The 144,179-nt window shown below is 38.4% G+C and overlaps 1 protein-coding gene and 1 long non-coding RNA gene across 12 annotated transcripts; one reads left to right on the plus strand and one right to left on the minus strand.

The window, feature by feature from the left end:
• Positions 1-16,690: 16,690 nt before the first annotated feature.
• YES1 (YES proto-oncogene 1, Src family tyrosine kinase) lies at positions 16,691-96,813 on the minus strand. 11 transcript variants are annotated; one of them, XM_070220775.1, is made up of 13 exons: positions 95,589-95,875; positions 82,399-82,618; positions 47,141-47,413; positions 44,862-44,961; positions 42,113-42,211; positions 40,709-40,812; positions 40,468-40,617; positions 38,916-39,071; positions 38,569-38,748; positions 26,129-26,205; positions 24,917-25,070; positions 20,694-20,825; positions 16,691-19,732 (listed from the first exon to the last, which is right to left on the minus strand). In XM_070220775.1, exons 2-13 carry the CDS (start codon positions 82,442-82,444, stop codon positions 19,524-19,526), a joined length of 1,680 nt encoding a protein of 559 aa, XP_070076876.1. In that variant the 5' UTR covers positions 82,445-82,618; positions 95,589-95,875; the 3' UTR covers positions 16,691-19,523. The 11 variants fall into 11 exon arrangements, with proteins under 11 accessions (XP_070076876.1, XP_070076872.1, XP_070076874.1 ...); XM_070220771.1 differs by having other exon boundaries at positions 82,451-82,618; positions 95,589-95,835; XM_070220773.1 differs by lacking the exon at positions 95,589-95,875 and adding an exon at positions 94,358-95,520 and having other exon boundaries at positions 82,451-82,618.
• Positions 96,814-126,243: 29,430 nt separating this feature from the next.
• On the plus strand, positions 126,244-128,071 carry LOC138915266 (uncharacterized). Its single transcript, XR_011420962.1, has 2 exons — positions 126,244-126,341; positions 127,843-128,071. It is a non-coding gene; the product is annotated as an uncharacterized lncRNA (long non-coding RNA).
• Positions 128,072-144,179: the final 16,108 nt, after the last annotated feature.

The following is a 144,179-nucleotide window of genomic DNA, read 5'->3' on the forward strand; positions in this document are numbered from 1 at the left end:
CAGATGTTAGCTCAGGGCTAATCTTCCTCCAAAAAAAAAAAGTTAGCATGAAATATTCTTTCTTTTTCCCTATCCTGTCCTACCCACTTTGCTGTGTAGATATATAGATGTTTTGTGTATGGATCAACATTTATTAACACTTAATTTTAAATTTTATCCATTTGTTTGTTCACCACTATTGTTTGCTTTCTTGAATTTTTTTTCTTTTAGTGGTGTGGCTGGAATATATTTTCAATTCGTTTTTTCAGAATAGATCTCTGGTCTGGGTGATATATTCTGAGTACTTTGTGTTCTGAAGATATCTTTGTTTTTCTTTTAGATTTGAATGCTGGTTTTATTGTATAGAATTCTTAGTTCAAATTAATACTTTTTGAAGTAAAGTCTCATTCTTTAAAGAATAAACTGGGGTTTTTTTCTTTCTCTTTGGAAAATGTTTGGATTTTCTCTTTCTTGTCTTGAAATACTACTAATATGTTTAGGATTTTTTTTTTTTTTTAAGATTTTATTGTTCCTTTTTCTCCCCAAAGCCTCTCTGGTACATAGCTGTATATTTTTAGTTGTGGGTCCTTCTAATTGTGGCATATGGGATGCTGCCTCAGCATGGCCTGATGACCGTGCCATGTCTGGGCCCAGGATCCAAACCGGGAAGCCCTAGGCCACTGAAGCCTAGTGCGCGAACCTAACCACTGGGCTATGGGGCCGGCCTTAGGATTAATTTTTAAGTTAATCCTATTCTACAGTTGATGGATCCTTTCAACCAATAGCGATATATTTCTCTGGAAAGTTTTCTCCACTGTTTCTTTGATTGGTTCTTCCACTTCGTTCCTTTGTTTTCTTCATCTGGAACCTGTATTGGATTGATATTGAACCACTGAATCCATCATCCATATGGGTTAACTTTTTAAAGAAACTTTCTGACTCCTTGTTCTTTGTGCTAAGTTCTGGGCATATCCTTTGGCTTAATATTCCAGCTCACTGATTTGATTTCCAACTGTCTTCCTTCTTTCCTTCACCCAAATTGTTTAATTGTTCCTTGGTGTTATTTTAAATTTCCAAGCTTTCTTTTCATAGTACCATCACCCCTTTTAAAAAATGGATCCTGGGGCCGGCTGGTGACATAATGGTTAAGTTCACATGCTCCGCTTCCCCCGCCCAGGGTTTGCTGGTTCAGAACCCAGGCATGAGCCTACACACTGCTTATCAAGCTATGCTGTGGCAGCATCTCACATACAAAATAGAGGAAGATGGGCACTGATGTTAGCTCAGCAACAATCTTGTCAAGCAAAAAGAGGAGGATTGGCAGCAGGTGTTAGCTCAGGGCCAATCTTCCTCACCAAAAAATAAAAATAAGAAATTGATGCCATATCTTCTCAAAACAAAGTTTTCATTTGTTTCCTCCATTAGGTTTGGTTCCTTAAGTGTTAGTTCTTGGTTGTTGCTTTTAATTTTTTCCCTTCATAGTGCTGGTTATCTTCACATTAGTGTTCATATGTCTGTTCATATTTCTGCTCCTGTTTATTGTTGAGAATCACATTTTGTCTTTCTGTGAAGTCAGATCTTGAAAACCTGTATCTGGTGATTGTGGAGGAGGGGGTGGGACATGTGGCTGCTCAGGTACTGACGTAGTTTTTCTTCCAGGTGGGTGGCTTGCGTCCCTTCTGAGCTTTCATTTTAGAGTGATGTTCAGAGCGGGATCCTAGGGAGAAACGTCGGAATAAACTGCTCCATTTTCTGTTTTCCTTGTGGTGATCAGGATTCACTTTAGGAGCTGCTGTGCTTTCATCACCAGCCCCCAGATTCCCTCTTGGGATCTCCCAAGGCAAACTGTGAACTTTGTCTGGAAAATTGTTTGTACTGTTATCAGCTTATTATACAGGGACAGGCCGTTCCAAATGCTGCCCCTTAATTAATGACCCTAAAAGAATTGCTGTAATTAATATCCCTGTTACTTCTAGGAAAAATAAAGTAACATGGATGGGATTTATACTCCCATCTTATACAGCTGGAAAACCAGCTAAAACATTTGGAAGAAAGGACTTCAGACTCTGGACCACAGGGAGAGGACAGTGATCTTGGCAAGAAGAGAAACAGACAAAGCGCCCTACAGTTGCTGCAGCTTACTGTCTGGAGGCTGTTTGTAGGCTACAGTGCAAAGGGGGGACCCAAACAGAGACCAGCAGTCTTGCTGAGTTGAGGAGAAAAATATTAGCGTTTGTATTTATATTAGAGGAGGCCAATGTGGCTATAATTTGAGAGGCAGAGAACAGAAGGATCCCTTCTAGTCTTTGGCTGAGTACTGAGATGCATATGAATGCAAGGAAATGACTCAAGTTTGAGAAAAAGCCACCAGAAAGGAATAGGCAAAAAATTATGGGCACTTGCACAGGGTTTGGAACAGTACCTGTTCCTGTCTGCCAGAGAGAAAAGATTTGGTAATATATAGAGCACGGAGTGGAATCCTCAGCAAAGTATTGCCTTATTAGTGGAGATAAATTCTCCTAAGACTAAAGATTGTTTTGGACCTAACAGAGCTTGAATACAGACCTTGGGAGGATTCAACTGATTCCAAGTAAACAATAGACAAAATAATACATGGAGGTTGCATGGGGCTTAGAATAGTTCCTGTCCCCACCAGCCAGAGTAGGAAGTGTGGATGAAATCAAAATTCAACATTATTTAAAAGAATGCAAAAAAAAAAAAAATCCCAGCAATTCTAAACTGTAATTTACGGTGTTTAACATCCAATCAAAATTATCAGGCACATATAAAAGCAGAAACATAGCCCATAAACAGGAGAAAGGCCAGTTAATAGAAACAGACCCCACACTGCTAACATCCAGATAAGGACCTTCAAGAGAGTAAAATTTAAGCATAATGAAGAGAGGTATGAAAGATATGAAAGGTATGAAAAAAAGAAAAAATGAAAGCTAGAATTTCTTTTTTTTTTTTAGCTTCTGCTTTTTATTTATTCATTTTATTTTTCTTCTTCTTCTGCCCAAAGCTCCCCAGTACATAGTTGTATATTCTAGCTGTAGGTCCTTCTAGTTGTGCCATGTGGGATGCCGCCTCAGCATGGCCTGATGAGCGGTGCCATGTCTGCCCCCAGGATCTGAAGCAGCAAAACCCTGGGCTGCTGAAGTGGAGCGCACAAACTTAACCACTTGGCCGTGGGGCCACCACAAAAGCTAGAATTTCTGAGATAAAAAATATATACTCTATGGGATTAAAAGCAGAATAGACACTACAAAGGAAGAGATTAGTGAATATGAAGACAGAGCAAAAGAAACTACCCAAAATGAAGCACAGAGAAGGATTAAACAGAAAAAGAAAAGAACAGAGCATCAGTGACCTGTGAGGCAATATTAATGGCCTAATACACCTGCAATTGGAGTTCCAGAAGTGAATGGGAAAAACAAGTTGAAAAATAATGGCCCCAAATTTTCCAGCTCTGTTGAAACTATAAACCCATTGAATCCAGAAACTCAAAGAACCCCAAGTAGAATAACCTTTAAGAAAGCCAAACAAAGGCATGTGATAAATTGCTGAAAACCAAGAATAAAGAGACTATTTTAAATGTTCAGGAAAAACGACCCTTTACATATAAAGGAACAAAGTTGAGGACAACAGAAAACTTTTTGTCAGGAATAATGCGAGTTAGAAGAGAGCAAGAGACTTCTGTAAAGTACTGCAGAAAAAAACTTGTCAACCTAGAATTCTTAACTGAGCTAAAACATATTTCAAAAAAGAAGTCAGGTAGATACTTTTTAAATGCAGTGCTATCAGATCTGTGCAACAAGAAATATTAAAGGAAGCTCTTCAAGGAGAAGGAAAATGATACCAGGTGGAAATTTGGATCTACCCAAAGGAATATTACCAAAGATAAAGGGAGACACTTAATAATAATAAAGGGATCAATTTATCATGAGACACAACAATCCTAGATGTATGTGCATCTAATAAGAGCTCCACAATACACAAGACAAAAAAAGATAGAACTAAAAGGAAAAATAGAAAAATCTATGGTTATAGTTGAGGATTCCAACATTCCTCTCTCGGTAATTGATAGAAAAAGTAGACAGAAAAGCAATAAGAATGTAGAAGATTAGGCAATACTATCAACTCACCTGACAAAATTGACGTTTATAGAACACTCCAGCCAACAAAAGCAGGATGCATATTATTTTCGAATAGTCATAGAACATTCATCAAGGTAGAATATTCTGGGCCATAAAACAGAATTTTAATATAGTTAATACATTTATGATTAAAATTACACAAAGTATGTCCACTGACCAAAACAGAAGTAAACTATAATTAGTAAGAGAAGGTTATCTGGAAAATCCACAACTATTTAACAATTAAACAGCACAAAGATAAATAACTTGTGGATCAAAAAAGAACTCAGAAGGGAAATTAGAAAATATTTTGAACTGAATTATGATAAGAAACGACATATCAAAATATGTGGGATACAGTTAAAGGAGTATTTAAAGGGAAATTTATTGCATTAAATGCTCATATTAGTAAAGAAGAAAAGTCACAAATCAATGATCTAAGCTTCTATCTTAAAAAAACTAGAAAAGAAGAGTAAATATACCCCAAAATAACACAGCAAGTAAAATCCAGAAGGATTGAATTAGTACAGATAAGGTAAAAAAAAATCAGGGGCTGGCCCTGTGGCCGAGCGGTTAAAGTTCTGCATGCTCTGCTTTGGCAGCCTGGGTTCACAGGTTCGAATCCTGGGTGCGGATCTGCTTCATTCGTCAGCCATGTGGTGGAGGCATCCCATATACAGAGCAGAGGAAGATTAGCCCCGATTTTGGCTCTATGTTGGCTCGGGGCTAATCTTCCTCAAGCGGAAAACATAAAGAGGAGGATTGGCAATGGATGTTAGCTCAGGGAAAATCCTCCTTGCTCACACAAAAATTAAAAAAAAAAATCAGTGAAATAGAACACATGCATGTGCATGTGTACACACACACACACACACACAAACACAAATAGAGCAAATCAACAAAACCAAAAGCTAGTTCTTTGATAAAATTGCTAAAATTGATAAACCGCTAGCCAGACTAATGAGAAAAAATGAGAGAAGACACAAACACTATGGATGGGAATGTAAATTGGTGCAGCCACTGTGGAAAACAGTATGAGGTTCCCCAAAAAACTAAAAGTAAAACTCCCATATGATCCAGCAATTCCACTTCTGGGTATTTATCTGAAGAAAGTAAAAACACTAACTCAAAAAGATATATGCACTTCTATGTTCATTGCAGCATTATTTACGATAGAAAAGATATGGAAACAACCTAAGTATCCACTGACAGGTGAATGGATAAAGAAAATGTGGCGTGTATATATATTATTCAGCCATAATATTATTACTCAGCCATAATGAAGGAAATCTTGCCATTTGCGACAACATGGATGGACCTTGAGGGCATTATGCTAAGTGAAATAAGTCAGACAGAGAAAGACAATTACTACATGATTTCATTTATATGTGGAATCTAAGAAAATGGAGCTCATTGATAAAGAGAACAGATTGGTGGTTGCCAGGGCCAGGGGGTGGGTGAAACGTGTGGAGGAGGTCAAAAGGTACAAACTTCCTGTTACAAAATAAACAAATCATGAGCATGTAACATACAGCATAGTGACTATAGTTAATAAAACTGTATTGCATATTTGAAAGTTGCTGAGAGAGTAAATCTTAAAAGTTCTCATCACAAGAAAAATTCTGTAACTATGTATGGTGACAGATGTTAACTAGACTAATTGTGGTTATTATTTTGCAGTATATACAAATATCGAATCATTGTATTGTACACCTGAAATATATGTCAATTATATCTCAATAAGGAAAGAATAGAGGGGCTGGCCTGGTGGCGCAGTGGTTAAGTTTGCACGTTCTGCTTCAGCGGCCTGGGGTTTGCCGGTTCGGATCCTGGGTGCAGACATGGCACTGCTTGGCAAGCCATGCTGTGGTAGGCATCCCACATATAAAGTAGAGGAAGATGGGCACAGATGTTAGTTCAGGGCCAGTCTTCCTCAGCAAAAGAGGAGGATTGGCAGCAGATGTTAGCTCAGGGCTAATCTTCCTCAAAAAAACCAAAAACCAAAAAAAGAATGGATAACTTAAATAGTCCTCTATCTATTAAGAAATTTAACAATTTAAAGTGAAAAACCTCCCCTCAAAGAAAATTCCAGGCCATCTCAGCTTCACTGCTTACCAAACATTTAAGAAACCATAGCAATTCTATGTAAATTCCTCCAGGAAATATAAGATGAGGGGCCACTTCTCAGCTTTTTAAAAAAGAGGTTGGCATTACCCTGATACTAAAGCAAAGATATTGAAGAAAACTGCAGACCAATATCCCTCATGAACATAGACAGAAAAATCCTTTTAAAAAGTAGCAAATCTGACACCAGCAGTGTATATGAAGGACAATACATCATGACTGAGTGGAATTTATCCCAATATTTCAAGGTTCGTTTAACATTAAAAAAAAAATCAATCAATGCAATTCTTCCTAATAATGGACTAAAAAAGAGAAAATATATGATCATTTTTATAGAGGCTGAAAAGGCATTTGACAAATTCAACACTGATTCATGATTAAAAAAAAAAAACTCTTAGCAAAGTAGCAATAGAAAACATTCCCTCAGGAGAGAGGTGTCAAGATGGCAGCGTAGGCAGACTCTGAACTCACCTCCTCCCATGGACACAACAAATTTTCAACTACTCTGGGAACACTTACCCCTGAGAGAGAACTGAAAACTGGATAAAAAGAATCCCTGGAACAAGGGACAGTCCTGACTGAGGTGGGAGAGGCAGAAATTCCTTTCTGGAGAGAAAAAGTCACCTTACTAAGATGTAGTGCATCACAGCTAGCCAGGAGCAATCCTAAGGTACACAGCCTTCCCTGGAGGAGTGGGGAACCTGAGTTGTGGTGTGTTACTGCTATAAGTATCCTTTGGACTCAGCACAACTGGTTTTGCTGGCTATTAACTACGGGGAATACCCCAGAAAAGACATTGGACATAACGGGAAAAAAAGCCAGCTCTTAAAGGCCCTACCCACAAATTCACCCGTTTTTGGAAAGCAACCTGAAATCACCAGAAATAAAGGTGCACAGTCCTTTGGTGAAAAGAGAATCATCTGATAGGCTCCAGGTGCATCTCAGTGAGAGGTGAGACCTCTCCAGGGACTGAGACATTGACGGTAGCCATTATTGTGACCTAGTACATGCATGCTGACACAGATGCTAGAAGATGCCATTGGAGTTCTTACGCTGGCCTGTTAGCCCAGGGTCTGCCTCACCCCCTAGAGCACCCATTTAATCCAGCTCAGCAAGGGCAGACAGCCCACCCTAGGAACTGGTCCCACCCAAAGCAAGCCCTCAGGCAACTTGTGGGCCTGCATAGGCTGGGTGCCTGGATCCTCTGCAGCCAGGCGAGTGGGCCGCCTTTGTGGGGAAGGGCATGCATAAGGAGCTGGTGGAGTGTGTGGGGCATTGGTGGAATGTGTGGGGCCTCTGCAGTGGAGCAACTCAGTCCACTTCAGGGGGTCAGGGTGCACACATGGGGCAGGACTGTGTTGACAGTGTGTGTGGCCCTGTGGGTGGCAGGGCTCTTCAGCTGCAGAAGACGTATGTTTCTCAAACAGCCACATAGGCCATTGGCCCCACCTTCCAAAGCCTGAAAGAATTGGGTGCTCCTGTGTCTGGGGCCAGCCCCACTCAGCTGCAATCCTGAAGGGAGCTGAAAAGAGCCTTGCAGGCTGGAGCCCTACAGCAATTGTAAGCCCCTGAGCCTGGCAACCAGCCACACTGGAGGCCTACTCACTTGACAGAAAAACTGAAACAGGAATGTGCTATTAGACCTTGCAGCCAACTATGCTGGGGCTTCCCACACCTGATAAAGTGACTGACTGAAGGGTCTATTGCAGACACACACAACTGAGCATTACAACCAGCCAGTCAGTGGAACAGCCTAGCCTCCCTCGCACCAGCAGCAAGAGCAACCCTGCCACAACAGAAGGACACATGTAGCCCATACAAGGGACACTCTTGCAATGTTTGTAACTGGTGACAAGGGAAGCACACTGCTGGGCCTCATAAGGTATCTCTTACATAAGGCCACCTCTCCAAGATCAGGAGACATAGCTGACCCACCTAATACAGAGATTAAGGACAGAGAAAGAGGCAAAATGAGGAGGCAAAAGAATAGGTTCCAAGTAAGGGAATGGGGGGGCCGGCCTGGTGGCGCAGCGGTTAAGTTCGCACGTTCCGCTTCTCGGCGGCCCGGGGTTCGCTGGTTCGGATCCCGGGTGCGGACATGGCACTGCTTGGCAAGCCATGCTGTGGTAGGCGTCCCACGTATAGACTGGAGGAAGATGGGCACAGATGTTAGCTCAGAGCCAGGCTTCCTCGGCAGGAAGAGGAGGACTGGCAGTAGTTAGCTGAGGGCTAATCTTCCTTAAAAAAAAAAACAAACAAAAAACAAAACAAAACAAAAAAACCAAGTAAGGGAACGGGGCAAAACCCCAGAAAAAGAAGTAAGTGAAACAGAAGTAAACAATCTACCTGACAAAGAGTTCAAACAAGAAGTCATAAGGATGCTCACTGATATTGGGAGAAGAATGGATGAACTCAGTGAGAACTTCAACAAAGAGTTGGAAAATATAAAAAAGAACCAATTGGAAATGAAGAATACAATACTGAAAATTAAAATTCACTAGAGGGACTCAATAGCAGAGTAGATGATATTGAATAATGGGTCAACGAGTTGGACAAAAGACTCGGGGAAATCACCCAAGCTGAACAGAAAAAAGAAAAAAACATTAAAAAGAATGAGAACAGTCTAAGGGACCTCTGGGACAACAACATCAAGCATACTAACACTTGTATTATAGGTGTCCCAGAAAGAGAAGAGAAAGACAAGGGGGACGAAAATCTATTTGAAGAAATAATAGCTGAAAACTTTCCTAACCTAAGGAAGGAAACAGACATCCAGCTACAGGAAGCACAGAGAGCACCAAACAAGATAAACCCAATGAGGCCTACACCAAGATACATAATAATTAAAATGTCAAGAATTAAAGATAAAGAGAGAATCCTAAAAGCCACAAGAGAAAGGCAACAAGTGACATACATAAGGCTACCATAAGGCTATCAGCTGACTTCTGAGCAGAAACTTTACAGGCTAGAAGGGAGTGGCATGATAAATTTAAAATGCTGAAAGGAAAAAAACCTACAGCCAAGAATATCTACCCAGCATGCGTATCATTCAGAATGGAAGGAGAGGTAAAGAGTTTTTCAGACAAGCAAAAATTAAAGGAGTTTATCACCAAGAAACCAGTTTTACAAGAAATGCTAAAGGGACTTACTTATTAAAAACAATAAAATCACTAGTAAAGGCAAAAATACAGTAAAGGTAGCAGATCAACCACCTATGAAGATAATATGAAGGTCAAAGACAAAAGTACTAAAATTAACTATTTCCATGATAAGAGGGTAACAGATACACTCCACACAAAGAGGTTAGATATGATATCAAAAATATAAAATGTAGGAGGAAGGGAGTGAAACAGTAGAGCTTTTAGAGAGAGGTCAAACTAAAGACACCATTGACTCAATATAGATTTCTATTACATAGGTTTTTATAAATGAACCTCAGGGTAATCACAAACCAGAAACTTACAATAAATACATAAAAAAATTAAGAGAAAGGAAGCCAAACATAATACTAAAGAAAGCCGTCAAATCAAAAAGGAAGAGAGCAAGAGAAGAAGAAAGGAACAGAGGCAAACTACTAAAAGACCCAGAAAAAAAGTAACAAAATGGCGATAATTACATACTTATCAATAGCTACTTTAAATGTCAATGGACTAAATGCTCCAATCAAAAGGCATAGGGTGGCCAACTGGATGAAAAAACAAGACCCATATATATGCTGCATACAAGAGACACACTTCAAACCTAAAGACACTCACAGACTGAAAGTGAAGGGATGGAAAAAGATACTCCATGTAAATCACAATGAAAATAAAGCTGGGTAGGTATACTAATATCAGACAAAACGGACTTTAAAACAAAAACTGTAACAAGAGACAAAGAAGGGCATGACATAATGATAAAGGGAACAGTCCAACATGAAAATATAACACTTGTAAATATCTACGCACCCAATATAGGAGCACCTAAATATATAAAGCAATTATTAACAGACATAAAAGGAGAAATATGCAGTAACACAATAATAGTAGGGGACTTGAACACTCCACTTACACCAATGGATAGATCATCCAAACAGAAGATCAATAAGGAAACACTGGCCTTAAATGACACATTAGATCAGATGGACTTAGTAGATATATGCAGAACATTCCATACAAAAACCGCACATGGAACATTCTCCAGGATCGATCACATATTAGGCCACAAAACAAGTCTCAGTAAATTTACAAAATAATACCAAGCATTTTTTCTGACCACAAATGTATGAAAATAGAAATAACCACAGGAAGAAAATCAGAAAAGCCACAGATGAGGTTAAACAAAATGCTACTGAACAATGATTGGATCAATGGAGAAATCAAAAAATACCTGGAGACAAATGAAAATGAAAATATGACATGCCAAAATTGATGGGATACAGCAAAAGTGGTTCTAAGAGGGAAGTTTATAGCAATACACGCCTACCTCAATAAATAAGAAAAATCTGAAGTAAACAATTGAACAGTGCACCTAAAGGAACTGGAAAAAGACGAACAAATAAAGCCCAAAATCAGTGGAAGGAAGGAAATAATAAAAATTAGAGCAGAAATAAATGAAATAGAGATTCAAAAACAATAGGAAAAAAATCAGTGAAGCCAAGAGCTGGTTCTTTGAAAAGGTAAACAAAATTGACAAACCTTTAGCTAGACTCACCAAGAAAAACAGAGAGAAGGCTCAAATAAATAAAATCACAAATCAAAGAGGAGAAATTACAATGGATGCCTCAGAAATACAAAAGATTATAAGAGAATACTATGAAAAGCTATATGCCAGAAATTGGATAATCTGGAAGAAATGGATAAATTCTTAGAATCATACAACCTTCCAAAACTGAATCAAGAAGAAATAGAGAATATGAATAGACCAATCACCAGGAAGGAGATGGAAACAGTAGTCAAATACCTCCCCAAAAATAAAAGTCAGGACCCATTGGCTTCCCTGGTAAGTTCTACCAAACATTCAAAGAAGACTTAATATCTGTCCTTCTCAAACTCTTCCAAAAAATTGAAGAGGAGGGGAAGTTTCCTAACTCATTCTACAAAGCCAACATTATCCTGATACCAAAAACAGACAAGGACAACACAAAAAAAGAAAATTACATGCCAATACCACTGATGAACATCGAACCAACAATCCTCAACAAAATACTAGCAAATCAAATACAATACATTAAAAAGATCATACACCATGATTAAGTGGGATTTATTTATTCCAGGGATGCAGGGAGATGGTTCAACATCTGATTTTAAGACTTTCTATAAAACTACACTAATCCAGTCAATGTGATATTGGCATAAAGATAGACATGTAGATCACTGACACAGAAGACTCTTGAAATAGACCCACACATATATAGTCAACTGATTTTTGAAAAAGGTGCCAAGAAAATTCAATGGATAAAAGAAAGTCTTTTCAACAAATGGTGCTGGTACAATTGGATATTCATATGAAGAAACAAGCAAAACCACCACTCTTGGCCCTTACCTTATATCATACACAAAACCCATCTTGAAGTGGAACATAGAACTAAAAGTTAAGAGCTAAAATTCTAAAACTTCTAGAGAAAACATTGAAGAGAATCTTTGTGAACTTGGATAAGGAAAATTTTCTTAGAAACAAAAAGCATGAATCATAAAAGGAAAAAAAATGACAAATTAATCTTCATCAAGATTAGAAATGTTTTCAATAGACACCATTAAGGAAACAAAAAAGCAAGCTACAGGTTGGGAGAAAAATATTTGCAAAACATACATCTGATAAAGTACTTGCATCCAGCATACTGAATTACAATTCAATAAGAAGACAAACAACTTGATACGAAAAAGTGAGTAAAAGATTTTAATAGACAGTCCACCAGAGAAGATATATGAATTTGAAATAAGCTTATGAGAAGACTTTTAACATTAGGGAAATGCACAGTAAAACCTCAGTGAGATACTACCACCACCACCAGAATAGCTACAATTAAAGTAACTGACAATACCAAATCTTGGCAAGGATGTGAAGCAGCTGGAGCTCTCAGATATTGCAGGTGGAAGTATAAAATGGTACAGCTTCTTTGGAAAATAGGTTGACAGTTTCTTAGAAAGTTAAATATACTTGGACCATAGAACTCAGTACTCCTACTCCTAGGTAATCTTCCAAGAGAATTTAAAGCCTGTGTTCACACTAAAAACTTGTACTTGAATGTTCATAGCAGCTTTTTTCTTGATAGCCCCAAACTGGAAACTCAAACGTCCATCAACTGATAAATGGACAAAACCAAATTGTGGTACACCCATACAATAGAATATTTCTGAGCCATAAAAAGACGACTCTCAAAAGCATTGTGCTAAGTGAAGGACACTACACACAAGTGACTACATACTGTATGATTCCGTTTATATGAAATTCTAGAAATGTAAAACTGTAGTGACAGAAAGCACTCAGTGGTTCCCAGAGTCAGGAGTGAATGGAGGGAACTTTTTGGAATGATGGGAAAAGTACCACATCATGATTTTGGTAGTGGTTTCATGACTGCATACATTTGTCAAAACTCATCTAATGGTACCCTTAAAATAGTGAATTTTATGGTATGTAAATTATACCTCAATAAAACAAAAAATGTTGCTTTGAGGCTCCCTTCTCCTCTTTATATTTGTTGATTTTGAGTTTGAATTCTCTGGAATTGCACTTAAAACTCTCAAGAATTGCACTTAAAAGTCTCAAGAATTGCACTTAAAACTCTTCTATTTGCTTTGGACTGGGTTTCTTGTGGTTCCAGGAGTTCCTCAAAATTTCTGCTGGACTTATGCCACCCTTTCTAATTTTCTAGCGGTGGTAAGGATTATAGAAACAAACAACCCAGATCTTTGATCCCTTCAGGGGGCTTGGGATAGGAGACATGGAAGCATGCATTTAGTTTGCTAATTCCAAGGAATATCCTCTCAGTGTTTTAGGGGACCAAAGCTTTCCTTGAATATATTGCAATTATAAGTCAGTAAAAGGAATTTGATAGCCTTTAAAGGACACACCGCAATAATTGAATTTTCTATTAGGATCACTGTCACTCCTTTTGGCCAATTGCAAAGTTTTGCTTTTTGTCTCATCCCTATTTCCACTTAGGCTGGAGGCAATGTTTTTTACTTTGGACTCTCAAAGTCCTCCAGCTTGCTCATGTGAATATGACCTTTAAGATGTAAGTGAAGCTGAAATGAATCTCTGCTCCCACTATGTGGGAAATCTAGCGTTCGTCCCAGTATCTCTGGAAGAACATAGTGGACTTATTTTTCTTCCACTCACCCGATTCAGTTTCTGTGTTTGAATTCTTTTATTTCCTCACTGCATTTAAACTCTTAGGTGGCAAATCCACCCCTCCCCATTTTTGTACCTTGTCAACAACCCTTCTGGACATTATCCTAATCCCTTTACTTCCCTAAATGCCATGAACACAATGCTGTTACCAGATTTGAAGGAAGGTTTGTAGTTAACAGGAGAGCTGAGCAAGCATCTTACAACTGAATATTGACTTTTTGTTTTTGAGGAAGATTAGCCCTGAACTAACTGCTGCCAATCCTCCTCTTTTTGCCGAGGAAGACTGGCCCTGAGCTAACATCCATGCCCATCTTCCTCTACTTTATATGTGGGATGCCTACCACAGCATGGCTTACCAAGTGGTGCCATGTCCGCACCTGGGATCCAAACCGGTGAACCTTGGGCCACCAAAGCGGAACGTGTAAACTTAACCCCTGTGCCACTGGGCCAACCCCTGACATCTGTTTCTCAAAGGTCTTCGGGCCATTCCTGCTAGGGGAATTTTCACACATTGTTTAACTTAGTTTCCATTGTTTCACAAATTTTCTGGATACCTCCTTTTCCTTCCATTTCCTCTTTTTCTTAGGTCAGCACTCCCACCCCCTCATTCCTATTTTTTAATTCAATTCATGAATTGATGCATGTTTGTGAATTGGGGTGTTACAACTAGTGATTCTGTTTAATGGAGTTTTATCACATGGTTTACTAATTTTTGAAAAATAGAAATTTAATTGAAAAACTCAAGATTCCAGTTTTGAAACTGGAGTTTTGAATATTCTAAGATTTGATATGTTCTGATATGAAAACAACATAAGTGTCCATCAGCAAACGAATGGATAAAGAAAATGTAGTATATGTGCAGTGGAATATTACTCAACCATAAAAAGCAGCAAACCTTACCATTTGTGACAATATGGATGGCCCTTGAGGGCAGTATGCTGAGTGAAGTAAGGCAGAGAAAGACAAATATAGTATGATCTCACTTATATGTGCAATAAAAAAAGACCACCAACCAAGCTCATAGATACAGAGAAAGAACAGATTGGTGTTTGCCAGAGGTGTGTGTGTATGGGGGCAAATGGGTAGTCAAAAGGTACAAATTTCCAGTTATAAAATAAACAAATCATGGGGATGTAATGTACAGCATAGTGACTATAGTTAATAACACTTTATTGTTTATTTGCAAGTTGCTGAGAGAATAGATCTTAAAAGTTCTCATCACAAGAAAAAAAATTCTGTAACTATGTATGGTGATGGATGTTAACTAGACTTACTGTTGTGGTCATTTTGCAATATATACAAATACCAAATCATTATACTGTACACCTGAAACTAACATAATGTTGTATGTCAATTATACCTCAATTAAAAAGAATTTGGTATCTCTCCACAGTTAATAAGGTCTTACGGTAATTTTACATTTGATACAATATTATATGTTGCTACCATACCAAAAATGTTACTGTTTTTATATAAACTGTCACTCTGATGTAATAATGTAAGAGTTTCCTATTTTCTACTGATACAGCTATCAATAGTATGACGAGTATCGGTGAGGGTCCTAACTGGAAACAGATGGCATACTCAAATTAAGATAAATCAAGAATATTTACAAAGGAGCGGGCAGGATAGGGGAACCACAGTAACCAAAGTTATAAGCACCCCCATGACCGAAAAGATAAGGGATGGGAACTGTTATCAATCCCCAAAAGGAGAGAAGAGTCCATATTGAAAGGAGCTTTTGGTTGAAGGACATAGCCAGCCCAACCTCACAGGGAGGGTAGCAGGGAAATAAATACCTTGACCTTTCTTTCAGGTTTCCTCCAGTCTTCTGCTAGAGCTCCTCATTGGCTTAACTCAACAGGAATCCAGAGGGCGAGGGAACACAGTGACGAGTACCGGTTGGCCTTCTAGCAGAGTGTGGATATGGAGGGGCAAAAGGATGATACTGGGCATGTGTTGCTTATTTTAATCAGAAGTATTCCTTTCTGTATCGACAATTTGAATGTTAATTAATTAGGACTCTGGCTGCTGGTGACAAAAACTCAACTTGATGTCATTTAAACAAAAAAAGGAGAAACTGGAAGGGCAGGGATTTTAGGGAAATTTAGCTGATTTTAGGGAAATAAATGCTGTTGGGGCACACACAGTCTTCCTCATCTCTGCATGTTGGTTTCTTTTGTAACAAAGTGGGGACCTGGTCTCCAGGAGCACTGGGGTGGCATCTTTAGCACAGTATAATTAGACAAGAGATGACAGTCATTTTCCAACTCCATAAAGAAAAGTCTTGGAGAAGAACTTTACTAAGAGATGTAAATGAATATTTGCATAAATGGAATGGGAATACTGATTTGAAAGATGTTAATTCTTACCAAATTAACTTATAAGCATAATGTAATCCTAACCAAAATCTCACTTGAACTTTTGGGAATATGAAAAATAAAGTCTAAACTTCATCAAGAATTTGCCAGAATACTAAGATTAAAAAAAAGGGGAGAGGGAATAGCAAAAGCAACTTGCTTCTTAATTATTAAAATGCATCAAGTGATTAATAATTACAAGTTTTATGTTGATAGAAGAATGGCAAGTTAATTGGGACAAAACAGATGTGTGTGGATATGTGCATAATAAAGGAAAGAACCCAAACCAATGGGTGGGAATGGATTAACCAATGAATGGTTCTGGGAAAATTAACTATAGAGGAAAAAAAATCATGCTAGACTCTTAAGTCACATTTTATACCCAAATAACTCCAAATGACTTAAAGAGAAATACAAAAGAGAAAAGCATAAAATATAACAGATGAGATGAATATTTAATCTTGGGATGCAAACGACTTTTTAAGCATAAAAAAGATTGAGAACATACAAATATACAACTTAAATGTCAAAAACTTACAGGCAAAATTAAAAGGCAAACAGCAAACTAGTGAAACATTCTTAAACTGAGGAACTATTACCATATTGTATAGAAATATTTAATAAATGTTTACTAAATAATGTTTGATTAAATGTTACTTTTCTGAAATCATTGGGAAAAACAAAGCTAATAATTTTAGATAATATAATAGTAAAAGGTAATACTATTACCTTATTGAAAATAATGCTTTTGATTGGCCATTCATAATTTAGTATAACTTTATTTTCATTATACTTATAATAGAAGTGTAAAACACACAGAAATAAAGCTCACATATTTTTCATTTTTAGAAAATTAAATCCCTTATGGACAAAAGTGGTCATTTCATTTGATATCCTCCACACAGATTCTCTGTGAATAGCTTCACTCAAATCACTTAGGTTTCTCTGTACAATACATTAACTTGTAGTTGCTGGTATAATTAAAAAAAACCCAAAACTGTAAAAATGTCACTCACCTGACATGGAAAATTAACCACATAGAATGAGTTCATTAATGTTCTGAATTTAATAAAGAATTGATTTAACTCTGCTCAAGAGGTATAACTGAACACCTTTTTCCAATGGAAGAACAAATTCAGAACTTTGCTTTAAATACCAATTTTTTTAAAACTGATGAGAAAATATGAATAGTAGCTAAAAAGATAAATGGGTGCATTCAATGAGAATTTTAATTTCAATCCACAAAACAATATTATAATACTTTATAAAAATATTAAATTTTAGGCTACCATTATTCATTAAAAAAGTATTTGTGCTAGAAGGTTGTTTTTGCAACTTTCTTTTTTGGTAAGGGTTAAGTTCCACATTACAATATTGAAGATGAAAAGCTGTTGGAAAAAATCTTGAAATGTACAAAATTGTTTATTTTTCTTGGCAATTTAAAAAACATAACCATTTAATCTGAATACCTATTAAGTTAGTGTTTTACTTCCTTAGTATACCATTGATATTATAAGGAAGTGCTCCATTCAGTTAAAACCTAATGAATAGCATAAACTTTTCCTGGCTTATTTTTCTGAACAGGATTAGTACATGAACATATAATTTTGTTATTCTTTTTTAAATGCTTAGAAAAATTCTAATGTCGCAGTTCACATGAAACCCTTTAACTCTGCTGTCTCAGGCTGTGCGTGAGGGTGAATGGCGACGCGGGCAGAGGCAGGCCCTCTGGAAGAGGGACTCAGCACTGAGCAGGCTACGCCAACACGAGGAGCCACCGCAGCTTTCAGTAACAGAGCTGCTGCCAACTTGCAGGACGTTCATCTGTCACATTTTAAAATGGCTTGAATTTCAACATAGCTACCATGGCATAGAATTTTAAACTTAATGATTAAATTAAGTAAGTGATGGTAGTTAAAAATTATGATTCTAAAATATGGGGACCTGGAATACTGCTTTATTTAAAGTGTGACTATAACGAGAAAATTTTAAAACATAACTACTAGACTTTTATTTTGTCCGATTCAGTTCTTTTGCTAGATACTTACACCAGTAATGTTGTTATTCAAATGCATATTTTGGGATTTCTTTTTGAGTTAGTCATAAAAATTAGTCTTATTTTGTATGTTTCACTTATGTACTTAAAATGGGCAAGAACTGCCCCCCCGCCCTTCACACTGTTGTTATCCTGAATGTTTTCCTCCCCAAATCAGCTAAATTCTAAAAGGGAAAAAATGGTCACCATTAAGTATTATTTAAAAAGTGAATGTAGATTTAAATACAGATTCAAAAACTGGAGTTTTAAAAATGTTTTGCATAAAAGTTGTATCACTGGAATTAGTGGGAAGACTTAACTTAGCTATTTTGAGACTATAACACTCACTTAGTGTTTATGTTAAGAAAGACTAGTTTTATAGTCATACCTTATAACTCTTAAAATCTCAGAAAATAGATAAGTGAGGAGCTTTGAGTGCCAGCAAAGCCATTTTGTCACTCCATAATAGCAACGTTAAACATAACACTCCATCCCTCTATCTGTAAAACTTTCACATTTTTTCTCATATTTCTTTTAAATACATTTTTCTCTCTGTTAGTCTATTTTCAGTAAGCAAAAGTGCATTCAAGTCCCTGATCTAGTGATATTTTATATTTGTGGCACCCATCACCATAAGTACATATTAGCAATATCTCACAGTACCAGTCTATTTTTAAAAAGGACTGTTTAAATGCTGTGTCTTATTTTTTCATGCTGTCTAAACATTAAAAGATTCTCCCTTGGATTGGATAGCACAATTTTAATTATATACTGTGTTTAAAAAAAAAAATCAATGCAACCTTAAAAAAGATTAACTCACTTTCTAGTCACCTTCATTATTCTAAACTGAGCTTTTCAGAAAATGATTAAAGTGAAAAATTTCTTCTTCTACTTTCTAGTTCCATGAGTTTGAGTATTAACACAGAGATTATACTTTCAAATTCCACTGCTATCATCCAACATTTAGTCAAGTTTTACATGCTGTTTATATTCCTTTTCTGCTGCTAAGAACCTGGCCCATTCCCATGCAATAGGAGGCAGACATTAAGATTGCATATTAACTGGGCAACATAGAAAAAACTTGAGAATAATGAATGCAAGAAATTTTTAAAAACTGGAATGGAATTGTTTGGTCCCATGAAGTTCCTTGATTTTAGATTTTATTACGGTATATCTGTTTTTATCTCCCAAGTTTTGTCTTTGATAAAGAATTTTCTCTTAATTCTGAGTTTGGGGAATAAAGGAAAGGAAGTGACTTATAAACAGTAGCCTTGTTGCTCTTCATTGTCATGCTGTCTCTCACACTGTCATCAATATCTTGGCTATACTTTCTTTGGACCCTGAAATAAGCTGGAAAATTCATCATTGGTACATTAGAGTTTAACACTTGGAAAAAAAAAAAGTGGTTTTGTGCAACCATATCTGGAATTCCAGTTTACCATTAAAAAACATGCAGAGTGAAGATTTTCTTCTTTTGATTCCTGGATGTAAATGAGGAAGTCTACACAAGTTCTTTACATTTTGGCAGATTTGTGCATATAAAATAGGCTATTTGGATTATAAATTTTCTCCTGGCTGGTACTGTGGCTCTGTAGCAGTGAAGTAGTCTTCCAAGAAGGACTGGATATATTCAAATGTTGGTCTTTCATCAGGGTCCTTCTTCCAACAAAGATTCATCAAATCATGTAGGGATTCTGGACAGCCCTGAGGGCAAGGCATCCTATACCCTCGTTCCACCTGTTCCAGCACCTCACGGTTTACCATACCTAACACGCAGGATTCAAACAATAAAAAACAATGATGCCAAACACCATGAGCAAAACAGAACAAATCTCCTAGGCACTAACTGATTCAAAGTAGACTAAGTTTATTTAGTGATTCTTTCAACAAAGAAATAAATTTTAAATGTCAAAGTATACCAACAAGAGCTTAGAAAATGCTAGCCTGTTTCAACATGTCTAATTTTTTTCATTCCACCTAAAATCTTGCTTTTAACACTAATACCTTCAAAAGCCAACCTCGTTTGCTTAATGAGAATTTAGGGTGCTACTTTGAGGTACTGATACTTCCGATGTTAACAGTTAATAATGACGAAAGTTGGGCTAATGAGGAATAGTGGGAAGATAGTTTCTGAAAGAACTTTTAAATAGGAATTCAGAAGAAAGAGTCTAGTCCTGATTTTGCCAAATGTACTACGTATGTAAATTTGTATCAAATCACTTCTGTGAAATAGTGACCTTTTCTAATGTCACCTGTTTGACTTTCTTCAAGTTATTACACACTTCCTGTCTTGCATTCCTTTGTAATCCTCCCCGCCCCCATCAGCAGCTCACTTGTGTTATCACAGGGCAGCATACACCCTCAATTACTTGGGGGCAGGAGTGCAGGTAGGAGGGGTGTGGGGAAGATGACCCAGGATATGTAAGTGTGCTTATTCTCTGAGAGAATAATAGAGATAAAAGGCCCCTTTGGAAAATGCCCTAAGGGAGAACAGTGAGGTGAATGTGGGGCACATTTCATGTGCTTGCCTATCCATCCAATGTCAAAATAAAGAGAGGGAGGGAGAGAGAGAAAGAGATAGGGAGGGGGAGAGAGAGAGAGAGAAGGGAGAGAGGGAAGAAAAGAGAGACAAGAAAAAAAGGCCACCTTCCCCTCTTATGTTTTTGCTCCTAATAAACTCTAAAGTCACTGATGGGATAACCAAGAGCTCATGAAATGCAAGCTTACCTGGATATGGCACTCTGCCTTTTGTTACCAATTCTGTCTGAAGAATTCCAAATGACCATACATCAGACTTTATTGTAAATCGACCATATAGTGCAGCCTCAGGGGCTGTCCATTTGATTGGAAATTTTGCACCTAAAACAGTATTGACAATCTTGCTTGAGTAAATTTTTAAAAATCTATTTGTCTACACACAGAAATCAAAATATGATGTACACCTGTAACTTATATAATGTTATAAACCAATGTTACCTCAATTTAAAAAAAAGGTACTTAAATATGCACGAGGCACACTGCAAACAGGACACTAAATCATTAGCTAGTATCATGAGTCACGTCTGCAGAAGGCCAGCCAAATCGACCCCAATAAGCACATTTAATTAGCCAATTCAGAACCTAGCCACAAAAATAAACTATTACAAGCAAATCTAATATTTTTTCTTTAATATTTATGGTATAATTTGCTTGTAATAAAAACTTCCTACATTTTTATTTTCATGAGTTTTGAAATTGTGTATACCTATCTACCACATCCAGAATCAGATATAGAACAGGTCCATCATCATGGAAAGTTCATAAATGTTTCTTTCCAGTTTCCAATCCTTCTCTGCAGCACCACCCCCTGAGGAAACCACTTTCTAATTTATATTACCATGGATTATTCTCCTTATTTTGAGGTTTCATACAAATAAAATGATAGATTATGAGTAACTACAGTTTGAATCTGATTTCTTTTACTCAATCTAATGCCTTTTTATGTGTGTGTGTGAGGAAGACTGTCACTGAGCTAACATCACTGCCAGTGTTTTTCTATTTTATGTGGGATGCCATCACAGCGTGGCTTGACAAGCAGTGCTAGGTCCACACCCAGCATCTGAACCAGCGAACCCAGGCCTGCTGGAGCAGTGTGTGTGAACTTAACCACTATGCCACCAGGCCAGCCCCTCTAATGCTTTTTTATTTGCTGGTATTATGAATTTCTTTTTAAAGATTCCCTTTATCAGACCAAGGAAGTATGCTCTTATTCCTAAATTAATGTTTTTCTTATAAACACATGTTGAATATTATCAAATGTTTTCTTTTTACTGAGATGATCATATACTTTTCTCCTCTATATTGTTAATGCAGCAAATTAATTTTCAAATGTAAAATCAGTTTTTCATTATTGAGAACTCTCATTTGATCATGAGGTATTATATTTTTTGTGTATCACTGGATACAATTTGCTAAAATTTTGTTAAGAAATTTTGCATGTATGGTGATGAGAAATTATTCTGTTATTTTACTTTTTATAATATTCTCATCCGCTTTCCATGTCAGATTATATTGGCCTTATAAAATTAGTTGGAAATTATTCCAATCAGCTGAATTTTCTAAGAGTCTGTATGAAATGTTTATTTTTTTATAAAGGCTTAATAAAATTCACCAGTGAAGCAAAAAATCCCCAAAATCTATTTGTGTAAATACGGCATAAGCAGGGCTAATCTTTTGTCACCATCATCAGTATCAAATTCTTCAAAAGTACAAGATACATGGGAAAATTTTCTTTAAAATTTAAAATCTGTATTAAAACAAATCACATTTCTTCCTGATAACATATTCAATAACATAAGAAAGATAAATGTTGGTGGAGACATAAACCATTCAAGAAAATAGAGGTAGAAACTCTAATAAGAATCAACCAAAAATGTGGATTACAGGACCTATAACTTGTAAGTCAGTCTAGCACCTAGTAGGTATAGCTAACTTGGTTGACGAGGGCATATTCTGTTGGGTTCTAATGTCTACTGGTTTTTGACCATAATCTCTTTGCTATTTTATCATATCTTTCTGGAAAATTTTACTGTACTATCATTTTTAGAAGCCTATATTAATGTACTCAGATATTTAATGTATGCGTTTTATGTACAAGGTATTATGCTAATCGTTATGGGGGACATAAAAACAGCCTTTGTGAAGCTTATATACTTATAGTGGAAATAAGATTATAGGTGTCTTATATACTTGAAGTTATTTATATATGTATGTATATAGTGTCATAAAATAGTTCTTTAGATGTTCAAACAGAAGATCAGTTTTCACTAGCACAATCACAAAAAGTTTCATTAATAAAGTGCCAGCTAAGTTAAGCCTTAAAGAATGGTTAGAATTTTTATAAAGATTATAGAATAGGAAGATATTCTACCTGGAGAGAACTGCACACAGGTATGGAAGTTGAAAAGAAAGCACTGTGTTGAGGGCAGTTTCTCAACCTGGCACTACTGGCATTTTGGGCTGGAGAATTCTTTATTTCGTGCAGGGGCTAGTGTATGTTGTAGGATGTTTAGCAGTATGCCTGGCCTCTACCCACTAGAGGCCAGTAGCAGCCTCCTAGCCGTAACAACCAAAAATGTCTCAAGACATTGCAAATGTCCCCTGGGAGTACGCTATCAGCCCTGGTTGAGAACCTGTGGTTTAAGGCAACAGTTCCCAGTGGTTTGTGTACCAATGTGGTCACTGACAAAAAGAAGTCATACTCTAATGAAAAAAAGATCACATATCAATTCACAAAGCTAAAATTATTAATTTATAGTTATGTCTTCTGAGATTATGTCCTTCCGACTTGTGTAGTGTTTAAATGCTCTTTCTTTTATGAAATGATGGTAATAGTATATAGCTGAAAAAAATTTCTTTTTGGTTATCTACTCAATAAACCTTCACTAACCTTCACATTGGATTTACTAGATTGTATTGAAATACCTTGTCTACAGTTCAGTCTCAGACATTAGTTAGTGAGCTCCTTGACAGCAGAGATCATGCCCTCTTACAGCTGTGCCCTCGCACCTCGCACACAGAGGGACTCAAATGTCTGTTAAAGGTAAGCTGGGGCTAGAGAGTTGTAGAAGACGCTGAATGCCAAGGAATCTATTTTGTAGGTGTGGAGGGTCACTGAAGGTTCCATGCAGGATGGACAACCTATGTGGTGATTTCTATGGGACCTTACTCAATCTGCTTGTCAGAGTTACACTTTTTCTTCAAGGTCCTGTTCACAAGTCATCGCCTCTGTAAAGTCTTTCCTGTTCTTTTTGCTTTCCTATAGTATCTTCCATATATTCTTTTGACATTAATTACACAATAGCTTGCTTTATAGTTGTTTATATGTCATCTACCTTGCCCATTAAAATATAAGCTCTAATATTTACTGAGCATCTACTATGTTAATGTCAGGCACTATACATCTATTACTTCATTAAAGTTTCACAACAATCTTGAAAAGTATATAACACCATCTAGTCTTTTTTTTTTCTTTTAAAGATTTTATTTTTCCTTTTTCTCCCAAAGCCCCCCAGGTACATAGTTGTGTATTTTTAGTTGTGGGTCCTTCTAGTTGTGGCATGTGGGATGCTGCCTCAGCATGGCTTGATGAGTGGTGCCATGTCTGTGCCTAGAATTTGAACAGGCGAAACCCTGGGCTGCTGAAGCAGAGTGCGCAAACTTAACCACTTGGCCACGGGGCTGGCCCACCATCTAGTCTTTATAAGTGAGGAGACTGAGGCTTAGTTAAAAAGGTTAGATAACCTGGTTGAAATTTCTCACCTAATAAGAGATGAAAATGAGATTCAAACACCCATACTCCTTCCACATGCATACATTATATATGTGTTCATGAAGTGTGTATTGAATGAGAGTTTAAAGAGAAAGATGCCAAAGAGAAGAATCAACCTGTTAAGTTCTGCATGCTCCCTTCTCTTACTCTTTATAGTGTCAATCTTCCAAATGTTTTTACCATAATTTTATATATTATAAAGAATTACTGTAAATCTGGTGTAGAAATGATTTCCAAAGCCTTTATAAAATTGTACGCTATTTCTTAATATATTAGCTTCGAATATACCTTTTCTGATCCTTAGTGTAGTTAAAATCTGGATGGTTCTGAAGTTTCTTACAAAAGGAATTTTAAAATGTTTATTTGTTGGCATGCCAAAAGAAGTATAAAGAGGAGCATACTGCTTGCTATATTTATAATGCAAAGAACACCCAGTTAAGTTCTTCCTTGGGAGAAATAATTATCAGAAAGCCATAGTATCATGTAATGTATGTAATTTTATGAATAAAATCAGTGTTTCTATGACTTCTGAGCAAAACCTGGAGGTATTATTATTCTGTAAAACCCTGTATATTCAAAAGAATGGTGAGAAAATCCATTGAACATTAGGTTAAAAGCATTTATTAAAAAGTCATTTTACCTTGTCTTGCCGTATATTCATTGTCTTCAATTAACCTTGCTAAACCAAAATCTGCTATTTTGCACACAAGATTTTCTCCTACAAGAATATTAGCAGCCCGAAGATCTCGGTGAATATAGTTCATCCTTTCAATATATGCCATACCATCAGCAATCTTGGAAAGACAAAGGGAAGGAGGGAGAGGACAATTTTGGTTAATGCTAAGTCAGATGACTGAAAAATCATCTCTCGAAAGGAGATGATGGTAATGGCAAAATCTAGCAGATAATAGGAAAAATAGAAAATAATGTAATGGAGGAGGAGGAGAGGGAGGGAGGGAGAGAGGCAAGGAAGGAGAAAGAGGGGAGGGGGAGGGGATGAGGGGGAGGAGAAGGAAAAGAAGGAGAAAAAACAACAGAGATGTATGTGGTCCATAAAGCCTAAAACATTTATCTGGCTTTTTACAAAAACAGTTTTCTGACCCCTACCATAGAGTATCTAAGAGCCTTGAACTCAAGAGCATGGACTAGGCTTGGCACATGCTAAGAGCATGGACTTGGTTTGGCATATGCTAAAGTCTCACATGTACAGTTTGTTGGTATAAAATTTCTCTAAACTGCCAGATTCCATGGACATCTGGAAGCTCACTGAGAGAGGAGTCTTAAAACCATCATGTCAACCAAAGCCAATTAAAGGCCCCTTGAACACCTACAACATATCTGAATAGAAACTTTTAATAGTTTTCACTTGTACTTAAAAACAAATTTCAGAAGAGCAAAAATGTCCCATTATAAACTGTATATTGCCATCTTAATTCTTGTTTTGAACTACATTACACACAAAATTCAGCATATACTTTAGATTTCCAATATTTTCTTTGGAATAGCAATCATTCATTGTCTTAAAATTTATCTGTTGAAATATAAATACATATAGATTGTATATTTGTGGATGCATATGCTTCTGAAAGGCCACATGATACAGGACAGCACTGTAGGGGGCATCGCATGCGTGGTTCTAATACTAATAAGTGATATGAATTTTAGATACCTCTGGTCCTCAGATACTACATTATCTGTAACATAAGATACAGACTGAATTATCACTAATGTTCCTTCCAGCTCTAAAATTCCATGACTTTACCACATAAACAAGAGGATTCTACTAAGATTATTTTACATTTTTAATGTACACTTTCAATTCAAATTGATACATGTATAGATACACAAGTACCTGAGCAGCCATATCAACCAGTTGTGGGAGCTTCAAATACTTTCCATCTCCCTCCTTCAGGAAATCTAATAAGCTCCCTATAAGAGACAGCAAGACATTCATGGAAAGTAAGCACATCTTAAATCAGGACTGAAACAAACATTCCCCCACCTCTAAACAAATCACCACATCACAATACAAAACTTCAGCTTTTCATTCTTTAATATTTTTTGCAGTTTTGGAATTTCTGAATAATTATTTTTAAGATTCTAGAAGAGGGTCCTAAACTGAAATTTTATCAACTTCTCCTAATAACGTATGAAAAAAGACAAAATGCAACATCTCACCAGATTATAGTCATTCCTTCCTTGGTTTGATACAGAGCAGCAGTCTCAATTTTGATTCAAAAAGGAGTACCAGATACTTATATGTATTTTTTTAAGTCAATCAGAATCAAGAGCTCAGACAACTGGGACTATACTGGGGGTACTTAAAACTAAATCTAGGTGGCTGAGTTGACGTGGAAATGTTAGTCCAACCAACTTCTCTCAATTTTAGCAGAAGATGCCATGGAACAGCAAAGTACTATGAAAATAACAGCAGAGAGAAAGGCTAGAAGGAAAAGTCTAGGTGCTATTCTTCTATTACTGGTTATAAGCTTACCATATACCTGAATTTAATCAAGACAAAATATCACACAAACCCAAATTAAGGGATATTTTATAAAACAACTGTACCATTCTCTTCAAAAATAACAATGTCATGAACGAAAAGAAAAGCTGAGGGGCTGCTCCAGATTAAAGGAGACCAAAGAGAAATGCAACTAACAGTTGCATTTTAGATAGTGGATTGGGGGAAAACTACTATAATTAAGGACACATCATTGGGACAACAGGTGAAATGTGAATATGGACTGATATTAACTAACAGAATTGTATCCATATTACATTTCCTAATTTGATCATTGTAGTGTGGTTATGTAAGACACTGTTCTTGAGACAAACACAAGTATTTAGAAGTAAAAGGAACATATCTGAAATATACTCTCAAATGGTTCAGAGAAAACCCCTTATAGTTTATATATTGATAGCTACATCTAGTTAACAGTTGGCAAATCTGGCTGAAACATATTCAGGAATTCTTTATATTATTTTTGCAACTTTTCTATAAGTTTAAAAATATTTCAAAACAGTGACGTCAGCAACATGGCAGAGTGAGCAGTTTTCTTTGTGTCTCCCTCTTCAAAACTACAATTAATTGGACATTCATCGGTCAACAAAAGATATCCACACAGCATCTCAGGATGTCTGAGAGACCTGTGCTGCTATACATTGAAAGGTGGACGGACTTCTCCCTGGGAGGAGGTGAAGATAGGTGAAAACTCTCTGACCCCCGGAGAGCCTTGTACCTGCAATCAACTTTCTTCCAGTGGACACACTCATAGCATCGCCACACACCAAGGGTGGGCGTGTGTGCACAGTGGCAGAGCGATGGTGGAAACAGGTGACTACAGCCCTACCTAAGCCCAGTGGGAAAATCCAAGGTCCCACAGCAGGCGAAGGGAAAGCCTCTACTTGGCACTAGCATAGAGGCCCCACCAAGCACTCAGAACAGGACAGGAGCATCCCGGGTGGAGTGGCAGCCCGCCAGCTACCTCTGACTCACAGACATTGGCAGTGTCCCAGAGGGGGCAAGGGTCACACAGTGAGTCCGTGTGAGTGTGTGGGGGCAGGGTGGAGCCCCAGTGGCCCTGCTCCATGGTCCAGGGGGAAATCCATGGTCCCACAGCAGCCACAGGGAAAGCGTCTGCACAGCGTTAGTGGAGATGCCCTGCCTGGCAATCACAAGGCTGGAAGGCCCTGAGGCAGAAGTAACGCAGCTGGGTGAGCTAACCCCAGACTGCAGTAGATACCCATAGCTCTGCTGTGGCCCATAGTGGACAAGTGAGATCTTGCAGGCCCTGATGGTGACACAGCTGCAAATCTAGGTGAACCTGCTCCGAGCCGCTGTGAAAGTGCATAACACCACTGCAGACCCTAAGGAGGGAGTGTGTCTAGGTGGTCTGCAACAGTAGGCACCAGCAACCTGAGGCCCCCTTGCAATTGTCCCCACAGCTGGTGAGAGACCCCACAGGACCACTGTGACTACAAGGAGGGGCCCAGGTCTGGTCAGCAACAGCTGACAGGGATCCTGGTCGGTGCAGTCTAAACAGCTGCTCCCCCCTACAAACACCAGTAGAAACAAGTGGAAGCAGTGACTAAAGTCTATCTCTATGTGGAGGCACAAATCCACGCCATCAAGCAGTATGAAAAAATATATTAAATCTCCAGAACAGAAGGAAAATGACAAGTACCCCTAAACAATCCCAAAGACAATGAAATCTATAACCTAAATGACAATGAATTCAAAACAGCCATCATTAAAAAACTCAATGAGTTAAAAGAGAATACAGATAGACAACTCAACGAGTTCAGGAACTATGTCACAAAAGAGCTTGATACTATAAAGAAGAACCAATCAGAAATATTGGAGATGAAGAACACAATGGAGGAGATTAAGAAAAATCTGGACTCTCTGAAGAGTAGGGTCGATAATATGGAGGACAGAATTAGCAATTTGGAGGACAGGAATATAGAAATGCTGCAGACAGAGGAGGAGAGAGAACTAAGACTAAAAAGAAATGATGAAACTCCGAGAATTATCTGACTCAATTAGGAAATGCAACATAAGGATTATAGGTATCCCAGAGGGAGAAAAGAAGAAGAAGGGGGCAGAAAGCCTGTTCAAAAAAATAATGGCTGAGAACTGCCCAAACCTGGGGAGAGAGATGGAACTCCATGTGACAGAAGCCAATAGATCTCCAAACTTTATCAATGTAAAAACACCAACCCCAAGGCATATAGTAGTGAAGCTTGCAAAAGCCAATGACAAGGAGAAAATACTAAGGGCAGAAAGGCAGAAGGAAATAACCTACAAAGGAACCCCCATAAGGCTGTCAGCAGATTTCTCAGCAGATACCTTACAGGCTAGAAGAGAGTGGAATGATATCTTCAACACTCTGAAGGACAAAAACTTGCAGCCAGGAATACTCTATCCAGCAAAAATGTCCTTCAAATATGATGGAGAAACAAAAACTTTCCCAGATAAACAAAAGTTAAGGGAGTTCATTGCCACAAGAACTGTTCAGGAGGACCCTCATACCTAAAAAACCAAAAAAAGGAAAGGGGTTACAAAACCCAGAGCAAAGGAGATAAATAGAAAGACAAAATCAGAAAGTTGCAGCCCTCCATCATAACAAGCTAGCAAAAGTTAAGTATAACATTAAAGATAAAAGGAAGGAAACACCAAGAATAAATATAAGCTTCACATTTTAACCACAAACTCACAACACAAGAAGGAAGAGAAAAAAAAAAAAAATCTGACAATAACAACCTAGAAGGGGAAGAGGAAAGGGATGGAACGTCTTAATCTAAGGAAATAAAAGGCTATCAGAAAATGGACTATCTCATCTATGAGATGTTTTATACAAAGCACATGGTAACCACTAAACAAATAACAAAAATAAAGACACAAATTACAAATAAGAAGAAAGTCAATATAGAAATCTATCTACCTGAATTAGTAGTCCAAAAATCACTGGACGAGAAACAAAGGAAATGCAAGAGAACCAGAAAACAAGTGACAAAATGTCAGTGGTGGGCCCCCACATTTCAGTAATCACTCTAAATGTAAATGGATTGAACTCTCCAATCAAAAGACACAGAGTAGCAGGATGGATTAAAGAACAAGACCCAACAATATGCTGCCTCCAGGAAACACACTTCAGCCCCAAAGACAAACATAGACTCAGATGAAGGGATGGAAGATGTTACTCTAAACTAATTTTGAACATAAGAAGGCCATACTTATATCAGACAAAGTAGACTTCAAAGCAAAACAGATAAAGAAAGACAAACAGGGGCAGTTTATAATGATAAAAGGGACACTCCACCAAGATGACATAACATAAATATATACACACTCAGCACAGGAGCACCAAATTTGTAAAGCAACTATTAACAAAACTAAAAGGAGACATCAACAACAATACAATAATAGTAGGGGACCTCAACACCCCATTAACACCAATAGATAGATCATCCAGACAGAAAGTCAACAAGGAAATTATAGAATTAAATGAAAAATTAGACCAGATGGACTTAATAGATATATATATATATAGAACACTCCATCCAAAAATAGCAGGTTACACATTCTTCTCAAGTACGCATGGAACATTCTCAAGGATAGACCATATCTTGGGAAACAAAGCAAGCCTCAATAAATTCAAGAGGGTTGAAATAATATCAAGCATCTTTTCTGATCATAATGCTATGAAACTAGAAATCAACTACAAGAATAAAGCTGGGAAAGGGGCAAAAATGTGGAGACTAAACAACATGCTACTGAACAGACAATGGATTATTGAAGAAATTAAAGAGGAAATCAAATATTATCTGGAGACAAATGAAAATGAAAACATGCCATACAAACTCATTTGGGACGCAGCAAAAGCGGTCCTAAGAGGGAAATTCATTGCAATACAGGCTCACCTCAATAAACAAGAAAAATCTCAGATAAGCAATCTCAAATGACACCTAACAGAATTAGAAAAAGAAGAACAAACAAAGCCCAAAGTCAGTAGAAGGAGGGAAATAATAAAAGTTAGAGCAGAAATAAACGCTATTGAAACAAAAATGACAGTAGAAAGGATCAAGGAAACAAAGAGTTGGTTCTTCGAAAAAATAAACAAAATTGACAAACCCTTAGCCAGACTCATTAAGAAAAAAGGGAGAAGACTCAAGTAAATAAAATTAGAAATGACAGAGGAGAAATCACAATGGATACCACAGAAATACAAAGGCTCATAAGAGAATACTATGAAAAACTATATGCCAACAAATTGGACAACCTAGAAGAAATGGACAAATTCTTAGACTCTTACAACCTCCTAAAACTGAAGCAGGAAGAAATAGAGAATCTGAATAGACCAATCACAAGTAAATAAATTGAAACAGTAATCAAAAACCTCCCCAAAAATAAAAGTCCAGGACCAGATGGCTTCTCTGGAGAATTCTACCATACATTCAAAGAAGATTCAATACCTATTCTTCTCAAACTACTCCAGAAAATTGAGGAAGAGGGAGCACTCCCTAAAACATTCTATGAAGCCAACATCACCCTGATCCCAAAACCTGACAAGGACAACACAAAGAAGGAAAACTACAGGCCAATATCACTGATCCTAAAGAAAATTTTGGCAAACCGAATACAGCAATACGTTAAAAAGATTATACACCATGATCAAGTGGGATTTACACCAGGGACACAGGGATGGTTCAACATCTGCAAGTCAATCAACGTGATACAGTACATTAACAAAATGAGAAACAAAAACCACATGATCATCTCAATAGATGCAGAGAAAGCATTTGACAAGATCCAACATCCATTTATGATAAAAACTCTCAATAAAATGGGTATAGAAGGAAAGACCTCAACATAATAAAAGCCATATATGACAAACCCACAGCCAACATCATACACTGAAAGCTATCCCTCTGAGAACAGGAACAACACAAAGGTGCCCACTCTCACCACTCTTATTCAATGTAGTACTGGTGGTTTTGGCCAGAGCAATTTGGCAGGAAAAAGAAATAAAAGGAATCCAAATAGGCAATGAAGAAGTGAAACTCTTGTTGTTTGCAGACGACATGATCTTATATATAGAAAACCCCAAAGAATCCACTGGAAAACTATTAGAAATAATCAACAGCTACAGCAAAGTTGCAGGGTATAAAATCAACATACATAAATCAGTAGCATTTCTATACTCTAACAATGAACTAACAGAAAAAGAACTCAAGAACTCAATCCCATTCACAATCGCAACAAAAAGAATAAAATACCTTGGGGTAAATTTAACCAAGGAAGTGAAAGACCTATACAACGAAAACTACAAGACTTTCCTGAAAGAAATTGATGATGACATAAAGAGATGGAAAGACATTCCATGCACATGGATTGGAAGAATAAACATGGTTAAAATGTCCATACTACCTAAAGCAATCTACGGATTCAATGCTATCCCAATGACATTCTTTACAGAAACAGAACAAAGAATCCTAAAATTCATGTGGGGCAACAAAAGACCCCGAATTGCTAAAGCAATCCTGAGAAAGAAGAACAAAGCTGGAAGGATCACAATCCCTGACTTCAAAGCATACTAGAAAGCTACAGTAATCAAAACAGCATGGTACTGGCACAAAAACAGGTGCACAGATCAATGGAACAGAATTGAAATCCCAGAAATAAAACCACACATCTATGGACAACTAATCTTCAACAAAGGAGCTGAGGGCCTACAATGGAGAAAAGAAAGTCTCTTCAACAAATGGTGCTGGGAAAACTGGAAAGCCACATGTAAAAGAATGAAAATTGACCATTCTTTTTCACCATTCACAAAAATAAACTCAAAATGGATCAAAGACCTAAAGATTAGACTTGAAACAATAAGTCTTCTAGAAGAGAATATAGGCAGCACACTCTTTGACATCACTATCAAAAGGATCTTTTCGGACACCATAACTCCTCAGACAAGGGAAACAACAGAAAGAATAAACAAATTGGACTTCATCAGACTAAAGAGTTTCTTCAAGGCAAGGGAAAACAGGATTGAAACAAAAAAACAACCCACTAGTTGGGAAAAAATATTCACAAGTTATTTATCCGACAAAGGGTTAATCTCCATAATATATAAAGAACTCACACAGCTCAACAACAAAAAATCAAACCACCTGATCAAAAAATGGGCAGGGGACATGAACAGACATTTCTCCAAAGAAGATATACAGATGGCCAATAGACACATGAAAAGACGCTCATCATCACTAATCATCAGGGAAATGCAAATCAAAACTACTCTAAGATATCACCTTACACCTGTTAGAATGGCAAAAATATCCAAAACCAAGAGTGACAAATGTTGGAGAGGCTGTGGAGAAAAGGGAACCCTCTCATACACTGTTGGTGGGAATGCAAACTGGTGCAGCCACTATGGAAAACAGTACGGAGATTCCTCAAAAAGTTAAGAATACAAATACCTTATTGACCCAGCCATCCCACTACTGGGTATCTATCCTAAGAACCTGAAATCAGCAATTCCCAAAGATCCATGCACCCCTATGTTCATCGCAGCATTATTTACAATAGCCAAGATGTGGAAGCAACCTAAGTGCCCATCAACTGATGACTGGTTTAAGAAGATATGGTATATATATACAACGGAATACTACTCAGCCATAAAAAAGGATAAAATCGTCCCATTCACAACAACATGGATGGACCTTGAGAGTATTATGCTAAGTGAAATAAACCAGATAGAGAAAGATGAACTCTGTTATGACTGCACTCATAGGTGGAAGTTAAACATAGAGACAAAGAGAATTGATTGGTGGTTACCAGGGGAAAGGGGATGTGGGGGGAGGGCACAAAGGATGAAGGGGTGCACCTACAACATGACTAACAATAATGTACAACTGAAATTTCACAAGGTTGTAAACTATCATAATCTTAATAAAAAGCTTAAAAATAAATAAATAAATAAAACTTGAGTTCCTCAGTCTCACTAAAAAAAGAAGTCATAGCATGTCAGAGAAGGGCCATGAGCAGCACAGGCTGCTCGGGAAGGGCAGCTGTAGCTTGGGGTCCCCTCACCTCACAGCCGGCTCCCCACACCAGACCCTGTCCCTGTGTGAGGAAAGCTTTCCTCCACAGACTGCTCGCCAGAGCGGGCTGGGGCACTGTGACCTTCAGTCCCATGCAGGACAAGCTGTAGTCTCCAAGCCTGAGGGTTTCTTTGTGTTGCCAGACTTCATCTTTGGTGACTGACTTCTTGTTTATATGAAGAAAAACAAGCCTTGGGCCTTCTGGTTAGGCAAATTGTAAAGACATATCCAACGTCAAATAAAAAGGTTTAAAACAGTAAAAAAAAAAAAAAAAGAAAAAGAAAAAAAATTCAAAATAAAAGTAAAATCAAAACAAAATAAACAAAGCCCTTTCCATGTTGACAGGATTGTGAAGCAAGGGAGAGCTGCGACTTAGTCTCATTCATAGAGATTCAAAGTCAGAGAACATCTATACTTCTTTTGATCAGTCTATTCCAGGGGGAACATGTTACTGTGTGTGTCCATTTATCTGCCCATTCATTCCTGTATTTGCTGAGCATCTACTACATGTGAAGCATTGTAAAACATATAGAAGATACAAAGATATATAAGTCATGGTCCCTGGCCATGAAAAGATCTTGATCTAGTATAAAAGTATAGTATACAGATCTAGAAATTACAGAAGCAATACTTGCAAACAAATAAATATTGTACAATACATGTTATAAAAGTTATTGTAAAAACTACAGTGGAGGCACAATGGATATGGTTGACTCTATGGAGAAGTCAGAAAAGTCTTCACAGAGGAGATGCATCTTAAAGGAAGAAATGGAGGCAGACAGGGAATTCCAGGAAGATGGAGTAACAAGTACAAAGGCAGGAATGCATGAAACAGCACAGTAAGTTCAGGGAACTGAAAATAGTCCTTCCTCTGCAAGAACACAGGGCTCAAAGATGGGAACTGATGAGTGTTGAGGCTGAAGAAGGAAAGAGTCAGAGCATAGAAGACAATGCATGAACGGACTTCATATGAAGTTTTATGATGAGAAGCAATATGATCAGATTTATGTTGAAAAAGCAATTATTCCAATAGTAGTATGAAGAATAAAACTGGGCCAAAACTATACCAAAGGAATAAGTTTAAATTTCCTGCAACAGTCTAGGAAAGAGAAACTATTACATTAAAATCTAGCAATGACAGTGGGAATAGTGAGAAGGCAAAAATTTCCAGAGGGATTTGGTAAATGGGATCAACAGTACTCAATGGACTATTATTACATAAGGGGGTAGGGAAGTGAAGACTGCTGAGCCCCAACCCCAAGGTTTGCCTTTCTAAGGAGTTTCCAGGTAATGCTAATGCTGCTGCCATCCAAAGCCCTAGAGACTTGCACATGAGCAAAAGAAGGCAGGCACGAGAATATTCTCTGTGGCACGGTCTGTAACAGTGACAAACTAAAAGGTCACTGGGAAAGGAATGAATAAACAATGGTACATTCACATAGAATCTCATTCAACAGTTACAAGCATATGAATTAGATCTTCCCTTATTCCCTTATGAATAAATCTCAAGAACGTAATGCTGAATGAAAATAAAGCTAGTTAGATTTATGTATATTAAAAACATACAAATACTCTTAATAGGTAAATATATTAGCAAAAGTATACCAACATGAAAAACACAGATGGGAAAGTTAAGCACCAACTTCAAAACTGAGGTTACCTCTGAAGGGAAGTGGGCCCAACAGAGCATGAAAGGAGGGCTGAAAGGAGAATGGGCTCAAGGAGGGGTAAAAACAAGAATTCAATTAGATCTTTAACGTTTTGTTTCCTTAGCAGAAAGATCTGAAGCAAATATGGCAAAATGTAAACATGAGTTAAATTCAGATGGCAGAGACGGGTGTTGTGGTACTCTTCGTATGTTTAAAATATTACATAATTTTAAAAATACTCTATGAAAACTGTTGACATTAAATACATTTCAATAGCTTTAAGAAAAGAGCAAATGGCTGGTTAAGGAAGTGGAGACAGGGAGTATTACCTGTTCTTAAAAAATCTTGGCTGTGAAGGTAAGGAAAAAGGTAGAGCAGTAGGTGAAAAGCAGATGATGGGACCAAGGGAGGGTTTTCTTTTTAAATGCAAGGAAGGATCAAGAATGCAGTAAAGGAACTGTCCTTAAACAGAGGAAGGGACACTTCTTTTTCTTAGCCTGCAAGACAGACTGATGTCATATAAATACTCTACATGACAACGCAGCATATACAGAAAGGAGCAGAAGATAGTTCTTTGTTTCAGGATTGAGAAGCTAGATAAGGTGCCATGATCATTACACTAAGTAGAACATCATTCAGGGAAACAACAGATAATTGTTAAAACGGTGCAAAAGCTTCAGAGCATAGAAATCCAGGATTGGAATTTGTGTCATTTTGACAATTCCTTTTCTCTGATCTTTAACCAATCACAACAAATTTCACCCCCCTCTCCCACCAATGTTTCTTATATCCATCTATCACAGAACATTTTGGACCATATCAGCAGTCCTTAACCTTGCCTGGTTCAGGATTGAGAATCTGATAAAAACCATTCACTCTCTTCCTGGAAAAACATGGATAAGTATGCAAAAATTTACACATAACTTCAGAGGAAGTTCATGGACTCTCTGAAGCTCATTATGACCCTGGCAGAGAGTAGGTACTCAATAAATACAGTGAAATCAATTCAAAGGAGTCTTTAGGTTTGTCTCATATACCTCTCTAGCCTTATTTCCAACTATTTACCTTCCATACTTTCTACTACCCATGACTTTGTTCCCCATTTCCTCTACAGAAATACCCATAGACTTCTCTTCACCCATCCATATCCTTCCTAATCTTAAAAGGCAGTTCAAGATTTGCCTTTTCTACTAATTTTTCTCAATTTATTCCAGTCTGTGTGATCTCTTCCTCAATTTCTATTATACTTCCTGAATGTATCAAACACCTAAAAATTCATTACGCTTTGGCCTATAGCTGTTTGTTTCTTTGTTTATAGTGAGCTGTTGTTTAATTTTATACTGAAAATTAACTCTTCAGAAGGTTAGGTCTTTTCTCCCTAAATTCAATCTAAGTTATTTGGGTGGGTTTATTTCTTGATAGATAGATAGATAGACAGATAGATAGATAGATAGAATAACTAGCAGAGTGCTTTGTCTATTAGAAGCATTCAATACATTTTGGTTGTTAATAATTTCTAGAGATGTCTGATTATACACATTTCAGAGAAGATAATGATGACTGACTGGGATATTAATGGAAGGCTTCTAACACTTCACTTAAGTATAATATGAAGGAGGTATAGTTGATGGACTGGTTAAGACATAGGGAAACCAAATTCTAGGTGAAGGAAATAACATGAACAAGATCATAGAAATAAGGGGCAACAAGAAGACCCATCTAGCCAGAAAAGTGTGTTTATGGAGGCACATGAAGCAAGGAGTTTGGACAGATTATAGAGGGCCAACTGCTGAGTAGCCGAATAGCAAGATGGGGGATTAAGAGTTTTAAAACTAGACAGGACTTCTGTGATTTTTTATTCTAAATCTCCCATCTAGAAATAATCCTAATCCAGCAATCTGACATCATCGACTTCTACCACGTTCCCTCAATTAATTCTTGAAATCAACATACAAAGCTAAATGGACAATTAACTTTACCTCCATTATATTCTTATGCTATCAGTATCTTGACTTAAACTTCCTTCCCATTGTCCGTCTTCTCCCTCCCCCTTCTAGTTCATCCAGTGTACTCTGAAATGGGATATCTGGCAGCTGTTTGTAGCAGAGATTCCTTCCAAAAAGTGCCACCTGCTTTGGGGCTTTAGGTATGTTTTAGCTATCAACTAATAGGCTATATAACTTCTTAGCTTTTGTTTTCTCAGTTCCTTTGGTGGGGGGGGGGGGGAATTTCTTATAGCAAATGTATAGCTTGTAGTTGGCCCTGTCACCACTAGATGGAACTATATTGTTTGGCCAAGATGGACTACTGAAGAGGGATGACATCATCAGTGGCTTTAACCATGGATTAACGATTAGTGAGAAGTAAAAAAAAAAAAAATGTAGGTAAAATTCAAGATGGGTAAACAGCAGGCCTGTCAGCATATTTGGCGACTTACTGGTTCCTCTTCTAAAGCATCGTTAGCAAAGGGAAAGAGTGAAGAGCAACAACCTTCCCTTCTCTTTATCCTGGCCTTAACCAACTGTGCTACTGAAGACTCCACTTGGGGTCTGGGATTTGGGAGAATGGAAAAACTTCAGTTGACAGTAGTAGAAAAAGAAGTTTCTAGAAGTCCTGACTATGGAGATTATGTTTATATTAAAATGAGGTAACATTAATTTCCTTAACTTTACCTGATTTCTTTGCTTTAGTACTAAAGATGTAGCTTTCTGATTGTATCATTTTACTTCAATTTGTATAAATACTTTTTTTCTTTTTCATGTTCCTAGTTATTCTATTTCCTTTAGTCACACCTACTTTCAAAGTAAATTCAGCCTGCCTAATATTTCTTTTAAACTTTGTAATATCCTTTGGCATAACTGCAGCTAATCATATTCCATTAAACACAGTGTCAGATTTTCTCTTTTCAAATGACTACATAAAAATCTTAAATTAGAAAACACTATATAATAAAAATCTATATGCATAAAAACAGATATTGTTAAAACAGAAGACTTGTTTAAATTTATCAACATGAATACCCTAAGAGATATTAATATACACATACCTTTTGACATAAATTCAGTGACAATGTAAATTGGCTCTTCAGAAACAACAGCATATAGTGGAACAAGTTTATCATGTCTCAATTTTTTCATTATCTGAGCCTCTTGAAGAAAAGCTTCTGGCATCATTGTACCTGGTTTTAGTGTTTTGATTGCTACTTTTGTGGTTCCATTCCATGTTCCTAGAGAAACAACACATTTAACTATTTTAATCTATATTTTAAGGGAATTTAGATCAAACTTCAATGAATAGCAATTACTTTAAATATTTAAACATATTTTATCATAAATTGTGGCATTTTAATCTATGGCTGAACAAGGACAAATAACAAAACTTCAGGCTTCTTACCCATCCATACTTCACCAAAACATCCTTGTCCCAGTTTAACCTCTAGTCGCAAAGATTCTCGAGGGATTTCCCAAGCATCTTTTGCTAGACCTTGAGTCTGGGGTTTCACAGTTGGACACACAGTTGTTAACTTATGGCATAAACCATCAGCATGTTCTAGATAAATGAATAAATTATACTGTAAAATTAATTATTTACAAAAATTAAGGTACAAATAGTGTTATCAATGTTTTTAAAAGTTTAAATTGTAGAAAAAAACAAAACAACGTTCTATCTCTGAGCACAAACACAAAAAGAGGGTTGTATATAAGAAGCAAAACATATTAGAAGTGAAACATTTTGTTAAATATATTTTAAAAGTTGTTATTTATTCAATACATATGTCCCAGTTATTGTGCTAGTTCAGCACTTTATAAATATTTCATATAAATGAGGCTTGGAAAACTTAAGCAACTTTCTCAAGGTCACTCAGTAAGTGATGGAGATGGGATTCAAACCCTAGGTCTGGCTGCCTCCACAGTTTTGCTTTTGATCACTGTGCTTTAATTCTTCCCAAACAGAATGCTATCATTGTTAATTCTAATAACCACTAATGTAAGAGGTATACTAAAAATCAAGGAAAAATTTCTACATTTAGGGGATGGATTTTAAATAAGGGGGACACAAAAACAAGGAAACCCAAATTCATAATGGCTTGACTTGTGAATTCTGCTTATCCAATTTTTCCCATTGTAAGTAAGACAAGTTCCCTCCCATCCTCAGTAAGTAACCACACAAACCAACATTCTAACAAGGGCAGTTACAACTGACGCCACTGCTTGGTAAGATGTTTGATCAATGTCAAGATTGGTGGTTGCCTTGAGGAAACTCAGCTAGCTGTCTTTGAAGAAGAAATTGCCAAGGGAACTTGCCCTCTCCTGGTATTAATCATTTAAAGATTTTCAGATGCATTCATGTATCAAATTGGCAATGAAAAATTTTGACACAGAAGACTCTAGTACTGAATACCTTTCAAAGGTCCTTGAAAGACAAGAATACCTATAGCTGCTATAGGTTAATTTTCCAGGAAAAGAAAAACGCATCTTCAGAACAAATTTCATTGATTTATACTTTAAGAAGTCTTATGTGGTCCAGCCCATGCAGAGGAAGGTAATCCAAAAGGACATCTGATACAGCTTTTTATTTTAAGCGTTTAGTTATATCTATCTAATAAGTATCCCTAAATAAAATATTTGCTTTTATGCTTTTTAAAATTTATTTTCACAATCTATCTTGGTATTTGGCTGTTATAAAATGGAACTCTGATATAAACACTATGCCAGTAAGATATAGACTCAAATGATGATAGTCTGATTTTAGCACATTATCCAAGAACCCAATTCAGGTAATAAGTATTACCTGTTCCTCTTTTTAAAACTAGAATTCAACAGACATCTACTGAGCACATACTGTGCTAATGTATTAGTAGCATGCTAATCCTTAAGAGACATAAAGACATGGATTCTTTCCTCATAAAATAGAACATGAGGAAATATGTGAAACATTCACATACCTGTGTAGTGTTTTACCAGTTTCTGCAGAGTATCAAATTGTGCTCTAGTTGTGATATAGTATCCACCGTTGTCAAGTTTCCTAATTTTGTAATGTTTCACATTGTCTCCCCTTACCTCATCCCAATCACGAATAGAGAGGGAGTAAGCACCTGGGGGGAAAACGAATACTTTTACTGTATCTTTCTCAAAATACTGCCCGAGGAAATTTTTATACTTATATTAACATAACAATATTCATACCTTTAGTAGTTTCACTTTCTCTTACTAAGAAAATACCTCGTTGATTCCCAGGATTCAGCAGTAATCTTTCAGCATCTTTTCTCCCCATTTTGCCAAAATACCATCTGGAAAAAAATGAACAGTGTTCTGAGTTAGAAAGGTGTAAGGGTCAGAAAAATTACACATAAGTATTAATAAGAATGGAGTGGGATAGGGAGGATGACAAAGAATAGCTATAGAATATAGCTTAAAAATATAGTAAAACACAATGAAAGATCTTTATTAAATACATATATTACTGTCAGAATATACTGTCATAGTATTTCCATGGAGTGACTACTCCACATGTTTCTTAAACTCCACCCAGCATTCACAGGAACAGTAAATGGAGAAGGAAAGGCAACAATGACAGACAGAGCCTTTCAGTCAGTGACAGATAGGAATATTAAGACTATATAGTAGGAGGAACAAAAGTGGTTCTCCAGCAAATGAAATCATCTGTATTCAGTAACAAGCAAGTAAACCATATGCAAATTATCAGGAACTCTAAATTAGTGTCGGCTTGATTTAATAGAGTTTTGTGAATAAAAATTACAGTTCTACTGTGAAGGAGTTCACAGAATAGTGGAGAAGAAAGACAAAAGAACAAAACAGAAAGTAATGAGGTGCCAAAGCAGAACAGAGCGTTATGGAGACGAATTCATCATTCACAAAAGCAAACAAACATTAACAGAGCACCTACTATGTGCAAGGCACTGTGTTAAGTGTTGTGATAGGAAAATGAAGTAGCACTTACAGATCCCAGATAAACTTGGATTGACCTAAAAATAGTATGTCACTGAAGGTGACTTTTAACTTTTTAAAAGTTGCAAGAATTGTAAGAAGTCCCACAGACCCTCCACCCAGGTTTCCCAACTGCTAACATTTTGCTGTCATATTTGCTCTCTTTCCCTCTCTCTGTGAGTTTTTCTGAATTGATTAAGAGTAAGTTGCAAACATGCTGAATCATTACCCCTAAATACTTCAGGGTGTCTTCCTAAAAGACAAGGATACTCTCCTACGTAAACACAGAGCAAGCACGTAAGTCAAAAAATTAACCCTGATATACTACTACTGACTGAGGGTAAATTTTTGAAGTGAGAGTCTTCAGATTATAAGAGTTAATATAATTTTTTTAAGTGAAAAAATAAAGGATAGAGACTAGATATAATGCAGTATTAACACAGATTCATTTATAATCCTACTCTAAGTGAATACTATGGCATTAATTATTAATTTTTAAGTAACATCTCCTATTAATATGATACATTAGCTGTATTAAGACTGGTATGTAATTGTGTGTGTGTAAAGTTGTGGCTAAACAGAATGTACATTAAAACATTTTTAAAATCAAAATAATTAATAAAATATGAAGTAGTGCCATACTCTTCTGCTTGAATGGAGTCTGCAGGGGCTACATAATTGCTAGGGATATAGCCATTCTTTCCTGTAGCAATTGATCTTGCTTCCCACCAGTCTCCTTCCCTGTAACACAGAAAACAGCAATTATCACAAGGTAGGCCATTGCTCAAGACGCCATCTACTGCAGTGCTGTCTTCTAGCTAAGCAGACAAGAAGTATTACTGCCATTTTTAATTTCTGCATTCATCTGATCAAGAATTAAATTTAAAGAATAATATTAAAAAACAGGTTACATGAATTAAGGGAATAAAGCTAACATAAAAGCACAATTGCCTATTGCTGCTCCAAACCAAAAAAACCAATCACTTTAATTTTAGTTCTAAGATCTCTTTTTTACATAACTCTTTCAACCTAAGACAATAAACTATACTGAATAAAACAATTCAGAGGTAAATCTTTTAATTTACTCAGTTTCAACTGAATGTTTTCTTTTTTAAAAGCTTTACTGAGATATTTGCATGCCATAAAATTCCCCCATTTAAGATGTACAATTTAGTGGGTTTTAATATATTCACAGAGTTGTGCAACCATTACCACAATCAACTGTATAAGATTTTCAGCATCCCGAAAAGAAAGCCGGTACCCATTAACAGTCACTCCCCACTCCCCCTCCTCTCCCACCCTATCACTGTAAACCACTAAGCTACTTTGCTTCTATGGATATGCCTATTGTGGGCATTTCATAAAAATGGAATCATACGATACGTGGTCTTTTTGACTGGCTTCTTTCACTTAGCATAATTTTTGCAAGGTTCATTTATGTCATAGCATGTGTTAGTAGTTCATTCTTTGTTTTATTGCCAAACACTTTTCTTTTTAACAGTGCATAAAATTATAACATTCCTTTTTAGTCATTTTAGGAAAAAAAATCAGAATGCCCTAGAACTCCTGTAGCCAAAATATTAGCAACAGGCAATAACAATAAAAAATTTAATTCCTGGAATAAAGTATATTTATAAAAATGTTATCCATAAATATCGAAGTAAGATTAAAACCAATTCAAAATACGAGAACTATACGTAGTTTGGAATACATAAGCCTTGACTTTTCCAGAATTAATGTGAAAGGAGAGAATATTATTAGTCTCTAATGAGGAAGATATATATAGATTCCACTAAAGATTAAATGCATGTTTTGCTTTATCAGAAATAAATATGGAAAATATTTTGTCTCAAGTGAAATTTTAAAAATGCTTAAGGTGAATTTGCTGTCTAGAAAATGAAATGGAAAATCCTCTGGTAATTCAAATATTTACAAACTCATATACTTGTAGTTTCCTAGTATATATTAAGTACTTTCATATCCACAAATTGAAAACTTTGCATTTGATCCTGCTAGCCATTCATTGAGTCATTCAAACATTTACTGAATATCTTTTAAGTGACAGACTTTACAATAGGGTGTGCTGGAAACAGAGGTAAAAAGACAGTCCTTACCCTCAAGGAACTCAGACTAGGGCAGGATTTCTCAACCTCAGCACTACTGACACTTTGGGCTGGATAATTCTTTGTTATAGGGGACTTCCTGTGCTTTGTAGGATGTTCAGCAATATCCCTGGCCTCTAGCCACTAGAAGACAGTAGCAGCCTGACTATAACAACCACAAATGTCTCCAGACAAAGGTCCCCTGGGTGACTGTGCCCTAGATTGAGAGCCACTGGTCTAAAAGAATAAGTGATAAATTACAATTCAAAATTGCGATGGCAGCTATGGTTGAGGTTTGCACAGAGTGCTATGTGAGCATGTAACAGAGATACCTAATCTAGCAGGAGGTAGGAACCGGGCCTGGTGGAAGAGGAAGAATGTCAGGAAAGTATTTCTTAAGAAAGGACTTAGTAATATACATTTTGAAGGATGAGTAGGGTTGGCCAGATAAAGGAAAAAACTTGCCACACTCCAGAAAAAAGAAATCATATGTGTGAAGGCATGGAGAGGGTGAGAAATCCCAGTGTAGTCAGAAAATTGCAAGTAATTCACTATGGCTAGGCAGTGGAGAGAGAAGGGGAAGAAGCTCAATGAATGACAACTACTACTACTGCTGTTTTCTTTTATGTTGACGGCTATTGAAGGATTTTAAAGCAGACACGATCATATTTTACGTTATGGAATAATAACCAGTAGCAAATGGGAAGAGGAAGGAAGAAAATATGACTGGAAGCAAACAGACTATAAATACATATTTTGAGAAGTTATAAAGTGGTTGCTATGCCTGCTAATGGAATTATGGGAGCTATTTTCCATAACAAGCATTGAATTTTCTATTTCTATGGTGGGCCGCTAAATGACAAAAAGTCTAAGAGTCATATACGGAAAAAAAACAACTTAATTTGGTCAGCTTGGAACTGCAGAGGTTCCTTACCTAGTCTTTTTCCTTTAAGAGAAAGAGATAAGATGTTTAAATCATCTGATTCTCTTTATAAAGATTTTTTCGTAAGTAATATACTTTCTTGAAAATACTCCCTCAATCTTCATTCTTAAATCTCTACTGTTTATGGCAGAGCCACAGCGGCACAATTTGTAGAAGTAATAACTTCTGGCTACAGCAGTAGTATTATGCCACGTGTCTAAGGAAACCAAATGCCTTGTCCAACCCAGTGGGCAGAGACCCATGCCCGCTCCCCTCATCTCTGAATCCTCAACTAGCTCAGTGGTTTCAGTGTAAAGACTAGGTTTCTGTTGGTATTTCTCCCTCACAAAATATTCACAACACTTACGTATTGTTGATTATTTGAAATCTTTCACCCTTCTTAAATGAAAGGTCTTCTGTAGTTCTAGCTTCATAATCATATAAGGCCACAAATATAGTAACGCCACCTGTTGGAGGAAAAAAAGACCAAGGTAAATTACATGGGTAAATTAACAAAAGAGAAATAAAAAATATTGCCAGCAAACAAGCTTAAGCATAGTGTTTTCCCTAGTCTCCAGAATCTACTTTTAAAAGTTGGAGATTTGGGCAGCTGGAGTTTTCAAGTTAAGAGGATGCTCTCAAGACCTTCCATGAAACTACTGTACTCTACAAAATCTAAAATTCTATAGATTAATTTTGATTCATAGTAGCAATATCTCTGGCTCAAAAAGACGGTCAAAGTTCACATCAATTCTTTGGCAGAAAAAGCATTAATGAGTACTATAAACTACTGGCACTGATCGTTTCAATTTCTTATAAACAATGGGTGAACATTTCCATCCTTAAAATTAATTATCAAGAGTAATAACTAGTGTTTTAGTAGATTATTATATTTATGTATTATATTTAACACAAAGATTAAAACGGCACATTTTTCTTAGAAATTAAATTTTATGGCTGATATGAATTATAAATTCCAAAGATAACTATGTCATATATAGCATTGTGTGCAAATGCTTAAGAGATTAGCACACTTAAACAGCCAAATTATTATCTGCAAACAAAAGAAAAAACAGAACAGATTATCTCATTTATCTGGCTTCTCCCCTGAGTTCCAGTCATATACTACCTACCTGCTTTTCATCTCTACTTCTGCTTTAGCTAACTAAAGTGTGTCTTTAAGTATCAACATTTACTTTAATCATTTTGGATTACCATCTTAACCAAAGATATAATCCTGAAAATAATTTAAACCTTTGCTGATGACTGAGAAATTCCATCATGGTCATCTATTGCTGAAGTATTTAGTTAGGGGGTTGGAATTAAGATTGTATTTTTTTTTTTTTTTTTTAGGAAGATTAGCCCTGAGCTAACATCTGCTGCCAATCCTCCTCTTTTTGCTGAGGAAGACTGGCCCTGAGCTAACATCTGTGCCCTTCTTCCTCTACTTTATATGTGGGACCCCTACCACAGCATGGCTTGCCAAGCAGTGCCATGTCCGCATCTGGGATCCAAACTGGTGAACGCTGGGCCACCCAAGTGGAATGTGCACATTTAACCACTGCGCCACCAGGCCGGCCCCATGTAATTGACTCTTTGATGTCCATAACTGCCCAAAAGAACAGTCGAATAGAATTAGCGTATGATTTCTCTGGCCACTATCATTGGTCTGGAGGGAAGCAGACTGGAGGACAAATTTACAGTCCATGCTAGTAGAAGAGATTCCTCTTTTCCTCCACTGGTTGTTAGCACAGATACACGTTGCTCAATTTGATGCTGGCAGCTGTTTTGCTAAGCCTAAGGATAAACTGGACACTCCAAGGGCTGCAGGAGAGAGATCAAAGAAACGTGAGCCCTTGATGACATCAAGGAACTGCAGTAGCAAGGAATCCTGGAGCTCACCCTACCTCTTTAAGCCAGCTGTGTTTTGTTACCCAAGGGAAAAGCATCCTGATATGGGACCATTCACAAAAGAATCCTCTTTTTTAAAGTTTCTGACTACTTTTTGAGAGCACTTCTGGCTCCCTGACAGGTTGTCAGCTGTCATTTCTTGTTGCTCTCTGAAGGCATATCATAATGTAATAAATGGAGTTCTGGAACAGGACATTAAATCTGGGCTCTCTTGCTTTGTTAGCTGCGACTCTGAAAGAAAAAGTCATTTAAACTCTGAGCCTCAGGATTTTTCTTTTGCTATGGATCTAAGAGAAAAACTGCATCATCATCATGACATTGTCATTTAATCAACATTTATTAAGTAACTACTGTAATACTTTAATAGTGGATACTACTTTACAATCCCAAGAAGTTGTAACATTCTTGAGGAAGGGAGGAGTATACGTTTTTAGTCTTTATATCCCCAGTGCCTGCCACACAGTATGTATTCAATAATTATTTGAAAACTGAATTAATGAAATAATTAATGGTGTAACTCAGTACATAATCACCATGTTAACACCAGATTTCTCAGAACAATATCCATGTATACAATAAGACTTTAATTTTCATGTTAGAGACTTTAATTTTCACATAAACTTATTTTAAAAGTCCCCTAGTAAGTTATTTTTCTTACAGCAAGCAAACGTTATGTATGTAATGCCCAAGGTCACATTCTCAAATCGACAACAGAATTGTCCATTCAAATCTCACCTGTTAAACCAGCAGGATATGAACTTGGCACCACTGAGAATGAGGAAGACGCTCCCCCAAAAGGTGTCACCCCTGAGGATCCTCCAAATGGCGTCACGGAAAGATTGCTAAAATTAACAGATGTTCCCTTTGCTGAAGATGATGGTGCCACTGCAGTGTGTTCTGCTCCATAATGGCTGACACTTGTACTGACAGGTTCTGGAGTGTTTTCCGGTCGGTATTTAATGGCTGGACTTTTGTTCTCTTTACTTTTAATGCAGCCCATTATCAAATCTACAAAGGTGATAAGGCAAATATTTTGAGAAGCAGTTAACAAAAAGGATACTTCAAAAAGATTCAATTGAAAAGTTGACTTTAAATAAGGTATTTTTCTCCACCAAAAAAGTAACATTAACAACACCAAAAAAACCTAGACAGTTAAAAATGAAGTCTCTTCCTGGCTTCTTTCTTACTAGTGGAGTGATTTCACGTATGTTACTTAACTTCTCTGCACCTCAGTTACTTGAAAATGGAGAATGATAATATCACCTACTTCATAAGGTTTTCTATGAGGATCAATTTAAGTTTATTACAAGTTCTAGACAATATCTGGCACATTGTAGGTACTAGTAAATACTGGTTATATTCTTTCTATCTACACCAGTACTGTGTAATAGAAATATAACCTGAGCCACATAGATAATGTTAAATTTTCTAGTAGCCACATTAAAAAATAAAAATAAACAGGTAAAATTAATTTTAATAATATATTTTGGGGCCGGCCCCATGGCCACGTAAAGTTCACATCCTCTGCTTCGGCGGCCCAGGGTTTCACTGGTTCGGAACCTCTGCGGGGACATGGTACCGCTCATCAAGCCATGCTGAGGCAGCATCCCACATGCCACAACTAGAAGGACCCACAACGAAAAATACACAGCTATGTACTGGGGGGCTTTGGGGAGAAAAAGGAAAAATAAAATCTTTAAAAATATATATATATTTTTTATTTAACTCAATACATCTAAAATGTAATTATTTCAACACATCATCAATATAAAAATTTTTAATGAGTTGTTTTATTTATTTTTTTTGTACTAAGCCTTAGAAATGTGATGTGTACGTTAAACTTCCCGTACATCTCAATTTGGACCAGGCACAGTCCAAGTGCACAATAACTGCATGTGCTAGTGGCTATCATATAGGACAGTGTGGCTCTTTATCTTTTCCCTTCCTCATCAACACACACCCTTCAATGCTTGCCAAATTTGACCCCAATTTATCTTTCCAACTTTATCTCCTACTATTTCCTCATACTTATGCACACAAGAAAAATAAATGCCTGTTCTCCCAATACATATGCCCTCTGCCTTCTCATTTTTGTGGAGATTTTTCCTCCTAAAAGGGTCTCTGTTCATAATACTCTCCTCACAGCCCTACCAGGTAAAGTTTATCCATTCACTGATGGTCATCCCAGATGTTACTTTTCCATTCAGGCTTTCCCCATAGTTGGTAAAATACCTTTTACCTTAAAACCTCCAATGCACTTTTGGGGAGATTTCTGTGTGAGACTCTCACCTTCTTCCATTTTCTATCTTGTTTTTCTGCTTACTGGCCTAATTCCCACCCTACCCCCAAAGTACTGGTAATACATTTCTTAAGAGCAAGAGGTACTCATCTCTTACACACTTTACAGCCTGCCAACACGACTTACATAGAGTAGGTTTACCAATATTACAAAATCTGCATTATTTTATTTACTTTCTGCAGAAGCACTAATGGAGGTTTCATTAATTCACTTACTTTTAAAAGGTCATTCTCATTTTACAGTTTTTTCCTTTTTATATGGCATTTAAAAGGAAGTAAGTGAGTGATGAGTGCCTCATAAATTTGCAAGACTGAACATTTACAACCTCAGCTTTATATAAACTTTAAATGTAGCTATAAATATTAAAATAGAAACAGAGTCAGAAATCTCAGAGTTGGGAGGTTTTCACATCACTGTCTTAAATGGGTATATTCTAACAAAATGACAATTAAATACAAACCTCAAAACATGACTGGGATTGGAAATTTAAATATCTACTGAAAACACCATGAGAGAATTATAAGCTAAGTAAAGGCAATTGCTTCTAAAAGTGTTAGAAGTACATAAAGGTAAGTCATTTTTAAAGAATAATGTAGGGGCCGGCCCGGTGGCGCAGCAGTTAAGTGCGCACGTTCTGCTTCGGTGGCCCGGGGTTCGCCAGTTGGATCCTGGGTGTGGACATAGCACCGCTTGACAAAAGCCATGCTGTGGTAGGCGGCCCACATATAAAGTAGAGGAAGATAGGCATGGATGTTAGCTCAGGGCCAGTCTTCCTCAGCAAAAAGAGGAGGACTGGCAGCAGATGTTAGCTCAGGGCTGAGCTTCCTCAAAAAAAAAAGAATGTAAAAGTAGAAAACTTAAAGGAAAAGACTAATAGATATATGATTATTTAACTTCCATATAGGGGGCAGAGGTGGAGACAAAAAGTCATAAATGAAGCTAAAGATATGCAAAATAGGGAAAATATCCTTGTACTTGCTCATGCTTTTACTCACTTTCTCAACACACACATAAATGTACACATATAAAAACTGGTTCACATTCTTTGTTTTTTTTTTTTTTTTTTTTGGAGGAAGATTAGCCCTCAGCTAACTACTGCCAGTCCTCCTCTTTTTGCTGAGGAAGCCTGGCTCTGAGCTAACATCCATGCCCATCTTCCTCTAGTTTATATGTGGGACGCCTACCACAGCATGGCTGCCAAGCAGTGCCATGTCCGCACCCGGGATCCGAACCAGCGAACCCCGGGCCTCCGAGAAGCGGAACGTGCAAACTTAACCGCTGCACCACCGGGCTGGCCCCTGGTTCACATTCTTAATATAGACAACACTTACACAAGGAAAAAAAAAGCCCCTCAGAAAAATAGGAAAGCCTAACAAGAGGCAATTCACAAATGAAACATGAAAGGCCAATTAGCATATGAAGATATGACCAACCTTCCCAGTCTTCTAATAAATGCAAATTTTAAAAGGTACCTTTTTTGCTTATCAGATTGGCAAATGTTGACTCAATACTCAAGTTGAAGGGTGAATTTTAACCAACAATCAATATATATCTACCAAAAACATTAAATTGCAAAACTATTTAAAAATCCATACAAAGAATTTTTTAAATCACCTATACCAAAGTCTAAATATACATATAGTATTTTTGTGAGGAAGACCGGCCCTGAGCTAACATCTGTTGCCAATCTTCCTCTATTTTGTATGTGGGACGCTGCCACACCATGGCTTGACGCGCGGTGTGCAGGTCCGCACCCAGGATCTGAACCCGTGAACCACAGGCCACCAAGTTGGAGTGTGCGAACTTAACCACTACACCACCACGCCAGCCCCTCAAAGTCTAAATATTAAGAAAACATTATTAACAATTATATAAATTAGACCTTGAAAGAACAGCAGTTATATGATAGAGACAAAAATTATAGATGCCAGTAACTTTGCTAATTTATTTTAAATTTGATAACAGGCCAGTAGAAATATGTGAATTCATAAGAGAGGTTACTATAACTACTCACCCACCCCCATTTCCATCCTCAGCTTCCTTAATTCCTCATTTTGACCTTTTTCTTCACCCAAGATCCTTGCTTAGATCTTTTCTCCCTGCAAGACATCACTTCTAATTTAATTCTTCTTCCTTCAAAAGCCACACCTTTTTCCCCCTCACCCTACCAGTTTTCCATTACTACTGTCTTCCAGCTTCTTTTTCTTAATCCAGAGTCTTTGTCCAACAAATCACATCCACCCACTGACCCTTTCCCATGGCTCCAGGAGAGAGCAACATTTCAGTCCAGCTCCCCTAGCGCCCCAGTATCAACACACAGGAGCCATCATTGCTGCCCATCTCCTTCAGAGACATCATTATAAATGCAGGATGAGATTTAAGTTTTTAAGTAAACTTCAGATGCAATATTAGTTAAACAGATTGTTATGGGTTGTCTGAGAAACATAACATCATCTAAAACATTTACTATATGGGAAAGCCTCTTTCAAGTTCCAAGCTACTAACTTACAGATATATATTTATTAACAACACATATTTTTTAGACACTATAAAGGGAGCTGGGGATGGCAAGAAATGGTCCCCTTTCTTTAAAAAAGGCCACAAGTAAGTGTAGGAAACACAGCATTGTAAAATATGAAAAATGCTACAGTGAAAAAAATGCCAGAGTGGAGGTATGTACAAAGCACCATGGGAACACAACAGAAGTTATGAGCTCTGCCTTGAGCGCTTGGGAAAGAAAATTTTGCAAAATTGGTGGCATCTAAGCTAGGTCTTGAAGAGTTGGAGATTTAGGGAAGAGGAAATTGGATATTCCAAGAAGAACGAAAAGTGTGCAGAATGGCTCAGATGCTTGAAAAAGCATGGTGTATTTGGGGCAAGAAAACTTCTCTGTGGCAGGAGTATAAGGGGGTGTTTTTGAGAATGGTAGGATAGATGGCCAGAGGTAAAGGAGAATTTATACAGAAACAGGATTATTTGGTATGTAATAACTTTTAGACTTTATCCAGGGGGTACTGGGGAGTTAAGATTTTTTAAAAGTTGAATAGCAGAAGATATGTGTTTTAGAATAATTATAGGATATGTATGAATTACAGACAGGAAAGAAAGAAATAATAGCGGCAATTAGTCAAGTTATAAAACTACTGCAATGACCCCATGTGAGAAAGGACAAAACCAGGAACACTGTGGGGCCAAAGATGAGGGAAAAAATGAGAGGTATATACTAAGTAGAGTAATCAAGTTTAGACGATCAGTTGGATGTGGGTAGAGGAGATATGAAGAAAAAGGAGTCATTTATTCACTCCCCAGTATTTACTGAACATTTTAAAAGTAGTTACTATATTCGAGTTAAGGGCTGGATGACTCCAAAGTTTCTAGTTTGAACTGAGTGGAAAGTAATGCCATAAGTGGGGCAGAGAAGAGAAACAGGTTTTTCTGGACCCATGTGTTCAGTTTCAGATGTTAGTTCTAGGTGCCTGTGGGGCATCATGTTGAGAAGTTTAACAGGGATTAATAATAAGTCCGCTCAGAAAAGGCAGAAACCAGAGAAAGATTACACAAAAATATTTTCACAGTTTAACCACACCTTTTAGAGATAATACTCACGCAAGGTACAGATTTGGAGGGCTGTGAAGAATTAATACAATGTTGCAGGACAGCTACACATAAGGGATAGACAGGTAAAGAAATTAGGAAGCAGCAACTAGAGTTGAGAGCACTTCCATAACTAAATACTTATTTTTATATATAATTTAAAATATAAAAATAAATATTTGTTCTATAAATAAAAACATGGTTGGAAAAGACAATCATCGACTTCAGGATGGTGGATGGGTTGGGGAAGAGTTTCAACTATATCTGTGACTTTTTTTTTTCTTAAAAGAAATATGACACAAACAGAAAAATGTTAATATGTTAAATATGGGCACTAGATATAATTCTTTTTGCTTATTTGAAGTATTTTATAATTTAATACATTTTTAATAAGAAGTAGAATAGTATAGTGGGAATAACGAGACGGACTTTCAGGAAGAAAATGGCTAACAATGCTCAAGACCAAAATGAAGTCAAGTGACATTTAAACTGATTTTAAAAGGCTAGCTGATTAGTAATCAGGAGCTCAATGATGACTTTAGCAAGAGCATTTCTCAGCATCACAAAAATAAAAGCTAGATTGCAGAAAAGGGAATAATAAATTAATGACTAGACCATGAAAATATGGAGAATTTTTGGAATACAACATTTTCATAAATTGGGAACATACACTTTTTATCAAGACATTTTCTATCATTTCTTTGACTGGTTCACTGATTCTCTCCTTCAGTCTTAGTGTAATCTAATACAGCAGACACTCAGTTACTCAAAAGCCATTCTCCCTTGCTTTGATAAAAGAACTGGAAATGGCACTGCTTGGCAAGCCATGCTGTGGTAGGCATCCCACATATAACGTGGAGGAAGATGGGCACGGATGTTAGCTCAGGGCCAGTCTTCCTCAGCAAAAAAAGGAAAATTGGCAGCAGTTAGCTCAGGGCTAATCTTCCTCAAAAAAAAAAATAAAAAGAACCCTAATTTTGTTTACCCTCCTCCCATTTGCCAAGTCTTTATCTGTCCAGCCTGAGGTAGTAAATAATGACTGATAATAAGCCATTCATATGGTCTTATTCCTTTTGTCAATTAACTGTGTGTAAGCCAAGAGCATGGGCTTCTAGGAAGTTTCCTCACTTATAAAAAAGGAATATAAGACAAAAATATTCCATTTTCCTTCTCTACATGCTATCCATCTCTGTTGCCTAAAGCCAGACTATAAAGCACTCATCTGAAGGGACACCAACATACTGAGAAAGGTAGGGCAGAAAGATGAAAGGAACCTGGGTCTTTGACGATGTTGCTCTGGTATTAATTATATAATCCTGTAACAACTCTAAAACACACTTTAGCTCCAGAAATCTTATATATAAAGCAACAAATATCTACTGTATAAGCCAGTTTTAGTTCAGGTCTCTGTTATTTGCAGCCGAAAGGATTTTAAATAATAAACTACTCAAATCACACAACAATGTTTAATATATTAAACCCATTTTCAGCATATCAGGATTCAATAGCTTAACAAAAATAGATCCAAAATTTCCCCCAAAGTCTTTACGGAAATCTGAGAAATCCTTAAAATCGTAAAACTCATAGCCTATAAAGGTAAAATCAAAATTTTAAGCAAACTATTTCATACTGATATTTGGTTGAGCATAATGTACATGAACATCTGTTGAAAAGCAAGGCTTTAACTCTTAACTTGAATATTACTGCTACTTTAACACTTTATGAGAAATATGAACTTATTTAAAGTTAAAATTATGGAACCTTCTTCTCTTAGACATTGTCAGAAATTCTTTCCTAAAACATTCTTTTTAAAAAAATCAACTTGGAAGGTATAATTTACATAAAATAAAATGCACCCATTTAAAGTCTACATTCTATGAGTTTTGGCAAATGTCTATAACTGCACAATCAATACTACAGTCACAATACAGAACATTTCCATCACCCCCAATGGGTTCTGTTGTACCCTTTTCCCACCAATCCCCAACCCCAGCACTAGGCAACCAGTGATCTGTTTTCTCTAACTAAAGATTTATCTTTTCTAGTGTTTCACATAAACAGAATCATACTACATGTAGTTCTTTTGTGTCTGGCTTTTTTTTTGCTAAGTATTGTGTATCTGAGAAATTTCCATGTTATTGCATACATAGGTAGTTCATTAATTTTTATTGCTAAGTAGAATTCCATCTACAGATATATAATAGGTTGTTCATCTATTCACTTGTTGATGGGTATTTGAGTTATTCAATTTGGAGCTATTATAAATAAAGCAGCTATAAACATTCCTGTACAAGTTGTTGGGTGGGTAGATGTGTCTCCCCTTGTCATAAATATCTAGGAATGGAGGAAATGCTTGGTTATATAGAGTTAAGTATGCCTTTAGATAAGAAGCTGCTAAAGTGTTTTCATAGTGACTATACCACTTTGCATCCCCATTATCAATGAATGTGCATTCCAGTTGCTCCGCCCCCTCTTGACAACACCTCTAAGTCTTTCTTTGCCCTCTCAGAAACTTACCATATGTTTACTTAGGTTTGGATATGATCCAAATATTCTGTACAGCTCTTTTTCATTTTATTCTATCTAAATAGCTTTAACAATTAAAATGTATTGACGTCAAAAGGTAGCTGACAATATAAAATGTATATGGCTGAGTCAATGTCATTTAAATTTGACACACATTTAAAACATGAGTATTATCAAAATCACTAGAACTGCAAATTAGCCATTGATTTCTAGTTCACTGATAGAAAAATAATGGTCAGGACCTAAGGTAACTGCCAAACATTTTTACTATCATTTAATTTGCCAAAAGCTAACAAGAGCACTTCAACCTAAGCCTGTCCTCTAAAGTCCAACGTTATTTCTATACTTAGATTAGATTCAATGGCAATCTAGGTAAGACTGCATAGTTACTAAAATACCATGATGATTCTCTCATATCTACAATGCTTCAATGTCAGCTTCTTACTCTTTTAAAATCCCATTAAAAAAGTTAAGGTTGGGCTGGCCCAGTGGCAAAGTTCAAATGTTCTGCTTCTCAGCGGCCTGGGGTTCGCCAGTTCAGATCCCGGGTGTGGATATGGCACTGCTTGGCAAATGCCATGCTGTAGTAGGCATCCCATGTATAAACTAGAGGAAGATGAGCATGGATGTTAGCTCAGGGCCAGTCTTCCTCAGCAAAAAGAGGAGGACTGGCAGTAGTTAGCTCAGGGCTAACCTTCCTCAAAAAAATAGTTAAGGCATAAATATATAAAATTCACCCTTATTAGTATACAGGTCTGCGAGTTTTGACAAATGCATAGTTGTGTAACCACCACCTCACGGAAGATAAAGAACAATTCCATCACCCCCTAAGATGCCTCCATGCACTTTTGTAGTCAACCTCTCTCCACAGCCCCAGGCAACTACTGATCTGTTTTCTGTTCTTATAGTTCCAACTTTTTCAGATACCATATAGTATATAGCTTTTTGATTCTGGTTTTTTTCACCTAGGATAATGCATCTGAGATCCACCCATGTTTCTGTAGGAATCAGTTCATTCCTTTTTATTGCTGAGCAATATTCCACTGTATGCATATACTGTATTTTGCTTATTCATTCCCTAGCTAAGGGACATTTGGGTTGTTTCAGTTTTTGAAAATCACAAATAGAGTCACAATGAACACAAACACATGTGACATAGGTTTGTTGGGGAACATAAGTTTTCAATTCACTTGAGTAAATACTTGGGAGTGGAACTGCTGGGTTGTATGGGAAGCATAACTTCCTAAGAAACTAAGACTTTTCCAAAGTGGCTTTAACATTTTGCATTCTCACCGTCAAAATGAGTGTTCCAGTTTTTTCACATCTTTATCAACACTTATTATCAGGGGTTTTTTTAGGTGTGTAGTGCTATTGTTGTGGTTTTGATTTACATTTCCCTAATGACTAAGCACCTGATATTAAGCATCTTTTTACATGCTGACTTGCTACCCATATCTACTTTGGAGAAGTATCTGTTCAAATCAATTTTTTAATTGGGTTGACTTCTATTATATTCTGGAAACAAGAATATTTACTATAGTACTATTCTTTATATATTCTGGAATCAAGTTGTCAGATACACGTATTGTAATATTTTTGCCTAGTCTACAGGTCGCCTTTGCATTTTTATAATAGTAACCCTGGACATGATGTTTAATTTTGATGAAGTTCAATTAAGAACTTTAAATTTTATGGTTTGTGCTCTATGTATCCTATTTGAGAATTCTTCACCAGAGGAGTTTCTCCAATGTTTTCATCTATAAGTTTTAGCTCCTTACATCAGGCCTACTGAGCCATATGAAGCGAATTTTTGCACGTGCTGTGAAGTCAAGCCTGAGGTTCAATATTTTAAAACTGGGTATACAGTTCTTCAACTACCATTTGTTGAAAAGACTATCCATTTCCCATTGAATTATGTTGGTACGTTTGTCAAAAACCAATTAATAATATATGTGTGGGCCTATTTCTATCCTCTCTATTAGTTCCATTATTTATGTCTATGTTTACGTCAATTATCACACCGTCTTCATTACTACAGCTTTACAGTAAGTCTTGAAATTAGATAGGCTAAGTCCTCCAGTTTTTTCATCTTTTTCAGAATTGCTCTGGATACTCTACAGCAGGGGTCAACAACTTTTTTCTGTAAAGGGCCAGAGAGTAAACATTTTAAGCTTGAGGACCAATGGTCTCTGTCACAACTACTTGACTCTGCCATTTTAGTGCAAAAGCAGCCATAGACAATACACAAATACATAAGTGTGGCAGTGTTGCAATTAAACTATTTCCAAAAACAGGCACTGGGCCAGATTTGGCTTGCAAATTTCAGTTTGCCAAACCTCACAAATTTTAGAACCAAATTTACAAAATTGGTTCTACAAAAATGCCTGCTGGGATTTTGATGGGATGATAATGAATCTACGGATCAAACTGCAGAGCATTAACATCTTAAAAATATTGATCTCCTGATCCATGGATGTAGTGCTCCATTTATTTTGGACTTAAAAAATTTCCCTCAGTAATGTTTTGTAGTTTTCAGTGTATAGGTCTTATCTAATTTTTGTTAAATTTATCTCAGCATTTTTTTCCGTGGTTCACCACCACAGCATGACTGACAAGTGGTACAGGTCCACACCTGGGATCCAAACTCTGTGAACCCAGGCCACTGAAGTTGAGTGTGCCAAACTTAACCACTATGCCATGGGGCCAGCCCCTTTATGTTTTTTCTTTTTTGATAGTACTATATGGTACTGCTTTATTTCTACTTCTAATTGTTCATTACTTATATAAATAATATATATTGATAATTATATATATATATTACTATACACACAGACACACTTGGTACTTATATATTGACCTTGTATCTTGTGACTTCGCTAAATTCACCTTAGTTCTAGTAGCTTTTTGGGTAGGTTCTGTAGGATTTTCTACATTTCAGATCATGTGTACAAATAAAGTTTTACTCTTTTCTTTCCAAGGTGTATGCCTTTTTCCCCCTTGCCTTACTGCACTGGCTAGCACCTCTAGTACAGTGCTGAACAGACTATTTGAGAGAACATCTCTACCTCATTCCTGATCTTAAGGGGAAAAGCATTCAGTCTACTGCCATTAAATGTATTAGCTACAAGACTTTTTGTAGCTGATCTTCATCAGGCTGAGGAATGTTCTACTTTAATTCTTTGTTAGCTGAGAGTTTTTATTGTAAATGAGTGTTAAATTTTGTCAAATACTTTTCCATATCTACTTTGATGATTGCACAGGTTTTCCCCTTTATTCAAGTGATATGGTGAAACACACTAAGTGATTTGTGAATGTTAACCCCACTTTGGCACCTCTGCATCTTGGAATAAAACTCATTTGGTCATGGTGTACTATCCTTTTTATATATTCCTGAAAACTACTATTTTGTTCAATATTTTTATGTCTATGGTCAAGAGGCATATTGCTCTTTAGTTTTCTTCTAACTTCTCTGTCTGCTTTTGGTATCAGGGTAATGCTGGCCTCATGAAATGAGTTGGGAAATGTTCCTTTCCTCTATTATTTTAAAGAGTTTAAAATTCGTATTACTTCTTCCTTAACGTTTGAAAGAATTCACCAGTGAAGCTTTCTGGGCCTGGAGTTTTCAATTACAAATTTAATATCTTTAACATACAAAGCTACTCATATTCTCAATTTTTCTTGTGTTACTTTGGTAACTTATATCTTTCAAGATTTGCCAAATTCATCCAAGTTGTTAAGTTTATATTAGCACAAAGTTGTTCATAATATTCCTTTCTTAATCTAGGGCAGCACCATGGCCCTTTGGGGGTTACTAATAAAAGTCCTGAGTGATCAACGACTTTTCCCTCTAGCTAATAAAAACTCAAATGTCTCGCTAGTTTCACTCTATGCGTGTACATTCCAGAATTCAGCAGAAAAAAATCAGAGAGACTCCTATGCAGACTTTTAGCATTATTTTTCTACACAGCGCCCTTCTGCTGGAACTTTGCCCTGAAATTCCAGTTGCCTCAGCCTCCAAGAATTCTGATCTCTGTCTCCTCAACTTGTTGAGACTCCTGTCCTTTGCCCAATATCCCTGTCCCTGCTCTGCAATTCAGACTGTGCCTCCAGGCAGAAGCTGGGATGATTAGGTGACTGTACAGCTCACCTTGTTTGTTTCCCATCTTTCAGGGATCACAGCCCTGCACTGTTGTCCAATGTCTGAAGCCAGTTGTTACATATATTTTGTCCAGATTTTCAGTTTTTCATTTTCTGGGGGGTAGTGGGGATGGTAAATCCATCATGGCATCTTAAAAATTAATCCCTAGAAAAACATTTCATTCCTTGGTTTTAATATCATTAAAGTGCAGAGAGCATTAATTTCTAAATAAATTTATATTTCAGTTTATATAATAAAGGATTTATTCCTTAATAATAATCACTTTCAAATACATTAACATTTTAAGTGTTTTACTGTGATCGGTTAAAGTACTCTGTGGCATTTTTCTTTAATTTCAAAGAAGAAAAATAATTTTTTTCTAAGAAAAATAATTTTTAAAGTATCATTTCCTTATGTACCCTTTTGGTAAGGCTAAAATTTAGACTCAGCTTAATGTTAGTTAGCCTCTTTAAGACACAAGAAAGGGTTTTATTCTAAAGCTAAAAATGGTAATAGAGAAGAGGCAAGAATATCATAAAAATCAGAAACTACAGAACAATCTGATCATACAGATTAATCCCCAAAGGCTGGTGTTTAAGTTTGAATGCAGGTGTTGATACTAGGTAATTACTGCTTTATTGTTATGAGCTTACTGCTCCCCCATCATCATGTGTATTCAGCATCTTTATTTCCATACTCCTGATGCTTTAACCAACTACTTCACTCTCTACTGGAACAGCTGTTCCCTACGTCATAACTTCTACTTACTTGTAATTTTGACTCATTTGTGGTCTATTCCAGGTTCCCTCAATCTCCCACGGCCACTGCCTGGTTTGCCTATTTCTGAGTTTGCATTGGCATGAACAAGAAAGAGTAAAAAGCAAAAGAATATAAATTGCTATCTAATTGCCCTCACCTGATGACCAGTTACAGTTTGGCCATCGACTATAGGCCTAGAAGGTATCATGACTGTCTGTTTAGCACAGGCTTTTGCTTTAATAGCTAGTGTGATAGACATTTTTGCAAAATGTACTAAAAGTGAAAACCTTTCAAAATGAAACAAATTTCTGTGTTAGATTTTTCTTTAATGGAGATAAAGTCAGAGATCTAGATGATTAATGTTTAATGCTAATCTAACCCAATAAGTCATCTGTCATTACCAGAGGGTAGAGTCTAGTTAATACATGCGAAGTTTTAGCTTGATTCCACATCACACTTGAACTATTTTCTCATCTTCCCTGGATAATGGGCAAGAGCAGGTAGCGTGGAACTAAAAAACATCAATAGATTTTGCTGATGGGGCAAGTTCTCAGGAGCAGAGAAGTAAAATGGCCCCCTTCCTATTTCTTATAAGGTTATCTTGTCATCCCCCAAAAGAATGTAACTCATTATACTTGAAAACCAGGGCCATTACATTTGCCTTTTATTTCAAAATTTTGTAGGAAATAAAGGACTAAAAAAGTAGTGACAACAACAAGAAATGCTACCAGGTATATAAGACGGTCAGGCATTCTCCTCTTTTCAAATCTCTGCCCTTACATAATCCCGTCCGTTTCAACTTTGCTGCCTCTTTTCTTTCCACATATCCGACTTATTTTAGCGAAATTTATTCCAACTTTCCTATGCTTCTCATACTCACTTAAAATATAATCTGAATTTTCTTGATTTCTGACCATGCTTATTACTTCCACTACATTAAAACTGCCCATTAAGGTTCCAATTAACTCCACACTGCTAAATCCAATAGTCAATTTTCAGTCCTCATCTTACTTGACCCGTCAGCCATATTCAACTCAAGGGATCACTCCCTTTCCTTACAATGCTTTTTCCACTTGGTTTCTAGGACACACGCTCTTAGTGTGTTTGCCCTCTCTCCACTTCTTTTTGGCTACTCCTTCTCAGTCTCCTCTGCTGGTTCCTCCTCATCTCTCTCACATCTAAACACAGAGTGCTGCAAGAACGCCTTCTCCACCTACACTCATTCTGCTGGTGATAGCACCCAGGTGTATAGCCTATCGTTAAATACCAGGTATACATTGATGATTACCAGATCTCTATCTTTACGGACTTCTGGTGGTCTCACTTGAACTCCAGATTAGTTTTTTAAATATCTACTCAATATCCCCACTTGGATATCTAAAAGCATCTCAAATTGAACATTTCTAAGACTCCTAGGCTTCCTGCACAAACCAGCTCCTGCAATCTTCCCTATCTCAGTAAATGTTAATGCCATTCTTCCAGTTGTTCAGGCCAAAAACTTTGAAGTTTTCCTTATCATCTCTTTATTTCACATCTTACATCCAATTCCTCAACAAATCCCTTGGTTCTATTTTCAAAATAAATCCAAAATCTGAAAACTTCTCTCCACCTCCACTGCTGCCCGAGTCCAAGTCAAACCATCTCTAATTCAACAATATTGAATTATTACAACATCCTAAATGGTCTCCCTGTACTTGCTTTTGCACCCATTACAGTCTTTTCTCAAAGTATCAGAGTTATCCTCTTAAAACACAAATCATTTCACATCACTCCTCTGCCATAATTCATCCAAGACTTCCCACTGCACTTATAGTAAAAGCCAAAGTTCTGACAATAGCCTTCAAGATCCTACTACATACCTCCATTACTTTTCTAACTTCACTTCCTACTACTGTAACCTTATTTGCCCCGGTTCTGCCACATGGCCTTCTTGCTTTCCTTCAAACAGACCAAGCACACTCCCATCTCAGGCCAGTGCACTTTCTTCTCTCTGCCTGGAAAGCTCTTCTGCCAGATACCTACACATGGCTCATCCCCTCAGCTTCTTGAGGTCTCTGTGCTATTATCACCTTCTCAATGAGACCATGTTTGACCACCCTCTATAAAGCAGCAATATAACATTCCCTAGAGCACTGCGTATTCCCTTTTAACTTGCTTTTCTTCTCTTGACAGCATTTAGCACAGCATAAAGAAGCATAAGGTTTGAGAGTGCAGACTTTTGTTTATTGGTTGTACAGCTTAGTGTTTAAGGGCACAGACTTTAGAGACAGAGTATCTGTGTTTAAAGTCTGAGTCCTGGGCTGCCCCAATGGCATAGTGGTTAAGTTTACATGCTCTGTTTTGGCAGCATGCGATTCACAGGTTCAGATCCTGGGCACGGACCTACACTACTCGTCAAGCTATGCTGTGGCGGCGACCCACATACAAAATAGAGGAAGACTGGCAACAGATATTAGCTCAGGGCCAGTTTTCCTCACCTAAATAAATAAAGTCTGAGTCCTCCACTTTAGCTGTGTGAGCTTCAGTCAGTTTCCTCATCTGTAAAATGGGGATTATAAAAGTAAGATTTATAGAGTAAGGGTTAAATGAGTTAATATATTTAGTGCACCCAAAACAGTGCCAAGCATATATTAATCACTAATATTTACTACCACAGTGATGATTTTGATGATGATAGCTCTCCTTTACAGAACGTTAAGAATGAGAAAATTTTTAAAAAAATTTTTATTGAAGTATAACACATATGCAGAAAAGGAAACAAACATATCTCTCAATGAATTAGCACAAACCAGACACCAACGTAACTCATCACCCAGATCAAGAAACATCTACTGTCAGTAACCAATCTAGTGGAAATACACCTTGCAGTAGATTGCCAGGTCAGAGTACACACTGCTAAACAGTTTTCCAGGTGGCTGTACCAGTTTATACTCCAATCAGCAGAGTATGAGAGTTACCACTGCTTCCCATCTTTACCAGTACTTGGCATTTTCCATCTTTTAAAAGTTCTTTCTTCTGCTGGATGTGTATTTCATTGTGTATGCACATGTGTATCTCATGGTGATTTTAATTTTATGTTCCTAATTACTAATGAAGAGAGCACTTATATATACTTTTATTGGCCATTCTCTTTTGTGAATTTTGTTCAAGACACTTGTGTTCACTTCTCTATAGGGTTGCCTGTCTATTTCTTACTGATCTATAAGGCATTCTCTATATTTTCTAAATATCAGAGGAGTGGAATATTTATCCCTTTCACTCCTATATTCCTAGAAAAGAGCCTGGAATATAATAAGCGTCAATAAATATTTTGTAAAGGAATGAAGGCCTGCTTTGTTTTTCTTCAGATCCTAATCATCTCCATTTCTACAACTTTGCTTCACGATCTGGCAATTCATGGTGATTCTCAACCTCTAATTCATCCCAAGGAGGTGCTAACATGTTGACTGCCTAATCTTTGTAAAGTAGAACTGTCTATAACAGTCTCCAGTGTTATAGAAATCTTTCAAGGGCTTCCTTCTACCTACAGAATAAAATCCCAACTCCTTAACCTGGTATTCCAGGTTAACTTCCCAATTTACTTTCCCAATCACCTATTAACCTTCCAAAACACAGACCTGGGGTTGAGGAAGACAAAAAAAGCCAATTACCTGTTAACTACACGAATCAGGGGGCAGAAACTGTTTTTAGGCAGAGATAGCAGGATGTTCAAAAGCCCACAGATGAGAGAACAAAGTGGACTTTTAAAACCATAAATAGTTTGATGTTGAAGTACAATATAAAAGAATAAGCAGGTGAAGATGAGGCCAGTACAGACAGCAACAGGAACAGTGCCTGTGCCACAAAGATCTTACATTTTCTTTTACTTAACACAAATTGCTTTAGATATATGGGCAATCATTTAATTTTTGTTCAAAGAATAAATCACTGAATTGCAACTTGATTCTGACTAATTCTATCCAACAACCTGCCTAACATTTGTTTCCTCACAAAGGGCCAAGCACAGCAAGAGTTTAGAAATACTTGTGGGAGTTTCAACTATTTCCTAACTTATCAATTCCATAAGTCAGATAAAAGTTTTTCAACTTTCTATCAGGTGATCATATATCAGAATTACCTATAGTGTATTAGAACCTGCTTTGTAACAGTTTGTTCAGCAAAGCTGGAATAAATCTGAAATAACTTTTTAATGCAGCTGGCTCAATCACTAGCAGTAACACTTTACATTGTACAGTGTGTTAAAGTATTTTGTTTTAATAATATTTTACACTTTGACAGTGCTTTGTTTCTAAAGTACTTTTTTATTACTTAATTTGATCCCATAATAATCCTAACATGTTACCAGGAAAAGAGTAGGGATAATGTCCACATCTTATGTTTAAAGAATCTGAAGGCTGGGGAGGTTAAGTCAGTTGCTCAAGGAGATGGGCTAAAAGTGAGCACAACTAGGGAACTGGGTCTTCTGCTTTCTGCGCTGTATTCTTTCTACTACCCACACAGCCTCTCAGGAAGCCTTGTGTATACCATTTTCTGTTCTTTGATAAATTATTAAATATTAGCCCTTTAGAAAATACCGCAAACATGCTAACATTATTGGCAGTTGGTTTCACTCCTCCACCTACAACACAAATCTAACTAAAAACAGCATCCCGCCCCTCTCTACCATGACCGAGTTGCCCTGTTATTAGTAATAGTGACTAAAATTCTCAGATGATTTAACATACTTTTGAACACTTAAAAAAACATTTAAATGAACATTATTTCTATAAACGAACTCTAGTAAGCTAACCAACTGTGACATTATTTACTGTGTCCAGCAGGGGGTTAAAAGCTCTAGTTTGGCATTTTGCCCAGATGGCTCCAATCTACAACTAAGTTTTAAATCTTCAAGAAATTCTAGAGAAATAAATTTATAGACTTAAATTCATAATATATGAAATGTTCTAGTTCCACAGGTAACAACACTCTACAGTCCATAAACATAGCCAATGATCTTTCTCTGACTTTCATTTTTAAATCCCCTTCCTTTAGTTTACAGCACAAAAGATAGGCAGGACCATAAAAGAATAGAAAACATAGACAGAGAGGAGGAAACAGCAGACTACAAAGGGCGTGCACTCTGTCTTGTAAAAGCAAACAAAGAACTTAATTTTCCAAGAGTCAAAGGAGAATAGAAAATGTGAGCAATGGAAAACTGAGCCTGCAGTGCTCGCTGATAGCAATTTTCTACCATCCTTTTTTTTTTTTTTGCATTTTAGATATACAAACAATAGACCTTAAAGAAAAAGTACGCCAACTCATTCTGAATTCCTGGTGGTTCCTCATGGTTTTTTCAACGAAATCTGGCATAGGATAAGCTGTGAGAAGGACCTAATGTAAGGCACACATAAAGAGTTGTAAAGAATACCTAAAATATACTGTTAGGAATTAAGTAATAAAAATCACTTACAAATTAATGTAAAGCCCCAAGATTTTAAAAAACTTATTAAATTCAACATAGAACAGATCTGAATTATAAAGATCCTAGGCAAAAGTTAACTATCTTTGGCCCCTTTAGGCAATTATTAGAAACAGTTTGCTAGTAGAAAGGCGCTTCTAAAATATTTGTTTAGGCATCATTCCCTCTGCAAATTCAGTCAACTCTTGAAAAAATAAGTTGATTTTATACCTATCTCAAGAGTTTTCATCCTCTCAAATTTTCACACCTTATCTACTGTTCTTTGTCAAGATTTTGACCTGCAAATTACAGTAAACAGATACTACTTTCAAGTCCTTATGTCATTTAAATGCTCCTCAGACACCATATGGATTCTTCTTTAGTTGGAGTTTTAAACCTTAAAAACACACTATGCAACTATGTCTATAATAATGTATATATAGCTTATCTGGTTTTTTTAAATCTCTTTAAAACTAAAGAGCATAAGATATTAGATATACAAACATTTTTTGAACATCAGTTTATAAAATTAACCCGAGCTCTTTCATTTTCCCCAAATTCTTGTGCTACTTACTTTATTTCCACCATGTTTTTGCTGTAACAATATTTAGAGTTTCAACGTACGTTTTAGTCAACAGATTCAAAACTTCAAAGTTTAACTGGTATATAAATCATATACACAACTGTAAACATAAATTAATGCAGCAGATCTGGGGAGAGAGAGCTTTTGGCAATAGAAGCGACAACCAAGGAATGGTCAGGTGTGTTTCAAAAACAAAATAAGTCACATGATGGGGAGGCAGGGTCGGAGACGTGTTTAGAGAATCAAGGAAAGAAGTAAATCAGTTCACTGTTACAGCTCTCAGAAACTAGAAACCTTTCTGACTTTGGATACCTTTGGTGCTGGTCTTGTATTTTGTTAAACTACCAGCCTTTTCTCAGGAACTAGAGACGCAGTATGCTCGCCTCTCATATTCAAGCTAGTATTTCTAGTAACAGGCGTAAGAAAGAAGTTTTCAAAAATAAGTTTTGGGGGCCGGCCTTGTGGTCGAGTGGTTAAGTTTGCACACTCTGCTTCAGCAGCCCAGAGTTTGGATCATGGATGCAGACCTACACACAGCTCATCAAGCCATGCTGTGGCAGCATCCCACATAGAGGAACTAGAATGACTTACAACTAGGACATACAACTATGTACTGGGGCTTCTGGGAGAAAAAAAAGAGAAGATTTGCAACAGATGTTAGTTCAGGGCCAATCTTCCTCGCCAAAGAAAAGCATACCTTAAGGAGAAAAAGAAAAAGTTTTGGGGGCTGGCCCTGTGGCACAGTGGTTAAGTTCCACACATTCCACTTTGACAGCCAGGGTTCAGATCCTGGGCACAGACCTATACTACTTGTCAGCTATGCTGTGGCTGCAACCCACATACAAAATAGAGGAAGACTGGCACATACGTTAGATCAAGGCAAATCTTCCTCAGCAAAAAAATAAATAATAAGTTTTCACTGGTATCCAAGAATTTAATTGTAATTTGTGCAGATTATGTATGTTTAAAACCACTTTCTTTTTTCCAGTTATAAAAAACTTTATTTTGAAATAATTTTAGATGTACAGAAGTTATAATCACTTTCTTTTAAAACACTGACCTTTTTAGCTTATTCTGCTACCTACTATCCCTTCTCAAGCAAGACTTTATATACTTTTTTCAACAAGGACTATTCAGAAAGCAATTTTTCAATTTATCTTTTTTATTGAGCAAGATGTTATATTACTACATGAAGTAAATAGTTTATTTTGGTTTTGTTAGAGTTTAATACAAAGTTTTAAAATGTTTGGTTCAAAATTTTAATTGCCCAATATGTTAAAAGATATTTTAATTTTAATTTTTAACTTTCATTAAGAAAATTCTGCCCTGTCAGCAATAAATAAAAAAGTTATGGCTTGGGCATACACTGGGTCCTTAATAAATGTTTATTATTCAGTTTTCTTAGCTTTTGTTTCATTCAAAATCAATGCCAATATAATTCCCTAGATATTTACATGGTAAAAGCATGTGTGAAGTACCTTTAAATTGCCTTTAAATAGGCCTGTTTTTCCTTCTAAAAATAAAAGTCCACAGAATAATGGTAATTTAATTACAATTTAAACACAGTAGAATGGCAAAGACAAGCAATGAATTTCTAGTACTTTGTTGGAAGAGAACATGATTTTACTTTTTAAATTACTGGAAAAAGTCTCTCAGATCTTCTAAAATATCAAAACTTATTAGACACCTACAAGCATTTTCTTCCAGAAATATAAAGGGTGAAGATAAAAGATTAGTTTTCGATTTGTCAAAATATCCCCTCTCCATAGGAGGCTCGCTTAGCTGGTGTAGCTGTCTACTGGGCATCCACCAAAACATCTTCCAGGACTCTCAAATTTACCACGTGCAAAATGAGACCTGTCATCTTTCCCATCAAAGTCCACTTTTCCTTCTCCATCACCCCTGTCTCAGTGAATGGTAACACACCCATCTATTCTCCTGCTTTACTCAAAAACCCGAGGGTCATTCTTAACTCATACTCCTCCCATGCACCATATATCCAGTCACCAAGACCTGGCTGTAACTAGCCTGTAATCTCCAAAATTCTTCCACTTCTCCCCCAACTAATTACTACTTCTGTTGGCTACTAATCATTTACTGTCGGGATTATTGCAAAACCTCCCTTAATTGATCTCCATGACTCCAGTGTTAACAGTTTCTCCAGTCTTTTCTGGCTAAAGTGTGAAGAATGTATTTTCTAAAAAGTAAATCTGATTAGGAGGCTTCATTGGCACAGCCCCCTCTTGCTTTCTATATAAAGTCCAAACTTCTTAGTATGAAATAGAAGGCAGTGCAAGATTTGCTTTATTTACCTCTTGGCTCATCTCTTTCCATTCATCACTTTGCATTCTATGTTTCCCGCATACTGAATTTCTTTTAAATCATCAAATGCACCATGTTCTTTTCATAAACGTTTGGCACATCCTACCTCCTCCCTTATGCTTGGTTTATGACTACTCAACCTTCAGGTCTGACCCTAAACCTTCAAGGAATCTTCCCCAACCTCTCATGCGCTCTTATAGTACATTTTATCCCCCCTCCCAATCTCCCCACGCCCAACACAGCATTTACCACACTGAATTGTCACTGCCTGTTTGTTTCTATCCTCCTCTGAACTGTAACCTTTGGGAGAGCAAAGTTTTTGTCTATGTTGTAGCCTGGCCTACTGTCTAACCCACAGCTGATGTCCAATAAATATTTTTAGAGTGAATGGAATAAGAAGTGACTGACATTAGACCTACATTTCAACCCTGGTTCTGTCACTTATTAGCTACTGTGATGTGATCAAATTACTTAATAGCTCTTAACCACAAGTTTCCTCTTTTTTTGGGAGGGGGAAGGGGAATAATAATACCTATCTTGCAAGGTTATGAGAATTAACTGATATTGTATATAGAGTAGGCAGCACATACCCTAACAAGCGCAAGTATTTGCTTTGGTTAAGACTTCTGGCTGGACCGGCTCCGTGGCCAAGTGGTTAAGTTCGCGTACTCCACTGTGGCAGCCCAGGGTTTGGATCCTGGGTGCAGACATGGCACCGCTCATAAGGCCACGTTGAGGCGGCATCCCACATCCCACAACTAGAAGGACCTGCAACTAGGATATACAACTATGTATGGTGGGGTTTGGGGAGATAAAGCAGAAAAAAAAAAAAAAAAAAGACTCTTCTGACTAAGGAGAGAATCTGACTAGAGAGTATCTTAAGCAAAAAGGGGAATTTGTATAAAGGTTACAGGAGCGTGTCATGGAAGTCAACATCATTAGAAAAAACTAGAACTAGGAACCCAAGTCACAGAAAGTTAGTTTGTTCATTTTCTCTCTTTTTCCTGGTCTTTCTCTCTGTGCCCCCCTCCCCTTCTTCCCCATCTCCTCCCCTCATGACCTCTTTATCCATACCTCTCTCCTCCATCCCCTTCACATGTTTGTCTCAGTCTCTCTCCATCTTTCACCTCTGCTACTCTGTTCATCTGACTTATTCTTCTCTCCTTTGGCAGAACGGCTTCTTCAGCTCTTTACTTCACATGGTATAACATGGCTGCCAATAATTCCAGAACCATTATCTTCATTTTAGAGGCAGATAGAGGGATTCTAAGTATCCACTCCATATTCCTAAAGGACTCTCATCAGCTGCCTGTCTCTAAGTCAGTCCTCTCCAGCGAAGAGGTGGGATCACTGCTGGAACACGGCAGATAGCACTTTAACCAGGAAATGGTGAGGACAGCCTTAGGCAATGAGGGAGCCTGGGCAATCAAAACACTTGGGGCTTACTACTCCATCCATTAAATAAAAGCTATTAATGTTTTAAGAGAATTATTTGACTTAAGTGAATTAGCTATAATAAGGATATATTAGTAATTTGTCAAGTGTTAAGTTACACTTTGATTTTAAATTTTATATGAACGGAAAACATGATATCGACATAAAACATGTAAAAAGGATCTCTATTTTTTACTTTCTGAGCTTCTGATCTCAATAGCTAATGATGCAAAAGAGACTACAAAGGTAATCTTTTTTTTTAATAAAGGAAAAAGATTTAAGGATACTCTAGGAAAGTTTTAAATTACACAGCATACTTTAGCTAGAGACCCAAAGAGAAAGTTGGGAAAAGATCTCAAAAACACTTTACAAAACTTACACTAGCACACTCTACATGCCTTCCTCATACCTTTTCCAAACTGAACAGAAAAAGAAACCCTCAGTGGAGAAAACACGTGGGAAAAACCATCACAACCTTTTACACCTCTCTAGCAATAAACATGGATGTAATGCTATAACAAAATTGAATCTGAAAGTTCAATTTAGTGGAATTGGAAAACTGAGGATAAAATAGTGAGAAGTGAGTGAGTTAATGTATCTGCTCTCCAGCCTCCACACAGATTTTTCTAAGCTTCTATATGTATCAACTGAAATTAATATTTATAATATACAATTAAAGCAAGTGATAAAATGGCAGTGTTAAGCCCTCAGATATCAATAATCACTCTAAATGTAAATGGATTGAATTCTCCAATCAAAAGACACGGAGTGGCTGGACAGATTAAAAAACAAGACCCAACAATATGCTGCCTCCAGGAAACAGACCACAGCTCTAAAGACAAAGACAGGCTCAGAGTGAAAGGATGGAAGACAATACTCCAAGCTAATGCGAAACAAAAGAAAGCAGATGTTGCCATACTTCAGTCAAACAAAGTAGACTTAAAGATAAAAAAGGCAATGAGAGATAAAGGGGGGCAGTATATTAATAAACAGGACACTCCACTAAGAGGACATAACACTTATAAATACACAGGCACTTAACACAGGAGCACCAAAGTACATAAAGCAACTATTAACAGACCTAATAGGAGAAGTTAACAGCAACACAATAATAATAGGGAACCTCAACACCCCACTTACATGAATGGATAAATCATCCAGACAGAAAGTCAACATGGAAACAGAGGAATTAAATGAAAATCTAGACCACATGGACTTGAGAGAGAGAGAGATACAGAAAACTCTATCCAAAACCAGCAGAATACAGAGTCTTCAAGTGCACATGGAACATTCTCAAAGATAGACCACATGTTGGGAAACAAAGCAAGCCTCAATAAATTTAAGAAGATTGAAATCATATCAAGCATCTTTTCCAACCATAATGCTACAAAACTAGAAATCTACTACAAGAAAAAAGCTGGGAAATTAACAAATATGTGGAGACTAAACAACACACTAGTGAACACCTTAATAAACAAGAAAAATCTCAAATAAGCCATCAAACTACACCTAACAGAACGACAAAAAGAAGAACAAAGCCTTAAGTCAGCAGAAGGAGGGAAATAATAAAAATTAGAGCAGAAATAAATGAAATAGAAACCAAGAAACAGTAGAAAGGATCAATGAAACTAAGAGCTGGATCTTTGAGAAGATAAACAAAATCGACAAACCCTTAGCTAGACTAAGAAAAGAGAGAGAAGGCTCACATAAATTAAATTATAAATGAAAGATGAGCAATTACAACAGATAGCACAGAAATACAAAGGATTATAAGAGAATACTATGAAACACTACATGCTAACAAATTGGATAACCTAGAAGAAATGGATAAATTCTCCAAAACTGAATCAAGAAGAAATATCGAATTTGAATAGACCAATCACAAGTAAAGATATCAAAACAGTAACCAAAAACCTCCCAGGGGCTGGCCTCGTGGTGCAGCAGTTAGTTTGTGCACTCCACTTCAGCGGCCTGGAGTTTGCCAGTTCAGATCCTGGGTGCGGACCTATGCACCACTTATCAAGCCATGCAGTGGCAGGTGTCCTACATATAAAACAGGAGAAAATGGGCACAGATGTTAGCTCAGGACCAATCTTCCTTAGCAAACAGAGGAAGACAAGTGGCAGGTGTTAGCTCAGGGCTAATCTTCCTCAAAAAAAAAAACCTCCCCAAAAATAAAAGTCCAGGACCAGATGGCTTCTCTGGAGAATTCTACCAAACAGTCAAGGAATATTTAATAGCTATCCTTCTCAAACTATTCAAAAAAATTGAAGAAGATGGAACACTTCCCAACTCATTCTACGAGACCAACATCACCCTGATCCCAAAGCCAGGCAAGGACAACACAAAGAAGGAAAATTACAGGTCAATATCGCTGATGAACATAGATGCAAAAATCCTCAACAAGATATTGGCAAACCGAATACAGCAATACATTAAAAGGATCATACATCATGATCAAGTGGGATTTATATCAGTGAAGCAGGGATGGTTCAACATCCACAAATCAATCAATGTGATACACCACATTAACAAAATGAGGAATAAAAACCACAGGATTATCTCAATAGATACAGAGAAAGCATTTGACAAGATCCAACATCTATTTATGATAAAAACTCTCAATAAAATGGGTATTGAAGGAAAGCACCTCAACATAATAAAGGCCATATATGACAAACCCACAGCCAACATCCTACTCAACGGGGAAAAACTGACAGTCATCCCGAAAACAGGAACAAGACAAGGGTGCCCACTCTCACCACTCTTATTCAACATAGTACTGGAGGTTTTGGCGAGAAAAATTAGGCAAGAAAAAGAAACAAAAGGCATCCAAATTGGCAAGGAAGAAGTGAAACTCTCGCTGTTTGCAGATGACATGATTCTATATATAGAAAACCCTAAAGAATCCACTGGAAAACTAACAGAAATAATCAACTGCAGCAAAGTTGCAGGGCACAAAATCAACTTACAAAAATCAGCTGCATTTCTATACTCTAATAACAAACCAATAGAGAACTCAAGAAAACAATCCCCTTTACAATTGCAACAAAAAGAATAAAATATCTAGGAATAAATATAACCAAGGAGGTGAAAGACCTATACAATGAAAACTGTAAGACATTATTGAAAGCAATCGATGATGACATAAAGAAATGGAATGATATTCCATGCACATGGAAGGGAAGAATAAACATAGTTAAAATGTCCATACTACCTAAAGCAATCTACAGATTCAATGCAATCCTAAGCAGAATCCCAATGACATTCTTCACAGAAACAGAACAAAGAATCCTAAAATTCATATGGAGCAACAACAGACCCCGAATAACTAAAGTAATCCTGAGAAAAAAGAACAAAGTTGGAGGCATCACAATCCCTGACTTCAAAATATACTACAAAGCTACAGTAATCCAAACCGCATGGTACTGGTACAAAAATAGACACATGGATCAGTGGAACAGAATTGAAAGCCCAGAAATAAAACCATACATCTGTGGACAGCTAATCTTCGACCAAGGAGCCAAGAACATACAATGGAGAAAGGAAACTCTCTTCAATACATGGTGGTGGGGGCCAGTCCCCTGGCTGAGTGCTTAAGTTCACGCAGTCCACTTGCACAGTCCTGGGTGCAGACCTACACACCACTCATCAAGCTATGCTGTGCTGGTGTCCCACAGAGAGGAGCTAGAATGACCTACAACTAGGATATACAACTATGTACTGGGGTTTGGGGAGGGGAAAAAAGAAAAAAAAGAGGAAGATTTGCAACAGATGTTAGCTCATGGCCAATCTTCCTCACCAAAAAGCATACTTTAAATAAATAAATAAATAAATAAACGGTGGTGGTGAGAAAACTGGACAGCCATATGCAAAAGAATGAAAGTAGACCATTATCTTTCACCATACACAAAAATTAACTCAAAACAGATTAAAGACTTGAAGGTAACATCCAAAACCATAAAAATCCTAGAAGAAAATATAAGCAGTACATTCTCTGAATTGGTCTTAGAAGCATCTTTTTGAAGACCATATCTACTCAGGCAAGGGAAACAAAAGAAAAAAATAAACAAATAGAACTTCATCAGACTAAAGAACTTCTGCAAGGCAAAGTAAACCAGGAACAAAATGAAAAAAAAAAAACCCAATCAACTGGGAGAAAATATTCGCAAATCATATATCCAACAAGGGCTAATCTCCAAAATATATAAAGAACTCATTCAACTCAACATCAAAAAATCAAAACCTGATCAAAAAATGGGCAGAGGATATGAACAGACTTTTTTCCAAAGAAGATATACAGATTGCCAATAGGCACATGAAAAGAAGTTTGATATCACTAATTATTAGGGAAATGAAAATCAAAATTACAAAGAGATATCAGATATCACCTCACACCCATCAGAATGGCTATAATTACCAAGACAAAAAATAACAAATGTTGGAGAGGATGTGGAGAAAAGGGTACCCTTATACACTGCTGGTAGGAATGCAAACTCGTGCATCCACTATGAAAAACAGTATGGAGATTTCTCAGTAAATTAAAAACAGAAATACCATATGACCCAGCTATTCCACCACTGGGTACTTATCCAAAGAACTTGAAATCAACAATTCAAATAGACTTATGCATCTCTTTGTTCACTGCAGCATTATTCACAATAGGCAAGACGTGGAAGCAACCCAAGTGTCCATCGAGAGATGAATGGATAAAGATGATGTGGTGTATATACATGTACAATGGACTACTACTCAGACATAAAAAAGGACAAAATCGGCCCATTTGCAACAATATAGATGGACCTTGAGGGTATTATGTTAAGCAAAATAAGCCAGACAAAGACAAACGCTGTATGATTTCACTCTTATGTGGAAGATAAACACATGGACAAAGAGAACAGATTAGTGGCTACCAGAGGGGAACAGGGTTGGGGGATGGGCATAAGGGGTAAAGGGGCACGTATATATGGTGACTGACAAATAATATTGTACAAGTGAAATTTCACAATGTTATAAACTATTACGACCTCAGTAGAATTTTAGAAAGTCATCATTAATAAATCCTCATTATCATGAATTATGTATTTGTGAATTAGCCTGCTTGCTAAGATTTAGCTGTAACCCCCAAATCAATGCTCGTGACGCTTCCGTGGTATTTGCAGACACGTGCCGAGCTGTGCCAGATCCACACATTCCCAATTTTGGTCAAACAAAGCTCTTATACTGTAAACAAGTGTCCTTTCCACAGTCTATTAGTGCCTTTTTTTTTTTTCATTTTTATGCTTTTCGTTGGTGATGTCACTGTTTAAAATGGTCTCCAGGTGTTAGTGATGAAATGTTGTCTAGTGTTTCCAAGCCAAGAAGGCTGTGGCGTGCCTTACAGAGAAAATGTATGTTAGATAAGCTTCATTTAGGCATGAGATATAGTGCTGTTTGTGAGTTCAATGTTAATGAATCAACAATATAGTAATGGTGTCTTTAAACAGAAGCACACACAGAACAAGATTATGTATTGATCAGTTGATGAAAATGTTGTAACCAGAGGATCACAAAAACCTAACCTTGTATTTCCCCTAGGAGCGATGGTTTAGTATCCACTAATTCAAGATTCATGGTGGCTTTCTAGACTATAACTACTGCAAATAATGAGAAATGACTGTATATGAATATCTCAATGGGAAAGATTTCGAGTCAAAAGTTCTGCTTTTTGAAAGCTGTGATACTCTCAAATTTCCCTCTAATAATGGATTTTAAAAGAAAAAATCTAAAATGCTGTACTTTTTTTTTTTTAAGATTTTTTTATTTTTTCCTTTTTCTCCCCAAACCCCCCCCCCGCCCCGGTACATGGTTGTATATTCTTCGTTGTGGGTCATTCTAGTTGTGGCATGTGGGACGCTGCCTCAGCGTGGTTTGATGAGCAGTGCCACGTCCGCGCCCAGGATTCAAACCAACGAAACACTGGGCCGCCTGCAGCGGAGCGTGCGAACTTAACCACTCGGCCACGGGGCCAGCCCCTAAAATGCTGTACTTTTAAAAATGTTTTTAAAAGTATAGCTTTTTGTTCCATTTTAAAATTCTATCTTTAAATTAATTAAAGCCCCCTGACAATTCTATACCACTTTTGCATTTTTAAGTGAATTAAAAGTCTAATGAATTGTTACTTTATATTGTTTTGCCCCAAAGTGGAAAGTACTGAATTTGCTAACCATGTATTTAGATATCAATCACTAAAACAAAAGTCAATAATGTGAGCAAATTGAGAACAGGCAGTTACGACAGTTATTTTTTGTATGTCTAATATTGCGCACATTCACTACATTTCAAAACGTTTTGATGAATAAATGAATGAGTAAAGGAAGCAAGTAAACACAAGGTAATACACCAAGAAGTAGTCTGATTAAGCATGTAGGATAAATTAATGAATTTAATTATAATCTAGTAAAAAAATACATTTCTTTTAATTAGATGACAACAATAACTACAAAAACAACAGCTAACACTTACAGAACAGTTACTGTTATAGCCACTGTGCTTAGCACTTGAAATGGATCTCATTTAATTCTCAAAACACCCTAAGAAAATAAATACTGTTACTCTTCTTATTTACAAATGCAGAACCTGATAACAGAGGGAGGTAACTTGTCCAAGGTCATAGAGCAAGACCTCAGAGCTCCAGTGGTTTACCACTGTGTCAAACTGAACATCTTTAAAAGCTCCAAGTTGTATAAATGTGTCTCTATTTTCAATTTTTCCACAGTATCTGCATTATATTAGCCTGAGGTATTTATTAAAAATGAAGATTCCTGGCTCTCAGTCCAGGTTTATTGAATTAGAATTTCTGGAGGCAGAACTGAGGAGCCTACATTTTAAGAGATCCCAGGTGATGAGTACTCACTGTGATGTTGAAAGCCATCACTTTTAAGTATATGATCAATACTTATTCCTTTATTCCCATGCTTGAAGTACACCTATTTACTACAACCCAGAAACTGTCTTGCCTTCTCTGTCTTCTCTATGTCTCTGTTCAAGTTATCAGCTCCCTCTGAAATGTCCATTTTATTTATCCTTCAAAACCTACTCAAATCCCACCCGGACCAGGCCTTTCCTGAATGTGCGTTTCTATCTACTCTTGATCTGCCATTGAACTTTAAACCTCCAATACAATATTTCTCTCAAGTTGTCTAAAGAAGTTGTATACTTAATTGATAAACAGGAGAGGGCAGACTTTCCTTTCTGGCTCCTAAAAAGCTTAATTAACATGGGGCAAGTTACATGCTACCTGCTTGGAGTAGCTGTAAATCTTTTTTTTAAAGTTTGTTGGAATTGAATTAAAGATCCTGTTTGCCATCAATGTTTAAGACTTGACTCAAAAGATAAATATTACTCAACAAATTAATATTTGAATCTGGCTTCTTTAACGGAAGGGAGTGGAGATATAAAGACTGTAAAATATAATAAAAAATTACCAGAGTAAAAATAAACCTAATCCATAGTAACATATATCAGATTAATTTACTAGTTATCTACATCTCCTTTAAGCTGTGAAGACTTGGTAATTGCTTATGACTTCAACAACTGCTCTAGCCTCAAAATGTCAGTACGGTGGGTGACAAGAAAACAGCAGCTACATGAGAAATGCAAAATGCATGCTGACCATTTCCAGACATTTCTGACACCATCTTAACAATTCAGGGGGGCAACAACAATTGCTAATGTTTTCTGCATTACTTATTTAGTAATTGCTATTACTTCCACTTAGAAATACGTAGGAACCTTAGAGAACTTGAATAAGTGAAAATTTATGGGAAGACAGGATTTGGTACATATCAAATTTTTATAGAGTTGAGCTCCAAGGAGTGTTATCTATGTCATAAAATCAAACATATCTACATACTGTATTTTCTGAAGAACTTCATCCATTTACATTTTGAATCTCCAAAGAGTATGAATTTGCCTGCTTTGGCTTTTGGAGTAAAAGATTAATGTGTAAATAGTGTGAACAGCTTCATTCTAGTCCAATGAAGCAGTCACATTAAAAGGAGATGAAGTTTTTCAGGTTCTCTTGGGTATTTTTGCTGAGGAAGATTGGCCCTGAGCTAACATCCGTGCCCATCTTTCTCTATTTTATATGTGGGACGCCCCCACAGCATGGCTTGGTAAGTGGTGCATAGGTCTGCCTGGGATCTGAACTGACAAACTCCGGGCTGCCGAAGTGGAGTGCCCAAACTTAACCACTGCACCACAGGGCTGGCCCCACGAAGGTTTTAATTGGAAAAAAAAAAAAAATGGAAGTTTTCTTTCTTTCTACCTTCATATTACAAGAGGAGCCTTTGACTCTGGGCTATAAATGATCACTTATACTCAGTCTCTAGTTCCTTAGCATGATGTAAGAATTAAAGCCAGAACCTCGGTACAATATTTCTGAATTGTTCCTTACTTCTGTGTTATACTATTTCAATTCTGAAATCATTTTTTAAAACATGTTATATTGTGTATATATGTCCACATTTAAAAAGTCATTAAAAAATTAACATATTTGATTTTTAAGGTTTATCATATAAAGGAGTGGAAGTTTCCAACTAGAGCCACAAATATTCTGTGGAAAACTGTATTAGAATTCAACAGTTGAAGACTTTTTATGATCCCGATACTATTTTGTGCTCTTAGCAGAATATAACAGCAGTATTGGCAGTATTTGTTTGCTCAGAGCAATTATACAAAAAAGTTTGTTGAACTGAATTGTATCAACATTTGTTGCATTACTATGGCGCACACTTTATAATATTATTTGTTTGGGAAATAGATATTTAAAACTCCATGAAGCAATTTATCTATACATGCAGAAATTACTTGTGACTGGAAACAATTTTCTTAGGTTGTTTTATTGAGTACTGACAACAGAATATATGATACAAAACCTAAAGAAATGGTACACAAGAGTGTTTTTTCAAGTTTCCCGAAATAAGATAAACATGTAAAGCTTTTCATTATCCAATACTCTTGTGTCAACAAGGAAACACAAACTGAAATTATAAAATAAAAATAACTTTCTAACTTATCTACGTATCTCTCATATATATCTAACATATCTACATATCTTTCTAACATAGCTACAGCTATTCAGAGCTATACAGAGCTACTGTATTCAGAGCAAAATTCACAGCCTACAAACCTATTACTAAAAAGGAATACAAACAAATGAATTAAATATGCAGAACCAAACTAAAATGGACCACTTATGTCAAAAGAGGTGCATAAAGGAAACTTAACCTAACCTTACAGGAATCTACAGCTTTTCTCAGAAATCGGTAGAGGACACCAGCCAATCCCCAAATGTCAAATCTGTTCAAGCCATATCTGAATTTCCTTGTTCCCCTAACACAGCTACCCTGATCCAGATAGGGAAGAAGACCACTGGGCAACCAATCAGCTGAAAACGCCAAATAACTCCCAAATTTACCCGTAAAAATCCCTCAGGCTGTGAGCAACTCATGCTCCCGTGGCTTTGCATTTCCCGGCTTGCAGGTCAAAAGCCTTGCAATAAACTCATCTTTCTGCTTTGTTTTATTCAACATGCAGATTGCTTTTTGACAAGTATTTAAAATTTAGGAAAAAACAAAAACCAAAGAAACCCAAAAAGAGGATTTTTAGTTGTAAATCATACTGAGATTTTTTTCTGTTGTTTCTAATTCATTAATTTTTCTTTTAATTTTTCTTTCATTATAATTGAAGAAATTCCCATATGATTTACAAATAAAAAATCAATGAAACAGATAAATCACTAGATTTAATCTTAAGAAACGAAAAGGGAGAGTACACAGTATTAGGTGTGAGAAGAGTGCTTGAGTCACAGAGGATTTAAGAAAACTATATATGGGAGCTGTGTATAACTCTCTGCTAACAAAGTTTTAACAACTAGATGAAAAGGATGAGTATACTTTGGCGAATGGAAATTACTAAAGTTAACTCAGTTAAAAGATAGAAGACCTAAATAAATCAATAAGCATGAAAATAGTTTAAACATTGTCAAAAGAATTCATCAAAAAAGCATAAGTATTATATATTTCATAGTAAATTATATGACACTTGTCAAGAATAAATTAGTCCTATGCTCTTCAATCTCTTCCAAAGCATACAGGAAAATCTTTCCTTCTTACTTTTTGCCGTCAGCCAAATCCCGACTGAGTTGCTTCGGGGTCTCTATGGAGTCAAGAAGTTGTGGAAACAAGGGAAACATCTAGTGAAGAAGTTCTGAGTCAGGTAAATCTCTCTTCCGACCCTCAAGAAGCCTCTCTTGGATACTAGCAAACACCAGCATTATCCAGTCACTAGCAAATTACAGAGTTTTTCTGGGGAAGTAACTGCACTAAAAATCCCTAATACAGGGGCTGGCCCCGAGGCTGAGTGGTTACGGCCGTGCGCTCCGCTTGGGCGGCTCAGGGTTTCGCTGGTTCAGATCCTGGGCATGGACATGGCACCACTCATCAAGCCATGCTGAGGTAGCATCCCACATGCCACAAGTAGAAGGACCTACAACTAAAAAAATATACAACTATGTACCAGGGGGTTTGGGGGAGAAACAAGGAAAAAATAAATCTTGAAAAAAATTAAAAAATCCCTAATACATGATGATCACCAAGGACCACCAGCAGCATCCTCTCCTTGCCCACCACCAGATATCTGATCACTGACTATAATATTGCAGGGGTTTTTTTAGATTTAGAGAATTTTTATTGAGAGTCTAGGATAGTCTTAAAAATGCAGTGCAAATAATAAAATAATGAGAAACTTTCAGCTTTTTAATCTCAAAATATATCTAATTTGTCTTATCCTAAGAGAGCAGTCCAGGCCACTTGCCTTTTAGGAACTGCAATTTTCCTGGTTGTAATATTGTTTCTATAGACATTCTGGGCTATCAAGAGACCTCTTTTCCAACCATTACCTAGTTTACTCAAAAATTCTATATTCATTCACTCAAAAAATATTTGAGGGGCCAGCCCAGTGGCAAAGCAGTTAAGTGTGCATGGTCCGCTTCTGGCGGCCCAGGGTTCGCTGGTTCGAATCCTGGGTGCGGACATGGCACCGCTTAACAAGCCATGCTGTGGCAGGCATCCCACATACAAAGTAGAGGAAGAAGGGCATGGATGTTAGCTCAGGGCCAGCCTTCCTCAGCAAAATGAGGAGGATTGGCAGCAGATGTTAGTTCAGGGTTAATCCTCAAAAGAAAAAATTTTTGAGAGCCTAACAAATGGAAATAGAGCAGTAAACAAAACAAAGTCCCAGACCTTGTGCAGTCTGCACTCTTACTGGGAATAGTAAGATAATGTGAGGCACTTACCATATGCCAAGCACTATTCTAAGTACTCTCGCACATATTAATCCATTTAATCCTTACAACAACCTTATGAGGTAAGGGCTACTTTTACTCTTCCTTTACAGATGAGGAAACTGAGGCATAGAGATTATATAACTTGTCCAAGATCACAAACACCCCCAGGCAGCCTGGCTCTAGAGCAGCGCTATGCAACAGATATGTAATATGAGCCACATATCTAACTTTAAATTTTCTAGTAGCCACATTTAAAAAAGGTAAAAAATAAACAAGTGACATTAATTTCAATAATATCTTATTTAAGCTAATAAATCCAAAATATTATCATTTCAATATGTGATCAATATAAAAAGTTGAATTATTTTACATTTTTTAAATCATACTAAGTCTTCAAAGTCTAGTGTATATTTTACACTTACAGTACATCTCAATTTAGACTAGCCACATTTTAAGTACTCAACTGCCTTATGTGGCCAGGAGCTACTGTGACACTGTGGTTAAAAATACATATTTGGTCTTTGTCCCTATTCCTAGCACAGAGCTCCTAAAACCCTTGCAATTATAAAATATAGAGAGAAATAAGTAGTTTTTTAATATACTAAAAACAGCCAGTTGTAAAATATAATTCAAAAACAAATCATTCAAAACCATACACATTTGATAAAAGGAACCAGAACTCCTTAAATAAGTGGCAGATTCCAAAGCTAGAGGCAAGGTAAATACAAGATCAGCCTGTGACATGTTACACCAAAAAAATAAGTAGTACTCAAAAAATGACGGGGATATATCAAAAGTACACAGGAACCATCTTGAAGAGACTCTTGCTGGCCAAAAATAGTATAAATTCGAGCGCCAATATTAAGAGTGACATAAACGGATTATAACCTGTCGACAAAAAAAGAATCCAAAGTCATTCTGATAATAAATGAGGGAGAAAGGAAGGTTTTCTCTTACAGAATCTCAACTAATAAACATAGAAGGAATTATAGAGTTGGAAAAGTATTATTTTACAACCATCATTGCAATAATCAATTCAGGCAAGACTCATTGATGGAGGCTAAAACTATTTCCCACATATTACTTATTAATTAAAAAGAGAAAAATGCTAACTTTACAGCGGAGAAACCTGACAGATATCACTTTACCTAAGCAGAGTTAATACTGCCGATAATGGGACAGACTAACGCAGTGTGCCTCCTAACGGGCTGTACCAGGAAGGACACAACATCCCTCATGTACTATTCTTGCCGTAAATTGATAATCTGAATTTAATCATGAGGAAACATCAGACAAATCCTCATTGAGGTACGCCATACAAAAGAAGCAGTCTGATTTTTCAAAAATATTAACATCATGAAAGACAAAGGCAGAAGAACTGTTCATATTAAAGGAGACTAAACAGACAAGACAACTAAATGCAGTAGATTGGATTCTGGATTTTTGTTACAAAGGACACCATTAGGACAATTGGGAAAAAATCGATTATGGACTGCTGCATTAGTTTCTTAAGAACTCCTGTTTAAAAAAAAAAACAAAACGGTTTAACACAACAGAAATTTATTCTCTCACAGTTCTGGAGGCCAGAAGTCCAAAACCAAGGTGTCAGCAGGGCCATGCTCACTCTCAATCTCTGAAGAGAATCCTTCTTTGCCTCCTCCTAGCTTCTGATTGTGGCTGGCAATCCTTGGGGTTCCTTGGCTCGCAACTGCATCACTTCCATCTCTGCCTCTGTTGTCACACGGCATTCTCCTTGGGTGTTTCTATCTGCAAGTGGCATGTTCCTCTTCTTCTAAGGATACCAGTCACATTGGATTAGGTGAGTTAAGGCCCACCTTAACTCGGTATGACTTCATCTTAACTTGATTACATCTGCAAAGAACCTATTTCCAAATAACATCACATTCACAGGCACTGGGGTTAGGACTTAAAACAGCTTCTGGGGGAAAACAATCCAACCCACGAGAACTACATATTAGATAACTGCATTACAGTGATGTTAAACTTCCCGAATTCGATAATTGTACTACGGTTATGTGAGAAAATGTCTTTGGTTTTAAGAAATACACACTGAAGTATTTAAGGGTAATGAGACATGATGTTTGCAGCTAACTTTCAAGTGGTGGTGGAAGGGGGAATACCCACATACATATACACAAGGAGGGACTAATAAGAGCAAATGTGGTTAAATGTGAACTGGTAAATGTGAGTAAGGGGGATCTAGGAGCTTTTTGCACTCTTGTAATTCTTTCTATTCTTGCAACTTTTCTGTAACTCTGAAATTATTTCCAAATAAGTTTTTTTTAAACCACGGATGAAATAATACCTACGAGAAACAAGAAAAAATGTTCAGAGTCTCTATTAAGAAGAAAAGCTCTGTGGGCTATAAAGAACCTCAATAAACAGAAACATATCACTTATTTTTAAATGGTAAGATCCATTATTATAAAGATGTCCATTCTTCCTAAATAAAGTAATTAACATTGTCTAAATCATAATCACAATGAAGTTCTTATGGAAAAATAAATACATAACAACAGCCAAGAAATTTTCAAAAAAGAAAAATGAAGAGATTTGTCCTTTTAGTAATCACAACCTCACAGTTAAGAGTATAGTCTCTGGAGTTAGAGTTGGTTACAGTCCTAGCTTGTAACTCGAATAAATTAATTTCTCAAAGCCTACTTTTTCATCTGTAAAAATAAAGATATTAACAATACCTAACTCAGCGCTCATTCTGGCAGTATACTAAAATTGGGACAATACAGAGAAGTTTTAGCATGGTCAAGGATGCAAGGATGACAAATTCATGACACGTTCCATATATTACCAAAAAAAAGAAAATGTTTTCATTAAATAAAATGACTACATGTCAGAACATTGAAGCCAGATTTTCAAAAGAAAAAGAACACCTAACTCATAGGGTTTTGTGAGAAATGAATTAGTTAAAATATATTAAAGCATTTATCGCTGTGACTGGCACGCAGGCAATACTCAATACACACTAGCGGCTGCTCTTGCTCCTGTTATCACGGTCATGATTATCATCACCAAGCTATGTGGTTTTGGCATAGGAATAAACAATCCAGAAGAGAAAGGGCACCCAGAAACAGGCCTGAGAGTAAAAGAATTTCTAAATGCTAAAGGTAGCATTTTGTATCAGAAGAAAAAGGATAGATTTAATAAATAGCACTAATGAGCTTTATCATCTGAAAAAAAAAGAACTGAATTCTTATGTCACAACATCTATAAATATAAATTCCAGGGTAAAAAGCTAAATTATTTGTGATATAAAACAAAACAAAAACGTATAAATAGAATTTTAAAAATGATTGTCAGCTGTGGAAAGTATTCTTAAAACACAAAATCCAGAGGTTATAAAAGGAAAAATTTTTAAGATAAAAGGAAAATATTAGACGGGATAAAGACAAGCAGATATGGAAAAAATGTTTGCAACATAAAGACAAAGGATTAACACCCATACTATATGAAGAATCCCTAAAAATCTATAAGGAAAAGACAACCCAATAGTACAACTGGCAAAGGTTATGAGCAAGTAGTTCACCACACGGAAAAATGCACAATAGACTTCAATTGAAAAAGCAAATTAAAATAACTTTAAGGTATCTTTAGTCACATAATAACTAAAAATAAAACAATGTTCCTAGATGTTATGGGATAAATAAGCATGCTTCTATATTCCAGTTCAATCTTCCTCAAATAAAAAAAAAAAATGTGGAAATACATAAAAAGAGCTTTGAACTTGCTAATATCCCTAGCTCCGAATACCATCAAAAAGAAAAAGCAATGTCTACTGTGCCATTAGAAGACTTTATCAGGACCTGGCCTGGTGGCGCAGCAGTTAAGTTTGCACATTCTGCTTCAGTGGCCCGGGTGTGGACATGGCATCGTAAGTCATGCTGTGGTAGGCGTCCCACATTAAAAAAAAAAAAAAAGCAGAGGAAGATGGGCACAGATGTTAGCTCAGGGCCAGTCTTCCTCAGCAAAAAGAGGAGGATTGGCAGCAGATGTTAGCTCAGGGCTAATCTTCCTCAAAAAAAAAATAAATAAAGACAATCGCAAAAAGGAAAAATAAAACAGACAAAAAATGAAAAAGTAGAAAAGGAATCAGATTCTTACTGTCAGAAGGAAACTAAGCTTATTGGGTCCAACCACTCACCCACAGGAAAAACATCACTGACAGACTATCTAGCTTTCGCATTTAATCAAACTCCAAAGATAGGTGGTTCAGGGATTCAATAGAGCACTGCTGGACAACCGTTAAAAATTACTTCTTCATAACCTTCCAATTGTTATAAATGGCAACTGTTTAATAAGCTGTTAGAGAATGTTGTCCGGACACAAGGCCACGTTCAGCATCTGTATTTATTAAAATTCAGCTTTGAAGGCATCATTTATTCAATTCTCTTTTTTTGAGATGTCTGTCCCCTGATTTTTCTACAACTAGTGGGGCCCTGGGAATATCAGAAATGTCTTTCAGAATCTTCAGACACAATTCTTCTGGACCTAGAAGCCTGAAATCAGGTGAAACTAGAGGCCCTTTTACTATCTATCATCTACTTTCTTACTCTTTTTTTCTAGCTTTTCTAACTTAAAGAGCATCCCGTTGTTACAGAAGTTAGGAGATTAAAAAGAGGATATGCTAGGTGTTCCCTGTGACCTATTATTTCAACTTTCCTAAGTTGTGGATCTGTGGCTTCCTTCTTACATCTGGCTGTGAATTTAGCTCTAAGAATCGTCTGTGTTATCATTGGTTTTTCTTTCTTCTAAGTACTGATCATTCTAAAAATCCTATTCATCCTCTGACAATATCCTAAGAGATTCCTAACTCTCTCTTTTACTTGGCCTTTTTTATGAGTTCCTCCTTCTGACTTAGTAAGTTCTATTCATCAAAAAAAAAAAAAAAGAAAATTCAAAAACAAAAACTAAGCCCCAGTAAGAGTGGCTCTGGGGGTGTAGTGGGGAAGGGGAGGTGTGAGGTGAGATGTGGGGAAGGGGGAAGGCTTTAGCTCCACCGTAATTTCCACCCGCCATATCCCCACCATATCCTTGATATGGCTAATTACTGTCTTTCCTCAATCATTAAAAGTGCTATGCAAATGCAGATACAATCCTTATTCTACTCCGACCCTCTCCCCTACGAGAGCACTTCCCAAGCTTTTCATATAAAAAAGTTTGGGGCATTTTTAGACTTTTCATTCCTTTAGGTGGTATATTGCCCCTAGAATCTTAAAACCATAGACTCTTAGTTTTCTAACATTTCTTAAAGTCTAGGGCATACATTTCCTTAAAGTCCAGAATTACCTTTCTTATTACTTTTAATATATGGTCCCTATCTCCAAAGGCTCTTTCTAGAATTTGCACATCACTAACTTTTTTCTGTTGGTCCTAATTAAGTTCAAAATAGCAAACACCTTTACAGCTTCCTTTACCACCTAAAGCATGAAATTAAATTTTTCCAGATGCTTTGCTTATAAAAAACAAATTTCCAAAAGGTGTTGGGATATTTACATTTTCCATCACAACTTGTTTGCTTCTATATTAACTGCTGCCTGAATTAAGAAGATACCATCTATACTACAACTAGAAAGACCCACAACTACAATATACAACTATATACTGGGTGGATTGGGGGAGAAAAAGCAGAAAGAAAGAAAAATAAAAGACTGGCAACAGTTGTTAGCTCAGGTGCCAATCTTTAAAAAAAAAAAAATAAGAAGAAGATACCATCTATGTCCACACCTTTCAAATAAATATTCTAACCATGTTTATACAACCAAATAGTGTATTTCCATATAGGTGTCTAACTTGTTTAACTACTAGATTACTTCCTGCCCCTTTGTGTGTCAGAGACAGCTACCTTTCCACCAAAAATTCACTCTCCCTTTCTATGGTGTGAAATTCTCACCGAAGGGTAGCTGCCCTGCCAAGGACTATTTTTCCCAGCTCTACTCAAAACCAGATACATGCATATGACTCACTTACATCAACGTAATGTACGGGTAACCGACTGTGCCAGAGTTTTTAAGAAGCATGGTTGCTAGAAATATATTCAGAGACTAAGATATATAGAAAAGGAACCCCCTTATTGTAAATGGGTAACTACCCTTATGGATAGTTAAGCACCTTTCCTATTACTGTTTAACATTCACAAGTCACTGCCAAATCAAACCTCAGTTTCTCCATAAGACTCAAGTAGAATGTTTATTTGAATTCATCCCAAGCATTAATGCCAGTAATTTAGCACCAGGCCTGCCACTCCAAGAAGTCTTGAGTAAAAAACATCTGTGGTTACTGTATGAGTTTTAGTGAGGAGCTAGCTATTTGCTGACATTTCTTTCTCCCAAGCTCATGGCAGGCAAACATTGCCAGCTATTGCTGCACTTTCCTACATTTAAAAATATCCAGGGGCCGGCCCGGTGGCATAGTGGTTAAGTTTGCACCCTCCACTTCGGCAGCCCAGTGTTCACAGACCCAGATCCCAGGTATGGACCTAGCACCACTTATCAAGCCAAGCTGTGGAGGCATCCCACATAAAATAGAGGAATATTGGCAGAGATGTTAGCTCAGCGACAACCTTCCTCAAGCACAAAGAGGAAGACTGGCAACAGATGTTAGCTCAGGACAAATCTTCCTCATCAAAAAAATAAATAAATAAAAATTTTTTTAAACATTTAATAAGTGCCTACTTATTAAACTCCAACTTCTTGGAGTTCCAGATGCTTGGGATAAGTTCTATAACCAAAACAAAGATCCCTACCCTCATGGAGCTTACATTCTAGCGGCAGCCATTCCAATCATTCAAAATTGGCACAACAGTTTAAAACCTATCTGCCAACACTTATGTAGACTTAATAAACACGGGCAACGACGGAACTGGTGGAGCAATGTGTGAAGGAGCTGCACTGTAGATACTCTATGTGGGATAATAATGCTACAAAATGAAACTAGTATTTCCACTAGAAGACAACGCTCCAGCTTATTAGAGAGGATAAAGGGTACATTCTTAGATACAAAAGAAATAAAAGGAAGCCAAAGAAGAAAAGGCCTGTAAGGTGGTGAAGGAAGTCACTGTCAATGGAACTTGACACAGTGGCAAAAGAGTAGCAAACAAAATTTCCATTTGGAGCTTTAGATGAGACTTCATCCAGATAGTGAGGAACTCATGTAACAATAAGATTTACAGGAATAAGCCAGTATGGAAGAATCCCACTGTTTCCTCCAGAAGGAAGTGAAGCTTTGAATGGTTGGTGAGTCTGTATGAAAGTGTAGGAAACTGCCATCCCACTGAGAGGCAAATGCTGCTCTCTTTCTTCAGCACGTGTCTGAAATGTCATGGAAGACCATCTAGACAATGCAGACCTTCCATCTGTTTCTACTAACTCATCTAGGAATAAGTGATAGAATTAGTAGAAACGAAGGCAATATTGTACAGTAGAAGTTTGATCTAGCTTTTGAGTCAGAAGACAGATTTGAGCACAAACTATACACACACACACACACACACAAAGAGACAGAGAGGGCCTGATTATACATATAGACTATATACACACTTTACAAACCCAAACTTACAAAAGGACAGCATTTGCTACAGTTTAGTTAGTGTAATAACCCATCTTTTTCAGCTCATATAATACCTGACCTTGACACCTATTATGAAATATGCACCACAAAGTACTTCCATTAGAAAGAAAAGAGAGTGGTTGGGAATTCTCAGCCCCAAGACAAATGTAGTTTAAGGGAGAAGGAAAAAGATAAGAAAATTCCCCTTTCCATCATTGCTCCTTATCCCTAAGGAAGTTGTCTTATAGGGAACAGGACTGCTGTCAGTTAGCCTTATATTCAAATTTAGTTCCACCCAATCACTAGTCATGCGACCTTAGCAAATTACATATTCTTTCTGATCCTCAGTTTCTTTATATGTAATAAATACCTACCACATTCACGATTTTTCTGGGTATTTTGGAAAGGTATTTCAAAGATTTAAGTTAAATGTGATAATGCTCATGGATGTAAAGCATAGCATCTGTTACAGAACAAGATTCCTTCCTTCCTTCCTCAACGCCCAAGAAGAGTAAATGAGTAGGAAACAGAAAAAAAGGATGCAAATGGAAAAATTATGAACCCCACATTACATCCACTCCTCCTTTTCCCAAGCCCTCTTTTACTTTCCTCATTTTTGCTCATCATCCCCAATCTTTTAAAGTTTTCCCATTCCTCACACTCTCTTGTGGGGTTAGAGTAGGAGGTACACTTCACAGTGCCTAGCAAGCAGGTGGGAGAACCTCGGGAAGCTTCTGTACTTAAATTCAGCTTAACAGCAAGGCCTCACTGGGAAAGTCCTGGCATCCGAATATGGAACTCAGAGTGGTTTTTAAATAGTGAGGACCTGGGAAGGTGGAGAGGGAGGGCGACTGGCAAGGCAATGGGTTCATCTACTGTGTAATCAGAACATTTACTCAGCCAAATATTTCATTTGTTCAAAGAGTTCAGCAGGTTAAAACAAAAACAAAAACAAAACCCACAAAACTTAATTTAGAACACATTTACCACTGAAACATTTGTTAGGTTTTTACAGGTAAACTCTAACCAGAAAGGCTGACCTCACAGAAAAGACTTTTTCTGGGAAAAGATTCTGATTTTCAAAGAACTTACAAACTTTGGGAACACAATCTACTTATAATCTTAGTTTCTTTCTTTTTTTCCCCAAAATCTATTTTGCAAACCTTAAAAAGCTAACCATTTTCAATTTTCCATGCTTTATTTTGATCTGAATATTAAAGAAAACTATCCAAAACAATTACTCTGACCTTTTGTCAATTAAAAAAATTAAATATGTTTTAATGTTGGTGAGTATTTTCCTGATACAATGTGGCAAAGCTGTCATCCCAATAGTCATGATTACCTGTAAACTGACATCACAACTATCTGCTTCAATGAATAAGTCATTATTTTTCTGCATTACATTACTGTAAAATAAATCTGAAATGCTTTTTTAAACTTTGCTTTCAAATGTGTCTTCTTATAGTAAAATTTCTACACAGGTGTTGCAGAGCCTGTGAACGTGAGTCACAAATATCTATAATGAACTAACATATAGAAAAACAGTAAATCAAGTTTTCCTGCCTAGAGAAGTGAATCAGTTTACTTGAGGCTAAATCTATCTAGTGCAAAGGGATTTATTAGAGTTTCAAAGGTATCACACAATAATACCATCAAAAACATAGAAGTATTGTAATGGATTACCATACTAAAAACATCTCAAATTCATAAGAGCTTCATATTCATAGCCAGGTCCACCCAACTGTGAATTCCTACACGGCAGCAGTCATGCTGCAATCATTTTTATAACATCAAAACTTGCACAGTGTTTGTCATACGGCGGGTTTAATCAATGTCCACTAATGAATGGAGTAACACTGCATTTGCTTGAGAAAGTCCAGGACCAAGCCCACAGGTCAGTTTTCTACTATAAGCTTTACTCACCTGCTATCTAATTTTATTTCAAATTGTAGACTCTGAAACATTTCCTTAAAACTTTATCAGTGTAAAAATTTCAACTGTGGTAAAACTACACATTTATATAAGGCTGAAAGGATATGAGAAGCCATCTAGTCTAACTACCTCCTGCTTCAAATAGTGAAACTGAGGCCTAGGGAGTTGACTGAGTTGACCAAAGCCACACAGCTCTTCACTGTCAGGAGTGGAATTCATATCCAGATGGTCTTCTCTCTTTTAGTCCTCTCCTTATTACAACATATTGCCTTCTCTGCTCCTTTTCAAATGCCTGACTGCTATTACTTCAAAAGTGTTCTTATCTGGAACATACTAACTGCATCAGAACAAAAGTTAGAAATCAATAAACTTGCCGCAGAACAATTATAAGTATTAACTTATGCAGCAAAGGCCACCAACTTTCTCCACCCCACCCCAATTTCTACTTAATGCTAAGAAACTGAAAGTTACATTTAAAAATTAAAGAAGTAACTAACATTCATAATTAATTTACAAAAACCAAGTCTACATATTGCTAGGAATAGAGGCTGAAACCGACAATCTTTAAGTTCCAGTGGTCAGTTCTTTCCTCCTAGTGCTTCGTATCTCCACCCCGACCTCCAATAACCCAGCAGAAATATCCCACAGAACTGTGCATTTTTTAACTCACATTATGTCCTTGGAGGATAAGAACATTAAGTCATAATTTTAATATTGATGGTCACTACTAAGGTGATAGGATACCTAATGTCCTGCTAAGTAGGTGCCACTGTGACAATGTGTACTGATTAACGTTCAAGCACATAATCTTCTGAACCTCTTCCTTCCTTCTGGTTATACAAGTTTGAGTGCTGCTTCTCTCAATACTCTCTATCCCCTATCCCAAATTACCCAAACCCTGAACCACCAAGTTCCAAAGCCAGGATTAGCAAAAGGAATTGTCTCTGTAGATTTTCCGACAGTAGTGGTAAAGGAGAAGACAAGATGCTGCTGCTCTTTGCTTGGCATGTTTATAAACTGAGCAACACTTCAAGAAGCAGCAAAATTTACCTATGGCATCTTCCAGTCTGGGGCTTGCCATATACAGCTGACGTTGCATCTGCGTTTGTTGATGTCCATCTTCTCACACTCCAATAAGAAAGAACAACAGGAAAAAGAATCTAGGGTTCTTACTTGCAAAACTCAGGGAGCCACAGAGATATGTCATGTCTAGCTAGATCTAGAGATAATCTCTCTTGAAGGTGTTCCACTTCCTGGGAGAAAGTAGGAAGCCCAAAGAACCTGCAAATAAACTCTCCTGCCACCCCGCAAACAACAGGAACAGCAGCAGCACTTCTGAGAGACACAGCTCACAGCAGCACGGAGTATACGGCACATGCTTCCGGGAACCTGCAGTCATATACATATAATTAAACAAGGGAAACTGAAAGACACTGCTATCCCAGGTTGAGGGAGGGAACTGAGGCACACAGAGGCTTATAACTCAGTCGGGTACATTATCCTGTAGTCTGAAATTACCAGATCCTCTCTCTCTTTCCTGGAGAGAACTTCAAGATCTTAAAAGAGTAACACCAAGTAAACCCAATCCAGACCAGGATCTGTTACCACCAAGTCTGCTAGTTCCAAGACAACAGTAGTGCTGCTGCAGCCAACGATTCCTTGGCATACAGACACGTTAAAATGGTACTGGCAGCAGCACCAGCTCTTCTCTTTCACCCTCCGCTGTTACTATAGCTCCTATTGCTAAATCTGCCTCTGAGTTTAGACAGGAGCTGGATGGTTCATAATCACCCAGCAGCTGCAGCTGAGCAATACTCAGCCTAATTGTGGCGCTGGAGCAGCTGAGAGGAAGAAAAGAGATAATATATACCCTACCGTAGCCACACACAAACTGCCGCACACACTACCAACAAGATACCAAGATACTTGAATAGGAACAGATGATTTCCTTTAAAGAAATGCAGTTGCACCTCGCTGGAGGAACTTGTATTTGTATCACAGACGTGTTTAAATGTGAACTGAAGGTGACCTAAGCCATGAGGAGTTCTGAACAATGGAAGATCTTAACTAAAACTTCCTGTAAATATTCACACAACAAAGCCAGAGCCACAAACCTCACCTTATAACATGACTGAAAGTTCCTGTGATGTGAGAATTTGGCAGAGATGCGATCTCTTCTTCAACCCTACATTACAACAATGCAGAGCGACAACATCAACAACTGAAACAGCAAGCCATTATATAAAGCAAGTAAAGTAGCACAGTGCAATGAGTCTCAGCATTTTTGAAACTCCAACACCATGCTGTCATTTGCTTTCTTTTGAAACAAAACATACTCTTCCTTTAGGTGCCATATGGCACATCGTCATAAGGCTTAAGCAAAGGAAAACTTATTGTATGGTAAGAATTTCATGACATCCTTAAGAATATCAAGACTAAGGCTGAAATTACTGATCTAAAGAATTACTGTTCCAGAATGTAAAACTGGATTAAAGACTTATTACCTTGATGCCATAGTTAAGTTTTGAGTTTTAACTGTCATGTTACATAATTTTCTGAAAAATAGGGTATATTTTATACTTGATGAGAGAACAGTATCCATTAGTTTAACATATTTTACTTACCTATTTGTCACAAAATACAAGTCTAAAAGGATTTTTAAAGTTATTGAAACCTGAAGTCTTCCCTCAAAATATCAACATAATTAACATATATTATTCATATGTTAAAGTAGTTATATACACTAGCTGGTATGACAATTATGATTTATTAAGTCTAATCCTGTTTGCAAAGGACAGCCCTGGCAGTGTTCTAAAGTCAGTTACCACATGTTAAGTTCTTTATCTAAAACACTTTATAAAGTACATTATAAACAGGCCTCTTTAAAAAAAGAGAAAAAAAGTTTTATGTAAACTAAAACACAGATACAGAAAAGCACACAGAACAAATACACGACAACGAATTATACTAAGGCCAACACCCTTCCAACCACCACCAGGTTAAAAGAACTTTGCCACAACTTCAGAAGCAGGGTCTCAATCACAACTTCCTCCCTCCTCCCATATCTTTACTTTTATATAAATTATTTCCTTGCAGGATTTTTTTTTAATATAATTTTATCATCCAAGTTTGCATTCCTAGACACCAGAGCTTAGTACTGCTCTTTTAAAATTTTTGATATTAGGCTTTCTTTTTTTTTTTTTTTACTATAATGACAACAGGAACTAATAAATGATCCCTACACTCACTAGATTAAGAACTAAATACATTTACAAAGAAAAATTACTCACATTAAAAAATTATTTACTGCCTAACAAGATGCAAATTTGAACTTTGTATAAACAAGTCTTACACCACCCACTGGTAATATTTCACTTATACTGGGTCATTGCTATTTTTTTAGAATATTTATTCTTTTAACATTACATGGAGATTTATTTGCATAGACATTGATATTTCAGCTTAAGAAATTCCTGAATTAAAAAAAGAAAACTTAAACCATGTATTAATATTACACTTTAGCCATAAGTCAAATTCCACCTATCCCAGGAAGATAGGTCAAAGCTGTAATTTCACTTTCGGTTGAACAGAAAGGAGTCAATTTTGTGGTTTATGAAGTCAGCAAAAACATACTGCAAAACTAAAGCTATTATAACATTATGGTGGTTACAGCCGACTACATATTTTAAGAGTCCTTTTATGTTTTCTCCTGGAAATATGGCTTTGAACAGTCTTGTATTCAGATTCAGATCAAAGGCAGTTGTTTTTTTCAAATTTAGGACCCTATGAATTGTCAACCAGCATTCAAAATCTCCACTAAGGTTTAGCTAACGTCCAAAAATCAAAATACAATTCCCTTTTCTTAAATCTAACTATGACAGGAGTCTCATATATTAGCAAAAACAAAAAATACCTATATGGCTTAGTGAAATAAAACTTTCTTACAAAATAATATGTGAAAATCATATATGATGCATACAAGATCCTTGACTTCTAATACAAGACACTTCTTCCTTACCTGCCCATTCAAAATGCTTCCTGTCCACTGTGTGCCAAACATTGCGCTAGTTAAGGTATCAGATTTTGCCTTAAATGCATACAGTCACATGTACACATTTAGTGATATTTTCCTTAGTGTGTAGTTTAACTAGACATTTAACAGGATGGTTTAAACACACTTAGAATTATCAGGATACCTTTGGCACTGTAATCCTATAGTTACAATGCACGAGTATACCACAATCATATGCGTGTATATGTGAAATCAACTATGTGAAAACACACACCAGAGGAACATATATGTACGTAATAAAGGGAATGAACGTAAAGCTGTGATTCCACTAGACTTCTCACTCCTTCACTTTAATAATTTATAAATTGTTAGACCGTATGTTATTCCGTATCTGTTTCAATTAATTACAGAGAAAATAATTCAACCAAATCCGAACTAGGTTGTGTCCCGCTCACAAGAAAACAAAAATTAAAGCAGTCCCTACATCGGACTCGATTTTCGAAGAGCTTCTTAAACGTTGCCCCATGCCCAGTAAAGCCGAAGCTGGAAGCAATTATCAAGAAGAAAAACACACTTTAAAACAAAATTTTCTGTAACACATGCGGACAGAGAACCGAACCAAATGGGAGGCGGGGTGAAATAATACTGTAAAAGTGGATGCTGAATGGCATTTTTCCCAACCCCCAACCCAAAACAAAGGAAAACTTTAACATGTTGCGGTTTTCAATCAAACCAAGCGAAGCGAGAGGCTCCCCCACTCGCCCCCACACCCCCGCGCGCGCTCTCCCGGCACAGTTGCCGCTCGGCGTCAACCAGGACACAGACCCCCCCAAACTCGGGGCCAGCGAGGGGCCGCTGCCCTCGCCCCTAACTTCGGCCGGGCCAGCCAAAATGAACCTCGCCTCCACCTCGCCGGGTGGCCCACACGACCTTAAAGAAGCGGGTGGGGGTGTCCCAAAGCTCCCACGACCTTAGGTCGGACCCGGGCGGGACCGGGCAGGACTGGACGGGGCGGAGACCGAGTCAGGGGGCGAGCAGGTAGCGCCGGGAAGGAGACACGCCCGCCGGGCGAGCCGGGCGCGGGGGGAGAAGTTTCTCCCCAACTTCCCGACTCCGAGCCGCCGGGGCCGGGAGTGGCGGCGCCTCCGAGCGCGGGAGGGCGGGCGGGCGCCGGGGCCTAGTGCAGCCCGGGCCGGGGTCGGCCGCGTCCGCGCGCGAGGCCCCGCCGGGTCCTTACCTGCCCTCCAGCCGCGCTCGCACGAGCCCCTCGGGCGGCGGCGGGGAGGGGTGGCGGGGAGGGGGCGGCGGGCGGAGGCGAGGCCCGCGGGCCCTCTCCCTCCTCCACCTCCACGTCCCGGGCGCCTGGCAGCAGCGACGACGGCACCGCCGGCCCCGAACTCGCTACTTCAGGAGGAGGGAATTCCCGGGCTCCCCCACCCCTCGGCCTCGCTCTCCACCTCTCTCCGCGCGGCGCCCGCCCCTTCGCCCGGCTCCGCCCCTCCGCTCCCCGGCGGGGGCGGGCGCGGGGGCGGAGCGGGGGCTGCGGCTACCTGCGCGCCGCCCGCCCGCTCACCGGAACTCGCGCCGCGCCCGCCCCCGGCTCGAGCGCCCCCCGCCTTCCGGCGCCGGCGCGCGCCTCCGAGGGCTGCGGGCCGTCCCGCCGCGAGCTCCGTCGCCTCCGAGTCCGAGTCACTTATCCCGGCCCAACATGGCGGCGGGGTCTGGGGCGGCTTCCCGAGGCGGCGCCGGCTGAGGGGGCGTGAGGAGGAGGCGCTTCTCCCCGCAGAGAGCAGGCCCGCGGCGCCCCTCCGCACGCGCGGACCCTGGGCCGCTGACTCGGCTGCCGCGGAGGTGGAGTCGGGGTCGCGGATGTCGCCCTCGCTCTGTCCCGCCGAGGGCTCGGGGCTTTGTCTTTGGGGGGAGAGGACAGGGTTGAGTGTTTTGGGTTGGCTGAGTGCGTCTCAGGACCATGCTGGCGCACCCTTTGTCGTCGATGGTGAAATCTTAGCCCAGCCGCGAGAGCCGGGGGGCGTTCCTAACGCCCTCCTCACCGTCCGGATCGCCGTCCCCACTCTCGCGTCTGGCCTCCTTCCGAGTCAGGGATCCTGTCCCAGCCCGAGGAGCTTCCTGTTGACTGTAGGTCGAACCAGCCTTGCCGGGAGGGGGATCCGAAGCCGAGTGCTTTTGGCGACTCTCCCAGTCCTGGTGGCTTTGGCTGCTCTTGGGACAGCGTATTCTGATATGATCCTGGCCCCGTCCCAGGGAGGGAACTGGGATGGGTGTTATCCTGTTTGACAGCTGTGGAAACTGAGGCTGCGACCCTCTAGCAAGTGGAGCAGCCACAACTAGAATCCCTGCCTATGTGAATCCAAGCACCTTTCCTGTTCGCCTTGTGGCCAGTCGCTGGAGGAGGGAGAGGATCCCCAAGGAACTGGGATGGAGATGAGGGTTGGGCTCGGAATGGGCTGAACGTTGAGGCTGTTTGCTGAAATCACTTCTGCCCTGTCAGACTCTTAGATTAACTTCCTCTCTGTGTTTCCTCTTTGGTGGGGTTATCAGAACTTAATGTGGAACTGTTGGTTTCCTTTGTCTGTGGTTTCTAATTCAATCATCTTCGACAAATATGAAATAGCACAATCATGTGTCAGTATTCTGGTATTCTAGGAACTCAGGATAAGTTTGAATTTTGAAACATGATTTTCTTCAGCTCACTAAGTGAACCAAAGGTAGGCATAGGCATTCACGTGAACAGAAGGTACACATAGCATGGAACGGTGCTTTCTTGGATTTACTCAAACTTCATTTGCCATTGATTGTCTTGGGCATTAAAATCTTAATGTAGATTTATATTCAGCTTTTTTTTTTTAAACTAGAAAACAAAGTCCTTGAGCTGCTTCTTTTCTAAACTTCTAAATAAAATGGAGATGGTATTTTTGTTGTCCTAAGGCTCAAAAAAAATCAGTTCTAAAATACTAGTTTACCCCAGTTCAAGGGGTGAAGTGGCTTTGAAGATGTTCTGTATGAACCTCTAAAGGTGGGAGAGGGTGTCAGAAAGCTCTCCTACATGTTATAGGTTATGTTGTTGTTGAATTTTCTTCTCTTCACCCTCATTTTGGTTCTTTTTATTACCTCAGTCCGTGTTTTCTTTTTTGAAATATTCGTTGTACAATGCCGAGTTTCCATCTTTAAATAACCTGGAGACTTTTAATCTTAGACTCACTTATTTCTAGGGATATTTAAAACATCGAAAAGCAGAACAAAAAACCAAAAAACAAAAGGAAGACAGACTCTCTGAAGTGTCCTTGAGTTTGGCATAATAGAAGTTGCTTTTAAGTGAAAACCTGTTCATTTGCAAAATGGACAAAGGAAGCAGCTGCCCCCCTGTCCTTCCACACAGCATAGAGTTCTGTCGTATGTGTTAGGGAGTGATAAGTGGCCTAAGTCTTGGAATGCCTGGGAGAGTCTGCTGGACGAAAAAGCTAAGAGAAAGCTTGAAACAAACAAAACGAATGAAATATGTTAAGTCCCTACAAAAGCGAAATGAAGTTTACTAAGGCTGACAATTATTTGACTGACTGAAAATTAAGAGATTTGGGGTTAGCTGGGACATGCTCTCTCTCACCCTGGAACGTGTGATTTTGCCAGGAAATGTTTGTGTTTAGGGTAAACCTCTCCTACCCGCTGTCAGTAATCCGCTGCTGCAGCTGCCTCGGTCACTGAGGCTGTGATGGTGGTTTTCTCTTCCTGGTGACTAGAAAGCCTGCAGTCCTCCACAGGGTGCGTCCTCTGGTCTCTCCTCTCTAATAATCGTCCCCACTTACCACGCCCTCAAAATGCCTTCCACTGGACTTGTGCTAACCACTCACCACCTTAGCCTTGCCTCCTCACCTGCCCCTCCTCCTAGGACCAATTAGGACCCCTCTCAGCAAAGATTTGGAAAATCAGGCAAAAGGAAAATATTCACCCTCGAATGTTAGGCTCATTGTGCCAAGCTTAGTGGAGAGGTGCGATAATGCATCAGTTTCACAGTGCTCTTGCTTCCTTCATTGCCTCAAGGACTGGTGCTTGTATATTACAATTTTTATTTCCCCTCAATCGGGCAACATCTGTGTGAGAGAACCAGTTCATCAGATGTGTAAGGACACATCCTACAATGAATAGGTGTAACAAATGGCATTCTTACATGAGCATCAGCAAATCCAGCCCATTATTTTGCTCTGTTTTGTTGCTCTCTCCAGCTTCTAACTTCTTGGCTACCTGGTCCACAATCTTAGAATTCCATCCTGTGCCTGGTGTGCCTCTCCAGCTCCAAGACTATTTTTTGGAAGTCTAGTCTTTGCTGTTGGAATCTGCTTTGAGGTCATCTCTTGGTTTATTTCTCTGACCTCAGTTCTTTCTACTTCTCCCACAGTTTTGTCCCAGGCCTGTTACATCTTGCAGTCTCTAGTTTCAGCTCTGGCTCCTCCTGGTACCCATTCTGCCAGTGCCTAGTTAGGAACCTTACCTATAACTTCAAACTTTCATACTCTCAACTTGGTTTCTTGCTCTGTCCTGCGACAGCACTTTCTAAGCTGGATGGCGCTTGGCATCTTTTTACTTGCCACCCGCCTGGCAGAATATAGCATGCAGTGGACGCCATTTGAGGATGTCTGTTTAACCCAAGTTCCTCTTCTCTGTGAACCAGTCCTCTACCAATAGCTAGAGTGTAGCCCTGTGATCTGAGTACCGCTACTCCCAGGCTCCAGCTTGGAATTTTGAGGGAGTGACACAAAGGTGACTCAGAGATTATTCATGGTGGCTGTGGTGGAGTTGAGAGTCCAGTGGCAGAAGATGAGTGTCCAGGAGTAGGAGAGTGCAGTAGCAGTAGGCAACAAGTGTCCCGTGCTGATGGTGCCTGCATCCTAAGTAGACCGTCCCTATGGCATGACCTGGACTCTGCCCTGCCTTCCTTAGTTCCTACCTGAGCCTGCTCCACCTTCTTGTCCATTCTCTGTACTTTCAAAATTAAATTCTCTTTCTGCTTAAGTAGAGACCTTCTCTGTTCTTTGCAAATAAGAAACACTGCTTAGTCTCTGCTGCTTACTTGTACTGCTGATGGTAAACTCAAGTGCTATGAGGGCAGCATCTCCTGCCTCGTGTACATGGTGGGGGTTGGCATCGGGTGAGAGAGCTGGTTTTCAGAGAAAGGATAAAGCAGATACACAGTGAGAAGCAGGGATGAGATTCTAGGACCCCAACACTGACTCTAGTTGCCCTGAGCCACATGGAAGACCCCAGTCCTAGAATAGAGCCGGAAGTTAGTCCCTCCTCCTGCCTGCCCAGCGCAGTCATGCTTTTAGATCACAACGTAGCACACACTCTTTTTCCCAGCGTGCTAACTCCATCCTCAAAATCCTTCTCAACACAATGATTCAGGCAGCAAACACCTGAACCTGGTGTTAGATGTTGAAACCCGTTTGATATATCTCTCCCCTACAGGCTTGTAATTTCCTCCCAAGATCGATATTTGTAATTCCTGTGGCCATTACCAAGTGTTGGCCTTTACTTTTCTGATACATTAGTCTGATGTGTGCTTATAATATGTCAGTGTCTCTGACATTGAGTTTAAACATGACTAAAATTGCTACCAGATTGCTACTTCCTGGAAATCTTTACAAATGGGTTATGAAAAGTAGAACATAACTTTGCTTGAAGGCAAGAAGTTAAACTTAGAATGTTTACCTACATCCGACTTTAGAAAAGAAACTATAAATCAGGCATGCTCTTATCTCTTAAGTTACCTGACACCAGATCATGAAATATAAAGGGTTGGTATTAGGGAACTTTATATTATTAGATATTTTGCAAGCTAACATTGTGGTTGGGGTTTTAAAGAATGTTTTTAGAATAAATCTATGGTTTTGAAACCCTGTTTTAAGATCCTTTTCAATGCTAAACTTTCTTTTTCTATTTTCGGTAGTATAGATCATTATTTTTCACACTTGTGTCTGAGCAAATTAAAATATGACCCGATCTTATTATGTGATATAAACCATAATTTGTGAACTTTAGCAAAGTGTATTTATGCTTCTTTGACTTAGATGAATGGGGCTTTTGAGTACTTGAAATAGCTACTTAATTTTTCTTCTTTCTAAGGGAATAATACCCAACAAATATTTAACATAAGATCTATGCTTTGACAAAATGCTTTAGGTCATGTGAGTGAATTAATGAGCCTGGCAATACAGATACTAGAACTGATAACAACAACAATGGCTATCTTTTCTTGAGCCCTCACCATAAGCCAGGTGCTTTACCTGCTTCATCCACTGAATCCCCATAATCCCCCTGGAGGTTGGTAGTATTATCCTCGTTTACAGCTTGGATTCCTCAGGCTTGGAAAGGTTATGTAACACACAACTAAAAAGACTAAATGTTCCAAAACCTTTTCTGCTGAAAGTCATTGTGATTACAGAAAAGAAATTATTTTTAAATGTTATTTCTTTTTTGTAGTTATTGCTGAGGAAGATTCGCCCTGAGCTAATATCCATGCCAGTCTTCCTCTATTTTTTACTATGTGGGCCATCAGCACAGCATGGCTGCTAACAGAGGAGTGTAGGTCCATGCTCAGGAACCAAACCCAGGCTGCCAAAGCAGAGTGTGCTTAACTTAACCGCTAGGCCACCAGAGCTAACCCTAAATGTTATTTCAATGGCCATTTAAAACAGCATTTATTTCTCCTAGTTCTGGAATAATTAAAATTGGCAAATTGTCTTTATAATTAAGAGTGTATAAAAAAGAAATGTGGAATGCTAAGAATTCATAGAAAATTTTTCTTTCTTTTTACCTTTCTTTCTTCCTTCCTTCCTTTCTTTTTTTTCTTTCTTTCTTTTTTCAGGAAGATTAGCCCTGAGCTAACATCTGCCGCCAAACCTCCTCTTTTTGCTGAGGAAGACTGGCCTTGAGCTAACATCCATGCCCATCTTCCTCTACTTTATATGTGGGACGTGTAACACAGCATGGCTTGCCAAATGGTGCCATGTCTGCACCCGGGATCCAAACTGGCAAACCTGGGCTGCCAAAGTGGAACATGCAAACTTAACCACTGCGCCACCGGGCCAACCCCTAGAAAATTTTTTATTTTATAGTTTTAGATGTGTAAGAAAGGGTTGGGAGCAAACCTAAAAAGATGTATAAGACTAGCCTAAAAACAATGAATTCAATTTAGAAAAACAGCACGTATTAAATATAACTTTCTGGTGCTTAGTATTTGGCATCTATTAAGTCTATCTTCAAATGACACCTCCTCCAAACGTGGTCTCAGACAAGGAACCAAATATCTGAGAAATGACTCTATGTATAGCATAAATAATTACCTTACCAAATACTAAATATCTAAGTTAAGTCAATGTTAAGGTTTAAATTTTAATCTGCCAAGGCTAGATAATTGAAGGTAAGCCTTCCATGGTAACCATAACTCAGTGGTTAGATTCAGTAAACAGTTAATAATAACCCAACACTAGGTAAGGTTTAATATTTTAAAAATCAGCTTATTCCTTCATAAAACATTTATAGAATATCTCCTGATAAGTTCTGTATATTTTAGTTGATATTAAAAGAAATCTTAAGACTTAATTAACTTGGAGAAATGGAAATTAATGGCAGGAGACTTTCTTTGTATTGAAATCCAAGGAACATAAATATCAATAGGTTTTCAAAGATTTTATTGGGAGTTTTTTTTTAGAGAAAAAGGAATTAATAGCCCACCAAATTTAGTGTTAAAATACATAGTTTTCTTTTGGAAAACTTCATTAGAGACTTAAAAAAATCCAATTTGTCTTTTAAAAAATTTTTTGTTTTAACTAAAAGAAATAGCCACTATTTTTTGAAAAAAATATATCTTTTAGGGGTCAGCCGGGTGGCACAGTGGTTAAGTTGTTGAGTTCGCACGTTCTGCTTCCGTAGCCTGGGGTTTGCCGGTTCAGATCCCGGATGCAGACATACAAACTGCTTATCAAGGCATGCCATGGCAGGCATCCCACATGTAAAACAGAGGAAGATGGGCACGGATGTTAGCTCAGGGCCAATCTTCCTCAGCAAAAAGAGGAGGATTGGTGGCAGATGTTAGCTCAGGGCTAATCTTCCTCAAAAAAAAAAAAGTCTTTTAGCTTTATTGTCATCACCATAATTTTCATTTATTTATACTGGACTAATCTACAATCATTTCAAATTATTTGAGCCCTGAGTTCTGGTAATTAATTTGGATGGGCTTATGTCCTTCTGAACACGTGAAACCATGTTTACTAAAGAATCAACAACCATGCACTGAAGAATCAAAGAGTACAGAATGACTCACACTTTGAGGATGCTATTTAAATAATCTAAATATGACTAACTTTAAAGTAGAGATTTTTCTTTGGAGACCTGATAATTTGGGCATTAAATAGAAAATTGGCACTCATGCTCATTTTACACAAAATTAATTCCAACAAGTTAAAATAGAAGCAAAGCCAGAGACCAAGGAATGGATGTTTTGAAAACCAAGGACTGGAAAATTTGGTTTATATGATGGTGAGGCACTTTTAAAATTTATTTGAACTCCTGTTCAGGAAAATATTTAGATTCTCCTTAGACCTCTTAAGGACCAATTGTCCAGTTGTGGATTTTATTTGAAAAACTTGAAACAGAAAAAAAAATTCCTCCTCTTGTAAAAGGTTCCAGGTCTCACATGTTCTCTGTAAAAATCACTCATTTCCTTTGAGATGATGAGCTATACATTCAAAGAACAAAGCATTTCCTGAGTCTGTTTAGAGTGCATAGGATCCGTTCCTGAGTGTTTCTCATGCACCCTCAAGAACCTGGTAGATTTTTTTTTTAAAAAACCAAAGAATACAGAAATTTATATAAAATCTTGAGATGGTTAACAGCGCAGAATTATGCAAAGTCTTAGCAAGTGTTTGATAAATTTGGTCACTTAGACAAATATATTTATTAAACTTTACTTACCTTAAGATAATCAGTTTGAAAATCCACATAAAGCTATGAGAGTGGAAAGATCTTTGGACTTGGAGTAAATATTACTTCCGGTCCTATGGGTAGTGGGTATGGGGTTTCTTTTTGGTGACAATATTCTGGAATTAGATAGTGGTAATGGTTGCACAACTTTGTGAATATACTAAAATCCACTGAATTAATTGTATACTTTAGAGGGTAAATTTTATGGCATGTAAATGATGTCTCGATTAAAAGAAAATCTGGTTCCGGAATTTTGTGCCCTTATGTAGCAATGTAATCTTTTATTCCCCAGCTTTACTGAGATAGAATTGACATGTAGCATTGTGTAAGTTTAAGGTATACAACATGATGATTTGATACACGTATAAATTGTGAAGATTATCACAATAAGGTTAGCACATCCATCACTGTTTATGCTACACAGAACAGATCAAAGGAATAAGTACAAAGCACATAAATATAAGGAAACCAAGACTATTGTGTGATTTCCAATGGAAAGAGTAGGATACTGGAACAACTGACTACCCATTTGGAAAAAGAAATATTTCTCTTGAAGATTTTGTGCAAATTTGCCATTCATATTTCTAATTGTGTGAATTGTCTTTTACCAACTTTGCATGTAGGTGTGATTGATTATCTTTTCTTCATAAATATATATGTCTTCTTTATATTTTAAAAATCTGAATTCTTTATTTTTCATAAACAATGGCAACATTTCCCCAAAGTTTTCATGTGCCATTTAACTTTCTTTTCTTTTAATACAGAGAAATTGAAAATATCTTAGTCAATTTATCAATCTCTTTGCTTTCTTTTAAATTAGCATTCTTAAAATTTCCTTTCCAATCCTAAAATTTTTTACATATTTTTCTAGTATTTTTTTGATTTTCTTTCACATTAAAAGAATTTAATACATTTGAATATGTTTGATGTTGTAAGATATGAAGCAGTGATCTAATTTTCTGTTTTTTCCAAATGGATAGTCAGGTTTCCCAGCATTCTACTCTTTCCATTGGAAATTACATTTATTTCCATTTTTTGCCTAACTGCTCTGACTAGGACTTCCAGTACCATGTTGAATAGGAATTGTGAGAGTGGGCACTTTTGTCTCATTCCTGATTCTAGAGAGAAAGCTTGCAGCTTTTCAGCATTGAGTATGATGTTAGCTGTGGGTTTGTCATTTATGGCCTTTATTCTGTTGAGGTGTGTTCCTTCTGTACTCAGTTTGGTTTGAGAGCTTTTACATGGAAGGGTGTTGAATTCTATCAAATGCTTTCTCTGCATCTGTTGAGAGGATCATCTAATTTTTATCCTTCATTCTATTAAGGTTGTTATCATGTTTTCTAGCTATATAATCTTGTTTCCCAAGTTCTTAACACTTCAGTTTTCTCCACTGTAAAGTGAGGGAATTTTATTAGATCAATGTTTTTCACACTGTGGGCTGCCATTCCTCAGGGAGTGGCAAAGTCAATAGTGGATGGCAACCAGCGTCTTTGAAAGAGTGAAACAAGGAAACATGAGAGTGCACTGCATATAATGGTTTTTTTTTTTTGCTAAACTCTTGTTTCCCTTATACATGTGTCCATACTAAATCATGACGTAAAATATTTTTTTTTCACTGTGGGTTACCATAAAAAAGTTTAAAACCCACAATATTAGCTGATTTGTAATGTCCCTCCTTCCATAAAATTCTGTCAATTTACAGTATTCAATTTGGCAGTAGCAAAATCTCCATTTGATCTTGTAATACTTGCAGGTAACATTCTTTGAATACTTAGTGTGTGTCGGAGGCTGTTCTGAACTCTATATATTAACTCAATTGTCATTGCAAACTGAAGTAGTACAATTATATAATCCTTCCCATTTTATAGGCAAAGAAAATGAGGCAAAGAGAAGTTAATAACTAAGACAAAAGCGTATAACTAGAAGTGATAGAGCTGGAAATTGAATCCAAATAGTTTAATTTTAGAGCCAGCTCCCTTAACTACCATATCATTCTATCTAGAATTCTGGCAATAAATTTTTTAAAGTTTTAAATTGACCTACAACCTTGTAGTCCTCCTCCATTTAATATTATAAAATTATGTATTTTTGGTGGTGAATATTTGTTAAAAAGAAAGTTTCCTTGGTATTAAATAAACCACATTTGAGAAAGCATTGAAAGGGGTGAGGGAGGTCTCTTCAGACCATCAACTATCTTCCCAGGGCCCTCTGTAGATCTCAAGGTTTTGACTGAATAGCAGAAACTTTACACTTAAAAAAAAAAAGATCTCTGTGCAATAAAGAATCTTCCCTTAAGAAAAAATAAAAACTCCTATAATTCCTTTGTTTCATTCTATTAGTGTAAAGATTTCTTCAACTTTACTTCCTTGCATTTGGCCACACAAATGTCTAGTGTTTTCCCTCAGATCAGAATTGCTCGAATTAGCTTCCAAGGAAGGCAAATGATAGTAAGATACATGAGAAATGAGAAACAGAATTCAGATGCATGGCTGAAGTCAGTGCAATGAAAACAACAAGTGCCACATTCTCTGTCTCCCTATCTTTTTTCTTTTTGATGCTAGCTGTGTTCTGTGCACACACACAATCACTCTTCTATTAGTTCAACAAACACAAAAATTATTTTGACATGGTCCCTGCTTCTCAAGGCGCTTCCAGTCTCTTGGCAATAAAAACTGGAAACTATCATTTGTCAAGTGTTTGTCCTTTAATAGGCATTTGCCCTGATTTATACGCTAACTCATTTAAATTAGTCTTCACCACAATCTGTGAGGTTATTCCCCTTTTCTAAAACTGAAACTCAGTTAAAATAATTTGGTATTAAAAGATCCAGATTGAGTTAAGCCCCAGATTCTCTGAGCCAAGCCTGGTAGTTTTTCCTGCTAAATGGCTTTGAAATGTTGCTGTCTCCCCAAACGCACCCTCATACACAGTGTACACGTGTTTAATGTGTTTTCTGTTGTGGCGATTATTTGAAATAAATGTAATATATCTACCCAAATGTTTCCATTCTTTAGCTTCCATCTGCCCTGGGATGTATATTTTACTATTAAAGAATATTTAGAAGATTTAGTTTACCCACAGGGACTTTTAATCTTTTACCTTTGTTCAGCTCAAATCTTGAATATTTCCTTTTTATTTACAGTCACGTATATATTTTTCACATTTCCTTTTTAATGCTTCACTGTAAATTGTTAAATTTAAATCCTACTGCGAATGCCTAATGGACCAAGAACAATTTAGCTATTCAGATAGAATTTTGCAAATTCATCGTGGAACTTAAGGAGGAAAGGAGACCCTGGCTGAGCTGTTTTTTTTAAAACTATAATCCTATCCTTGGAGCAATGCTTGAGATAATGATCCCCACAAAGAATGTAAGTGATGTAAAGAAAAAGCATTTGTACGAAATAAAATGAGGGGTGAACTTCTAACCTGTAGGAGCTATTTTGGAAAAATCAGATTATAAACTTCTTCAAGGCATAGGAAGGACACATTTAACAGAGATTTTAGCCAAGTAGGAATAATGCAGAATCAGGGTGAAGAGTTTAGTGTGATTAGCTACATGCAAGTTTTCTGGCCATTTATTTTCTGAGGCAGGTACTGTTTGCTTCACAATTACTGAGTGCCAGGGAAATTACTAGTACTTTACAGCATCATAACTCATTGAACCCCTCAAAATAATCCTATAAATTTAGATATTAATGAAGTTAAAAATCTCCTGAGAGTCAGAAATATTCTTTTGTGATGAATATCTTTTCAATTTATACCAAATAAAAAGATAGAGAATAAAATTCTAATTTATGAATTTTCAAGATGAGGAAACTGAGACTTCGCAAGACTAATGTGCCCAAGCCTGTGCAGTTAGAGCTGGTGGCATCAGAATTTTAGTCTGAGTCTGATTCATAATCACTTCTCACCACTGCTTCCAAATTAAAAAGATGCTCCCAGCCCTGCCCTTTTTCTTAGAGAGCCCAGTTCCTTAACCACATTCCAATAAATTTCAACTGCAAATTGTATATGGCTTAGGCATTTTTCAAAAGCTAGAATTTATTATTATTTTTTTAAATATATATTTTTTATTTTTCCTTTTTTCTCCCCAAAGCCCCCTGGTACATTGTTGTATATTTTTAGTTGTGGGTCCTTCTAGATGTGGCACGGGGAATGCTGCCTCAGCATGGCCTGATGAGCAGTGCCATCTTGGCACCCAGGATCCGAACTGATGAAACCCTGGGCCGCCAAAGTGGAGCGCGAACTCAACCACTAGGCCATGGGGCCGGCCCCGAAAATCATTATTGTTACTCAAGAAATGCTTACTGTACTTAATGAAAGAACTATAAGAATATATCCTGCTTTTAGAAGCTTAACAACTAAAATATTATATGCAAAGAGGCATAATAGCTCATAGTTGACACATGCTAATGAAGAGCATAAAAAATAAAATCTTTGGGAATTTAGAGTAGAGGAAGATCTTAGGCTGAGGCAGTTGAAAAGGGCTTTGAAAAGGTAGTGGGACATAGTCGGGAAAGACAGTTCCATAAAGGCATTCCTCTAAGGGAAGATGATGGCTTAGGCAGCACTTCAAAGCCCCAAATGTGCATGACGATGGATGGAGTGCTAACGAAGCCAGAAATGGAGGGTTTGGGCGGGAGATAAAGGTGCCTGAGACTCAACACTTACAACTCTTGAATTTGAGCATGAATTTTTCCATCAAATGTCTCCAACTCTCATTCTTCTGAACTTTTCAAGGGTGAGGCCTTTATCTTATCTACCCTGATATCTTCAGTACTTGACACAATACTTTCAGTGGCTGACACAGAAAAGACATTCTGCAAATATTTGTTGAATGAATGAATGAGTCTCAGATTAAGTGAATACTCAAGGTCAAACAACTAGAAAGTGAGAGAGTTATGACTAGAGGAATCCATTTGTTTTACCCGATTCAGACATGAATTGTGAAATGTTACAGAATCATTATTTTTCCAATCTCCTTTGCTTTTTGGAAATTTTCTTGGGTGGACCTTAAGAAGCTTGTATTAGTCAAGGTTCTCCAGAGAAATGGAACCAATAGGATGTGTGCGTGTGTGTGTACCTATTGAGAGAGACAGAGAGAGAGATTGATTGACGACTTATAAGGAGTTGTCTCATGCAATTATGGAGGCTGATGAGTCCTGAAATCTGCAGGGTAAGTCAGCAAACTGGAGACCCAGAAAAGCCAATGGTGAAGTTCCAGTCTGAGTCTGAAGGCCTGACAAGGAGGAAGAACCCATGTTTTCAGGTCTAGTTTGAAGACAGGAAAAACCCAATGTCCAGTTTGAAGTCAGTCAAGCAGCAGGGTCTCCCTTACTTGGGGGAGGGTCACCCTTTTTGTTCTATTCAGGCCTTCAACTGATTGGATTAAGCCCACCCACATTAGAGAGGGCAATGTGCTTTACCCAGTCTACCCATTGAAATGTTAATCTCATGGAGAAACGTCCTCACAGACACACCCAGAATAATGTTTGACCAAATATCTTGGCAGCCTATGGCCTAGGCTTTTTTTTTTGATTTGCATTTCCCCGATGATTAGTGATGTTGAGCATCTTCACATGTGCCTATGGGCCATCTGTATATTTTCTTTGGAAAAATGTTCATATCCTCTGCCCATTTTTTGATTGGGTTGTTTTTTTTTTTGTAGTTCATTTGTGTGAGTTCTTTTTTTTCCAATTTTATTTATTTATTTTTTTAAATTGCGGTAACATTGGGTTATAACATTATATAGCTTTTGGATGTACATCATAATATATTTGGAATTCTGTGTAGATTGCATCATATTCACCACCCAAAAACTAATTATAGTCCATCCTCTCACATGTGAGCCTAATCACTCCTTTTGCCCTCCCCCCTCCCCCATGGTAACCACCAATCCATTCTCCGATGCTATGTGTTTGTTTGTTGTTGTTTTTATCTTCTACTTTGAGTGAGATCATACGGTATTTGACTTTCTCCCTCTGACGTATTTCGCTCAGCATAATACCCTCAAGGTCCATCCATGTTGTCACAAATGGCCAGATTTCATCATTTCTTATGACTGAGTAGTATTCCATTGTGTATGAATACCACATCTTCTTTATCCATTTGTCCCTTGATGGGCACTAGGTTGCTTCCAAGTCTTGGCTATTGTATATAATGCTGCAATGAACATAGAGGTGCGGGTATCTTTATGCTTTTGCGTTTTCAAGTTCTTTGGATAAATACCCAGCAGTGGGATACCTGGATCATATGGTAGATCTATTCTTAATTTTCTGAGGAATCTCCATACTGCTTTCCATAGTGGCTGTACCAGTTTGCACTCCCACCAGCCGTGTATGAGGGTTTGCATCTCTCCACAACCTCTCCAACATTTGTTGTTTCCTGTCTTGTTAATTATAGCCATTCTGAACCGAGTGAGGTGATACCTCATTGTAGTTTTGATTTGCATTTCCCTGATAGCTAATTATATTGAGCATCTTTTCATAGGCCCAGGCATGTTGATGCATAAAATTAGCCATCACAAAGCTTTATCATTCACAAGTAATGTGGTCACTTGAATAGCCCAGATCTATTCCACTGAAACGTCACGGTCTATATATTTAGCTCTAAATGTGCATGTACACAAGTCCCTTTGGTTGAGGTAGTACAGTATGGTGGTGAGGAGCGCCTCTGTTTGGGTTCGAATTCCAGCTACCACGTGTGTGACCTTGACAAGTTACTTCTCTTAGTGTCAGTTTCTCTATCCATAAATTGGGAATAGTAATTGATCGTCCACCGGAGAGCTGTTGTTATGAGAATTAAATGAAACAAGAGCATAAAGCACTTAGCACAGCGCGTGGCTTATCATAGGCACTCAGTAAGTGATGGCTATTATTTAATAAGAAATATTAATAAAAATTTAATGAATGTGGCATACCACTACTACTTCTTTGATTCTATCACCTATATATTCTTTTAAAATGTTGTTGTTTTTAATTTTAAACACTTCAGTGAAATAATAACACTCTTCCAGCGCAAGTACCATTCATTTATATTTCTGTCCTTAATTCCTAGTATAATGCCTGATACATAGTAAACACAGATAAAAATTTTAAGAATACTTAATATTGTATCAGGAAAAATATATGGTTTAGGATATTAGAATTCTGTAACCCTAAAAACATACAAATTTTGAGAATAATATTTCTTATGTACAAATGTTAACTTGAAATGAAGCATCTGGAGAAGTTATAATAGCAGAAGGCAGATTTTCATTTAATAGTTGTCAATTCTGTTGCCTTATTAACCTGCAATCTAAAACAGTTTCCATAAACAACTAAAGATGACATGAACTTTTAGTTGACTCAATCAATAAAGTATGTAATTTCTTTGCATCACAACATCTTTAAATCTCACATAATAATGGCTGGCCTGGTGGTGCAGTGGTTAAGTAAGCATGTTCTGCTTCGGTGACCCTGGGTTCACCGGTTTGGATCCTGGGTGTCAACATGGCACTGCTTGGCAAGCCATGCTGTGGTAGGCATCCCACATATAAAGTGGAGAAAGATGGGCACGGATGTTATTTCAGGGCCAGTCTTCCTCAGCGAAAAAGAGGATGATTGGCAGCAGAAGTTAGCTCAGGGCTAATCTTCCTCAAAAAAAAAAAAAAAAAACAAACCTCAGATAATAATACCTTACATAGAATTATACATTCTACTTTTCAAATTATTTGAATATACTACCACATTTGATTTTTGCAACAATCTTGAAGAATGAGTAAGTGGATGTCATGACCCCAATTTTACAGGTAAGAAAACTGAGGAATGAAAGTCCAAACTAGTATGCCAAACACCAAACATCAAATTATGACTGAGCTAGAAACTTTTAGTGTGCTTTCTAATACCCCATCTTCATTAGAATAACTTCCAAATTCCTAAATAAAAAATATCAGCATGGTCTTCTGTTAAGAAGATTTTCCTTCAATATATGTGATTATTAGGCAGTATTTATTCCATGTTAAAATCTCTAAATTTTATATTAATAGGAATGCAAAGTGGACCTTCTATGTATCATAACACCAGGAGATAATAGTCACAGTAACTAATTTTATACTCTTGAGTATTATTTAAGGTAGTTTGGTTCATTAAATAATATCACAAACTCTAGATGATAGCTTTTCTTAAAGTTAGAGTCTTGGGTTTGATGCTGCATTTTTCTGTTACTATAACATATTTTCCATGTTGACAGGAAAGCGTTTACTCTATTGTCTTAAACACTCAAAAAAATTTTTTTAAAAATAGAAGTGTGATATGCAGTGGAAATAAGAATAGTTTTTGTAATTTGTCATAGGATTCATATCCTTAACACCAATTTGAGACTCAAATCTTTTTTATTGAAGTTATAATTTTGACAAGATGATGCAATCCTTAGAATTACCCCAATCCTGCCATTCTGATGGTGGAATTACTCGGTATCATTGCCTAATTTTCTCCTGCTATTTCATCCCCTCAGTCTCCAAAGGAGAATAAATTCCAGTTGGTTTCCAAAAGCCTCCACTCAAATGGCTTTCTGGTAGTTTCGAGTGGCAGGATCAGGTCTTTCTCTTCTTTTATACCCCCTCTTACAGTACCAAGAACAACGCCGTGCATGTGGAAGGCGCTTAAACGTTCTAGACCAATGGAAATAGAAATGAAATGGGTTTGGAAGAGACCTGGGAAAGTCTAGGATAGAAGAATTGGAAGACTCTTTGTTAAAAGTGAAGATGAATAGATCCCTCAACACGGGGACATCAGAAGTGACAATCCTGTGTAGCAATGGGTGAGAAAAAGCAGAAAATAAGGGGAAAATAGAGCAGGCACAGAGGCAGTCCGAGGAAATAAAGGCAAGCTTTGACCATGAGACTAAAGACGAGGGGGAGTTAGGGGAGGGAATGACGTCATCGGAACAACAGTAGAGGAAGACAGTTTTGGCAGCAGCTTTTGAATAGACTTTGAAGAAAAAAAATTAGAGAGAGGGGAAAAAGGAAACGGGAAAGGGAAGCCTGCTCAGAACTCAGCACGACATTTGGAGTGGGTGGGAGCTTCCTGTCACAGCTTGATGTTTGGAACATCTGGTCGCCTCTTGTAATAACGAGACCTTAAAAGCTTGAGCTTTCTCAAGTGACCAGGTTAGAACACGTATGGATGCCACTGCCTAACAGTTATTGCTGGGAAGGAAGAAAAAAATACAGATGGAAAACAAACTCTTCTCTTACATGGAGGGCACTCTCACTAGTTTCCCAATGTAAGTGCTCATATTTGTAAATTGTATATGCGTGCCATGCTTTGGGAACTTATCGGTTTTACATTTAAATTAAAGTGTTGTAAATTCTCTTTTAATTCACTAGTCTCAACTAGGGAAATGTAGCTAACAGATTTACAAAGAAAACAGTTGTTTCCAAAGCTAACAATTTTTACTGCTCATGTTTCTGTTGCATTAATTTTTACAAGATTCCGTACCTCGCTTCAGTTACAGTATTGGCCAGCATTTTCCACAACACAATTGCGCCCTCTAGCGTTTCTTAGTATTTAATGATGCCCACTTTAGAGTTGTAAAAAGTGGCTCTTCCAAGGAGCAGGGAAACTAACGTTTGCCACTTTATTCTCCGAAGGCTGCCCGCTCTATTAGTCAGTGTAAGTGTGGCTCTGTTATGTTAACAAATAACCCTCCCAATCTCCGTGGCTTAAAAAATAAAGGTTATTTCTCACAGAAGGTCCAATGCAGGCTGGCCAGGCCTGTCTACAAGCAGCATCTGGAGGATCCAGGCTGCCTGCATCTTGTGATCTCTATCATCTTCTCACCTGCCAAAGTCACCAGGACAGGCAAATAGAAAGATGGAGGAGGCACACTGGCTTTTAACTGCTTCATTCTGGAAGCGACTCATGTTACTTCCTCCCGGCCAGGACTAGTCACGTGGCCCCAGCCCGATGGCAAGGGAACCTGGAAGAAGTGAACAAGCACATGCATGTTCTGGAGCACTAACTGCCTGTGTTAAGTCTTCCACAAGACCAGCTGGGAAGGAACATATCGGACATTCTAGCTTTATTATTTGGGGAAATATTTTTGATTTGAAATTTTCCAGTAGAAGAGTATTCAATCAAAATGAGAATAACAGCAATTTAATATTTATAATTCTTCATTTTTCATTATGACACTCAAAATAAAATATCCCATTTGTATAATGGCAGAAATGTAGGGACAAACTTTTGTATTAGAATTTCTGTTCTGATTGACTTTTTTTTTTTTTTTTGGTGAGGAAGATTGGCCCCAAGCTAACATCTATTGCCTATCTTCCTCTTTTTGCTTGAGGAAGATTGTCATTGAGCTAACATCTGTGCCAATTTTCCTCTATTTTGTACGTGGGATGCTGCCACAGCATGGCTTGATGAGTGGTGCATAGGTCTGAACCTGGGAACCAAACCTGCGAACCCTGGGCTACCGAAGCAGAGTGTGCCACCAGACTGGCCCCTGATTGACTATTGTATTAAATAAAATATCCCTTATTTCCCTATTCTTTGAGAGAGCTATCAGCCTCCTCCTGCAATTATTCCTTAGATGTAAGTTTATAATTTTATTTTTAATTCCTTCTTTCCAACTTTAATTTGGATATGTTTGAAAGCTGTTCTTACTGATATTGCATTTTGGAGAAGTATATTGCATTTATTTATGAAATTTGCAAATTTTGTCTATTATTAGGGAAATATATTTAAAGAAACTTTATAGTTATCTATTAAGTATTGAGCTTAATGGCTCTTTTTTTGGATTTTTTTTTATTGTCGTAAAATATACATAATATAAAATTTACCATTTTAGCTATGTTTAAGTGTATAGTTCAGAAGCATTAAGTACATTCACGTTGTTGGGCAATCATCGCCGCTATCTACCTTCAGAACTTTTCATCTTCCTGAACTAAAACTCTGCCCCCAATAAACACTAGGTCCCCACTCCCTCCTGCCTCCAGTCTCTAGTAACCATCATTCTATTTTCTGTCTGTGAATTTGACCATTTTGGTACCTCAGGGAAGTGAATCCTACAATATTTGTCCTTCTATGTCTGACTCATTCCCCTTAGTATAACGTTTTCAAGGTTCATCCATGTTGTGGTGTATATCAGAATTTCAGTCCTTTTATTAAAGGCTGAATAATATTCCAATGTATTTTTACACCACATTTTGTTTATCCATTCATAACGGCTCATCTTTGACCATATCATATTAATTTTGTTTAGTCAGTAAATCATTAATGCATATTTTGAGATTCTCTATAATCTATAGCACATCTTGATTAGAGAGACAGAAAAGTTTTCAACCCGCGGTTGTCTGTGTCCTCTTAGTCTATGTATCTGATGTATCTTGCTATTTCTACCTTTCAGTAGACCTTCCGGCAAAGCTCCGCTTTTCAAAGGAAGTTTTCTTCACTGCACCTAATGGTGCTCTGGAGCTAATCCACTGTAGTATTTGGCCTCCAGTACATGTTACATCATTAAGTTTTTCCCTTCTACCTTGATATTTAAGAGACTGACTTTTCGAAGTTATCTTAGTTGTGCAGATGCTATAGAGTGATGGGCACTTCATCATTAGCTTCACCACGTTTCCAAAGGTCTTTGTCTAATTCTATTATTATAATTCTATTGCTAAGAATATTATTAACTCTCATACAATAATAATAGCTACTGGGCACCATTCTACGTTTTTGAAACACACTGATACATGGTGATGCTAGTTTTTGAAATACAAAATACAGGAGGAAAAGCAGAGTAGAAAGAGGGAAGATGGTAAGTCGAGTTTTGCGCATGTTGGGTTTGAGGTGCCTGACAGAAGCAGGTGTCCAGCGGGAAATGTGAAGTCGCATCAGAACTCAGGAGCACCAACGGGGCTGGGGGTAGATTTAGAAATCAGTAATATGTAGGGAAGAGCTGAGGATGTGGAACAAATGAGACTTCTAAGGGAGGGAGAGAGTGCAGAGTGTCTACTAGCCCAGCGCCAGAGCTGAGCCTGAGAGGCGAGAGGAGCCAGCCAGGCAGGAAGGCCTGGAGGTGGGGAAATAGTGATGGCGTGGAGCCCGCACGGTCCCTGGTAACCCCTGCTTACTTTCTGCTTGCCCGCATCTGACCGTCTGGGTACCTCAGGTAAGCAGGATCACACATATTTACCTTTTCGGTCTGGCTTCTTAGGAGCAGTGGTTCTTACCCTGGCTGTGCAGCCAGGTCACTTGAGGAGCTTTGAAAAACTACGAACGTCTGGTCCCCAGAGCCAGAGATATGAGTCATAGGGTCAGAAGGAGGAGTCAAACACCCGCACTGAAGAACCCAAGTGAGAAGCCGGGCTGTGGAAGTGGAAGACCGAGGAGGACAGCTTCACCGAAGCTAAGGGGGCGAGGCCGCAGGGGAGGGGATGGCCAACAGGGAAAAAGGTGCCTCCCAGAGGTTTAGAAGGGAGGGGACTAAGGAGCAGCCCCTGGGGTTGGCACGCGAGGTGTTATCAGAAGCTTCGATGGAGCAGTTTCAGCAGAGGGATAAGGCAACAGTAATTGGTGGAGCAAGCGCCCTTGGACCCTGAGGGAAATTGGGATCAAAATTATGGCTAGAAGGGGGAAGGATTGATTCAAGAATGGGTGGAGAGGCGGCAAATGATGAGCTAGAGCGCATGGAAATGGAGGGCCTGGATGCCTGGTGGCTTGCACTTTCTAAGCGAAGCTGCAGGCACCCTCCGGCGGGGCCGCAGCACTAGGGTGAGAACACGGGCGTTGGAGCCAGACTCCGAGGCTCGACTCCGGCTCTGCCGTCTCCCCGCTGTGATCTCTGTGCCGCAGATTTCTCATCTGTAAAACGGGAATGTTAAACACTATTCTCTGCCCTGTAGGACAGGTGTGAAGGTGAAAGTGAGTTAGAATAGGTAATGTTCTGAGGGCAGCACCTGGCACGCAGCGGGAACTCCGGTTGGGGTACAGCCATGGGGGCGAGGGCTGGGCCGCCTCCCAAGGGAACGGAAAAGAGCCAAGCGGAGCTGCAAAGGGGTGCTGAGCAGTGTCGGCCCAGCCACGGCTGGAAACCGCTCGTTTGTAGCAGAACTAGTATCGTTACTGTTCGATTCCCTTGGCGGAATGCAGCTGCGGGAGGAAGCGAAGGGAGGGCAGCAGCGAGGGAAGGGATTGAGCCCCGGGGTCCAGAGCCGAGAGGGCGCCGCGACGGGGGAAGTGGGTCACCTCTGGCCCGCGCGCGGGGCCCATAACCCGGGAGGTCAGGGAGCTCCTGGGGTGTCTAACTCTGGCCAAGTCCAGGAGGCAGTTTAGAGGCTGTGTAGGAAGTGAAAATGCAGCAGGGGAGCAAGTTATGGTTCGAGAGAGAAATTCTACAGGACGAGCACGTTTGAGGGCTGCTGATTCAGTTCATTCCTCCCCATCAATCGTTTTTCAACTCATCCGGCGAGCCTGGTGGTTCTTCAAAGATGCTCAGGGACAATACTTTACAAATCAGAGCGGCTCCATTTTCTTTGTCTAGACCAGAGAGGCGGGAGGGTGTGCAGGGGCGGAAGAGTATCTGTGCTTTGTCAAATCTCTTTGGAAAAAAGGTGTTTCTGTTGTTGCTTGCTGGCTTGTTTGTTTTGGTTTGGAAACCACTGCCCTTTGGCGGAATGCATTTGGGATTGACAGAGTGGAGACGTGGACCTTGATCCTGCCTTCACCAAAGTTGCCGTATGGTTTGCGCCGGGTCACTCACCTTCTTTGGGCCTCAGTTTACTTAATTGTAAAGCGAGCGGGCTGCACTAGATGATCCTTTCTGCTCCGAGCCGCCTCCTTCGGGTTCGCCGAGGGCTGGGGTTCGGCAGCACCGCCGGGCAGCGCCTGTGGAGGTTTGCGGGCGCCACCTAGTGGTAGAAATGGATGGTGCTGTTACAGGGCTCGGCGAGACTGAAGAGGACCCAGGGACCCAGGCAGCTTTCCACATGGGCTTTCATTTAAGAGAGAAAAATCTCTCCAGGGACAGGAGGTCCTATCCAGGGCAAGGATGCTCTTTTGTTAGAATAAATTGAAAATGAGCTGGACATGGCACAGTAGACAAACCTCATCATGGCACCCAGAATAACTCATCGACACACGTGAATAATTTATGGCACGCTCATTCTGTTGGAGAGAGAAGGCCAATGACGTTCGCGAAAACTTATCTGGAATCTGCTTACTTCAATTCGATTTTTCTTTATTGTAACAGTGACCTTGAAAATGACTCCTCTTCACATTCAGGCCTGTCTCACCAGTCTCCCCATCCAGTTGTGAAACTGTGCTGTGTGTGTGCTGTGTGTGTCAGGGCCCTTGTTGAGCTGAGATGAAGTCAGGGTCGCTCTACCAAGAGGCACAACAGTCTCTGTTGTCGCTGAAAGATTTTTTAAAATGAATGATCAGTAATATTGGAGAGCCTGGCGGACGATTCAGAAAGGTTATTGGAACAAAAGCTTCTGGGAATGACGTTGGATTATGAGTTTCCTACCCATGGGCAGAGAGGGCGTCGGCAAAAAAGGCTGTCAGGAAACAAACACGATAATATGAAAATAGAGCGGAATTTGGAGCGAGGTTTTCTGTCACTGTGCTAATCCTTGAACCCTCCAGGAACGAGATCCATGCCTCTAGTTTTGGACTGCACATACTCACTCACTAGCGTTAACCCCACTTTTTAAACATGTTTCCAGCAAAGCTTCAGACTAAGATTTTACCCTACAAAGAGCTAGCTTTAAGACTTGCTTGGAAGAGCTCCTGTTCCTTTATATTTATGGTCATTGTATTTCCTCTCTGAAGAAATTTGTGGATTAAAAGCTGTAGTGTCCAAAGGCCAGCCTGGTGGTGCAGTGGTTAAGTTCACATGTTCCCCTTCAGTGGCCTAGGTTTGCCGGTTAGGATCCCGGGTGCGGACAGGGCACCGCTTGGCAAGCCATGCTGTGGTAGTCGTCCCACATATAAAGTAGAGGACGATGGGCACGGATGTTAGCTCAGGGCCAGTCTTCCTCAGCAAAAAGAGGAGGATTCACAGCAGATGTTAGCTCAGGGCTAATCTTCCTCGAGAAAAAAAAAAAGCTATAGTATTCAAAATTTATTGTAGGCTGATATCAAACCAATCGCCTACTTTTATAATTCTATAGATCAGTCCTATAATCCTTCCTTACAACTCCTTGCCCCTCAGTCTCAGATCTAACTTCTCAGGCAAATACACCATGGGAATTGAAAACTCTCTACACCCATCCTTAAAAGTTTACAATGTTTATACTCATTCATATTTCCTTCCATCTCACAACCAAACCCCCCACTCATGTTCTGGATCCTACGACCTGTCATAAGGCAGGAGTCCCCTCTGCGCCAAACATCATCCTCTTCTACATTTCCCACTTCTCCGCCTGTGCACACAGTCACGTGTAAGTGATTTGTATTTTTCAACAAAGAAGCAAACCTGAACCTATTCTCCACTTCTGTGTCTGTCTTGGGGCTCCGCTTCCTGTCCGAGCAGAGCAGGGTATGTTCTCTATCTCCATTCCCACGTCTCATGAGAACTCCTCAAATGATAGTAATAAGGCTTCCAGCTCAACCGCGCTCCTGAAACTCCGCTAAGGTAGCGCTGCCAGATCCAGTGGAGGCTCGTCCTTACCCTCTCTGTGGCATTTCACACCACTGCCCGCCTTCGCCTGTTAACTCTCTCCTCAGCTGGCTTCAGTGACACCACTCTCCCAGACTCTTCTCCTTCCTCTTCAGAAATTCCTTCTCAGCTTCTTAAGGCTCATGCATGTGTGTGTGTGTGATGCTTACCATTTACTGAGCCTCTGCTCAGTGCCAGGCGCTGTAATGGTTTGCATACATTGTCTCTTTTAATCCTCCGAATAACTTTATGAGGTGGGTGCATTTGATCCCCATTTTATACAGGATCCCAAGACTCAGGGAGGGTCAATAATTCCCTGAGTAACAGATTGAAACCCAGGGTCACCTGTGTTCAGAAGTTAAGCTCTTACCCTCTGATGTTCTGGTGCCTCCTTTTCAGACTTCTTCAAGTTTGACCCACCACAGGCTCTGTCCGTATTCTCTGACTTCCCCGGGGGAGTCTCATCCCCACCCTGGGATTCAATGGCTGTTTTTATGCTGATACATGGGAAGTCATGGTCTGCACTGTCTGTCGACATAGATAACTGCTCCAGGCATCTCTAAATCCATGTCCCGATAGCCACCCAATTGCAACTTGTTCAAAGTCTTTTTTTCTAATTGTGGAAGGAACACAATGTGAGATTTACCCTCAACAAATTTTTAAGTGTACGATATGTCAAAGTCTTATCAAAGCCTACAGCTACTGGAGGATGGGCACCTTACCAGCCCCACTTCATCCAGCTCTTCTGCTCACCCACGGCCCTCCGGCCACACCGACCTACTTTCTGTTCTTCAAGTGTGTCCAGCTCATTTCTGCTTCAAGGCCATTGCGTGAGCTGTTCTCTTTTACTGCTGTGCTCTCACCACGGCTTATTTCACAGTCGGCTCCTTCTGATACTTCGTGTCTCAGCGTAATTGCCAGCTCCTCAGAGCAATTTTTCTGACCATCCTATCTATAGAAATCTTCCTCTCTTCAGTTTTTCTTGATCACATAATCCTTTGTGTTTACAAAGGAACAACTTTAGAACACCAAAACAAGCCAAACAAAATCCTAGGGCCAAAGTTTTAGATTTTTCCTTATTCATTCATCTGAAAAGGTAAGTGGTGGTGGTGGTGGCAGGGATAGCCAGGACGACCTTAGTTAACCTCAAGAACATGTGATTTCTCCTGGTCCATATTTCTGGTTAGCCCAATTTGGCCTGCATTAACATACACATGCCTTTTAGTGCTGTGCATTGATTCAGAACCCTCAGATCTCTGGAACAAATTTGATGACCTCCTGAACCTCATTAGCTTGCTGAATAATTTTAGGAAATAATTTCAGGATGGGCACTAGAGTTGTCCAAGCTTCAACCACAGGAAGCCTGGTGTGGAAAGGCTGCTTTCCTAGGGACCATTTCTCCGGAACACTTGCCTGAACCACATGGAAACCATCTGGCCAACTGAATCGATTGTCATGAGCTTATAACACCATATATTTTCATGTAGATTTAAAGGGCTAGGTTTTTAAAAAAAAAAGTCAGCACTTTAGTAGTCAGCTCTTCTTTACTTATTTCAGTTTGAGGTAGATATTTTAGAACAAATTAAATGTGACCATTTTCCTTTTAAAATGTATTCTGCCCCTCAATATTGTTGCTTTTCAAAAGTGCATCTGACCATCCTTAACTCAAACAGTAAGAAAATGATGATAAAAAGGAAAAAGTAGACATTTTTTTCCAATCCCATGAGTAGCTTTCCATCCAAAGTGTTTTTGGCAGAGGTTTCCATTTTAAATAGTCACACATTTTAGGCAACCGGAAGCAGCCTAGATTACCTGATATAATAACACTAATAACTATCAGTTATTAAGCACAGAACATATGCCCTGCTAAATGTATGTGCCTAAGCACTTTACATGCACTGTATTTCATTTAATCTCTACATTGTAAGTACAGTGTAGTTATCATTCTTGTTTTACAGAAAATGAAACTAAAGCCCAGAGGAAGTAAGTAGGTTGGCCAAGGCCTCCCAGGTGGTAAGTAGCAAGGGGGGATTGGAGCTAAGGTCTACCTGATGCCAGAATACATCCTCTGCATGCTCTTACCTAAGGTCAAACACAAACTTCTTAAGTTCTAGTCCTTTTAAAAACAACATACTATTCTGGAAGATTTGGCTTATAATGAGATGATTTGGGATAAGTTGTCAGGGATAACACAATTTTCATATTTAGATGACTATTACCCACGGCCAGGCCTATCCAAGACCTATTTAGAAACACAGCCTTTTTGTTCACTTTGGAGTCCTTCTATTCCTTTGGTTGTCCCTCTGCATTTGGTAGATTCCAGGGTACTTTTCAGCTTGAATTCAGAAAACTCATCAACATAAAAGTACCAATCAATTAAAACAAAATAGAATACAAAGCCCACCGAAAGAGTTCTCTAATAGCCAGAATTGTTTCAATTCTAATTTGTGCTAGTCTGGACTCCTCAGTTATCATGACAGATAACCAACCAAATCAGCATACAGAAAAACGATGACTTAAGGCTCACGTAGGTGGGAAGGATTCTGGGCTGGCTCCCAGAATTAAAGGTATTGCTGCAGGAAGTAGGGGTTTGAGCCCTGGAACTGGGGTGCAATGCCACAAGGCCTCTCCTCATTGATGTCTGTCTTCCATCTCTGCTTGGTTCTGTCTTTAGATAGGCTCTCTCCACAGGACGAGAAAGGGGATCACCAGAAGCTTCAGTTGCACTTTCAGCTTAACAACCCCAGGGACAGATCCTGACGTGCCTCATGCAGACTCCTTCCCATCAGTGTGTGCAGGTGCAAAGGTTGGCCAGGCTTGTGGAACATGCCGTCCCTGGGGCCAGGGCTGGGGCTGAGCACAGTTACCTGACAAAGGAGAATGGAGCAAAATATGCTGGGCAGCCAAAAGCAAGAGTGACCTCAGCTCATTGTACGCCTATGTGTACACTCCATTACTAGCTAAATTGCTAATCAGATATAATTCCTTCAGAATGGAATCTAAGGATGGTCTACCTTTGTACCAGTCAGATGAGATTACACGATGCTACAATATAAACAACTCCAAGATCTCGGTGGCTCACAACATTAAAGATTTATTTCTCCTTCATGTTATATGTTGATGAGGTTCAGCTCTATGTCTCATTCTATTCTGTTTCACTGCCAACTGGATGTACCGCCATGTGTTTCTGACATGTGCCACCCAGAGTTAGGGTAATAATCCACAAGTTAAGGGCTTGGCTCTTCACAAGACTGTCCTTACTTCAGACCCTGGACACACTTCAGGGGTCCTGAGGTGACTTACACTTTTGACTGGCTATAAATTCAGGGTTTTTCACAACTCCCTCAGGTTTGATAATTTGTTAGAATGACTCACAGAACACAAAAAAGTGCCATACTTATGATTATAGCTCTCCTAAGAGTACACAGAGGGTGGGATCTGGGAGGGAATGCAAAGCCCTCCCCTTGTGGAGTCAGTTCTTATCACTCTCCAGGAAAGCTCCACAGAGCTTCAGTGTCCAGAGTTTTTATTGGGGTTTCATTCTGTAGTCATGATTGATTAAATCTTCCCTGTGTGATTTAACTCTATCTCCACACCTCCCCTGCTCCCCAGAGGTCAGGCTGGCCCAAAGTTCCAACCCTCTAATCACATGGCTGACCTTTCTGTTAACCACACCCCATCCTGAGGTTATCTAGGGACCCACCACAGCCACGGCATTAGCATAACAAAGACACCATTGTTACTCAGGAAATTTCAAGTGTTTTAGAAGCTCCTTGCCAGGAACCTTGAACAAAAACCAGACAAATTCTTTATTCACCACACTTTCATTCTAGGACTGAGGCTGAAAGAACACCTGTCTTCTGGGACAGCAAGAAAGAAAAAACAAAAGAGAGAAAGGACAACAGTGGAAACTCCTGTTGACTCTTGACGCTTTGGTCTGAAATTGGAGTAATTTACGTCTATCATGTTTCTTTGGCTCCCATAAGTCATGTGGCTGAGTCAGGCATCACTGAGGTGGGGAGATATTATCCTCCCAGAGTGAGGGGCAGCAAATATTTTGAACAGACAATACAATATAGCATAACTTCCTTTATGGAAAGGGAAATCTCTATCACTGAATTGAAATTTTGTTGGTTTGATAAATCTTTTCAAAACTCTGCAAGTTTTCTCAGGGTAGGAAAGCAGAACTTATACTAAGGGCCTACAATATGGCAATTGCTTTAAATATACTGTGTTATATAATTATACTGATTATATAAGGTGTATATTATTATAACCATTTTACCGATATAGTAACTGAGTCTCAAAGGTAACTTATGACATAATTATTGATTGTATCGGATGCAAATCCAGATCTGTTAGACTCTAAAACCTCTTTCTCAGAGCTTGTTAGATGAAGAATCTCAGGCCACCCCACCCCCCTCCACCTCCTGAGTCAGAATCTGCATTTTAACAAGGTTCCCAGGTGATTAGTATGCACATTAATATTTGGAATTAGATTAGATAGAGATTTCGGAAGCTATCTGAGTTTTTTTTACCCTTCCCTACACCCCAAACCTGTTAAAATAACCTAGGAAACAACATGTTTAGTTGCTAACACATCAATACTTCACAAACATGGTCTCATTTAAGCCTCATAACAACCCCATAGTGTCAGTACTATCATCCCCGCTTTACAGGTAAGGAAACTGTCTTGGGGAGACCAGAGTGCTAATGTAGGAATTGGAAAAGACAGAAATAATCCCTCTCAGGTGAAATTTATGTTCAAAATGGTATAAAATATTGTTCTTTTAACTTTCAACTAATATTTAATAATCAAATAAAGTTGATAATGGTGATGTGGATTAAGGCTGCCCCAGCTAGAGAAGTCCAAGGTGACCTGGCCTACATGCCAAACTATATGACCCAGTGGATTTTTATGGTATGAATTAGGGCTGCTCCAGGGAGAGAAGCCCAGGGCATCCTCACCTACATGCTGATCTATATGACCAGATTCGTATCGAAAGTTGTGGGACCACCCAATGGCCAGACCCCACCTGCACTGATACCATTTTAATTTTTTTACATGTTCTTTCCTTTGTCTTGTAAAGAGATGACTCACATACCTATGCCTTAAATTTAGCCTGACTCCCCACCCATGTTTGCAGCAGCAGCAGGGGCAGCAGCAGCTCCTCCTGCCCGTTGGTCCTGTCCCCATGCTATTCCACACTATTCTCTAAACAAAAGAGCATTACTGCCAGATCTTGAGAGTCCAAGAAATCTTTCTTTCGACTCCTCTGCTCACCGACCCCGCATCAGTGGTACTAATAAAGAATGTAGTAGCTAATTATTTGTCGACTGCTCACAATTTGCTTAGCACTATACTAAGCGCTTTACATTATCTAAATATGTAAAAGTTATGTAAATGGAGTTTATTCTCTCTGACCATAACATGTAGAAAGACAAACATCAGGAAAGCATTTGGCTTGTTTTATCATAAACGAATGGCTTGAAAAAGGAATACCTGTTGATTAACAATTGTCAGCAAGACCATCTGACCGTCAGCCGGGGATTCTCAGTCTGTGTGGGTACCCTTCAAGGGACATTTGGAACCAAAGAGGGGTCCTTTCTGGCTGTCACAATGAGAGGGCAGGTACAACTGGCATTTAGTGTCTTGGGATCAGAGATTCCAAATTCTGCCAAGTATGGGATCCCAGCACAACCAAATATCATCCTTCCCCAACAGAGAATTTTGCCACAATTTTTGTATTTATAAAACAAGTTTCAACCTTGAAGAGAACAATACTACTTCTCGCTTCAGAGACTTCCACCGCAGCTCACACAGGAGAGACAGGGACAGACTCTCTCCTGGGAAGAGGAGAAACTAGTCTGATTCGAATATTCCCCGAAGCAGGTTTTACCAGGGGATGAAGTTACCGTGCCTAAATTCGGCAGCCCCTTCACTTGCTACTGTAGGGCAGGTTGGCCTGTGTTCCTGCCGGACCCACAGGCTAAGTGACAAAAGTCCCCTAGGAAGGGGGCCCAGGCCAGGGGAAAGTGACGGACCTTTACACGGTATTTTGTCATTTGCTCTGGCCTCATTGTTTTGGAGTGGCCCTTCCCTGCGCGGCAGACGTTCCACCCGCCCTTGGATTTGCAGGTGAAAGGCCAGTAGGTATGAGGAAAGCAGTCGGAAGCTCCTCTTCACCCTCTGGGCTAAGCCTTTCTCCAGTTCAGCTTTTATCAGAATTTATGTTCAGGGCTTGCTCAGCTGTCGACAAGGAGCCGCTGTCTTTCCTTCTCACTGCGCCTACTCATCATTCAGTCTGCAGAAAGGAGCTGGAGAGAGGGGGTCTGAAGAGAAGGGGGCCGGAGGGAGGGGGTCTGGAGAGCGGGGGGGCTGAAGGAGGGAGCTGGAGAGGGGCTGCTGAATCTTGAGCGTGTTCCGCGGCAGCAGTAACTGCCATCTATGGAGTGCTTACCCTTGTGCTGAGCACTTTATTTACATTATTTTCTTTCCTCCTCAAAACAACTCTGAGAGATGGGTATTATCCTTTCCAAAGACAGAGAAGCAGAAACTAGGAGACGTAACTTGTGCAGGTCTACTTGATTAGTAGAGTTGGAACTAAAATAGTTTTCTGAATGCCAGAGACTACGCATTAAACATTTTAAAAGACAGTGCAGTTTCTTCCACGTTTTGTGATGCAGATTTATCAACAAAGCACTGTTTTGTGAGTTTATGGGTAGATCAAAAGCTGTTTTTTGAGAAAAAATAATGTGGCTCTGGTAGCTTCCCTGAGAGAGTAGGATGTTCTGTCTCTGGCAGAAATATAAATCACGTTCCTAAATTTTCCCAACACTTTCAACCGTGCCATCTGCATGTCTGAGATCGAAAACATATGTATTTTCCTCCGCTCAACAACACAGAAGACTGGCATTTTAGTCATTTGTCACTACAAATTGATTGCAGTTCAGCATTTGCCAGAAGTTTGCTCGTAATAAGTGATGAGAGAGAGAGAGAGAGAGGGGAAGAATGTGAAAAAAGATTCGTGGGGATTATATTTCTCTCTTCTTCCAGGGTCTCTAAATTGTTTGGCTGTATTATATCAGATGATCAGAAAATAATGTTCTTGACCATATACATATATGTATGTGTGTGTGATCATAGTTCCCTTAGAAATATTGTTATAAGAGGAATAAAACAAGACTGCTAAACTAATCTGGCATTTTGCTAATTTCTAGGGCTGCTTCAATTGGACTTGCAGGAATGACAGGTGTCCCTTTCTTTCCTCACTGTTTAGGGGCTGTCTCATAAAATTGGATGTTTGATGGATGAAGACTTCCTTTTCAGATAGAGAAGGCGGGTTCTTCAGTCAAGGTATACCAATATGGGGCTTTCCTCCTCATTAGAGTGATTATCCGCTCCATTATTCAATGTGCTCATATAAGCCTCCCTGTGAGAATTCCTGCTGGAGTCCGTTCACCTCAGTGGAGGGATGTATGTACCTTACTCTTTCTGGAACAGAAACCTCTTACTAGACGTCTTTGCTTCATTGTTTTGGTTACCAGAAAACTCATGGCCGAATGAGTTCTCAATTGCACTGCTTAATTCATTCCAGAAGCTAAGTACACGTATTGTTCTTTAAAATATTACATTTAAAATTTTCGTTATCACCTTGTGTTTTAATATTTTGTAAGTTATCTAAAACACCCCCTCACACTTTATCTTTTTGGCAATAGGCATAGAATTGCTCGACGGATTACTTGCTAACTGCCAATGGTGAAAATTCCTTTAGAAAATGAGAGATCTTTCACCACCCCACCACACTGATCGATTTAAAAATTACTAATAGTAGGATAATCAGACTTGGTGTGCCTCCTGATATATGCAATAGGATGTACATATTACCACTTGTCAAAGGGTTAACCCGAGTGTAATCAAATCTTCAGGTCTTACTTGCAGTTCCTGGAAATACAGGGGCTATAGAAACAAGTTAAACAACATCATAAAGAAACAAAGTAAGATTTAGAATGTGGGAGATTGTAAAATACAACTGACTAGGCTTCTTAAAAAACTAAATTTCATGAAAGTAATTGGGGAGCTGGAGTCTTTTCTGGATTAAGAGATGGGAGGATGTACAGAAACTAGATGAACAGTCATTACCAGTGGGCGTGTAAAATAGGGCAGACACTTTGGAAAACAGTTAAGAAGTGAAATGTAAATTTACTACGTGATCCAGTAATTCCACTCCTAGGTATCCACCCAAGAGAAAATATATACTGACACAAGGACTTGTATATGAATGTTCATAGCAACATTATTTACATTGGCCTCAAAATGGAAACAATCCAAATGTCCATCAACTGGTGAATGGATAAACAAAATGTCATCTGTCCATACAATGGAATATTGCTGAGCCATAAAAGGGAACAAATTATTATTGACATGTGCTACAACAGGGATGAACCTCAAAAACATTATGCTAAGTAAAAAGCCAGATGCAAGAGATCACATATTGTGTGATTCCACATTGATATGAAATGTCTCGAAAAGGCAAATCTATAGAGACGGTAAGTAGATTAGTGGTTGTTAGGGGCTGCGGGTCGAGAGATTTATTACAAATGGTCATGAGGGATCTTTTTGGGGTGAAAAAAATGTTCTAAAACTGGATTATGGTGATATTTACACAACCTTGTATATTGATTAAAAATCATTGATTCGTGCACTTAAAATGATTGAATTTTATAGTATGTAAATTACATGTCAATAAAACTGATTAAAAAAATATGGCAGAAGTGATGTTGTGTGAGCATACACGTCAAGAGGCCATGAAGCTTTCGCGTTCTCCCTCCTGAAACCTGCTCTGAAACTGTCGTAGGGGAGAACCGAGTGCCCAGCCAACAGCCAGCACCAACCACTGCACCTGGGACTGAGTCCATCTTGCCCTTCCAGCTCTGTTGACCTCCCAGGGGACTGCAGCAACAGGACTGAGCCCAGGTGAGCCCAGCAGAGGAAACGCCCAGCTGATCCATGAATCATGAGGCATAATCAACTGTTTTACAATACTAAAATTTATATGTAATCAAATAAAAATATATGTTGGTGAAGTGATATTGCAAAAGGTTAACAATTGTATTTAAATGGTGGATATATGATTATTGTGCTATTTCTATTTTCTGTGTGTTTGAAAAATTTAAAATGAAAAGTTAAAATAGGCACATATGAGAAATCATACCTGAAAGGGAAGTAGGCATTTGGGGTGGCTATAAATCCTTCCCTAAGTTTGTGTCTGCGCTTCCACCCACGTGATTCGTGGACATTTGAGATAGGTCTTGAGTGAGTAGCTGCTGAAGGAGGAACAGATAGGATTCTAATCAGAGGAAGGAGCAGATGCAGAGAGGTGGACACAGGGCAGGGCTTGGTTCATTTGGGGCTTACTCACTTATTTATTCAACAAAATTATTAACATCTACTGTGTGCTTGGCACTGATAAAGGTACTGGGATTCAGCAGTGAACAAATCCGACAAAATTCCTGCCCAATTGGAGCTTACGTTCTGGGGAGGGAAGACAAATAACAATAAATAAACAAATAAATAGTGTATATGGAATATCAGATAATCAGGAGTGGATCCAGGCTTTGTGAGGCCTGGAGCTTATACAAATTTGGAACATCCATTAAGAAAATAGAAACAAAATTATCTTTCTTGGTGAATTTCACAAAAGCACATGACCGTGTGAATATATTACTAGGGGAAGGGGCCCATACAAGTGAAGGGTTCTGATTCTGGTGTTTTTTGGTAAATCTGCTCAACTGTTTTCATTTGGATTTCTACAGAAGAAGAAGCAGGATTTGAGTGTAAGTGGTTGATATGGGAAATAATTCCAGCAAATACTGTTGGGGATGGGAATGTGAGACAGAGAAGAAAAATAAGTCAATGAATATGGTTACTCCTACCTGGGGAACTAGGGAACACTGTGAAACATGAAGCTCAGTCTTACCTCACTTGAAGAGGAGACTAGGGTTTCTACTATCTCCTGTCAGTCACTGACTGAAGCTTGCTCCCAGGGCATTATTTCTGGGGTGCTTCTGGCCTGCAGTGGTGCAGAGTGGGTGCCAGCAGTTGGAAGATGAATGGGCATGCACTGAAGTGTTAAGAGGGAGAAGATGGGGCCTGCATCAAAGGCATCGCTACAGTCTACCACCTGCACCATTCTGATCCATTCGTGCCCTGCATCAGGTCCATGGCGTACTGTCATCAATTCTCCTAGACTGGCCAGATAAAATTCCTAAAAAATAGACTTACAACAGGATAGTTGGGAACTCATGCTACAGCTTCCTCCGCTGCAGTTGGTCCCCAAACTGTGACTAATATTTACCATCTCCCTCATCTGCGACGCATTCTAGATCCCCTCACCCTTGGCTCGTCGTTCTGCTGGTCTAGGGTGCTTGCCCAGTGGGATACTCAAACCCTTTCTTGGAGGGGTCTGAGCCCTTAATTGCTATATTCTTGCCAGGCATGTTTGCTGTGTGTGGAAATGACAAGCGGTGGCCTGATGAATCCCTAAGTTCCAGACATATTCTCCCCTGCCTCAATTATGTAGCAGCAATCTTGTTTCCTCATGATGTCTGGCTCAGTTACCACCAGTATGGTAACTTCACTCTGCTTTCTGATCTACTAGTGTGAGAATCCCCAAATGGTAGTTAGAGCTTTAGGTTCAGCGGAAGTCTGCTTTTTTTTTTAAATTGCAGTAACATTGGGTTATAACGTTATATAGCTTTCGGATGTACATCATAATATATTTTGAATTCTGTGTAGATTACATCATGTTCACCACCCAAAAACTAATTATAGTCCATCCGCTCACATGTGAGCCTCATCACCCCTTTTGTCCTCCCACGCTTCCATGGTAACCACCAATCCATTCTCCGTTGCTACGTGCTTGTTTGTCGTGTTTTTATCTCTTTTTCTCTTGCTCTCTTCCCTTGTGGTTTGATGGCTATCTTTAGTAATGTGTTTGATTTCTTTTGTCTTACTTTTTTGCTTGCTTATTATGTTTCTGATTTGTGATTACCATGAGGATCCTATTTAATATTCTATGTATATAACAGTCTATATCGAGTTGATAGACTCTTTAGCTTGCCCTCTTTCTAAAAGCTCTACTTTTTCACTCCCCTCCTCCCACATTTTATGTTTTTCAAATTATATAGTCTCTTATTTAGTGTGTGTCCATCCATTACCCTCTTATCATTGAGATAGGCGATTTTAGTACATTTGTCTTTTAACCTTCATATCTTCTTCATAAGTAGTTGATCTGCTACTTTTACTATATTTTTACCTTTACAAGTGATTTTATTGCCTGTTTTTTTGTTTTTTTGATAATAATTAAATTTTTTAAAATCTTTATTTGTGGTCATTGCTTTCTCACTTAAATAAGTCCCTTCAGCATTTCTTGTAGAACTGGTTTCTTGGTGATAAACTCCTTTAATTTTTGCTTGTCTGGGAAGCTCTTTATCTCTCCTTCCATTCTGAATGACAGCCTTGATGGATAGAGTATTCTTGCCTGTAGGTTTTTTCCTTTTAGCACTTTAAATACCTCTTGCCATTATCTTCTCACCTGTAGGGTTTTGGCTGAGAAGTCCGCTGATAGCCTGTTGGGCTTCCCTTTATATGTCACTTGTGGCCTTTCTCTTGCTGCTTTTAGGATTCTCTCTTTGTCTTTAATTTTGGACATTTTAATTATAATATGTCTTGGCATGGGCCTCTTTGGGTTTATCTTGTTTGGAGCTCTCTGTGCTTCCTGAACTTGGATGTCTGTTTCCTTCCCCAGATTAGGAAAATTTTCATCCCTACTATTTCCTCAAATAAATTTTCTGCCCCTTTGTCTCTCTCTTGTCCTTCTGGGACACCTATAATCCGAATGTTAGCATGCTTTATATTGTCCCAGAGTTCCCTTAGACTGTTCTCATTCTGTTTAATTCTTTTTTCTGTTCAGCTTGGGTGATTTCCTCTAGTCTTTCATCCAGCTCGCTGATCTGTTCTTCTGCATCAGCGGAACTCTTGCCTGGTTCCTTAGTAGAAGTTCACCATCTCAGGGAACCAGGACCTTTGGTCAAGGAGAGCCTAAAATTGCAGGAACAGACACTACTCCACTCCTTGGTTCCAAGACCAGATAAAAGGAGTCTCTTTAAAACAAAGAAAACGGAGGCTTAGACCTCTATGAATGCCAGAAGAAAAATGATCAATGCCAACACTGCTTGTAGAGAAAAGTGTGCAATTAGAGAATTTTATGCCTGGCTTGATTGTTTGGGAAGATTAGAGAAGATGTTATCATATGTACAAAAGCCTTGATAACATACTTGTATTGAAAGGAAATTACTTGGACATATAACCCAGTTCATTTAGATAAGTGAAAATTTAAAATTTAAGAATTGAGAGATCATGGCATAGAGGACTGGCAATGAACATTAAAACCAGTTAAAATCAGAGTTAGACTACAAAACCAAATGCAAACTTTATTTAAAACATTGAAGAACACCTAAATCAATGGAGAGATAGGTCACATTTAGGGACAGAAAAACCATGGATTTATCCAGCTTAATTACTGACTCTTTTGTTGTGGACACTTAATTTGTTTTCCTTTTTCTCCCTGTTACAAGTAAGACTTAAATGACTATTCTTGTACATTTTTTTATGCACGTGGGCCAGAGTTTCTCCATTAGATGTACCTTAAAGTAGAATTTCTGATTCAAAAGACATTCTTATTTTCAGTTTTACCCAATGTTCCTGAATCACTCTCCAAAGTGGTTGTATGAATTATACTCCCACCAGCAGAACATGAAAGTCCTTGTTGCTTCATATTCTTGCCGTAGTTAGGATTTCATCAGTGTTGAAATTTGCATGAGTCCTAACAGGCCAGGCACCATCGGTAGTTTTATTGGTTATTTGACACTCCCTTTCTGCCAATGCCTGTTCATATCTTCTGTTCGTATTTCTATTGGGTTATTTGTCTTTGTTTTTGATTTATAGGATTTCTTAATATGTTCTAGATACTAAACATTGGTAATTTATATGAATGACAGACATCTCCCGCAAGTCTACAATGTGTCTTTTGATTTTTTTTATGGGATCCTTTTGGGAGCTTGTTTTGTAGCATTTGAGCCTTGGATCACCCACTGGAGGTGTCTGGGTAGATAAAGACCTGGGAATTTTTAGCAGGATGATGAGTGATGTGCACAGATGTGGGTAGGCTCTTATGCCAGACTGCTGGAATTTAAATCCCGCTACCAGTTGTGTAATTTGGGCAAGTTATTAATCTTTCTGTGCCTAGTTTTTCTTATCTGTGAGGTGGGAATATTAATAGTACATGTCTCAGAGGGTTGTTGTAAGCATTAAATGAGTGTATTAGTTTTCTATTGCTGCATAACAAATTACCGCCAATCTAGCGGCTTAAAAATAACACAATTATTATCTGAAAGTCTCTGTGGGCTAGGAGTTGAGTTAGGAGAAATAGTTCTCCCTCCTGTGTCTCCTTTACTCTCACACTACTACCACACTCACAAGACTTCTGACACCAAAGCTGTGGGGGTTTTCCCCACCAAGCAATTCTGTGCAACACTAGCTAGGTGTCCTACAATTTAACTCAGTTCTGACACTATCTGCCTGAAGATAGCATCAGATCCCACACGTTAATGGCTCAGTCCTACTTGAGATGCCATTCGCAAGTTCAGGTTGTCACCTTTGCTTCTGAACTGACAAGCAGTAAATCAGAGGTTTCCATGACCTCTTCTTGGGGTTTGATTAATTTGCTAGAATGGTGCACAGAACTCAGGAAAACAGTTTCCATACTTTTTACCAGTTTATTATGAAAGGATTTGACAAAGCACACAGATGACTATCTAGATGGAAGAGACATAACAAATAAAAATGGAAAGTAATAGGATATATTGGAGTATATGAGGAAGCCATTTTGTGTAAACCTAATTCGGCCTGACTTTGTCTTTCCAAAAGGGCCTGACTGAGGCCGTTGAGCATGCATTGTATATCTGCTTTAGAGATTCCCTATGGCAAGAGCAAAAGCCCTTGAGATAAAGGTGCAACTTCCCTCCCCCTCCCAACGTTGGCATTCCCTTAAGGATTAAGCATCTTTCCTTAGGCTAGGAACTGATTGCAGCGCTCATCTGTGACCACCCAGCTCGAGACAATAGACTTGCCTCCTGCTACGCCCACCAAGATAGCAGTACCCACTACCTGCTGTGTCCATCAAGCACTGTGCTGACAGGGCCATCTTGTGACTATTGTGGGAGGGACATTTCAATCATATGTGAAACGTCCTGTATGGGGGTATATAACCACTCTGTATACCTCACTTCTTTGGTGCCCTTTCTTCCTTCGGGAAGAAAGGCCCTGGGCCATGGTCCTCAGATTTCAGCTCAGAATAAACTCACCCAAATTTTCATTTATAGATTGGTTATGGATTATTTTCGTCAACAAAACTGAATTATATTCCTACTCCAACAGCATATAAAAAAATAATTTTGGATAGAGAGAACAGACTCAATACAATGGTACACAATGCAGCTGCTAACAAAGCACACAGAGCTGCCCCTGCGGAGGCCACCTGATGGCCACTAGGCGCTGCCACAGGTGAGGGAAGCACAGCCAAGGCAAACATGGCCATGCACACGGACAGCAGCCACACGCCCACCTGCCTACACACGCACACGTCTGCAAGTGTACACACCCAATGACTCCGAGTGGCTCACCCAAATACACGTAGGGCAAGTTATGTGGGAAGGGGCATTGAGGTTCCATGCCCTCTCCAGGTGAGCCGCTCTCCCTGAACCTCCACATGTTCACCGACCTGGAAGCTCTCCGAACCCTGTGCTTTTGAGATTTTTATGGAAGCTTCATCACATAGGCATGGTCCATAATTAACTCCATTTCCAGCCCCTCTCCCCTCTCTAGAGAATGGACAGGCGGGGCTGAAAATTCCAAGCTTATAATCACGGTTTGGTCCTTCTGGTGACCAGCCCCTGTCCAGGAGCCCATCAACAGTCACCTCGTTAGAACCAAACACACTTCTATCATGCAGGAAATTCCAAGGGGTTTAGGAACTCTGTGTCAGGAACAGGGGTCAAAAACCAAATCCTAGAACAAAAGATGCCTCTAGTGCTCTTATAGCCTAGGAAATTACAAGGATTTTAGGAGGTCTGTGCCAGGAACTGGGGGCAGAGGCCAATATTTATATTTTCTATTATCTCACTTGAGTCCAGGCATATTTTTGCTGGTTTCTGTGCTCAGGGTCTCACAAGGCTGAAATCAAGGTTCTGGCCAGGATTTTGATCTCCCCTGGAGCTTGGGGTCTTCTAGGCTCATTGGTTGTTGGCAGAATTCAGTTCCCTGTGGTTGTAGGACAGAGGTCCCTGCTTTCTTGCTATTGGCTGACTGGGCACCCTTCTCATATCCTAGAGGCTTCCCCACTTTCCCTGCCATGTGGTCTTCTCCCTAGCATGGCAGTTTGCCCGTCTGAGGCCAGCAGGAGAATCTCTCTCATCCTCTGAATCTCTTCCTTCAGGAATGGCCTAGTGACTTTGTAGGGGAAGAAGATACATCTTCTACCAATCTGGGTCCTTCTGGCTGGGTTATGAATGAAATTCACATAAGACAGAGTAACAGGAGAAAATCAAACAAAGCTTTATAACATGTGTGCATGGGGGAGACCTAGGAAGACTGAGTAACTCAACAGAATGGTGGAGGCTCTCGTCTTAAATATCATCTTCTAAATACCATCAGCTAAAGACAAAAGAAGATGTTGGGGGTGGTGGTTTGGGGCTTCAAAAGGGAGGAAGGCAATTCACCTGGAAATGGAAAGCAAATGTTTGGTAAATAGAACTTTGATAAGAGTGGGTTTAACAAGGATCCTCCCATTCTACCAGCTCTCCAGAGTTATATATGATGATGGCCTGTCCTGGGGGCAGGCCTTTATTTTAAATCTCTTTTAGGCAGTTAAGAGGAAGGTCAAAGTATCTTTCAGTGTCTTTTGTTCTTTAAAATAATCAAGGCGAGTCAAAGAGACACATTTTGGGTGGCCAATTCTGATCCCCCACAGTTTTAATAGCTTATCTGATTAGGTCAGGCCCACCCAGGATAATTTTTCTTTTGATTAACTCAGAGTCAACTGATGAGGGACCTTAATTACATCTGCAAAATCCTTTCTGCCAGGTGATGTAATATGATCATGGGAGTGACTATCCCATCATAGTCACAAGTCACACCCACACTCAAGAGAAGGGGATTGTACAGAGCATGTACAACAAAGGGAGGAATCTTGGGGACATCTTAGAATTCTACCTATCATAATAATTTTTCTCACTGGCTAACCCACAACACGTTTTCTGTCTATTCTGTAAACACATTTATATTTAGAACTTGGGGAATTTCATATCAGACTTTCTTTTATCTATTACCTGACTCCTTTGGGAAAGGGCAGTCATGAACAGAAAGGAGGGCAAGAGTAACAGTATTTGGGAAAGACCCCCCAGAGAAGTCACAGAGGATCAGGATAAAGCCAAGGAGCTCTGTGCCTTCTTTTTGGGGTGGGACCAACAACTGCAGACAATGGCACTGCTTATGTCAGAAGTTTGGTTGCTCTTTTAATTATACATACGAATAACTTTTCATTATATCTCCTCATTCAAAGTTAAATATGTCTTCACTTCCTTTAGGGTCTTTGGCAAATCAGATTTCTGAGCTATTTATGAAAATTTGAATCAGTTATTTTTAATGATGACTTTAAGAAGGAAAAGAAATCATCATTCCTAGAATTTTTAATGGGAAATTAATTGCGGTATTCTTTTGGGGAAGCAAAAGTTATCCATAATGTCCCCATGATTACTGCTTGAAATGTGTACCTGAGCTAAAAAAAGACAGATGTGCTTATTCTTGTGTTTGCAATTCATGTACTTGAGGCATGGGGAGTGTTCAATTTATTTGTAATACCATAAATTATGCGTTAGATTAACATTTTTTGGTGACTCATTTTCTCACTTATTAATTTAATGAATACAATTTTTCACACTGGGACATAATATTGTGAGTAATACAGTGGTGGTAAGGATGAGGCAGGTCTATTCATCCTGGGTTAAATGAGTATATCTTCATTTTCATAACTTACAGCACCCCCCTTATACAGAGATTGAACTAAACGCCATGTCTTCTGTATTTGCCCAGAGAGCATATCAGGATGGTTTGATAAAGAGGAAACATTTTGTGTTTGGCTGAAAGCAATTTAGAAAAAAAAAAATCTCGGGAAATTTTAGAGACTGAATTGGTTCCATGTTTCTAAGAATTTATAAATTTATAAATAGCTGTGGAAATGAAAAAATGGTTATAAAGATTATTTCTCAATATGAAAGAATATGAACTAGTGTCATCAAGAACTTAGAACCTAATTTTGCTGATATATATGGTGTCATAAAATTATGTTTTATCTTTCATTCTAAGTATCTGTAAGTATAGAACCAACTGTTAATAGCACACCTAGCTCACAGTGATACCATGAATCACTGGCCTTTATGGAAAATAAAACTCATCAATAGGGGCCGGCCCGTGGCCCAGTGGTTAAGTTTGCGCGCTCTGCTGCAGGCAGCCCAGTGTTTCGTCGGTTCGAATCCTGGGCGCGGACATGGCACCACTCATCGAGCCTCGCTGAGGCAGCGTCCTACATGCCACAACTGGAGGGACCCACAACTAAGAATATACAACTACATACCGGGGGGCTTTGGGGAGAAAAAGGAAAAAAATAAAATCTTAAAAAAAAAAACTCATCAATAAGCTTTAGAAGAAAGAAAACATGCTCAACACTGGATCCTGTGATATAATAATAGTGCCCAATAAGCATGTTGAAAATGCAGCTGTTTGCTAACATTCCGGCTTAAAAACAAATCATACAGGATCCATTTCTGGGGGATTAAACATAATTTGAATAGATTTCACCTCAACACATCAATCATATGCGGATACTTCCAGGAGGAATGACTTGAAAATTTTTGGAAGCCAAGTTAATTTATTCTCGTTCTTGGTAGCCACAGCTTTGTCAGGCTGCTGCTCACTGCTACCAGATCTTCCTTTATTTCTATGATTTGATATGTATATATTGAGAAGTGATTACCATCAGTCATCTCACATAGTTACAAAATTTTTTTTCTTGTGATGAGAACTTTTAAGATTTACTCTCTCGGCAGCTTTCAAATATACAATACAGCATTATTAACTATACTCACCATGCTGTACATTACATCTCCAGAACTCATTCATCTTATAACTGAAAGTTGGTGTCTTTTGACCACCTTCACCCATTTTGCCCACTCCCCACCCCTCCATCTCTGACAACCACGAATCTGTTTTCTGTATCTTTAAAAAAAAAAGATTCTCCATATAAGTAAGATCATATGGTATTTGTCTTTCTGTCTGACTTTTGCACTTAGTATAATGCCCTCAAGATCCATCCGTGTTGTCGCAATGGCAGGATTTCCTTCTTATTTTATGTCTAAATAATATTCCTTTGTGTGTGTGGGTATGTGTGTGTGTGTATGTGTATACTACATTTTCTTCATCCATTCTTCCATTGATGGACATTTAGGTTGCTTCCATTTCTTGGCTACTGTAAATAATGCTGCAATGGACAAGGGGGTGCAGATATTTCTTAAGACAGTGATTTCGTTTCCTTTGGATATATATCCAGAAGTAAATTTGCTGGATCATATGATAGTCCTATTTTTAATTTTTTGAGGGACCTCCATACTGTTTTCCGTTGTGGCTGCACCAATTTACATTCCCACCAACAGTGCACAAGCGTGCCCTTTTCACCACATCTTCGCCAGCACTTGTTATCTCTTGTCTTTTTGATAATAGCCATTCTGACAGGTGTGAGGTGATATCTCGTTGTGGTTTTGATTTGTATTTCCCTGATGATTAATGATGTTGAGCATCTTTTCATGTACCTTTTGGCAAGTTGGATGTCTTCTCATTTTTAATAGAAGCAGGAAATCTGGGCTCTGTTTTGTATGAGATCTTCTAATTTTAAAATATTGGCTCAATTTTTCTAAAAAGTGCCATTTGGCCCAAAGGAAACCTGTGTGTGGCTCACTGGGGAGAGAGATCTGTGTGGGACACTGATATTGATGGGAAATAGAAAGAGGGTAGGCTCAGGTCTGCAGTGCTCCTCACCTACCTGGCCCCTTAGGGAAGCCTTTTCATCTTCTGACCCCCAGCTTCCATTTGTACAGGAGGGGATCAGCAGATCTGTGGTTCCTAGAGATGGGAGGCGGGGTGGGGGGAGGGAGAACTGAATGAAGATGGTCAAAAGGCACAAACTTCCTGTGAGAAGATAAATAAGTACTGGGAATGTAATGGACAACACTGCCCTATGGCACATTTGGAAGCTGTTAAGACAGTAGATTCTAAGAGCTGTCATCACAGGAAAAAAAGTTTTTTTCTTTTTCTTTTTTTTTGTATGTATGAGATGGTGGATGTTAACTAAACTTGCTGTGGTAATCATTTCACAATATAAGTCAGTCAAATCATTATGCTGTACACTTTAAACTTACACAGTGAGGTATGTCAGTTATATCTCAACAAAACTGGGGGAAAAAATCCATGATCTCTTAAGCACCCTCCTCTGTATTTTGCATTAGCTCATGCTGTTGGGTGTGTTTCTTGATGAATTTTCTCTCTAATACACGAAATTCATGAGTTACTTGATTTCTCGTTCATTTTTCTTGTGCCCATTATCTTTCCCATGTTGTTTTCAGAGCTTTGGACCAGTCGTAGCTTATTACTCTTTTGTTTGACATTTTAGGCCTTTCAAAGATTAATTTCCTAATTTATAGTCCAAGAAATAAAGTGTATGTAATATACACAAAGAGAATGAGCAGCATAATTATTTCCTCTCCTTCTCCCTTCTTTTTCATTTTGTGTGGAATTATCTCTTGGGCCATTGCAGAAAATGAAGCTAAAGTTATCAGATATTTACTGAATTTTAGCTTTTCGGGCAGTCTGGTTAATTCAGTTCCAAATTCGACTTCACTTTTAACTGTGTACAAATTCTAAAAATTCTAGCACTAGCTGTAGGAATTGCAGTTTTGCAAGTTAGCCTCCAGAATTTGATTTTTATTACAATTGATATCCTAGATTCCTGGAATTATTATTATTTTTAAAACTTTTTTTCTGCTTTTTCTCCCCAAATTCCCCCAGTACATAGTTGTATATACATATATTTTTTCAGTTGTGCGTCCTTCTAGTTGTGGCATGTGGGATGCCGCCTCAGCATGGTCTGATGAGCAGTGCCCATGTCCGTGCTCAGGATCCAAACCAGTGAAACCCTGGGCCACTGAAGCGGAGTGTGCGAACTTAACCACTCGGCCTCGGGGCCGACCCCCTGGAATTATTTTTGAACAATCTGGACTTGCTATCTAAAACCGTTATACCACTTTAAAAACAACACTCAGGTGTAAGAAAAACAATAAGAAACAGGCAGCCTCCTTGTACAATTTATTCAGCATCCCTAACCTTTTGTCAAGGTCTCTCTACTTTACATATTTGTTGTGCAAAGGTATCCTTAGCAACCGAGATCATTGGCTTGTCATATAAAAGGGATCCCAGACAGTTCCTCTAACATCTAAAGATTGAACTGCTTGACACTGGTTTGCTTTTCCTTCCTTATGATAACAAGCACACAGATGGCAGGACCTGACAGCAAAGGGGCAGGGCCATAGCATTTGAATAAAAAGCGGAATGAGCTTTAGGTCACATGCACGGTGGTCTCCCCTTCTCTGCACTCTCTCCTTATCTTTCAACAGAGTCTCTTCCAGCAAGGCTGCCCAACAAAAGAAATCTGCCATTTCATTAGGGCACCAGGGAAACAAAAATGCCCTGGAGCATTTGAAAAATTCAAGAAGAAAATAGTCATGTTGAGTCCCATCTGAAAGTGAAATGTATATTCATACAAACTATCATTATTGAGAAAAGAGTGATAATGAGCAAAGAATGATTAGCCCCGGGGATGATAATATTCGGGTGTACTTGAGAAGTAATAGCATGGAGGCTGTTTTCTAATTTTTATCCTGAAATTAGTCAAAGGGAGTCCCCTGCTTCTATGGTAGGTCTTTTTTCATAAAGTGTGTTGGGGAAATTTTCAGAAAGAGGCTATGATTTTTGAAATTCCTTTGAGATACTAAATACCCTTCCCTTTTTTTCCTGAAGGAAGCTGCAGCAAATGTCGCAATTTGAGGGCACAAAAGAAGCGCGGTCCCCCTGACCACCGGTGGCTTTGACGCTGGTAAACTCCCAACAGGCCAGAGCTCTCTACTAATTTTGTGAATAAGAAAGGTGGGAGAGGGAGATCAATGAGAAAAACAAGCCCTTCCTGTGCTGGCTCTCAGGTCTTGGTTCTCTTTAGCTCTTGTTTAACTATAGAAATTTTTTCAAGACTTGGTCGTTGGCGTAGATCAGAGACCTCTCCACTGACGAGTTATTGAAGCTTTTTTTTACCTTTTCTTGGCTGACTGACCACAAAGTGAAACTTAGAATTCAGGCAATGCTTTGTGTTTCTGATCTACCACTTTCTTTTTTTAATATTTATGTTTTTTATTGAAGTCACTTTGGTTTATAACATTATATAAATTTCAGGTATACATTATTATACTTTGACTTCTGTATAGACTACATGGTGTTCACCTCCAAAAGTCTAGTTGCCATCGATCACCGTACACCTGTGCCCTTCAACCTCTTTCACCCTCCCCCACCCCTTCCCCTCTGTAACTGCCAACCTGTTCTTTGTATCTATGTGTTTGTTTGTTTATCTTCCACATATGAGTGAAATCATATGGTATTTGTCTTTCTCCGTCTGACTTATTTTGCTTAACATAATACCCTCAAGGTCCATCTGTGTTGTCACAAATGGAAAGATTTCATCTTTTTAAATAGTGAGTAGTATCCCATTGTGTATATATACCACATCTTCTTTATTTATCTATCTGTTGATGGGCACTTAGGTTGTTTTCAGGTCTTAGTTATTGTGAATAATGCTGCAATGAGCATAGGGGTGTGTATATCTTTTTGAATTAGTGTTTTTATGTTCTTTGGATAAACACCCAGAAGTGGGATAGCTGAATTATATCGTAGTTCTATTTTTTTTTTTTTGAGGAAGATTAGCCCTGAACTAACATCTGCTGCCAATCCTCCTCTTTTTGCTGAGGAAGACTGGCCCTGAGCTAACATCCGCGCCCATCTTCCTCTACTTTATATGTGGGATGCCTACCACAGCATGGCTTGCCAAGCAGTGCCATGTCTGCACCTGGGATCCGAACCAGCAAACCCCAGGCTGCTGAAGCGGAATGTTCGAACTTAACCGCTGTGCCAATGGGTCAGCCCCCAGGTATTTCTATTTTTAATTTTTTGAGGAATATCCATACTGTTTTCCATAGTGGCTGCATCAGTTTGCATTCCCACTAGCAGTGTATGAGGGTTCCCTTATCTCCACATCTTCTCCAGCACTCACTTCTTGTTTTTTTAGTTATAGCCATTCTGATGGGCATGAGGTGATATCTCACTGTGGTTTTGATTTGCATCTCCCTAATAATTAGTGATGTTGAACATTTTTTCATGTGCCTGTTGGCCATCTGTATATCTTCTTTGGAAAAATGTCTGTTCAGATCCTCTGCCCGTTTTTTAATTGGGTTGTTTGTTTTTTTGTTGTTGAGCTGTATGAGTTCTTTATATATTTTAACTATTAAACCCTTATCGGATATATGATTTGCAAACATCTTCTCCCAATGGTTAGGTTGTCTTGTCATTTTGTTGATGGTTTCCTTTGCTGTGCAGAACCTTTTTAGTTTAATGTAGTCCCATTTATTTTTTCTTTTGTTTCCTTGCCTGAGGAGATATGTCCAAAAAGATATTGTTAAGACCCATAACAAAGCATGTACTGCCTATATTTTCCTCCAGAAGTTTTACGGTTTTAGGTCTTACACTCAAGTCTTAATCCACTTTGAGTTAATTTTTGTGTATGATGTAAGATGGTTGACCTACCATTTTCTAAGTGGAATACGGAGGAACAGCTTGAAGAAGCTCACTCTGAACAAGGCCACCCGAGGTCACGGGGACCACTGCGTTCCTTCATGAAATGTAGAAGTAAAGAATCAGCCTGGGATGTGCAAGGGAACTTCTCAGACCTTTATCCGCCTGTGGAATTCAGATCTGGTTTCATAATCTTCCAGTTTCTGAAAACCCGAGGCGACTTTCAACATGAAGCATTTGGGCATAATCAAATAATTGTCGGCAATTTTCTGAAGGAGTCACGTGAACAGGGAGAGAGAGAGACCCTCCGATTGCAGCCGTGCTGCTCACATTCACGGTTTATGTTTTTAAAACTCAGACACGACTTGTCGGATTTCTTTCTCATTAATGAGCTCACCTTAAGGTACTAACTCAAGCAGTTCTATTATTTTCCTATATGAAATTCACTCTTTACGAGTTATGCTTAAGGTCTTTCTCAGGGGAAATCACCGCTTAGAGATGGGCGAACTTCTTTTATGTGGAATAGATGCACGCGCTACCAGAAGATAAAGTGGGTAAAGCAAAGAAGGTTGGCTGTCGACTTGGGATCTACCGTCCAATGAAGGCTCCTTCGGCTTGATCCCTCAACAATCAGCCCTTAAAGGGCTTGAGGATTTGCTTTCTTAACCTGTTATCTTGCCTTACAACGAAAGAACATGAGCCCAAGTGAACACACAGCACAAGGACAAGTGCTCTCAAGTTCAAGGTCAGAGTGTCATTAACACCCAACTAAATCTGGAAAGAAAGACCTGATTTTCTCTCTTTCTTAACTATGAGAGATGATTAAGTGCCTCCTTGGTTCAAAATACTAACTTTGGTAAATATATAAATGTTGTATTTTCCTGTTTCATGTTTGCGTTCTCTTTTCTGTCTCACTTAGGGATCTGTGAAATGGCCTACTTCAAATTGTTGCTATCAATTCCAGTTTTGCCTGCTTTTATTTAGACAGCAGCTGGAAAGAAAAAAAAGTGCAATTTAAATAATTGAGATATCTATTTAAAGTGAAAGATATGAAGACTGAGGTTCTTGCTCACCAAAATAAATCGTTTCTGGTCTCAGCTGGCTTTATGATAGATGGTTCCTACTTGCTAGATGGATTGTAATCCGTGAATTAGAGGCTGTCCTGTAATAAGGTAGAAGTAGTTTCAGGACCACATCTTGGTCCCGATGGTCTTAAAAAGAGATCACCAACTCAGAAAAGCCAAGGGCTGTGCTTTTGGCAGCGAGAAAGTCTTTCACAAGGGCCACTAGGTGGCGCTGCGGCACCGTAAGTGCTGGGAGGCCGCGCGCCCTGGGCGCTTCCAGGGCTGGAAACCTTTCCGTGGAGAGAACTCTGATAGCGATGTGTGCGCCCGGGAGCCATTAGGTTAGCCCAAGCAGAGGTGGTCTTTATAGGTCACGTCTCGGGTCACCGAATTTTCTGGTAGGCTTTCGTTGAGGCTGTGATTCGTTCAGTCAACAAAATTGTTTGTCCAAAGCTTTTTTAAAAAAATTAAAAAGGAACTGTAAGGGCAAAATTGAGAATTTGTTGAGATTATAAGTAAAATTTTACTTTTCACATTAATTTATGTTTTCCATTGGATGATTAAAATTTTCCTGATACTGAAGACTTTTGACAGCTGAATGGAAAAGTACAGAACCGGTGGCTGGAGCGGCATCAGGTGGCAGAGCTCCACCGTGGGTTCTGAAGAAGGAGCTAGGAGGTGGCTGGGCCTGCAGTCTGAGAGAGAGGTTTGGACTGGAGATGGCTGAGGTCCCCTCTAACGGTCTGACTGTCTGATTTTAAGTAATTGAGAACTGTAGGAGCTCCTGAAAGCCATTTAATTTGATTCCCGTTTACTGGAAAGGCCTATGAGCATCCACAATATGGTCTGTATGTGAACAGTGTTCTTGTTCAATGTCAGAAGTGATGTTCGTTCCTGGAATTCCAAGATGCGAAGAGAAAACTTTGAAGTTTTAAAGAGATGATGGAGTTGTCTATTATGATATTATCTTAATGCTTTGTCTTTGCTATAAATGTTTTAGGAACCACTGGCCATTTGCTACATTTAAAATCACATTAGAAAATCAGACAGAAAAAGATAAATGCTGTATACT

This window comes from Equus caballus, chromosome 8 (genome assembly GCF_041296265.1).
Source record: "Equus caballus isolate H_3958 breed thoroughbred chromosome 8, TB-T2T, whole genome shotgun sequence".
Classification (NCBI taxonomy): domain Eukaryota; kingdom Metazoa; phylum Chordata; class Mammalia; order Perissodactyla; family Equidae; genus Equus; species Equus caballus.

Bases quoted from the DNA above. Each gene is read 5' to 3' on its own strand.
- YES1 (XM_070220771.1), bottom strand. From the start codon at position 82,574: ATGCCGTGTGACAACAGAGGCAGAGATGGAAGTGATGCAGTTGCGAGC. The intron at 40,813-42,112 runs GTATGGCACTAC...ATTTTTTTCCAG, and splicing joins GACTCCATTCAAGCAGAAGA to ATGGTATTTTGGCAAAATGG. The intron at 40,618-40,708 runs GTATGAATATTG...TTTTCCCCCCAG, and splicing joins AGAAAGTGAAACTACTAAAG to GTGCTTACTCCCTCTCTATT.